Consider the following 125,050-nt stretch of genomic DNA (forward strand, 5'->3'; position numbering starts at 1 on the left):
TCTACAGTGGCTTCGATTAACTTTTAGAATTGACTTTAAGGTCCTCCTTCTTGTATACAAAGCCCAAAACGGAACCGCACCAAGTTACACTGCCAACTCTCTAATCAACTATGTGCCCCCAAGAACATTACGATCATCCACTACTGGTTTATTAAATGTTCCCAGAAACATCCAAAAGAAAAATCAGGGATGCAGCCTTTTGCAATTATGCACCAAAGCTATGGAACACTTTACCTGCAGACATTAGGGAGGCAAGCTCGCTCAATATCTTCAAAAGTAAGCTAAAAACATATCTCTCTTTTAATGGTGATATTTTATATCTCTTTACTTTGGCCTGTTAATGGTGATATTTTATATATTTTTATCTTAGCCTTTTAATGGCGCCACTTTAAACTAATTTAAATTATTTCATTAATTTTTGCTATACCTGGTTTAACATTGTATGAGTAAAGTTAACTGAGATAAATTTCAGAGTGTGTATTTTCTGAAAAGCCTGAGATCAAATAGACTGTGTTACCCCGGGAAAAAGAGGAAGTTTCTCTGATAAATGTGTATTGGAGAAAAACTGGCTTTAACCGAAGGGAGTAAACCAGTTGAAGGGCCACAGGGGCCCATTGTTGATCTCATGCTTTCAAAATATGGCTCTGACGGTTTAAAACATTTACAAGAATGGTGTGATGAATGTGATTTCCCGGCAGGAGGGTCGTTAAGTACGGCACAGATACGGAAACTAGGCATGATTTCCAATGTTATTTTAATTCTGCTATTTTTATACAATTTTAATTCTGCTATTTTATCTGCTATTTTATATTATCTTAATTCGGCTATTTTTATAATGGTACTTAATTGTTATGTTTATGCTGTGAAGCACTTTGGGCTGCAATTCTTGTATGAAAGGTGCTATACAAATAAAGCTTATTATTATTATTATTATTATTCTTTTCACTAACACCACTTCGACACAACACAGCACTTTCTACAGTGACTGTTGTGTCTCTGGTTTTAGCAGCTTTTCCCTCATCAACTTCTCACAGAACTTCATCTGAATGGCGGTGGCGCTGTTTTACCAAAACATGATACTGACAGAATTGTTTTGTTTGAATTGTTTCTTTGACTTAATCCAAGAGGTTAGTTGGTGTAGAAATGCAGGAAATGTTCTGGAGGATGACCCCCAGACACCCCCACCATTATGTATTTTTCCAAGTTTCCTCCCCCATTTTTAAACTTAACCAGGCGCCTCATGGTGAGGTACAGAGAGATCTTTCTTATTCTATATTTTGAGGATAAATATGTGTTATATCTGGATTGTATATGAAAAAACTAAAATGAGCAAAAGAGAAGGTGGTCATAAGGTCAGAGAGAGTAATAGCTCAGTGAAATGTCCAGCCCACAGGTCCAGCCCTGGTCTATGGTGTCGGTCAGTCTGAACATCGACTTCCTTTCAAAGCTTTCATCCAACCTGAGGCTACACATTTAATAGGGCTTTGACTTTATTGAGGCCATAAAATTAAAACATTTCATGGGAGCTTTTGCACTCATGATGCGTAGACTGTAGCGTTGCTACCGTAAACGCCTGCATCGACTCACTTCGAAACCCAACAAGCAGCGGCTTGAGGAACTTCCAGAATGGGCTCTGCACTCGTTAAATATAATGAAGAGAAGCAGAGAGTTCAGCTACAGCCAAATGAATGGAAATCTTGTTACTTGTTAATGACTTTTTATGGCATAACTGTTATACATTTTAATTAATTCATGAAACAATAATAAAAAAAGACCGAATACAGCAAATATGTGATTTTAGCACTGTGTTAGCGTATAGACCTACTAAATTAGTATGTCTTCTCTCGTATGATAATTATCCTTCACTCCATCTCACTCTAAATGTGTGGGACTGCCTCTCCTCCTCTTTCTCATTCTGGTCCACCCCTTAGTATTTGTCCTTTGATTAATTTTCATCCTTCTCTCCTCTCCCTCGGTGCCTTTTTACTGTCTGAAATCTGACAGCACAGATATATACTTGACCACCGAGTCATTACTTTGAAGTAAAAGGACATGGCTTTCTCTCTTCAGTTGTACACTCACTTTTCTTTTTCTGGATTTATGAGTCGTTACGGCCCTGTGTCTGAATGGGATAGCATCGCATTCGTCCAATCACTGGAAGAAATGGGTGCACTTAAAAAGCACTTACAATATTTCTTCTCTGACAGCTGAATAAAAAAGGTAGCGGTGAAGTGGCCTATCACCAAAAACAATCACCTCTTTTTCTCCAGCTATCTCCCGGCTCCATTTTTCCTCTTTCTTCTTTTTCTTCATCCACCTTTTATCATCATCCCCTACTTTGCACACTCTCACTCCTTTTTCTCTTCCCATTTCCGGTTTTTCTATTGACCTATTCCCCCACTTTCAAGACCCATGTAAAAGGACTTTATGTATCAAATCCTAAAAAAAGATTTCATAAGCATTGAATGGAAATCCTAATCAAACATGGATCACATGAGTTCACCCTTAGTGTGAGGACGGATCAATGCTAGCACCTAATGAATCTCTATCACAGGTTTCTGTGTATCTTAATTATTTGTTATTTTAACACTTTCACGCACACGCACACACACACACACACAGCCTTAAATTTAAGTCTCGATTCCACCCTGCAACGCAATACCTCTGCCTCTTCTCCCTCTCTTGCTTCCTCTTTGAGCTTCTTATCATTCAAACCCCTGCTGTCACACACAGATTTTTCTCACACTTCCTCCCTGCTTGCTTTTTAATCTTATCTTATGATGCTGTAATTTCCTCTGTAATTTGCATTTAGGTGAGCGCTGCATGACCTACATGGAACTTGCAACAAGACCAATCATTTCCATTCCTTTTCAACTGACCTGTTCACAACTGTCCTGCTGTCATGGACTAGTTCTGCTACATTGGCAGAAACTGTATTTCTCTGTGGGCATGAAATCCCTGTTGGACGATTTTATGTGACTGTTAAGCAAGTGGGACATTTAGTGCTTAACATCACTAACGTCCAACAGAATTTACTGTTAACAAAATTGAAAACCGTTTTTAGTTATTTAGAAAATGGAAACAGTACTTACACTTGCTGGGTTGTATGTGAAAGTGAAGATCCAAAATCTAATCAATTCATCATCGAGTCCAAGAGAACGTTTGAAGAAATTCCCCCTAAGGTGTTTTTTTGAGATATAACGTTCACAATAACAGGACGGATGGACTGACAACCCATTGAACATTTTACGTGCGGGAGGGCATTAAAAGGAACTGAAACGAGAGCTCAGCTGACGTTCACTAAACCGCTGAACCATACAGCAATTGTCCGATCGTAGCTTAGCAACCATAACTAGGCATATTGAAGTGGCGTGCAGTAAGAGCAATAAACTGCATTTATAGAGTCTTCTTTAGCCTTTATCACATACAACATTGATCTTCTTTGATGTAAAACTGCAATCATTAGCATGTCTGGCTAACTTGCTTCATACAACCTCCCTACCCCGTATAACCAAGTGTTACTTAAGGACAAGGAGCATATGATTAACCAACTAAATAAGTTTGTGGGGTTACAGGTTGTGTAAAATAAAAATCCCCATACACTGTCAAGTATCTTCCCTGTGTGTGGAAGTTGGTCCTGGTGCTATCAAAACGTTAAACTAACGTTAGCAGCTCTGTCCTACTCTTTATTAGATTTGGGGACGTTTACACTCCAGCAACCCCCAACCAAAGTGACCTGAGATCACTTTATGTTTACCAAATACATCGCTTAGCCATTCAGTTCACTTTCATCCTAAAACTGAAAAACGTATTATGTCAAAACTACGAACAGCTATGTAGCTAAGCAAGGAAAGAGGGTCATGTGTTAACTAATGAGATTTACTGCCGAGCAACTGTGTGCTTCGGCCAACTATTCAAGGTGTCCATATTCACGTCTTACTTCATCATTTTATCCTATTAAACATTTGTGTGCAGCAATTAGCGTATGAATTCTTCAGTTATATTATAAAACACTATAAATTCTCCTGTTTTGTGAAGTCACAGTATCATTGACCTTTGACCACCAAAATTGAATTAATCTAGTTCATCCTGGAGCCAAGTGGACGTGTGTGACAAATTTGAAAAGATTCCCTCCGCGTTCCTGAGATATCGAATTCACGAGAATGGGACGGACGACCAGACGGACAACCCGAAAACATAATGCCTCCGGCTGTGACTGTCGGCAGTGCGGAGGCATAAAAAGCAGTCTGATCTTAGCACTGACATTTTTCCAGGATTCTCATTTTAAAAGGCGTCAGCAGGAAACATTATAAAACTGCAGACAGCATATTCAACCAATTAATGTAGCTAACGCTGGCTATAGCTGTTCAAATCTAGCGACAGTTGTCATTTCAGTTGCCAAAATTGACAGTCGTCAGCTAGAATTGTGAAGCCTGCTTTTGTTTTGCTTAACTTACAAAAAATTACTGTGAATTTCGAGTGGTAAATCTGTCACCATTATCATAGTAAACTGAATATGTGCTCGACCAGAACGAAGAGCTTGACAGTCATAGCAACAGCAATTAAAGGAGTTAGGACAAGCTAACGGTCAGTTCTGGGAGATTTTGTACTCTGTGTGTAGAGCTGTATTTACTTACAGCAGCACTTATGTACTCAAGTTTTTAGGTACTCGGTCATCATGAGAGCAGCAAGAAAGAAAAACTGCCAAAGTTAACAGATGGCATGTCTGCATTTGTATGGTGCTCCTTCATTTATAGCTGCACAGAAAGCATGAACCAACCACTTGTCTCTCTTCCCTCTTGTCTCCCTGCCAGCCCTGCTAGTGTCTTTGGGCTCTTCCTTCACTTTCCTCCTTTCCTTTTCTTTCCATCTTCAGTTCTAAAGAGAGGCGAGAGGAATACAAAAGGGAAGACGAGGAGGAGAGTCCACCGTCCTGAGTGCCAGTGCCAGCTGCTACTGCTGCAGAGACTATCCATCCAAAATCCAGGCAGAGAGGGTTAACGGTGCTTTGGAATTCAGCCCTTGATGCAAACTCTGGATGCTATGTGATGCCCTAACAGTGATAACAGAAGTTACTCCAGTCTACGCTCTATAAACAATGTCACAGTTACAAGTGTGGCCACTTTACAAATCTGTCTTGTTCACAGATGGCAGAAAGTATTTTCATCTTTCCTTCATACATCCACGTTACTGCGTATATACTCATTATAATTGTATTTAGAATATCCGTAGACAGCCCTAGTATGCATGGACAATTCTGTCCACCCAACTGTTTTTGGGGTCGACAGTGACTGTAGTGCAATCAGTTGTAACATACCTCTGTGTAATATATGCAGGCAATACAATGTTTTGTTTAGCACTATATTAGGAGGCTTCAGTAATTCTTGTGACTTTGCAACAACAACAAGTTAAACTTGAGTCAGCAGCACAATGCACGTCCACCACTCATATATGCAAAGCTATGTGCATAAATGTGTCTATTAAGGAGAGAACACAGAAAATGTTGTCCAAACGCTGAAGACAAAGTATCCGACATTCTTCCATTTCAAACTGACCAAAGAGTAAGTGACGTGTAGGAACTTCCTATCATTAATCAGCTTTCCTATCAGCCAGCCACAACATAAAAGCTGAACTTGTAAACAAAAAACCTGCTGTATCAGTTAAATCTAAAGTAAATAGATGTGGGAAGAGAAAAGCAGCTTTAGATTAACAGCTGTAATTACAAAAACGAGCTCTGAGAGCCAGAAGCAGCGTCAGCAAATGAGAGAATATATTTCTACCTAAGTTCAGGGAGTATAGTCAACTATGTGTGGTGTAGTGCACAGGCTGAACAATGGAACGCTTTCAAAAGGCCAGTCACAATGGAGGAGGGTTTGGAAAACAACTTCTGCACTTCAGGCAAATTGCAGTTATATACACTGAGGCATTCCTGACATTATCCTGTAATAGCTAAATCAAACAGAAAACATCATTATGTCCTAACAGGCATATCGTTTCTATTAACAATTGTGTTGAGCTGAACAACCGTCAATAAATAAAAGGAACTCACATTAAGTGCACAATAACGGTTTAATATAAGCGCCATACGCCCTAATTGCTATAATAAAAACAGAATTGGCTATTACTGTAATAAAGTGCTGGTTTCATTTGCCTCAAATATTCTGTCAGGAGCTAAAGGGCTTTCAAATGGTCCAATCGGAAATTAGTGTTGCCATGCCAATCCATGTCATTCATAACTGAACTTTTAACTTTATTACATTAACTTAGTAACTGTATCTAGGTGTGTGTGTGTGTGTGTGTGTGTGTGTGTGTGTGTGTGTTTCTCTCTCTCAATAAAGATGATGATTTGTAAATATTCATTGTAGTGTCCATAGTTTCATTGGAACCTAAATAAATAATGTTATTGTGTGCAATGAGCCATCTACCTGTCAGTGTTTATGTATATATGTGTGTGCGTGTGTGTGCGTGTGTGTGTAGGTCTACGTCCATGACAAAATAAGATGGGGGAGTCGGCCTTGGCGGTTTTGTTGAATCTTCAGGGGGCCTCAGGACTCCATAGTTTGGGAAGCTCTGCCTTAGATCATTTGTCAACTCTCATAGTTTGATTGAAGCAATGTTGCAAGAATTCAAAAAAAGCAACTCAATAGATTACTATTGTTTTTTTTGGCTGCTGCATATGTACTAGTCCTTTATATATTTTACCAGCATTTGTCTGGTAAAATGTGGTCATTTTAAAGTTATCAACATATTAACTAGGGTGCACCGTCCGGTAGCTCACCTGGTAGCTAGCCAGGTAGCTAGCCTGGTAGCTAGCGTGGACGACCCATGTACAAAGGCTGAGTCCTTGGCCATTTGCTGTATGTCGTCCCCCTTCTCTCTCCCCCTTTCCTAATCTATACTTCACTATCATTAAAAGGCATAAAAATCCCGAAAAAAGAACTTTCTTCACGGTAAACTAATGAGTACATTTTTAATTCAAGTGGTGGTTCAGAGCGAGCAGAGTCTCTGGTTTTTAGGGGGAAGTCTATTAACTAGGCCTTGGCCCTACGCATTTCTTGAAAAGAGAGCAGGAGGGATTCCTTTGCTCTTCCTCACCTCTCTCCCTTGGGTGCCCTTTCTCGCTCGACAAAGTGATGCGAAGGTGAGAAGAGACAAAGAGATGAGAAGGTTTCTGGCAGGCAGATGAGATGAAGTGAACACTTGACAGACAGCAGCCATGAAAACTGCTCCTGTCTGTGTTGCCATATATCAGTGGTCTTCACTATTAGACGAGAGCTACATTGATAGGACAAAGTCAATAGGAGAGCCACTTTTACCGCATAGTATGAAATGCTACATCCAGTCATAAAAATCCCATCTGCTTATTAATATGTCACCTCACCCAGAACATACAATATGCAATGCAGCCAACCAATTAATTCAAAACAAGCAGGATTATTTTAATACTGGGATGATGTTGTCAAACTCTGCAAACAATATTTCTGCTGAAGCCAAAAAGCTGTCTTTCACAATTCTGTCTGAGAAGGTTTTTTTTCTCAAAAGATGTCTCAGTTAATCGTTCAGATGTATTAGTTGTCCTGTGTATGAGCCTTTGTTTTCCAGAAAGAGAAGAAGAAAGGTGCTCTATTGTTTTTTACTAATTTCACTTCCAGGTGCGTAAATTTCGTTGAATTTTGGATGCGTCGTTTGGAAATGCCGCTCCAAATGACTTCGCTTGAAACCAGAGCGAGTTTGTTTGCACATTAAGCACAAAGGCTTCGACTCGTGGAGGACAAATAAAAATTCCTCTGTCCACTTTTCTTGAATTTTCCATTGCTCGTCTTGTATGGCTCGTATCTTTCTTTTTTAACGGGAGCAGCTGTTGTCTGTCCACAAACCACATCTCCAGCATCTTCCTCTCGATTTGCGGTGGTTTGATGCTCCAAAGACAAATCTTCATTTTTCTCGTTTGTCATGCTTTGTTTCTGTCCACCTGGTGTGCAACTTTTTAATAAGAAATCGATCCATTTTATGTCTGTAGAAATACACGCTAACTAGCATGTAATGGTAAAACAAGTCGACCAGAGCCAAGCTAACGCAAGTATGAAGTGCCAGGTTAGTCGTAGTATCCTCAAATTTAGCGATATAAAACTATTTTTTAGCAATTGTCCATATTCATAAGCATGCTTATGATAACATATTTTTTAGTGACCTTAAGTTTGATTTATTTCTATACTAGCCCACCACGTATCTACCCGCCCAAGAGCACATTCACCATTGTAGTGCAGGATAGACCGCCACAACTGGCAACTCCGCCAGTCGGTGTTGGGACGAGCAAGTTTAAATATCTTGTTTCTAGTCTATATTTACATATTTTATCAATTATTATTATTATTATTTTTTATTAATTGTAGGCTAATAGAGCAGACACTGTGTTTTGATGGGTTGTATGTAACAGCCCTGCTTGTTTTTATGAAATATCTGTATTGACTCCATAATCATATCTATCACCCCTTTATTTAGCCCACTGCCACGCGAGCCACCAATTAAAGCTTGACGAGCCGCAGGAGGCTCGCGAGCCCCGCAATGAGTAGCACTGCCATATAACAAAGACAGTGGCTTAACAGAGCCAGTGGCTTATTCATTATGAGTCGAAATAACTGAACATTACTGTAGAGGTGACATGAGCATTTCTGGTGACAATAAGTTCATAAGTGATCAGTGAAATGGTATCAGTAATGATTAGGATTGGCTATCGTTTGCATTTAAAAAAGAATTCATTTCTGCTTATCGATTCTATTTATTAACGATTCTTGATTCCGATTCTTTGAGTTGCGGGTCAAAAAAGTGAATATTATATTTGCTAATAAATCTGAATTTTTAAGACTTTTTATTAAACTAATGATCTTAACTTGAACTACTATCTACTATCTATGCATTACATGCATATAAAACAGTTGGCAGCAAAACGTTTTGAATAAGTTAAAAATGATCACGTGATTCATGTCCCACCCTGCTATTGGTTGTCAGCATAGACCTTTGTGATACTAAAATTATGCTTGAACATGTGGAGATAGACCTTTGTTGATCTCACTGACTCAGCAAATATATACAAAATCTGCATAAATTAGTGATGCAGATAGACCCTGTTAACTTTAAAGCCGTTTGAGACATAGACCTCAAATTTGTCCAATTTGTCAGATAGACCTTGTTAACCCTCAGTTGACGACAGGCAGAAGAAAATGCAAAAGAACATTATTTGCGTCTTGGAGAAAACAATACAACTGAGTTGAGAAGGATGACCCGTGTTATAAGAGTAAAGCTCAGTGCGTAGCGAGTGTGTTGTTGAGAGAGAAAGAGAGCTCTAAGCTCTAAATCTGATCACAAGTGAAGTGGAAGCATTATGATGGCTGTCTGGAGGACAGGACAATTAAAGACGGTACCATAATCCAGAGAGAACAAAGCCCTCAGATTACTAGTAAAATGCTGGGATGGAAGGCCGTCTACCCTTATATCACTCATGTGGAACAAAGGGGAGGCTATAATAAGTGAGACATACAGGAACACATGGACCTGAGCCTGTAGACAGGTAGGACACACATATACTGAAAATACTTTCTACTGTGAGTTATATGGGACTGATGCATTGATGTGCAAATAAATTAAAAAAATTACACATTCATTCATAACCACACACAAGAAAGAAGATATGCAATGAAGTTGCATTCTCCTTTTGTCCTTTTTTACCTCTGGCACAGCCTTTCACATTGGACAGAGGGAGCAGTCCCTCAGTCACACTTAATCTCCCAAACTGATGCCAGAGAACCACAGTGACATATTGCAAGCACCTGCCTGATATTGCACCACATTAGATTATTTGCAGCAGGTTGGTACACAACTGGTAGTTGCTCTTGCTCAGGGGCTACTTGGGGAGGATCTGAGACTGTCACTACAAATGACTCATGGTGCTACCTGGAGACTGTCCTAATCATGCTGTCAAATGGCATTCTCCTCTTCTTACGATGACGCACCAGCAGATACAACTACACATAGATATGATCAGAGAGAGAGAGAGAGAGAGAAAAAACACGGCACTTCAGTGAATAAATGACATTATCAATGTCACTGCACTGAAAAGTCAACCATTTTCTTAATGAACTCCCATGACATCCTTAGGGAAAAACACTGAATATACACTCTGTGGACAATTTATTACACGTTTAAACATCTCCTGAGCCATGAATACTAGTCAGAGAGGTGTTGATTTAACCCTGGCTTTATTACTGAGGTTATAGTTTGCAGTGGTGTTGAACTGGAGTGGGGAAGAATGTTAGAAATACAATTCAATAACATACAGTCCAGTACGGAGTCCACCTCTCTCGCACTGGATTCAAATTACTTGCAGCATGTGGAGGTGAAAGCTATTGAGCACTTAAGATATGCGCTCAAAACCACGGCTAAAACCAATGCAGTCTAATACAACAGTCCTGCAATAAATCCTACCTTGATGGAGGTTTTAATGTTTATAGAGGATTTGACTATAATCATTTTTGAGGGTGTAGTTTTAGGTGCTGCCAAATTGTATTGTGTTATGCAATTAGCGGTTTCTATTGATTGGCCTCCCACTGCAGATTCAGACTGTGCTAAAGCAATAACTAATGCTATATAGTGTTTATCCCTGCATATATGCGACCACACTTGCTGGTAGACAATACTGGATTAAAGCAATGATCAAAGTGCTGGAGCCCCGCTACAATGTGCCTTCACGTGTACATTTCACTCACTGCCTGCCTTGTATAAACGAGCACCGTGTCAGTAGGTCAATAGGTCAGATTCTTATGATGGAGCATTACATTTACATCAATCATTATATCTATTATATATTCATTTTCATATTAATAATATACCGGTATTTGAGAGTAAGAATTATGGTTGTATGTTGTAAATTGTATGTTGCGCCCAAAGTTTAAATTATTACAGCTTTGACCTTGGTTCCCGCAGACAATATTTCTTATCATCTGAAGACAGCTTAAATGGAACATCAGTCTGACACCTCAATGCTGTGTGTAGACTAAAGTAGAATAAATAACCTAAGTAGGTTATTTATTCTGTGAAGGAGGCTTCTGAGTGTCTTGTGCAATTGAGCTAACTTGAGTTGTGAGGAATGATTGTGGCGAGCGGCAGGCAGAGAGAAAGAAAGTACCGGCTGCATCAATCGGATGACCTGTGTGTTTATCCAGTTTGAAATCCCCCAAGACCAGAAGTGACAGGAACTGTATCATTAAAAATCTCAGAGAGTAAAGATGCAGAGGAGAGGAGAGAGGGAAAGTAAAGAGGCGAGAAGAGAAAAAGGCTAACCCAGTTAGGTTTGTGTGGCTCTATTAAACCTCTGCTCCCTAGGTATTACATTAACCTAGTTGAAGCTTTTCCTACTGAGTTAATTAAACAACATTGGAAAGGGCTTCTGAGTCCCGCCACTGCAGATTTCTAATGATGTGATGAACATCAACAGCTCTGGACTCAGAATTGGGTGTGTGAGCAGGACGGTGATCTATAATTATATTATTTGGCTGTGTTCAAATGACGGAGTACCCTCTGCGGTGCAAAGCATGCGACTGCCCGGAAATCTAATCTGGTATTTGGGCATTGATTTCAGCAAGCGGGAAAATGCTGGATTGCTCATTGTGTTTTGCTGAGTGTTCCAATGTTATTAGGTATTGAGGGGCAGCAGAAGACTGACTGCATTTCAATAGTATTTACTGGTGCTTTTGGTCCACTTCCTTTCCTTGAAACCTTCATGAAATACATCAAAGAGTAACCATTTCAGTTGCCTCCAGTCGGCTTTTAAAAAACACAGAGAGAGAGATAGTACCAGAGTAGAAACTACTTCACTTCTACAGTTAAATTACACAACACTCCACAGAACCAACTGTTTGATAAACTACAATACTACTATAAACCGGGCCACGCCAGCTTGTAAAACAGCAAATTTTAACGGAGCGCCTGCTATCTGTAGATTCAACTTTGACCTGTGAATTTGCTCCATTGACCATTAAATAGCAAGACATCTTTAAACAGCACAGTACACAGAAAATAGAAAGAAGATAGGGCAACTATGGTGACTGACCAGACCTAGCATGCTCCTGGCTGCATGGTACAAAAAAAAGCTGGCCAGCATCTGGGGAGGTTTGTTAGAACCCTTAGAAGTTTGAAAGATTCTGGATCGTTCCAGGCCGAACCTTTATAAAAAGGTTCTAGCAGGAATCAAAAAAGGTGCTCCTAAGGAAACAAGCCGAAGAACCCTATATGGTTCTTATTAGCAAAAGTTTTTTCTAAGAGTGTAGTTGACCAACTTGCCCTGTGAGTATTGGCGAAGACGAGCAGATGGATCTTGCTGTGCCTTTTTATGGTGTTAGCGGGCCGTAATAAGAAGGACAGAAGGAGACAATCAAACGTTGCGACGTTCTCTGCTAATAATAAAGTTGACTTTCTTTTCTGACTAGATTTTTAAATCAACATAACCACAAAACCATTATTTTGAACACACAATCAACTGTTTTTTTCCGCACAACATCCGCTCCTCAGACCACGGTCTTCAAAATCTATATAAAACAAACAGGATGTAGCATATAAATTAGGGAGCTTTAGAGAGAGCCAGGGTGGACGTATTCCCCCCAGCTTTATGCAAAAGGTAAGCTTATCAGCTTCAGCTTAATATTAAACAGACATTTATGAGTGGGGTCGATCTTCTCATTTAACTCTCGCCTAGAAGGGAATAAGCGTGTTTATCTTTAAGGTAATAAAGGCAATACTGGAAATGTAGACACTGTTGTCGTGAAATATATTTTGAGTTTTATTTGCTAGATAATTCCCTTCAAGAGCTGTTGAAGAGGGCATTTGTATGACTCGATGAGTTTGTTTGAATTAAGAGTTTAGTCATTCAGTTGATTTGCCTCTTCAGAACAATTTCGACATTGATTTGATTTAAATGGTGTTTTCCTCTTTCCGCTCCATGAGCCCAAAGTGCTACAAGGTTTCCCTGACATCCATCAATGATTGTTTGTGCTTTTATCAGTGGTAACAGAAGCCATTGATTAGTAACTAGACAAACAGAGTGGAAATGAAAGGACTGACATTGACGGTGTTATCTCATCTGATGGTTTGTATAGTTATGTGATTTATATTGGAAAAATGATTAGAGATAAACAACAATAACAGATAACCGGCAATTGTGTGGCAGACAAATGAAGATTAACACGAATAAAAGTCACATTTAATTGATTTCCAGTAAATCATACAAGTAACAGTTCAGTGCACTGCAAAGTACGAGGCTTTCTTTGGTTTCATGCCGAGTGGTTTTTAGCTGTGATTCAAATACCTGTGTGGCTAAAGGAGTTAAATGTGTGTGAGAAAGTTAAGTAGTTTACAGTGATAGGATAGAGTGTGTACTTGTATGTGTGTAAGAGAGATAATTAAACACATTCACTGTAAGTAGTTTAAAATGATAGGATTATGTGTGTGTTTGCCCATGTGCGTGTTCGTGTGTGCATGTTTAAAAAAAAAAGAAAGAAAAAGGCTTTTTCCCCAATGCAACTGCATGTGGTTCCACAAGCTGGAGGGGTTTCACATAATACCCACACATTGTGAAATCAGCCTGGTGCCTTTTGGTATCACAAGTCTTTCTGATAGCCCATAAACTTAACTGGAAGCCTTTTACCTCAAAGCAGTGTTTAAACTGGATGCACATCACACAATTCCTTCAGCTCATTAAGCACTCAAATTGCTGTCACAGCCAAATTTGCACACAGCCAAATTTGCACACACACACACACACACACACACACACACACACACACACACACACACACACACACACACACACACACACACACACACACACACACACACACACACACACACACACACACACACACACACACACACACACACACACACACACACCGAGAAAGCTTTCATGTAGATGTTTAGAAGTCTACGATCTGTTTCAGAGTTTTAAACTCCTAACGTTGAATATAAATTGTTGTGCAAAGCATTTTATTGCAGCCAAAGTTTTTCATCTCGCATTTTTGCATTTGGACTGGTAACTGCTTTTTATTCTAGGATGCCTTGTTGGTGAGGGTACACACACACACCGAATCAGTATAAATTAACAGCAGCCTCCTACTGAACGCTGGTACATTTTAAGCAACTGGTCAGTCTGTATTTTCTAACAGCCTAAACATGCCCCACCATTCTATCTGCAACTAAGCCATCACATTAAAGTTAGCACAAAAAATATTTGAATTATATATATAACATACATATACATATACATATATATATATATATATATATATATATACACAGTATATCTCAAAAGTGAGTACACCCTTTAGATTTTTGCAAATATTCTGTTATATCCTTTCAGGGGATAACATTATCCTACTGAAACTTTGATATAACTTAAAGTAGTCAGTGTGCTGCTTGAATAACAGTATAGATTTATTGTCCTTTGAAAATTACTCAGTACACAGCTGTTAATGTCTAAACAGCTGGCAACAAAAGTGAGTACACCCCATAGTGAACATATCCTAATTGTGCCCAATGATGTTGTTTTCCCGCCCTGGTGTCATGTGACTCGTTAGTGTTACAAGGATTCAGGTGTAAATGATAAGCAGGGCTGTTAAATTTGGTGTTTTGGGCACAATTCTCTCTGAATGCTGGACAACATGGCACCTCATGGCAAGGAACTCTCTGAGCGGCTGAAAAAAAGGATTATTGCGCTTCACAAAGATGGCCTTGGCTATAAGAAGATTGCCAACACCATGAAAATGAGTTGCAGCACAGTGGCTAAGATCATACAGCGGTTTTCCAGGACAGGTTCCACTCGGAACAGGCCTCGCCAGGGTCGACCAAAGAAGTTGAGTCCACGTGCTCAGCGTCATATCCAGAGGTTGGTTTCCAAAAATAGACGTGCGAGTGCTTCCAGCATTGCTGCAGAGGTTGCAGAAGTGGGATGTCAGCCTGTCAGTGCCCAGACCATACGCCGCACACTGCATCAAATCGGTTTGTATGGCCGTCGCCCCAGACAGAAGCCCCTTCTGAAACCGATGCATAAGAAAGCCCGCAAACAGTTTGCTGAAGACAATGAATCCAAGAACATGAGTTACTGGAACCATGTCCTGTGGTCTGATGAGACCAAAATAAACCTGTTTGGGTCAGATGGTGTCCGGCGTGTGTGGCGGCACCCTGGTGAGGAGTACCAAGACAAATGTGTTTTGCCTACAGTCAAGCATGGTGGTGGCAGCATCATGGTCTGGGGCTGCATGAGTGCTGCCGGCACTGGGGAGCTGCATTTCATTGAGGGACACATGAATTCCAATATATACTGTGACATCCTGCAGCAGAGCATGATCCCCTCTCTTCGGAAACTGGGCCTTAGGGCAGTTTTCCAACATGATAATGACCCTAAACACACCTCCAAGATGACAACGGCCTTGCTGAAGAAGCTGAAGGTTAAGGTGATGGACTGGCCAAGTATGTCTCCAGACCTAAACCCAATTGAGCACATGTGGGGCATCCTCAAGAGGAAGGTGGAGGAGTGCAAGGTGTCCAACATCCGTGCGCTCCGTGATGTCGTCGTGGAGGAGTGGAAGAAGATTCCAGAAGCAACCTGTGCAGCTCTGGTGAATTCCATGCCCAGGAGGGTTAAAGCAGTGCTAGATAACAATGGTGGTCACACAAAATATTGACACTTTGGGCACAATTTAGACATGTTCACTATGGGGTGTACTCACTTTTGTTGCCAGCTGTTTAGACATTAACAGCTGTGTACTGAGTAATTTTCAAAGGACAATAAATCTATACTGTTATTCAAGCAGCACACTGACTACTTTAAGTTATATCAAAGTTTCAGTAGGATAATGTTATCCCCTGAAAGGATATAACAGAATATTTGCAAAAATCTAAAGGGTGTACTCACTTTTGAGATATACTGTATATATATATATATATATATATATATATATATATATATATATATATATATATATATATATATATATATATATATATATATATATATATATATATATATATATATATATATTAACATATACAGCACTCAACAGCAGCAGCTACGCTTTGAGTTGAAAACACTCCAGTAAGATGTTGTTTTTGTAGTGAACACATTAATCAGGTAGTTTACTGTGTACTGACTGCTGAGACGACTCATGACATTCAGCACAAGGGATTTACATTTGAAATCCGTTCTCAGTATTCTCAGAATGTAGCAGGAGTTTAATGAGTGTGTGTGTGTGTGTGTGTGTGTGTGTGTGTGTGTGTGTGTGTGTGTGTGTGTGTGTGTGTGTGCGTATGTGTGTGTGTGTTTGCATGTGTGTGTGTACACACGGTTTAAAAGGTAAGAATCCTATTAGCGACCTCTTGGCCCCATGCTTAGTCTGCCAGCTGACGTCTTATGTTCTGTGTTAGATACTAGGCCGGAGTTTTGCCCCTCTGAGTTCGTATTACAGATTTGCAGGGGTTATTTGATTTTCAATCCGTGAAAAAGTATTTGTGTTAGATTGTTTGCATATAGGCATGCTCACAATGGTAATGCAAAGCTACAATATTTTCTCGGGCTGCCTCCTCTTAAATTACTAATGGATTAAAGAAATCTTGGTCGACTCAGACCAAAACATGCTTTTTTCATGATGACAAAATCACACGAGTGTTAGTGTTAGATGGGCACGTCATTAGTTTTGCAGGTATTTGGTAATATACCAAAGGATCGGACAACTAATTTTGACCTGATGATGGTGCTCAATAAAAAAAGACGTGATTAACAAATCTCTTACATTTCATCCTCTGGGCACCAAGGTTTTCTGTACCAAATGTAATCCATATTACATATATTTCAGTCTGAACCAATAGTCTATACCAGGGGTCGGGAACCTTTTTGGCTGGGAGAGCCATAAAAGCCAAATATTTTTTTATGCATTTCCTTGAGAGCCATATATTTAATACATTTGAATGCAACAGCGGCATCAGTGTTTCATTGAACAGGTGCTCTTTTATTAAATAAACTAAACGTTTTAGGAAAGCAAAGGGAAACACACCACAGATCTCTGGGACGATGTGAGCTGGCCTGTTTGTGCGACTTTGCAGCTCAGAAATTTAAATTGAACTGCTCAGCAATCCGTTTGCAGTTTACTTTAATATGTTCCATATCTTTTTGTATTTTATCCAATATGTGTACCCTGTTCAATAAATGTGGACCGTGTTTGGCCCTCGACGTAGTCCCAGTTTTTAATGTTGGCCCTCTCTGTGATTGAGTTTGACACCCCCGGTGTACTGCTTGCTTTGTGCAGTTTCTCCTTTGCTCGGTTTTGCGAAGGGTGGGGCTCCGCCCCCTACACACACAGGTGTGAACACACCTTCACCTACAGCCAGAGACAGAGCGGAGGAAAGGAGAGGAGAGAACTAAAAACAAATCCACTGCTAAATGTTTTACTTTAAAATGACACAATATAATTATTTATTTCTTGTTAATCATGTTAAAAATGTCAGCTCAAAATTGTCTGCGAGCCATATCGCATCATCGAAAGAGCCATAGGTTCCCGACCCCTGGTCTATACCGACCGACAAACAGACTGAGAGGCACAACACTAGCATGGCTAAAAACCTCAGCTCATGTTGAGGCTGATATTCATACTTTCAATTTCAGTCGCTGATGAAGTCAGATACGCCTGAAAACTCAGAGAAAGCTAGTATGTGGACGTCACACATTCAAGCAGATAAACAGATATTCTGGTCCTAAAGTCTATTCAAAGTACTCTGATTGAATAGATGTTGTCTGAGATATCTGTATCATGTAGTAAGTATATTGCAAGTTTTGAAGAGCATTATTTTGACACAGTTGTGGTAAAAAGGATCCATAAGTTATAGCATGAAGTGGGTTTTTTGCCCCAAATTATTTCCTCAAATGGCCCTTTTCTTAGACCTCCAAGGTCACTCTTCGCGTTTTATGGTGCGACACATTTATAGACAGACCTCTTTAAATTGCATTGCCATGGACACATTAAAGACATTGCTGTGAATGCTCTACCCGGACGTTAGTTTATAACAGATTGTTCTAACCGCATTAAATGTAATCTGATCTGAAGATAAATCATGTGGTGTGATTCATCAGTCCCTTCATAGGGTTAACATTTTTCTCCATGCATTAAACTACAGAGCCTATTATATTCATATATCTTTCAATAGTAGTATTTTCTACATTACTATGCTCAAACAGTAACGTCCCACATACAGTATGTGTGGGCACAAACGCTTGTTGTGTTTGTGTTGTGCCATGTGTGTATGAAAAATGAAAAGAACTGTAGAAAAAAACATATAAATAAGTCTCCTTGGCACATCAGTTGTTTGCATCTATCTTTTGGAATCTGTGTGCAGATATTTTTGCTGATTTATACAATTCTTTAGGATGATGTATATCTTAACTGCAGAACAAAAGATAGCATCGTAAATTACTGTATGCTTGGGAGGCATTTGAGTTGACAGTGGACAGTGCTCCAAGGCCACCATGAGCACAATGTTCCCTCTGATAAAAGAGCAGATTTTAGGTTTCACTCCGAAATGAATATCTAGAAAGTAGATTTAAAGCAATGTGATGGGTCTGTAGTGTTATGTTAGCCTACCCTAATACACAGTGTCTATACAAGCATAACATTAGAATAGAAGGGGTTTAGGTGTTATATTGGCCATGATTACAAAGACGGGCCTGCTTTGTTGCTGCAGTCTCTTTGAAAGCCAGGAAACATCCAGAATGGAAATGTGAGCATTGTGCTCAATGCATTGGATATGGTGTGTGGCAACTCATGCATTCATCACCACAGGATCAAAAACATAGTAACTAACGCACCTTTAAAAACTGGCTCCTAAAAGTGAATTTTGTGGGAGAAGGTAGAAGGTGAGGCAGTTTTATTTAGCCTGGTGTACTTAGAGCCTGCGACCTGTGTTCAGGCAGTTCACAGAAACAGTGGAGGGGGCGAGGTGCGTCTTACGGGAGCCTGTCTGTACAACTATAACACACTGTTGAGATATCGAGGGCTGCTGCCTGTGATTTCCCTTCCCTGGGTGACAGTCTACTAACGTTTCTGTTTATTTTTAACAGTTAGATGATTAAAGCACAAGGGCAGGTTGAAGGTTATGACAGTCCTCACCACGGATTGCTAAGCTAGTGCCAGAACGCCCCTGCTTACATTTAAGCCTCAGAGGATGAAGCGTTGTCATCCTCATTTAAAAATACTGTACGTCTACATGGGATGCGAAGGAAGGGAAGATGAACGAGGGCGTTAGCTAATTTACTGACATTTCATTTAAAGGTGGCTTATTAAAAGCAGGCATGTAAAGGTAGGGACATGTTTAGCACACGTGTCAGTGTCATGCTGTGACATGTTTCTCTAGTCATGTCATCAGCACAGTTAGTGATACAGATGTTTTCCCTTAAGAAAATTGTCCTGAAAACCTATTTACTCAATCAGCTTCTTACTGTGCGCAATTAAGTCTGCATGGACACAAAATTAGAACAGTTTTCTGTATTCATTTTTTTTTCTGTACTGATTTAGTCATTAATATGAAATGTAGAGAAATGCTTAAGATTTGATTGATTGATTTGAACCAGGGACTTTAAGGGATTCCACTGTTCTCTTCTATTGCATGCAAATTGATTTTTATTTCCAGCTCCTTTGCCACTGATGTTTCGTGACACACCTCTATTCTAGTTTATTGTCACTGGTTATTCACATCGATTTATTTATGTTCACAAAGAAGGACCGCTGATAAAGTCCTGTGTCTCACCTGCATAAATAATGTATTAGTCCTTGTGGTCGTATTGTTATAAAGGCAAAGGAAACCTTATTATGAGGTGTCTGGTTACTCTGGGAGGCCTGACCTTCAGTATCTTAGATAGTAGAGTACATGTAGCAGTAGGGCTGAAACGATTAGTCGATTAACTGATGAGTCAACAATGACTTTGAAAATGGTTTAAATGGTTTTATTTCCTTTTTTTTTTTAAAGACAAATTGCCATTTGAGGACGTCAACTTGGGTTCTGGGAAATTGTGATTGTCATTTTCCACCATTTTCTCACTTTAACATACTAAACAATCAATTCATCATAAAACAAAATTGACAGATCTATCCGTAATGAAAATAGTTGCTAGTTAGTTAATCCTAACCCATATTAAACAATAAACAAAAGGGACTCAAACTGTAATTGTTGCCACTGTTTTCTGTTTTGTTTCAGTTCCCTGCACAACCAACCAGCATTGTTTGACCTACAGGAGCAGGCATGGGGGCGTGTGACACAACTTCTTTGTGAGCTACAGAGGCATCTACATGAAATTTGCAAAAGCTTGTTTCAGCATAACCTCTCCACCTGTAGTATAGACTGTTCCCGCCTACTCCAACAGATCAAATGGGAAGATGAAAGCTTATCAAACGGCCTTAACTGCATCTATTAAGAACTGCACCGACATTCAAATGTTAAGGAGTCTCTGATCCTGTCTAGTGTCCGTTTGCTGAGAGGAGAGAATCTCTTCTTACAATCTTCACCTCTTTTACCGAGCCCCTCCATCTACTCTATCCGTCATGGCACTCAGACTGCCGTTGTCTCTTAGCAACGCCGGCGGGCAAATCGATGGAGGGGAAAAAAGAGCGACAGAGAGATGAATGAGGAGGGTGATAGGACAAAAGGCGAGGAAGAAGTGGGGAGAAGGGCAAATGGGTGTCAAGTGTACAAAGAAAGGGAGAAGAGAGTGGGAGTGAGGTGGAGATGTAGGGGGGGAGGAGAGGTAAAAACCCTGCAAAGCACAGAGAGGGGAGGAAAGGTGACTGAAGGGATATAGGGGAAAGAAGAGAGGAAAGGTGAGAGGAGGGGAGGGAGAAAGAGGAGGAAACACAGTAGGAAAGAAAGTAGGGAGGGATACTCTAAATGTCAGGCTCTAACCAAGTCACTGCATTTAATCATTTGTCATTTGGGACCAAAATGTCAAAACGATAAAGTAGATTACATTTGGAGGGACCGTGCATGTTTTCTGTACTCGGACTACAGTACTAGGAAAATACTTTGCAAAGAGTTTGGTTATAAAATATACAGAGGTCGCACTTGCCCTGAGGAGCCAACTCCCAGAATAAGATCTGACTTTAAAGTCTCATTTCTTACTGTAACTTTGTATTAACCCCTGTAATCCTATATTAGAACCTGCAAGATTAAATGTGGGACTGCAGTAAGGCAGGTGTCCACAGTTTGTCTAAGTGTCCATACTCTGTCTTTCTCAAATGAAGCCCATGGGGTAGGACGGAAAAAGATGTTTGGCAGGTCGACGACTACAAAGCCTCTCCGTCCGGGCAGAGGGGGTGCAAAGAGCCGATGGCCTCCGACAACAGTAGCAGCCACTGGAGGAGGAGAATGATGCCTGCCTCTTTATCATTACACCACAGCGCACTGTTTAACCGAGCTGTGTTTGTTTGCCCCACAAAATCACCATGTGTGGAGACAATTCGGCTGCATAAAAAAAATGATGTTCTCAAAGGCTCACCTTGCTGTTTTGTTGTATTTCTGGGTGAAATCCCAAATCAGCGTTGGTTTCAACCACCGGTCCTTTTCAGCCTCGCTCGCTGCTGCTTCTTCTTCTTTCAGCCATCTAACGTTAGTGGCTCTCGTCGTTCATGGCATGCAGTCACGTTGTCTGGACATTAATGTGCGTGTTTTTCCCACTCTCTCTGGAAGCAAAGCAAGAACAACGGGATTTTAATGGACCTCGGATAACGAAATAAAAACAGACGCTAGCGGTTTCAACCTAGCTACGCAAAGGCAACGGGTACCAGATGTTGAAGAGGCTAAAGCCGGCTAACCCGCTCGCTGAACAGTAGGCTGTTCTCCGGGACGGCCCTCCTCAGCGACGAGGCGGGAGGAGCAGGAGGCGGCGTCGGTTGGTGTCTTCCTGGGAGGGACGGTCTTCGTAAACCCGGTGGCCACAGTGCTGTCACACTAACGAGCATAAATCTACAACTTCCTGTTATATATTTTCACAATTAAAATAGTGTGCGTTTTTAAACCATAGCATCTTGGCATTGAGGAAATAAAATAGGCAAAACCATATCGACCCGTGTCTTTTACCTTCATTTTTAGGAATCTTTTATCAAATGTTGCCGAATAAACAAACACCACTCATAAAAAATATACAACGTTTGACTAAATAAAATTAAAAAAGCCATAGCACTCAAATGTGTGTGTATATACAGCATAGGGATATATGCATAAACTATATACCCGCATACCTGAACACATGCATTCAGTAGGTTACACACACATGCACACACATACATACACAAATATTTCCATAGGTTTTCCAATATTATATACTACTTATTTTATTTATAATTTATATTATAATACTAATAATAGTATCTTTTTTGTTGCAGCAACATGTCAATTCTGAGCACTATTGTGTTATTGTACTATTTTACAAAAGTTCAGTATGTTTGGTCACATTATGATCTGTCCCATGTCTCATGCTGAATTAGTTTTTTTATGTAAACAGCAGATTTTTATTTAGATTTTATTTATTTTGCCTCACTGAATAATGGATTCATGAAAAGATGGTTCTCTTCCAGGTCCTTGACAAAAACCTGGTTCCCCACCCAAATGCTATAATAGATCATATCTGAAACTCTAGGGTTCAGTTTTATAAGGATATAAAAACTTGGATTTCACAGACAAAACTGAAGTTATCATACTTGGCCCCAAATGCCTCCGAAACACATTTTCTAATGACATAGTAACTCTGGGTGGCATTAACTTGGCCTCCAGCACCACCGTAAGGAATCTTGGCGTCATCTTTGATCAAGATTTGTCCTTTAACTCCCACATAAAACAAATCTCAAGGACTGCCTTCTTTCATCTACGTAACATTGCAAAAATAAGACACATCCTGTCTCAAAATGATGCAGAAAAACTAGTCCATGCATTTGTTACTTCAAGGCTGGATTACTGCAACTCATTGTTATCAGGTTGTCCCAAAAAGTTGCTTAAGATTCTTCAGTTGATCCAAAATGCAGCGGCACGTGTATTGACAAGAACAAGGAAACGGGATCATATTACTCCTGTATTAGCTGCTCTGCACTGGCTCCCGGTAAAATACAGAGTAGAATTTAAAATCCTTCTCCTGACTTACAAAGCAGATGGTCAGGCTCCAGCATATCTTAAAGATCTCATAATACCTTATAAACCAACTAGAGCATTGCGCTCCCAGACTGCAGGGTTACTTGTAGTTCCTAGAGTCTCTAAGAGTACAATGGGAGCCAGAGCCTTCAGCTATCAAGCCCCTCTCCAGTGGAACCAGCTTCCAGTTTGTGTTCGGGAGGCAGACACACTCTCCACATTTAAGAGCAGGCTAAAGACTTTCCTTTTTGATAAAGCTTATAGTTAGGGCTGCTCAGGCTTGCCTTGTACCAGCCGCTAGTTATGCTGCTATAGGCTTAGACTGCAGGGGGACACCTCTCTCCTCTCCTCTTTCTCTTCCTCTCTCCTCCTCCCCCTCTCCCCTCCTCTCCCTCTCTATCTGTATGCATTTATGTAAATGCATGTTACTAACTCAACATCCAGGGCATTATCCCCCGAGTTTCTGTGTCTTACATGTGCCAGGTTGCTACTATTAATGGTTATGTCTGGATCATGAATCGTGGCTGCGCCTGCCGCCCTAGTCCTGCCTGACGGCCACGTTTATATATTTTTTTTTTTCTTATTTTTTTTTTCGGTGACACCGGGAAGCCTTTTTGACATTATCCTGGATTCATCCTTTTTTTTTTTTTTTTTTCGATCACATTAGAATTTCTGTCACCTGAATATTGTATTTGTACTATGTTGTTTATCCTGTACACACAACATCTCTTGCACGTCTGTCCGTTCTGAGAGAGGGATCCCTCCTCAGTTGCTCTCCCTGAGGTTTCTTCCATTTTACCCCTTTAATTGTGGGGTTTCTTTTAGAGAGTTTTTCCTTGTGCTTTGCGAGGGTCTAAGGACAGAGGGGGTCGTATCCTGTACAGTCTGTAAAGCCCACTGAGAGAAATGTATAATTTGTGATATTGTATATATAAATATATTTGATTTGATTTGATTTGATTTACAGTTTGCTAAAATGAGTTGGTCACTATATATATATACAGTTTAGGATTGAAATTAAAATTATAACTTCAAAAATCACAAATATATTGATGGATATGCATAAATGTTCCTTCAGGTACTATCAGGTATTCAGGTACTTCAGGTATTATCGCTGAGCTTCAGTCTAAACATTTTGGATGGGGTTCAATAAAAAAAGAATGTGTATCTTAAATAGAATCAATCTAATCTCATCTCTTTACATTTATTGTCATGAATTGTATGCATACATGTTTAAGAAAAAGAGGAGGCAACATGCAATTCTAAAATGACACGGACCAAAATACACTAAATAGAGATATATGGAAGTGATCTGTTTAGATTTAGTTGACATGTAGCCACTAACCGTTTGTAATTTGTCACAATTTTGCCGCTTTTACTTTGAAAATTCACAAGTAGCCCCCTAATCAAGTGAACTCCCAAGCTTTATGGTAACAATTGAATGAATCCCTTAAAAAAAAATATTCAAAAGAGCAAAGTCTCTACAATTTGTGTTCTGACTCCACGGCTGTACAAACAGGCTGAAAACTCATCTTTAAATATTTATTATAAATTATTCACATTTAATGTTTTTCTATAATATCCACTTAATAAGTGCACTTATTATGGATTGCACAAACGTGGCTCCCTGATCCACTCCAATCATGAGGATATGAACCCTCTTGAACTCACTTAATTCCTATTGTATTTTCAGGACAGAGTTCATGGGGCCATGTTGTGGTAATGATGTCCCCCCCTTTCAGCATTCCTGATGCATGCAAAGCATTTTGGAGTTTGGAGTTTTTACACATACTGTAGGTTATTGCATCATCAGGTACTATTTGAAAAGTTAAAAACCTCTTCAAATGTGACACAAAGAAATTGTCACTCACAACTGAAAAAAATTATGGATGAGAAATGTCCACGCTTTACTCAACATATCATACTGAGAAGAAATACGTCAAATATGAACAAATTTCCTATTATCAAATCATTAATATTTGTTATATGGTACTAGAATTAGTTCCCAAATGAAATACCTTTGTCGTCAGTCACCACATGGCACTGCTGCAGAGGTTTTCAGTGTGATGACACTATCACTCACCAGGTTGCCAAAACAATTTTCTGGTTCACTCAGCACATGAAATGGACTACAGAACTGAGAATCCATCAGGGTTGATATTAAGTATTGTCAAAAAGACTGGTAGTTCTCTTAGAGAACATGCAATCCAAACATTAAGTAAGGCCAGCATAGCAGTAAAAAGTCAAAGAAGTGTTTCAATAGTCTATCTGCCGACTAATGGTGTGTGTGTGTGTGTGTGTGTGTGTGTGTGTGTGTGTGTGTGTGTGTGTGTGTGTGTGTGTGTGTGTGTGTGTGTGTGTGTGTGTGAGCACAGTCACTGTATCTTATTTCCAGGAGAATCTGCACTATCCGACAAAAACAAATGTTTTGTATCTTTTTGCCCCAAAATTTCCATGAAGCTATATTGATGTTTACACTGACTAAAATACTGTGTGATTTGTATTTGTGCTGAACCATTCAATGAAATGCAAATATTCAGTTGTGTGGTCAAGAGGATTCATTTTAAGAGTAAATAAGGATAATGTTAATTAATGTGAAATAATTCCAAACATCATAATCTCTATATTGCCAATGAATGAAGTGTATACAATAATAAATAAAACATATCCAAACAGTAAATATAGTAAGAAATTGCTTTTGTGTTTCTCTGTATCGAGAACGTTTCTTTATATGTCCATGATTTAGACGCGTAGATGTGGAACTCTTTGTCGCCATCTGCTGGAGATGTGGCGCTACTACAGCAGGTGTCGCATTTCTGTCAGGCACTGTGTGGGCCATCTCACATGACGGCGTTAGGTTGACGAAGGACCCACTAACGGCGGCTCATCGTTAAGTTTCATGAAGATTGTTTCTGCAAATGATACTTTATCCATCTGAAATCTGAATCATCTTATCTAACACGCCGGTAAATATTTTACTGTACAAATCTACAACTTGTTCTTAATCAAATTGAAGGTGTATGCGTGTGAATTGTTCACGGTGTTAAGTAATATAGCACGAAAAAAAGGGGATAGCGTCGGGCAAAAGTGGCGCTTTCTATGAATGGGCTCTCAGTCGTTTGAATACAAGTCAATAAGTGAGTTGTATAGGCTAACTGTGCACAGTTTATCCAACTTGAATTTTCAAGGTTAAATATAGGTAACATTGTGCTACCTTGGCTTTACGTCAAATGAGCTAAATTGTAAACAAACGTTAATATAGGTTATTCAGACCGGCTACGCGTAAAGTTCGTCTCCTTTCTGCTAAGCTAACGTTAGCACGTCGGTTATAGGCACGTAAACTAACACCAAGTTCCAGCAAGCGAGTTCACCCTCCACTAACTCTTAATGGATGTATTTCTCGGTATTGTATTCGTTTTTGGAAGCTAACCAATTTTGACCACCGTACTACTTCATTAACCGTGCAGCTCAGTTATGGCTAAATGTCCGTTTTATAGTCGACACACCGTTAAGCACGGACACATGTAAAACACTGAGTTTGGGAAATTAACTGTTATAGTATATCACCGGGATTACGCTGTTTACACATTTTTCGTTGTTTTCCATTATTTCTCTACAGTTTTGTGTTGGGCTAAGTGCTCTGTTTGCAGACCCTGAAGAACCTTGTGGGGAAGCCACAGAAAGGGAGCCATGTTTCTGTACAACATCACCCTGCAGCGTGCCACGGGCATCACTCATGCCATCCATGGAAACTTCTCAGGTGAGATCGCCGCCTGCCTTCTTTTCCTGTTTGGTTAACAGTATGTCTGGTCATTTATCCACCCATTTTGTGAAATGTATTAAGAGCTCAGTAGGAGACTGATGGACAAGGTGCTTTGCAGGGATGCTGCAACTCCAGTGTAAGTGACGAATGTCCATTAATAGTAGGGTTGGTGGAACAATACCTGGCTTCTACTTTCTACAATGCAAAACACATAGTCCTAAACTGGAAAAGGTTGCTTTGGTATCGCAATATGAATACATTAGCAACATATTGCCCAGCCCTATGCCCAGTGTTTGTTTTCAGTTGATCGCTGAATGCTGAACAGAGTTTGTTTGTTTCTTGGTAGGAACCAAGATGCAGGAGATTGTTGTTTCCAGGGGAAAGATATTGGAATTATTGCGGCCAGATGCCAACACAGGGAAGGTGCACACTCTGCTCACAGTGGAGGTGTTTGGCATCGTTAGATCCCTGATGGCCTTCAGACTCACTGGAGGAACCAAAGGTACGTAGCCAATGCACTGCAAACATGGGTTATATAGTTCTGAATGTATTTTTCATTAAATAGATTTATGTATGTACAGAGTTAGCTACTGGTTTCACATTCCTCTACTGAAGAGGAAAGATTTCCCTTTTCCCTGAGATCTGATGTTCAACCACAATTTTATGACCTCACAAAAGTTATTTCACATAGATGACGTGTAAGAGGGGGAAAGTAGAGTTTTCCCACTCCCATGTACTATCTTTTTTTGTTTATCAATATTCTTGTATTTGTAGACTACATTGTCGTCGGAAGTGACAGCGGTCGTATTGTCATTCTGGAATATCATCCATCAAAAAACATGTTTGAGAAAATCCACCAGGAAACGTTCGGGAAGAGCGGCTGCCGGCGCATCGTCCCCGGACAGTTCCTGGCCGTTGATCCGAAAGGCAGAGCTGTTATGATCGGTATGAAGTCATATCAAAGAGTTGAAATGTTGTGTGAATCCTACAGTTGACAGTATGGGCTTACAGTCGTCTCACACTGAAGATGTTAGTATACCTCCGCAGTAAGATGTGTCATCTTTTGTCCAACACCTTTTGAATACACACATTAGAAACGGCTATATGTAGTGCATCGAATTACGCAAAGGCATTTAGTCCTCAAAGTATTAATTACAGGTCTGTTGTATTGGGCTTTATGTTGCAAAGCAAATTCAATTGAAGGTTGGACTAATTGCAGGACTGTTGTACTACTGCATTAGTTTTACTTAAGTGTGCAGAATAAATTGGCAACTGAGTGTATATTCTTTCTGGAGAATGATGCTGCAATCTTCAAAATAGTGTATTACTAATATATTATGTATATTGTATTCTACATTTAAAATGTTTTAGTCTTAAAGGACAGCCATGTATATTAGAACAACATTCCCGTAAGTTAAATAAAATGACATGCCTTTGGTCTCCCCCTGTCTAGGAGCGATAGAGAAACAGAAGCTGGTTTATATTCTGAACAGAGATGCAGCTGCAAGGCTGACCATCTCCTCTCCGCTGGAAGCCCACAAAGCCAACACACTGGTCTACCACGTCGTAGGAGTCGATGTCGGCTTTGAAAATCCCATGTTTGCCTGTCTCGAGATGGACTATGAGGTAAGGTCGTGAAAATTCAAGGTTAAGCTTTTAAGTTATCGCCCATTGGCTTGTGTTGTAGATGTGATGAGTTTATCATGTCTCTTCTCTGACTATCACTGGAGAAAGATTGAACCTCTCTGATCTCTGCACATGCAATACAATTTCAAACACAATATGTACCACCACTCCCATATCGTCTTAGACTATACTGTGTATAACAATGTACTCATTTTGAAAGCCTCTGATCCGGTGTTATTTACTTCTTTACAGGAAGCTGACAATGACCCTACAGGAGAAGCTGCTGCCAACACGCAACAGACGCTCACCTTTTACGAGCTGGACCTCGGCTTGAATCACGTGGTCCGCAAGTACAGTGAGGCTTTGGAGGAGCATGGAAATTTCCTCATCACTGGTGAGCATTTGAGCACATGGGGCTGCACACTACACAACAGTATTTGCATCAGTTGTCAATTGCTTCGGTAGTCGTCAGGAATGAAAACTGGCATTCACACACACACACACACACACACACACACACACACACACATACACACATACACATACACATACACATACACATACACACACACACACACACACCTACCTATCACTCATGGTCTGAGCCAAATAGAGGTGAAAAAGCTGATTTGTTAAAAATACACGCAACAGTGGAAATTAAACGTAGAAATATATTTAGAATATGCACGTTTTTAGGATTGTTTGGCACACTGGCTTGTTTGACTACAAAGGATTATTACCCATCAAAGTGTTGTTGATATGATGAGTTTGACATGTCTCTTCTCTGACTAACAATGGAGAAAGATTTAACACCTCTGATCTCAGCACCAACACAAAAGCACACATTGAAGAGCAAGTTGAAGTAGAAATGGGAAACCTGGGATTGAACAACAAAGCTCCTACTGCTTTTGGACTCCAGCTGTTTTCACTGTAGCCATCATGATTTTAAAAAGAAACACTCTCCACTAAACACTCCGCTCTGTCTAGTTCCTGGTGGTTCAGACGGTCCAAGCGGAGTTCTGATCTGCTCTGAAAACTACATCACTTACAAGAATTTTGGAGACCAGCCTGACATTCGCTGTCCCATCCCGCGACGCAGGGTGAGTCCCAAATACAGAAATAACAAAGCTTAATTTGTGTTGCAGTCAACCTGACCACACACTTCTCATGCTGGTTTTCTGAGTATCTTTTACTACAACTTCCTCCGAGCATGGCAACAAAATGTGAAACTTCTCTTGTTCTCTTCTCTCTGTAAGGATTTAAATTTACATTTAATGAGTAGTAATGTTGTAATCCAGTCCTATAATTAGTGTTGGGTCATCTTTTGTCTCTATGCACATTTATTTGTTATTCTGCTCCCTTCCCCCTCATCTGTCCCATCCTGCAGAACGACCTGGATGACCCGGAGCGTGGCATGATATTTGTCTGCTCAGCAACCCACAAGACCAAGTCCATGTTCTTCTTCCTGGCCCAAACTGAGCAGGGAGACATCTTTAAGGTTACGCTGGAAACAGATGAAGAAATGGTGAGCAAGGATTAAGGCTGGCTGGAGATTTCCTGCCTCAGTAGTGTTTTTCTTTTTCCGCTTCTTTATGTGACATGACAATTGTTTAATGAATGTTACAGTTAAAGGGTGTAGCTAAATCCATTATGTGCCGCATCATTGTAATGTCACCACCGTATAATACGTTTTTAAAAGGTTTTCAAAATGTATGTTGTTTCCCAGGTCACAGAAATCAGGCTGAAATACTTTGACACGATCCCTGTGGCGACGGCCATGTGTGTCCTGAAGACTGGCTTCTTGTTTGTGTCTTCAGAATTTGGAAACCAGTAAGTAATTTGTCTGCATCAATTCTCCCTTGTCCACCTTCATGTTGAATTGTGTTACCTTTGACTGAATACAACTTTCAACCATTTAGTTTTTTTCTTTTTGGGCTTGAAACCCTTCAGGTGTAAAAATGTCTGCAAAGTTCAGCTCAGAAGGATTTCTCTTTTGCTTTTTTTTCTCATGTTGTCCAACCTTTTTGTTTCCTTTAGTTACCTTTACCAGATCGCCCACTTGGGTGATGACGACGAAGAGCCTGAGTTCTCCTCTGCAATGCCGCTAGAAGAGGGAGACACGTTCTTCTTCCAACCCCGCCCCCTCAAGAACCTTGTGCTCGTGGACGAACAGGAGAACTTATCACCCATCATGTCCTGTCAGGTCAGTGTGTGTTTGCGTGCACTTATGTCCAAACAACTGAGCCTGGGAGCTGTATTTAAAAGTCTTGTTTGATTGGTTTTGAACCTCATTGTTTACTCACTTTCTGTTTTTGACAGATTGCTGATTTGGCCAATGAAGATACACCACAGTTGTATGTTGCCTGTGGACGAGGACCCCGGTCTACTCTGAGGGTCCTTAGACATGGACTGGAGGTGCACACACACACACACACACACACACATCATAATAACATGCAACATTCATGCAGGCAAGGACATGCACACACACCCCTGGCTGAAAAGTGATGAGCTTGTTCATGTCTCTTCTCTGAATAAAAGCTGAAGAGTTTTTCGATCACTCTGATTTCAGCACAAACAGAATCTGGTGTTTTTATATCATGCAGCACTTTCACCGCTGTAAGCTTTAGTCCAACATGGCTTCATACATCGAGCAGTCACTGGTTGTTTGCTGGTTGCATGAAGCAGACCTCAGAACATTTTTGGATCAAGCCCTTACTGTAACCATGATGTGAGATTTGATAAACGTTAAAATCTCTTTGCCGCCTTTTTTCTTCTTCTTCCCTATCTGTCCATCAGGTATCAGAGATGGCTGTGTCTGAGCTACCCGGTAACCCCAACGCTGTGTGGACAGTTCGCAGACATGTGGAAGGTAATTTTCTTTTAGACACCTTTTTTCCAATCTCTCATCGACCAAATTTACAATTAATCTTACAATCAATTAAGCACGGATGCCAATAGAGACTGGAATTTGTGGGATGATTGACTTTCGGACAGTTCACCTTCAGGCTTTCAGAATAAATACATTTTGATGCTCAGATTTCTTTGTGCTGTGTCTACAATGGGCATTAATACGTTTATTTCGTTTATTTTAGGTGTGCGCATTGACCAGTTGAGCTCGGCCGGTTATTTTTTTAGCCTATTGGGGTATTTGTTCTCCTGTAATATGAAATTTAAATTTTATAAAGAATATAATGCAGAAAAGACGTCTTTGGCAATTAAAAAAATGACGTCATCACATAGTTCGACCAGCAGAGTGGGCTCTGACGATGCTGTGGCAAGCAGTGCAATACGACACAAAGCCGCTGTGTGCAATGTCAACCCTGTGTCGTTCAAAGGACAAGAACTTAATCACTGTAGTAAAATACAGCTGCAGTCAAGAAATGTGACGGACACCTCACTCTATGAACCATCACAGAAATTACAATTACCAACATAAGCCACCATGTTCTGAACAGAAACACAAACTATCTGCTCATCATTCACCAGCACAACTCCACCATTACTTTTCTAATCAGTACTTCTTTGTCTGCCTCTATTCCCTTTTTCATTAGATGAGTTTGATGCCTACATCATCGTATCTTTCGTGAACGCCACTCTGGTTCTGTCCATCGGGGAGACCGTAGAAGAAGTGACAGATTCTGGATTTCTGGGAACGACGCCCACTCTCTCCTGCTCACTGCTCGGTGAAGACGCCCTGGTGCAGGTGGGTGCAATGTCCCTTTAACATCACTATTCATACCTGTGAAGATACTGGACAAGTCATTAAGTTTTATACAAGCAGTCTTGACCATTTTATTGACATCACAAATGGGGGACAGGTTTGAATAAGTACCCTTAAGTTTGAGGAGGCAGAGATTAACGTGTAAGGCCTGTTACAGAGAATGTTACACATTTTAACCGTCATCACACAATATAAACAAAAACTGAATAAACCTTCATGCAAAGTGTTTAGAATGGCATCACAGCTGCGTCTGTAACAATGAGCTGAAGTATGCAGGATATGTTGTACAATGAACCCTTCCTCCTTTCTTTCCATCTGATTCCTCCTCTTTCCCTCCCTGCTCCTCCTCACAGGTGTACCCAGACGGTATCCGCCACATCCGAGCGGACAAGCGTGTGAATGAGTGGAAGACTCCTGGCAAAAAAACCATTGTCCGCTGCGCTGTGAACCAGCGGCAGGTTGTCATCGCACTCACTGGAGGAGAGCTCGTCTACTTTGAGATGGACCCGGTAAGAACGTAGATGTTTTTTTCAGTATTTCATATCTTCTGCTACTTCAACCTCATATTTAACAAGTCAACGATTATCAAACTCAAAATGATTGCCGGGTCTATCTACCACAGCCGACCTCAAACACAAAGTTCCTTTACATTTTGTAGCTCAACAATTTTTGCAAAATGACAAGTTCTTGCTAAACTACAACCTCGCACACGGCCCCTGACTCTTTGCAACAATGAACATGCTGAGCTTCACCTTATTTGTAATTACAGCAGAGAAAGTGACTCCTGTTAATGTGACTGAAACAAGTATTTAAGACTAAATCCATCTCTGGTTCCATTATAAATCTGTGTAGTAATACCGTTTCTCTTTGTATCCTTCCTCTCTAGTCCGGCCAGCTGAATGAGTACACCGAGCGGAAGGAGATGTCTGCAGACGTGGTTTGTATGAGCCTGGCCAACGTTCCACCCGGTGAGCAGCGCTCAAGGTTCCTGGCCGTGGGACTGGTGGACAACACTGTTCGAATCATCTCCCTGGACCCTTCGGTAAGAACGGCAACACTAGTTTGTAAGTTAAATAGATCCATCAGCACTTAAAGCATCACCCAGCACTCGGACACATTTAAAATAAAGTGTTCTGTGTGTTGGCCTCACCCAGTCATAAGTGTTGGGAACATTTTCAATTATTATCGATTTGAGTGGAATTGCCTCAGACATGATCAGCCAGTCTAGGTGAAAACAATCTTAAACCTGTCTGGATCATTTCAGATGAAATGTGGGAGAAGTTTAATTAGTGTTACAGGTTTTAATAAAAACATTTTCAATGTCTATACTACTTAATGTATTAAAGAAACAGAACCTTCTTCATGCGTCTACACTGCAGTGAGCCTGTTTTGTATGTTAAAATGGTCTTAACCCTCTGACTCTCCATCATGTTCAGGACTGCCTACAGCCGTTGAGTATGCAGGCCCTGCCAGCCCAGCCAGAGAGTCTGTGTATTGTTGAGATGGGAGGGGTCGAGAAACAGGATGAACTTGGAGAAAAAGGAACCATCGGCTTCCTCTACCTCAACATAGGGCTTCAGGTATTCTTACTCATCCACCAAACTGCTTCCACAACTCTTGTTTTTAAATCACACCTCTACACAAGCACACATAAGACACATTGCATCAGCAATTGTAAAGGTACATGTAACACAAGCACACTTGGTCACATCATTGTAGAAGCACACCTGTCTTGAAGGTCATCCAGGAAGAATTATTCTGAATCCCGTATAATTGTTCTAAGAATGTAACAACCTGTGATGTATAACCAGAACTTCAACCACACAATGAACCACAATCCAGAGCAGAAGTCTAGAGTCACTAAGATCTATTTACATTTTTCATCTCTTATATAGATCTTAGATCACGTCATCTACTAATCTGTGTTTCATCCCCTTTCTCAGAACGGTGTGCTGCTGAGGACTGTGCTGGACCCAGTGACGGGTGACCTGTCGGATACCAGAACACGCTACCTCGGGTCACGCCCTGTCAAACTCTTCAGAGTCAGGATGCAGGGGCAGGAAGCTGTATGTTATTCAATATAATCAATACACAGAATAAATATGCTAATATAACTCCTACTTTCAGTGTGCTATCATACAAGTATGAAATGAAAACTATTTGGCTGCGTATTAGACTTAAGAAAGGAATCCTAACAACATTTTAAGCTTTGTTGTTTTTGAAGGTCAAATATTGAACCGCAAATTGTCTGCTTCTCTTGTCCCTGAAAGGTGCTGGCAATGTCCAGTCGCTCCTGGCTCAGCTACTCGTACCAGTCTCGCTTCCATCTGACCCCTCTGTCTTATGAGACTCTGGAGTACGCCTCTGGCTTTGCCTCCGAGCAGTGCCCTGAAGGCATCGTGGCCATCTCCACCAACACACTGAGGTATGGATATACACGGCAACACTTTCTTTCAGGCATGTTTGAATAGGCAACTTTATTTTGTCATGTTAGTTAAACATTTCTGAAATGTTTGGGAGGGGCACAAAAAGTCTGGCCTATAGAATGAAATGCATCGCTGTTCAGGTTAGCTGCATGTCTGCTGTCTCTTAAGAAACGTGGATATTTGTAATTACAAGAACTGTAGTTGAGCAGCTTGGGCTGCTTGTGTTTTTCTCCTATATAATTCTGGTTGGTAATTATTGCTAATAGTGATTAGTAATAATTAATAGTAATTTCTAGTTGAAAAAACGTAAACACAAATCTTTCAGTTGTACACAATGTTTGCACAGCAGTAGTCTCATTTTAAAGGAGAGTTTGTATTTTGATCGTAGTAAAGCCATTTCAAGTGCAAACCTTCCACCCTTTGCTCTGTATCACATCAGAGTAAATAAAAACGATGTCAGGTATACAGTGAATGGCCTGATAACGTACCACACCTCTGCCTGTGTTGTGATTGTGGTCCGACGGTGGTCTGACAGAGATCCTAGGTTGCCCTGTGAATTAAATGTCTGGAGGGACAGACGGGACAATTCAGTGGGGAAGCGTAAATCCAAGTTAAGTTTATAAAAAAAAAAAAAAAAAAACTTGTAACTGTCTCTCCCTTCTCTTTCCGCTTCTCATTATCTCTCTTGCAGAATCTTGGCTTTGGAGAAATTGGGAGCCGTCTTCAACCAGGTGGCCTTTCCTCTGCAGTACACTCCCAGGAAATTTGTAATCCACCCAGAGACCAACAACCTCATTGTAATCGAGACTGACCACAATGCCTACACCGAGGCAACCAAAGCCCAGAGAAAGCAACAAATGGCTGAGGTATGAGATGCAATGTCAATAAATGATTAACAGAGGCAGACCACACAAAGGAACTCTACACGTGCAGATCAGCAGCAGCAGCAGGTGTGCTGGGACAGGGCTTCAGACTAACTTCTTTTCACCACCGTCCCGAAGTAAATGTAAACGGTCCAAAGATCAAAATGTTGTTTCTCTACAATGTTGTTATCCTCTTTAGTTTTTAGTAGGTGGCATAATAAAAACGGAAGATTAAAACATTGAGGAAATAAATAATAATAAAAGAATCCTATCCCTAGAGGGGAAAACACCAGACAGACTAAAAGATACAGGATTGATTTAGAAATAATCCAGATTATGGCTGAGTTAACTGTTGTTTGTTGTTATATTTAGTTTATGTAAAGCACTTTATAATGAAAAACGGTTGCATACACCTTTTTGTTATCAAAGAAAAGGCACCTGAGCAGTGTACTTCAGCACGGAACATCTCTTTGAATGTGTAACCCTTCAGCTGACCTGCTGTGTTCTGTGTTGCTGGTGCCTCTGTAGGAGATGGTGGAGGCTGCTGGTGAAGATGAACGAGAACTGGCCGCTGAGATGGCTGCTGCCTTCCTCAACGAGAATCTCCCAGAAGCCATTTTTGGTGCACCTAAAGCCGGAGCGGGACAGTGGGCCTCACTGGTGCGTCTCATCAACCCCATACAGGGTACAACACTGGACCAGGTGCAGCTGGAACAGAACGAAGCTGCATTCAGGTGAGCAGATTACACTTCATGGCTTTGTACAAATGGGAAAAGTACATCATTGTATTTAGATGAGGAATGAATAAAACACAGAAGTATAGCAAAAAGAATATTAAAAAATATATATAATATAATACAATATATTTGTATCAATGCAGTCTTTGGATCCTAATGCTGGAAAAAAAGGTTTTGCACAAATTTGTGTCATAGCTTTGAATTCTAAATGGTTCGTGGGTGTGGGGGGGTCAAGGTTGGGCAATGAAGTCGAGAGTCTGACCCTGGACGGCCTCTCCTTTTATTACGCCTTTCACATTGATCGTATGGCTCCAAAACTTCCGGCATCTCATAAATTCTCGCCAAAGTGTTTCCTAACTAGACCAGCCACATCAAGTATTGAGTCTCTTTGTTAGTGCTGGGTAATAAGAAGGTACCTTGCAGATGTATCATGGTAGCATGTAGTCTTGCTTTCCCTTTAGCAGCCTCAATCGTGGTACTGATGCTCGGAGGAAATGTTTCTGTAGTTTACTCTGCAGGTCATCTTTTATCGTTTGATCCAAATTCTCCATCTTGTTTAATTCTCAAACCTCCTGTCTTTCCCCTTTTTCCTGTGTTTGATTTCCCCCCCAGCGTTGCGGTGTGCCGTTTCCCCAACACAGGAGATGATTGGTATGTTCTGGTGGGCGTTGCCAGAGACATGATCCTCAACCCCAGATCAGTGAGCGGCGGCTTTATCTACACCTATCGGCTCATCAGTGGAGGGGAGAAACTGGAGTTTGTGCACAAAGTAGGTTTGACACTTAACTATATATATTATTATTTTTTACATGCAAAGCACTTTGAGTTTGGGGATAACTTTGTTAGTAAGTTTCAATCCAGTTCCTTAGTCATTCAAATGCAACAGAAAAGAGAACTAACATTTATTTACTGCAGATGGCCAAGTGCAAAACAATTGCAGCCGCTGTTATTGCTTTGCCATCAGTATGTTTACTACAAAAGTACTGAAAGTACAGAGTTTAAGAAATAATTTCTCTCTGATCTCCTGCGCACACATGATTTGAAGCTCACTCGCAACACGCGCTTGTTTGAAGGGTTATTAAAGGTTGACCGTGGTTGGCGAGGCGTCACGGCGCCTGTAAATAAGTTTCTCTTCGGTTGAAGTGTGAATATCACATGACCATTCGAGTTTGGGGCAGAGGGTGTTTATTGTAGAGAGAAAGTGCTCGTATTATTGGAATGCGAGTTTGCAGGTCACGGTTTGAGAAAAGATGGTATGATAAGGGTTGGTAGAGAGAGAAGTGCATCGGGGAGGATGACCTCCAGTAAAGTTAAACACAGATGTTATTGCCATGACGCCAGACTCTTCTCTCCGGGCAATTCCCCAGAAAGTCAAGCAGGGTGGAGGGCATCAGGGTGAATCAGCCTACAGGCAGTTGTTACCTGATGTGGGGAAATGAGTGATGCATTGCTCAGTGGTGTCCGGTTTTCACTTTAGAGGAATTTCCCAACCAGATCAGATATTTTAGATGATTTTTAACTGATGCATATTCATATTCAAGTTGACATACACATTTATGACTACAGACCATATCTGATCACAAACACTGACAGGTTCATATGTTTTTGTCTGTATGCTACAATCAACATTGGCAGTGTGGTGACTTGTTCTGGATATATTGTAGCATTAATCCTAACAAGACTATCTGTGGATCTATTTAGACTAACTTTTATTTAACAACTAGTTTATGGTTTGGAATGCATGCACTGATGATAATGCAGTGTGATTGTCCCATTAGGTAAGAAAACAAGAAATCTGTTGGTTGAGGTTTACTTCAATTGTTGTCATGCCATGCTCTTCAAAGTTGACTCCAAACTGTCTCCAAGCTATACTGTTGCACACCGAAAGAATGTCTCCTTCACAGTTGGATCTGAGCGAATGTGAGGAGGTTAACGCAGCAGCCCATAAAATGACCCATGTTTAGTGAGTTGTGAGGGATCGGTGACTAAAATGAAGTACTGTCCTTTTAACAGACATACCATCTTTTCTGGCTCAAAGTTTTATGACCAGATTTGTGTTCCAACAGGACAATTAACCTTTAAACATGCATCAGAGTAATGATAGAACATTTTTGAAAAAGCATCGTGTGCTGACTTGAATGGGCTGCTCATCTCATCCCTGTTGATCATATGGGGATCATATGGGGATCATTGGACATTGGACCCTTCTTCAAAAAGGAGGGCTTAAGAAATGTGAGCTGTTTCTGTTCATTCAAACCTGCGGCATCTCAACCTTCCAATGCCTAAAATAATCTGGTTTAGCTGTGGCTTGATTGTTCTGTGTTTGATTGGCAGACCCCGGTCGAGGACGTGCCTTTGGCCATTGCTCCATTCCAGGGTCGGGTCCTGGTGGGAGTGGGGAAACTGCTGAGAATCTACGACCTGGGCAAAAAGAAGCTGCTTCGCAAGTGTGAAAACAAGGTAAGACAATCCACAGGCGTATATTGTGTGAAATATACATGTTTTAGTACGTTTCCTTGAGATTATACGGTATTATGTTGAAGATAAATTTAAAGAAGAGCAAAAAATTTTAATATATTGGTAAATTAATAAATGGATTGCATTTATAGCACTTTCCTAGTCTTGGCGGCCACTTAGAGCGTTTTACAACACAAGCCAAAATTGACCCATTCACACACTCATTCATACGCTGGTGGCAGAGGCTACCACACAAGGTGCATTCACACACACACACACACACACTGATGGCTTGGGAGCAATTTGGGATTAATTTTCTTGCCCAAGGACACCTCCGACCCTCTGATTAGTGGACGGCCGCTCTACCTCCTGAGCTATAGGTCGATCGATTGATTGTACGTGCGTGTCAAACTCCGGCACAGACGGCAGAAAACAGAAGCAGCGTGCCTGCAAATGACGCCAACAAGCGGTATAGACTCTCAGTAATGTTTTTTTTATTACATGACTATTTTTGGTACAAACATTTATTTACCCGCCGTGTGCCAGATAGCCTAGGTAATGTTTCTAGTTTTTGAGTACAGGTAACTCTGTTGTATAGGACTAAAGCTATATTATCTTTACCCTTTTTAGAAACAAAATAACCCAAAATAAACTGAATAACCACGGGCAACCTCAATTCATTTGTCGATACATTTCCAGAGATCATCCTGGAACTCTCCTCCTGTGAAGACGGATGTTATTTTTATCTGGTTTAAATAAATTTAATTGTTTAATTTAATAGTGTGTGTGTGTGTGTGTGTGTGTGTGTGTGTGTGTGTGTGTGTGTGTGTGTGTGTGTGTGTGTATTTGAAAACTAAAACTGGTTTTGTTGGAAATGAATTCCTCAATATTTGTGAGGTCTTGAATGGATATTTTTCTGATTTCCAACCAGCTCTGTCATCGCAGTGTGTACAGACGAACAGATTTTCCTCCACAGTATACATGTGTTGTCTTTTGAGTTTATTTTTTTAATTTATTGCTCTCCTGTTCAGCACGTTCCCAACCTGGTGACTGGCATCCATACCATCGGGCAGCGTGTGATCGTGACCGACGTTCAGGAGAGCCTGTTCTGGGTTCGCTACCGACGCAACGAGAACCAGCTCATCATCTTCGCTGATGACACGTATCCCCGCTGGGTGACCACGGCCTGTCTGCTCGATTACGACACCATGGCCTCTGCTGACAAGTTTGGGAACATCACCATTGTAAGTTTGGGGAAGAGGAGTGCTGGGCGTGTGTGTATATCTGACTTGTATTGCGAGAACACACTGGAATACTCAGCACATGATGCATCAGATTAACTTTGTGACATTGGACGGTTATTGTTACACAAACAACTTCTGGAGCCCAGCAGGACTGACAAGCTAAAGAAATGCATGTCCTAATTTTCTAATACATTTTCTCAGGTGCGTCTTCCACCCAACACCAGCGATGATGTGGATGAAGACCCCACAGGGAACAAAGCTCTATGGGATAGAGGCCTCCTTAATGGAGCATCACAGAAGGTAAACACCAATATTCTCCAAACCATCCGCTCTGTAAGGCTTCTAAAGGTTTACCAACATGTCTGTTACATTTATCTGCAGTATTTTTCCTTTTTGTTTGTTGTCTTTTCTTTTTTTTTATTAAAAAGAAGAAGAAAGTCGTCCTTAGTATATACTGTAGGTGCCGGTGTACCCTGAATGACTTGTTTTCTATTACACTGGTCATGCAAGCAGATGTTGAGTTGAGGTCTTCAACTTGATAAAAGTCGACCTTAAAGGGACGGTACAGACTATTTATAGTGGGGTTGTATGAGATACTTATCCAAAGTCTGTATTACCTGCAGTATATGGAGGTCAGCAGGTTAGTGCCTGAAATAGAAGAATGACCATCACAATTAAACATTACGTAAGGGTAATATTTATGACTCGGCTTATTGAGTACAAAGGCGCACAATTCTGCACCTGGTCATGTTGGAAAAGCCAATAAAGCCTGAGACGAGGCTACCAGGGTTATATGCAATATTAGGGTCTGACCGGCAAATTCCTCAGTGTTTATGTGAAAGACGTGGCAACAGGAAGGTAGAGAGGGCAACAGTGAGTTTTAATGTTGAAACAGTCGCTTGAGGCTTTGAGTTGTGTTTCAGTAAGAAACGTTGTTTTCTGTTGCGCCACCGGCCGCGCAAGTTTTAATGATTCAGGACGGCTCCAGCGACGGCCAAAATGTCCGGCTTGTGCACTAATCTGCCTCCTCAACTGTTCTGACCTCCAACCGCCAACACACAGACACAACACACACACACAAACTGCATAACATCATCAACCACAGTGTGTGTGTGTGTGTGTGTGTGTGTGTGTGGACGGACGGACAGTGTCACTCATCCCATATTTAAATTCTGGTCAAGAACTGTTTAGGTAGCAGATATACTGGGAAAGTCCCTCAAATTTTAGACATTATGAGTTGGTCCCAGTTGTCTTTGTGTTTGTCAGCTATTTCTGCCTCCCTGCACATTGATTGAAAATTTCTTTGAGCTTAGAAATGTACTCTGTCTGCATTTAGATGTGGAAGTCTGGATATGTCATTATCCAAAGTTGTATGTGTGCATGTGGCTAGTTGAACTTAATTATCCATACATGGCTTGGCTAATTGCTGTCTTATATTAAATTAGCATGCATTCCTCTTTTATTTGATTAATGGTCAGGGAGACACGGCTGTCTGTGGAGCAAAATGAAAGGATTGACTGTCTTCACCCCAAATGTTACATTGTGTGTGGGGAGGGGGTGATTTTTTTCTTCTTCTTTTCGTTCTGTCATGATGTTTTGAACTCTGGGAAGTCCTTCCATGTCCCAAGGCTATATTGCTGACTTCCTATCCTCCTCCTTCACACTTAAGAAACAAAAACATTTTGAGTCCTGCTGCTCAGCCTTTGTATGCCAGATGTAACTTGTGCTGGAATCCCCTACAGTGGCAAAGATGTGCCTCATTTAATCTCACGGAAGTGGAGAGCGGCTTGAAGCACGGCCTCACACAGATGCTCTCAGAGCTTTGCTTTGAAAGCCAATGGGTTTGACTTGAATGTTGAGTGTTAGTGTGTCGAAGTTGCCCTGAGGGAAAGAAGTCAATGATGGCTCGTATATGTTTTTTTTTTTTTTTAATCCAGTCAGTCCATGGCCAGAGCTGCCAAAAAGACTGATTGTGTTTTATTTCAGTGCTCTGAGGTTTATATTGAATCTTGAGAAGGGCTCATTATTCCCCTCTCAGGAGACTTTCTTTTATCCAGACCTATTGTTTCAGCCGAGTTCTGTACACTTCTGTCTCAGCTGCTTCTCTCTTGTGTGCTCTCTTGGCCTCTTGGCGTCAGTGTCACGTATGTCCCGTATGCACTTTGCTCAGACTAACACTGAGGGTTTTATTGCTCCCGAATGCTGCCTTTGTATCCAGTGTACATCCTGATTATTACCTCTTAATTATGTGCAAAGCGGGTTTTTGATGCTTATTGGATTACATCGAACCATCCGGACCAATTTGCTTTAAGCAAAGAGACTGTGTGTCTGCTTGATTTCTCATGTCGTAACTGAACTCCTTGTAATTTTCCATTAGACTGGACGGATACAAAAAAGTTGCCAGCTGTAGGAACACAAGCGGCCAAGCTAATCATCAAAGCTGTATTTGTTTGTTTTAAATTATAAAGCAGATTTTTCCATGTCAAGGAGACAATAACTATGTTGCGTTCAGACTCTGTTGCATAAGTAGATTGTAAAACAAAGAGTCAGAAAATCTCATGAGGGTTAATGTTACCAGACAACAAAACAACATACATGGCTGTCTCTCTCTCCCCCATTGTCTCTCCAGGCTGAGGTGATCATGAACTACCACGTAGGAGAGACGGTGTTATCGCTCCAGAAGACCACTCTGATCCCTGGAGGTTCAGAGTCCATGGTCTACACCACTCTGTCTGGAGGCATCGGCATTCTGGTCCCATTCACCTCACATGAGGTAAAACACAAACATACATACACACCAGGTCATTAGAGCCTAATGCCAACCTTAAAATACACACAGTCTCTGTCTCATTGCATGACTCATTTGATTACACAAACATGAGTTGTCAACTCTTTTGCTTTTTTTATTGCCTTTTTTATTTTGGCCTTCCCATTTCTCTCCTTTTCCTCACGTCTCTTCTGTTCTTTGTCTTTTTGTCCAGGACCATGACTTCTTCCAGCATTTAGAGATGCATATGCGCTCTGAGTTCCCGCCACTGTGCGGCAGAGACCATCTCAGCTTTAGATCCTACTACTTCCCTGTGAAGGTTGGTATTGTTTTTATATCGCTCATGTCTTCAGCATGATATACTTTTATCAACCAATATATCCTGAGTGCTTCTTTTTTGTCTTCACTGTTTTTCTCTCCAGAATGTGATTGATGGAGATCTGTGCGAGCAGTTCAACAGTATGGACCCTCACAAGCAGAAAAGTGTGGCAGAAGAGCTGGATAGAACGCCACCCGAGGTCTCTAAGAAATTGGAGGACATTCGCACTCGCTACGCCTTCTAAACGTACACCATCATGCAGCAGGGGTGGACACACACACACACACACATCCTTCTCTGCCAGTATGTCAGGACACAGATTGATGGATTGTTATATGGTTGACTGGGCAGACACCTTTTTATTACACGGAAACCGAGCACAAGATGTCACATGGTTGTATTTCCCGTTCATTGCTCAGTTATGATGCAAGTCTCAGACATCTCCTTTTACAGATGTAAACACCCGCAATTACATCTAAAAGTGCGCAAACATTCAGTACTGACGTCATCTCCTCCACATACATACCTACTGACTCAACTACTGAGAAGTTTCTTTTAAGTTTCTCACACCTCCCTTGTACCGTTGTCAGCCACAAACCACGCGCATGCAGCGACCCCATTACAAGGAAACTTAGCGGGAAGTCTCGGTCAGGTCAGCGCTCTTACTTTGTTAGGTTGTGTTGCCACAATTATCTTTTATTCACAGTAACGACTGTGTGAAAATCATTCATCACACTCACAGCTGTCATAAGCGTCGTTCACACAAAACTGTGTGAACCGAAATCTCCCAATTGCGGGACGAGCAACTGTCATCTGCACCCTGAGAGTACACGCACACTGACCCTAAATCCTCTGTGAGCAAGTGAATACTTTTTTTTAAATGCCAAGCAGAAGGGTGTAGTTAGGGACAGAATGAGTAGAGATCGATGTCCCGCCGCCCGGACAGAAGACCCTTGAAAGCTGAGAATATTTTTCTTATGTCTTATTTAGCAAGAAGGTGTTTCTTTAGTTTGTGTGTCCTATCTTTGTTCTCAGCTAAATTAAACATGTTTTTGTATTGTAAGATTTTCTTTTGTTTTGTGTATTGCTCAGAGTTACGTTATGATTCATATACCATAGTCCAAGATGGTATTATTAAATCTTTCTTAGCCCCTTGCCCTACCTGTCCGTGTGATGCCATGTCGGGCCCAGGCTCATTAAAGCATATTGCTTACTTGCAACTGGGAACCAAACAAGCCAACGTCTAACCCACTGTAAGCCTCAGGCCGCGGCTCAAGAAATGTTGCCATACTGTGGCGTTAGACGACGGCTGAACTCAGACTAAATAAGTGGGTGGAAGAACAGTGAAGGTTTGCACTGGGTGTTGTTCTTCTCAGTCCTGTAAATTCCCAACCTCAGCCACAGGCGCAGACATAGCATTCCTCAGTAGTCACTGAATTTAGGGGTTTGTGGGATGGGGGCAGTGGTCTGTTTTTGTAAATAAATTTTTTTGTGTGCTTTTATAATACCATGTGTTTGTGTCATTTCCTGCCACTGTATGTGCACAACCATCACTCAGCCAAATGATTCATGAGTGCGTTTGTCTCAATCATTATCATCAGAGGTCCAATATTACGTTTTATGATTTGTTTTGGTATCAGCATAGGGATAGTAGTTAATCTTTGTATTAAAATTGAATTAAAATTTGATTTAGACCTTGTATTCATATCATTGTGCACTAACTGGCTGAACACTGACTCGGGTGTTAAATCTGTTGACGGCTCTGGAGTGCGTTTCCTTGTCAAGTTACACAGTGAGTCACCAAAGTGCAGCGATTGACAGGAACCTTCCCTTCAGGATTTAAGAAAGCTTTTCTTCTTTGCCATACATTGGCATCTTCTCACCTTGGTATTTTTAATTAAAGAAATGGTTATAAATATTGAATATATTTTGTTACCTTTTTATGTACATCTGCTTCATATTTAACACGTGAGGGTGGCATCTTCAGTCTAACTCGAGCGAATGAGCAATATTTCCCACATTTTGTGACTTGGAAAATAAAACTTTTTACACTTATTTGAAGGTGCAAGGCAAGAGCATTATGATCTGTCACACAGTAGAACATAAACACTGATCTAAGACTAAGTGTTCACATGTGTCTCAGTGCTTCGGCATATGTGATGGGTTTTGCCGCTGCGGGAGAATGGCAAAGAACTTGACTAGACTGAACTTTCCCACAGTTTTATCACCACATGGGCAGCTTTCAAATATATGTTCAGTGCCCTGAAGTGACTAATCCTCAGACATTACATTACAGTTAATTTAGCTGACGCTTTTGTCCAAAGCGACTTACAATAAGTGCAAACAATCATGTGGATACAACTCCGAACAGCAAGAATCTTGCAAGTACATTATCTTCAAACCGGTACAATCCTTTAAGTGCAGAACAATAGCTTCAAATAAGCCAAATAAAAGTGCAACATACAGAAACAATAGAATATGAATTCAACCATTAGCTACAAATAAACCAAACCAGACATGTTCTCGTAATTTGAGGAGAAAAAGTCCTCCGGGCAGAGGAAAGAAACATCTGGATCTAGGAGAATGCCCATGCAGGGAAATTACTGGCTCCACATGCTACTTTACCAATTACATTTAAAATGATGTGTGATGGTCCATGTCCATACATGTGACTCAACGAAAATGACGGTAAATGTAAGAGGTGTTCCTTGCTGACTAAGTCGACTGCTCTCTCTTAATAAAGTTGCTTCCATGATCAAAGTAAATGTGAGAAATAACAGATCATGAAAAGAAAAATCTTTCTAATAAGTAAAGAAAGTTGTTTATGGTCAGTTTTGTTGTTTAGATCCACAATCAACAGATGTTTAACTAGATGGTGGATCAGAACACAAATCAAACACAAAACTTGGGAGTGATGCACTTCAGTTTAATCTGTTATCTGTCTTCACCCGTTAACTCCCTCCTCGATCCTCCGTCTTCCGAGCAGCAGTAAGAGCTTTGGCACGGTCTTCAAGACGGTGCACCTGAACGATTTCCGGTTCAAGAGAGGATCAAGGAGAAAGGAAATATCAAATAAGAGACTTGGGATGCATTCAGTGGCGCTAAAGGGGAGTTGCAGTCATTCCCGGCTGCAATGACGGTACAGAGATGCCCAGAGCTCAGTTATGAAACACCTGGAAACACGTACCAATCAGAGCAGACTGCGCTGGTGAATACAGGTATATTCTGACAGTATGAGAAAAATAATGTGTTTTTTGAACATTGAAGCATGTGAACATGTTCAAGTAGAAACCCAAAAAACAATTACACACCTGGAAATTAGCATAATGTGTCTCCGTTAAAGCAACACTACACATTTCAAAGAAGGAAAAACACAGTGTTCATTTTAAAGATAAAAAGGTAGATACATAATTACTCATAAATAAAAAGACATGTAGAAATGTGAACTGAGAGTGGATGACACTTCCAACACTATTTCCCTCGTTGATCTGTACAATTTACAGCCACAGCCAACAATCCAGCAGCCAATGCTGAACAAAATACATTCAACTTTATTTTGGAGAAGCAAGATTTTAGTGTATGAATGCAGCTGTTGCCTTAACAAAGACACATTTTGTCATATTTCGTCTACACCCCCCACACACAAGAGCAAAAGTGAACTTCAGAGTTCAAGATGCGACACCTTGATCAGACATTTGGCTGTAACTGGTATCCTCTTCACATGCATCACATCCATCTGGGTGTTAAGCGGGTCATGGATAGTTTTGCTCTTTCATCACTCTGCATTCCACTGCTGCCTCTACATGGATCGTTTTTTACAGATGCTCAAAGCACTGAAGCTTGTCTGTCTTAAGTATCAGTGCTTCAGTACTTCTGCGTAACCTTTTCCCCATTTGGTGATAAAATGCTCCTTTATGGGTTAAGAAAATCCATTGTCAAATTCAATCTTGGAACAAGTCTGTAGACGACATATTCAACTGGAGACCAGCCGGTTATTTACATGAACCTGTGTGTCCACAGCCAGGGTTTGTCTGAGCGACTGTAGAAACATGGCGGTGCAGGACACAGGACAATTCTTAGTTTCAGGTAATTATACACTAATGAAAACAGTACAGAATATTATATTCCACTTCATGCTAATAGATCTCCGCAAATACTGCACACCGGCCCTTTAACCACATTTCTAATGATCTGTGGCTTTGTGAACCTGCCATGCTGTAATTTCACATTTCTATAAGCTTTAACAGAAACTGCAAACATTAGCGGTAAAGTGTCCCACGTATAAAGTTGAAAAGAAACCAACTGGTTTCAATATGCTCGAGTAATAAAGTATTGACACGTGATGGGAAAAATGCCAATTTACATGACTGATGTGATTACAATTCATCCAATCATTGATCCCGTTGATACGAGCTTAATGGATGTGTTTAAAAGGATTTGCTTTCCCACAACATGGTAACACCCCTGCTGTTACAAAGAGTTGTGCATGAGACAGAGACTCCAAGCTGTGTCTGGGCCTCTTGCCCAGGTTGTGACTTAAGGTCGTGACCCTTGACATAATATACCCTGACCCGAACTTTTACAATTTAGAGCGATACACTATACCCCCGCATTGGGAGGATGTTTCTCCTTTTGTGTTTCATTAAGAGCAGACATATAGTTGGACTAGATATGTGTTAAATCTTTTATTTATTTATTTTAAAGCAGGAGGAACTGATATACATGATGACTGCAGATAAGTCCTGCAGTCACATTACATGTGTAGCTTCCAAGACCACACATGAACACAACGAGGTGGAGCTACTGCCGGGCTCAAACTGCTCCGTGTCTGCAGCAGTGAATAGTTATGTGAATGAATAACATTTTGAATAACATGCTTACATTGAAGCACCTCTAAATCTGATACATGATGAGATTTCATTGCTATGAGACTAAGATGTCATTTTGTTGTCTCTGCTTTTTGAATTAAGGACTTTGTCTGAACCTCGTGTACTTTGTGGTATACTTATATACGCTATGGTGATAGGAAGGTGACATGCAGTCTGTAATAATTTATTTTTCTTCTATAGTTTTGGGATTTCTGGTGGAGTGGAAGCAAGTAACAGTGAGTGGCAGCATGAACACTTTGTCTACAGAGTGTAGCAAAGAGGTACACTTGGAAAATATTCTGCGGTTTGTCCATGTAGTTGTAGTTGTTTCGTTTTTATACATTTTATGATGCAAATAATGGGGAATATCATATTTTAAGCCAATAAGCTTCAATAAAGAATATGTACGAAAGACAGGTTATATTAAGTGTGGGAAAAATGCCAAATTACATGACTGATGTGATTACAATTCATCCAATCATTGATCCCGTTGATACGAGCTTAATGGATGTGTTTAAAAGGATTTGCTTTCCCACAACATGGTAACACCCCTGCTGTTACAAAGAGTTGTGCATGAGACAGAGACTCCAAGCTGTGTCTGGGCCTCTTGCCCAGGTTGTGACTTAAGGTCGTGACCCTTGACATAATATACCCTCACCCGAACTTTTACAATTTAGAGCGATACACTATACCCCCGCATTGGGAGGAATAATCACATGAATAAAATACATAAACAAGTTATTTGTAAACTAATGTAAGAAATAATTAAAACTCAGCACACATGTTACTTTGTAATTCCCAATTTTTAAATAAAATAGTTTTATTGAACTTCAAAATGCACCTTTTCAAAAGCCTGTTTCATATATATGTTTCCCAATGCCACTTTCCATTCATTTTCTTAATGATACTTTTTATAATATCATTTTCTTATTTCAGGATTAAACCTTTTATGTCAGAATGTCACTTTTATTTCATTATGTCTCTTTTCCTACCCCTCACCTTTAAGACAATCACACGCCTCAGGCCTCTGTTGCGAAAGTAATTCTGAATGGAATAAACAGCGAGCCAGCTAGTACGGTTGGAATTATTACACATCATCAAATGAAGGAGCCAGAAGCAGCAGCGAGCAGCTTCATTCAGAGCTACCTGAACAGCGGCATGTAATTGGCTGAAATGTGAGGGGGCAGGGAAAAATCCACTTAGATTATAAGTGTTTTTATAACGTCCTTTTATTATATTTTGCACAGTTTATTATTATATACATAACGTCTTAAAAAAGAAAATCTGTGTTTGCCCGCTGGGTCTTCCTCCAACAGCCACAAAGAAATTCAAGTCAGGTGAATCAGAGACTCTCAAAGTGATGGATGTGTCTTGCTCTCTGCCCTGTGCATGCTGGGAACTGCTCAAACTCCCGTGTAAAGAAAATGTAACAAAGAACCAAGACAGCATTGAAACAAAAATACATTCCATGCGTGCCTCGGCCATGCTCACCTTTTTAATAAACGCTAGAGTTGGGTAGAGTTTCTCCTTCTCAGTGAAGAGGTCACTCATGCTCATTGAAAACTTAACTGACCTCTAAAGTCCTTCAAGGATTTATTGAATTGTGATTATAATATCTGTAAGTTAGAGAATCAACCCGTAAGCATGCCACCAAAGCGAGACTTTTTTTTATTTAACACCTGGTCAGAGCACATCTTAATAAAACCATAAAGTTTATTGTTGTTGCTCACAGTATGATGAAGGACCACAGGCACATGAATTTTACCAGTTTCTTTTACATGACGCACCTCTCTCACCTAGCATGTGGAAGATGATCTTTTTCACATTGATGCCACACAGAATACTTCTCTGCCCGGGAGCCACTTTTGCAAAAAAGATTGGAAGCCTCCCCTGACACTTTTTATTTATTTATTTGACGTGGTTTATGCACACAGGCACCTTATTTACATAAAAGTTACATAAGTCGAGTATCACTGTGCTACAGGGTATTGTCAAGTTACTGTGGTTTTTCGTTCAATGTATGCCCAAACTTGAAAGGCTCAGAAGAATACAGAGGATGCCTTTCAAGTTTGGGCATACATTGAACGAAAAACCACAGTAACTTGACAGAACGAAAAACCACACTAACTTGACTGTTGAAAACCACGGAGCAGCCTGAGTGTGAGGATAAGAGGCTTCAGACGTTCAGAGAAAAGCTGTTGACGCAGAGAAGGAAAGCTGTGCATGTCCGTGAGGTCAAAATGGCGGAAGATGTCCTGGGGAAGATGGTTAAAGAGCTCAAGAAAGCGAGGACCACTGCAAAGGGCAGCTTCACCAAACAGGCCAACTTCCTCAACAGAGGGGCAAATTACAGGACTGGACTGCTGGCTGAGACTCAGGAGCCTGGAGAGGAGGAAGGTGCAGTTCTCAAAAAGCACGAAGAGGGCGACATTGCGAGGACTGCTGCTGAGTCAAGATTTAAGGAAGTAAAAGACATTGTCCAAGCTAACCTGTGGTCAAGGTATGGTGAAGATGAGTTGTCAAGTGTGATCCTTGAAGTGGAAGAAGCCTGTGATCAAGCAGGTAATGTAGCACTGGAAGGTACCAACCTGGAGGGGTATGAGGTGCACCTGACTCTCCTGGAGAAGCGGATGAAGGAGGCTGCCAGAAGTGTGTCAGCCTGGAAGCGTTGGATCCCTGTGGAAAGGAAGAAGGAGCTACATGACAGAGTCAAGAACCTGAGAGCAGCCAATAACAGGCTTGAGTTGAGGAGAGGTGAATTTGTCAGCCTGCAAAGATAGGGGGAGCCTTCTGGGTCAGCTGAAGTCAAGAAAATTCAACTCCTCGACAGTGTGGATGACAAGATTGCAAAAGATCTCAGGCTGTCAACCTACAACACTGCTGCCGAGATGTTCAGAGTCATCGAGAATATTTATGGAAATAAGTCAACCATCGTAATAGGAATCCTGGAAGAGCTAGAGAAAATGCCTCCTGTAAAGGGAAACCAGCCAAGAAAAGTCATTGACCTCATACAGTCTGTGGAGAAAGCCCTGACAGATCTTACAGGGCTGGGAAATTCCGGTGCAATCAAAAACCCACTTGTGATTAACTCCATTGAGAGCAAGTTACCTGACTTTATTAAGAGAGACTGGATAATCTTCATGGTTGATCCCAGAAATAATGTCACAGCCAACAATCACTTTGACATGCTCCTGAAATTCCTGAAAAATCAGGAAGAGATCCTGGAGAGGCTTGAACAGCTGAGTATTGTCTTGGCTGTCATGAGGACGATGGATATTGCAGAGACACTTACCTATGCAAAAATAAAGACTGTAAGAAGGGAAGCACCTCAGATCACCATTTCTTTTTCTGCCCAAGAGGAGAATTCAGAAGGGGCAACGAGAAAGCGAATGAAGAAGGCAACAGAGGGAAACTCAAGCTTACAGAGGAACAAGAGAAATTCATAGCCAAACTCTCCTCAGACATGGCAGGACAAATGCACGAGGGCTTTTACGAACATGTCTGCAGTAACACAACGTGCTGAGAAGGATCAGTTTGGACTGACTGAGGCAAATGGATTGAATGAGCTGCCAGTTCTCATGATGCTACTAGAAGTCACAGCCAACGCAGGGCAGAAAATTGGAACCCTGATAGACTTAGCATCAGACACCAACTACATCACCCACAGAGCTGCCGATAGATTGAAGTTGAGGAGTGAAAAGATCACTTTTATCATCTATGGAGTAGGAGGAATGGCAATGAAGGTAAACACCAGAAGATATTTACTCAGAGTGAGAGTCAAGACACCCAGAAGCATGGAAAGAGCTCACAAACTTGTTTGCTATGGACTGGACGAAATAGCCAAAGTGCACAGAGTCGTTAAACCTGAGCAATTAAGGAAGTTTTTCCCAGAGACCAAGCTAGAAGACTTAAAAAGACCAGAGAGCATTGAGTTACTTATCAGCCACCGAGAAGGTAGGCTTGCCCCACAAAGAGTGAAGATCGTTGGGAACCTCGTCTTGTGGGAGAGCCCGCTGGGTAAAACTGTAGGCGGAGCTCATCCAGATCTCTTTGAGGAAGTGGACATGGCAGCTCAGAAGACTGAGACACACTTTGCTTGTTCGGACTGCTGCAGTGAGGTATGAAGAGATCATCGAGGCACAAGAGGTTCAGGCTGAGACCAAGAGCGCACTGGCTGGCAGAGAGTATCTGGAATGGTGGAAATGGGAGAGTGTTGGAGCAGCCAGTGAACCAAAGTGTGGGGGATGTCGCTGTGGGAAATGTCAAACAGGAGGGAAGGAAATTACACTGATTGAGGAGAAAGAGCTGGAAATCATAAAACAGGGCCTCACCTATGTAAAAGCAGAAGCCCACTGTGATACTCCACACTGGGATACAAAATATCCCTGGGTTGAGGACCCAACCTCTCTTTCCAATAACAGGAGTGGAAGCAACTTTTCTGAGGACAGAAAAACAGCTCAAGAGGGAGCCCGAGTGGCAGGCCGCCTACACAGCTCAGGTACATGAAATGGTGGAAAGAGTAGCAGCCATAAAACTCACAGAGGAGATGATAAACAGCTGGAGAGGGCCAGTATGGTATGTGAGTCATTTGGTAGCACCAAATCCCCACTCTGTGACAACACCAGTACTCCTTGTCTGGAACAGCAGCCAAAAGTTCAAGGGACTGAGTATGAACGAGGTTCAGAAGAGGAGTATTTGCAGCTCTGGGTGACATCAAAAAGATGTATAATTCTGTGTGGCTGGAAGACCGGGAGATGCACCTCCACAGATTCCTGTGGAGAGACATTCAAGATGAAGAAATCGGAGAGTTTGCAATTACCAGAGTCAACATTGGCGATCGACCAGCGGAGTGCATAGCACAGCTGGCTATGCGGGAGACAGCAAGGTTACCAATGTTTACCCACTTAGAAGAGGAGCGTAGAATCCTAGAAGAGGATAACTATGTGGATGATATCGTGACATCCCACAATAACCTAAAAAGGCTGGACAACAGCATCAAGCAGGTTGAGGAAATCGTGAGGGCAGGTGGTTTTTTCCTCAAACCATGGTCAAGGCAAAGTGGGAGACAGGAGCATGTGCTGGAAAAGTCTTAGATTAATTAATACTACCAAATCAAATGAGGGAAGAAGACAATAATGCTCTTGGAGTCGGATACCTGGTGGAAGAGGAGTGGCCCAATAAGTTAGCCAGAGAGGTTGCATCAGGTGCCAAGGAGGGTATAGATAAACTCCGGAGGAAGGCTTTTTCGGCAGCACTGACCAGGGCTCAGGCAAAGAGAAAGTGGAGAACTGCACTACAAGACAACCCCGGAAATGAAGAACCTGTAACTCTTTCAAAAGTATCTGAGAATATGAGTGAGGCTTCAATCCGGAGAGCTCCTGCTGGCTCAGTAGTGAAGCGGTTTGTTGAAGAGGAGAAGTTCAGGCTGGTCAGAGTCATAGTCAGAGCTGCTATAAAGTTAGCCAGCAGTTTCAAATGTGCTTCTATGTCGCCCGCTCTGGCCCCCGGAATGCACGTGACTGTCGTCGCTGGTGTCTCAAAATGAACGTATCTCAAAATTGAGCTACCGATAACCAGAGTTGGCTTCTCAGCTGGTGTGTCACTGAGTGGGGAGAATCTGTTAGAAACAGCAAGCGGTTGGTGGTGAACCGTGGGCTTCTGATAACACTTCTTTCAGACAGTCACCCAGTCTTCCGGCTGCTCCAGCCCCGCCGGGGGACAGCTAACAGGAGATACCACTGGTCGGCCCGCACCGGCTATAGGGGGCTTGCTAACAGCTACACTTGCTAACCGCTGACTAACCATGGTGCAGAGCCGCTCATCTATCCCTCTAAAACTTGTCTCCAACCCTGCCTATAAACTACATTTAATACACGTACCTAAAGGAGACAGAGCAATAGCTAAACATGAAATACACCGAGCAGGAGAGAGCAGAAGAGGGAGATTCCATCGCTAGCTGCCGAGCTACAGCAGCTAATGTTAGCAGAGCCGAAAGGAGCGTAAAGAATTAAGGATTTAGCAAGAGTCGCTAAGAAAAGGAGGATAAGGAGAGAGTTGTAAGTGCTTAGGAAGTACAAGTATAGGTTTAGATAGAGGACAGGTAATTAGCCGATGTGATCAAGAATATAACAACTTTAACTGGGTCAAGCTGGAGCTGCCAAAGTATGCTACCAGCAACACAGAAACATTAACAATCAGAAATAACGTGCTTACCGTAAACACACCTACATGGGTCAGCCGGTTGTCACCATATACAATTCTATGTTTGTGGTAACATGTGTGTGGTGTGAGGTTGTGGATTTAGGTAAGTTGGGGTACCCTGTACATTTTTCATTTACATAGAGACTTCTTTGTTAGAAACACTAGTTTAGCAGGTTGTTGCCACCTCTGTATGTGTTTTACACCACTTGTTATTAGATCAGTTAGTGAGGGCTTTTGTTTGTGTTTTGTTTGCAAGGACAGTAGTAGCCAGGCCTTGTTTTGTTATATTTATTTATTTTGTTTGGCTCAACCATTTGGTCCCTTCCTCACCCTTACTTTTGAGAGTTCATTGGAACCCGTATATTTTTGCAATAAACAATTATACACGTTCACTCCTACTCTGACTCGCTCAATCATTGGTTGTTGTGTTATTGTCCCCCTCTTCCCCTAGCTACACCTTAGGGACGTAACACAAATGGGGGCTCGTCCGGGATTCTTTTCCTGAGCTTACAACAACCAATGTTGAACAGTAATTGTAGAAGTGAACTTAGTTGAAAGAAAATGGGTTTTGACTTGCAAAATTTCATTGAGAAACCTAGTGTTGATAAGTTATATTTATGTCGCAAAGATGACTTGTTGTGTATTGCAGCTCACTTTAGCATATCGGTGAAAAGTAATAGCGTTAAAAAGGAGCTAAAAGATGCAATTATTCAAAAACTGTAAACTGTAAATGCTCTTATTCTGTCCTTGTACTAATTGTTATGTTTTTGCTGTGAAGCACTTTGGGCTGCAATTCTTGTATGAAAGGTGCTATACAAATAAAGCTTATTATTATTATTATTATTATTATTATTATTATTATTATTATCAAGATAAAGCAGTTTGAGGTAGAGGCCTTGAGAATCTCTGCAGATCAGTCATTGTCGCAGACATTTAGAGTCCTCACCTTCTCTCCCTGTCCCTCACGCACACAGGTTTTATGTTAGCAAAAATGTACAGGGTACCCCAACTAAAAATATTGCTTTGGTTCCAACTTTTCGAGAGTCAGATGTTGACTCGTATTTCAGTGCATTTGAAAGAATTGCTACTGCACTCGTCTGGCCTAAGGACATGTGGCCTATCCTACTTCAGTGCAAGCTAGTGGGTAAAGCACAGGAAGTTGTTTTGTCTCTTTCCTTGGAAGAAAGCTTGCAGTATGAGATGCTCAAAGAGTCAATTTTGCGTGCTTATGAACTTGTGTCAGAGGCCTACAGGCAAAAGTTCAGGAACCATAAAAAGTCTGCTGGGCAGACCTTTGTTGAGTTTGCACGAGAAAAGGACGTTCTCTTTGATAAATAGTGTGCAGCTAGTGAAGTGAATACAATTTTGAATCTCTTCATTAGTTAATGCTCTTGGAAGATTTTAAGAATGCTTTACTTGAAAGGATGGTGATATTCTTAAATGAGCAGAAAGTCAATTTACTGGCTAAAGCAGCCGTCCTGGCTGAGTTTGTTCTCACTCATAAAAATGTTTTTGCTTCCTCTTCGTGCCCAGACAGAACTTCAGTATCACACCCCCGTTTTGAAAAATCTAAAGGACCACCGTCACCTCCATCTTGCATTTAAACCCTGAGTCATCATGTCACTCAAGTGCAGTTGTTCAAGGTGTTGGTATGACTCTGGTAGCTGCGCCGTTGCACAATGTTTATATTCAGTCACCTTTAGTAAAAGGGTTCTTTAAAGTTGGTGTCCTCCCTGACTTGCCCATCAAAGGAGTGGATTTCATTTTAAGTAATGACTTAGCTGGGTGCAAGGTTGTGCCAGTCCCGGAAGTACTAGACACTCCTGATTTGAGTTCTGATGCTGAAAAACCAACTCAAGTACTTCCAGAGATATTTCCTGCTTGTGTGGTCACAAAGGCCCAGTCAAAGAAGTATGGTCATAACTTGTCTGATTCTTTTCTGGCTACAGAGCAGTTTCCTGATGTCATGTCTGAGTCTGAAAGACAGCCAGAGGTGGTCCAATCTGCTGGTGCTGGATCATGGGTCTCCTGTTCGGAGCTTGTAAAACTGCCGGCCACTCGGGAAGAGTTCGTTGTAGCCCAGCAAGGTGATAAAACTCTTAAGAAATGTGTTTCCTCTGTTCTCAGCCAGGCCGAGGCCAAGTCGAAAAAGATGGCCTACATTCTTGCGGATGGCCTGTTAATGCGTCGCTGGATTTGCGATGGCAGTGAGGATATGAACTTGGATGCAACTTATCAAGTTGTTGTGCCTACAGCTTATCGTTCTCAAGTGCTGTCCTTGGCTCATGATCATCCCTGGTCAGGACAAATGGGGGTAACACAAACTTATGACAGTTTTAAAACCTTTCTTTTGGCCAGGCCTCAAGTCTGATGTTGTTCGTTATTGCCGAACTTGTCATGTGTGCCAAGTTGTTGGCAAGCCAAACCAAGTAATTCACGCTGCTCCCCTCAAACCCATTCCAGTAATGGGTGAGCCATTTGAAAGAGTGATTGTGGATTGTGTTGGACCTTTACCAAAAACTAAAGCTGGCAATCAGTTCCTTCTAACGGTCATGTGTGCTTCCACTAGGTTCCCGGAAGCGATTCCATTGCGTAAGATCACTGCTCCAGTCATCTCGAAGTCACTTGTGAAGTTTTTCTCCCTGTTTGGTCTACCTAAAGTGATTCAAACTGACCAAGGTACCAAATTCATGTCTAAAGTGTTTGCCCAGGTACTTGAGACCTTAGGCATTAAGCATGTAACTTCTAGTCCATATCATCTTGAAAGCCAGGGACACTAGAGAGATTTCATCAGACTATGAAATCTATGTTAAGAAAACATTGCCATGAATCTCAAAAAGACTGCGATGATGGTTTTTCCCTTGTGTTGTTTGCTGCCTGTGAAGCTGTTCAGGAATCCTTAGGTTTTAGTCTTGCTGAGCTAGTATTTGGACATGAGGTCAGAGGTCCGTTAAGAGTTCTTAAAGAGCAGTTGATTGTGCCAAAGAACAGTTAGCAGTATCCTAGAGTATGTTGCGAAGCTCAAAGATCGCCTACTTTGGGCCTGCTCATTGGGCCTGCTCATTGGCTAAAGATGCTCTGAAATCTTCCCAAGAGAAGATGAAGAAACACTACGACCAGAAGACAGAAGCTCGCTTGTTTCAGCCGGGTGAAAAAGTTTTGATTCTCTTGCCTGTACCTGGTTCTGCTTTGTCTACAACATTTTCTGGTCCTTATGTTGTAGGTAAGAGGCTCAGTGACACAAACTACGTCCTTTAGACACCTGACCGCAGGCATCGTACCAGAGTGTGTCATGTCAACATGTTGAAAAGGTATTGCCCCGAGAAGACCAAATGAGATCTTCCCCATCTCATCAGGTGGAGACTTCTGTCTATCCTATGGCTTCCATCTCCAAGGTGAGGAAGATGGGCTGGTTATGCATAATGCATTTCCGCAGGGGGCAAGGCTTAGTAATACAGAAGTATTGGCTGATATACCCCACCACTTATCTCATCTCCCTGACCACCAGTGTTCTGATATTCAGAACCTCATACTTGAGTTCCCAAGTCTGTTTAATGATATTCCTACCCAAACTTCTGTAATAGCTCATGACATCGTACTGACTAACCCTTCGCCAATCAAACAGCGTGCTTACAGGGTTAATCCAGTTAAAAGGGAGGTCATGAAAAGGGAGGTTGAATATCTTTGGCACAATGGATTTGCAGTGCCTAGTTCTAGTCCTTGGAGTTCTCCTTGTCTTCTAGACACAAAGTCTGATGGAAGTCCCAGATTTTGTACTGACTTTCGCAAGGTCAATGCTGTTATTGTCCCAGATGCATATCCATTACCACTCATTGATGATTGCATTGATGAGATTGGTCCTGCAAAATTTGTCAGTAAGCTGGACATGTTAAAGGGATACTGGCAAGTTCCTTTAACTCCCCGTGCGTCCAGCATTTCAGCTTTTGTGACACCTGACAACTTTCTTCAGTACACAGTAATGCCTTTTGGTATGTGCAATGCGCCTGCCACCTTTCAGAGGCTAGTAAACCTTGTACTGGGAGATATTTCAAACTGTAAAGCATATCTTGATGACATTATTGTTTATTCTGATCAGTGGTCTAGCCACCTGTCTACCTTGAGATAAGTTTTTACACGCTTGTCAGCTTGACCTTGCCAAATGTGAGTTTGGAAATGGTACTGTTCTCTATCTTGGTCAACTGGTTGGTCAAGGGCAGGTGTGTCCTGTTGATGCAAAAGTAAAGGCCATTGCTGTTTTTCTGGTGCCAACCACCAGGAGGGAACTTTTCTTCTGTGGCAGCACCACTTTCTACCTTGACCAGTCCTTCAAAGTCATTTGTCTGGTCCAGTGAGTGCCAAAAATCTTTTGAAAGTCTTAAAGATATACTATGTTGTAATCCTGTCCTCTCTGCCCCAGATTTCTTGCTACCTTTCAAGCTTGAGGTTGATGCCAGTGGAGTTGGGGCAGGGGCTGTCCTTCTGCAAGAAGACGCCCAAGGCATTGATCACCCAGTGAGTTACTTTTCCCACAAGTTTAACACTCATCAACTGAAGTATTCCACAATTGAAAAGGAAGCTTTGGCCCCGTTATTGGCATTACAGCATTTCAAAGTTTATCTCGGTTCAAGTGTTAATCATATCAAAGTTTTTTACTGACCATAATCCCCTCGTGTTTTTGTCCAGGATGTACAACAGAAACCAACGTCTCATGTGTTGGGCACTGATTGTACAGAACTTCAATCTCGAGATAAATCATAAGAAGGGGTCTCACAACATTCTCGCTGATCACGTGCTTGGTAGATGTTAATTGGCAGTTCCAAAGAGGTTTGGAATTATATGGGTAGGGGTGTTACGTGCCAGGTAGGTTATGTGTTGGTCTTGCTGTGTTTTTTCTCTCCTCCCCCTCTTCTCTCACCTGTCAGCTAATTAGGTGGTGATTACCTGATTGGCTGGCCTATCAGGAGGAAGGGCCCTCAATAAAGGAGGGCCAGGAAGAGCTGGCCTGCTCTCTCTTCAGCCTGAGTCGTGATCTACTGCTGACGTCCTTGACCAAGCAAATTATATACAATTCTATGTATGTGGTAACGTGTGTGGTGTGAGGTTGTGGATTTTAGGTAAGTTGGGGTACCCTGTACATTTTTCATCTACGTAGAGACTTCTTTGTTAGAAACATTAGTTTAGAAGGTTGTTGCCACCTCTGTATGTGTTTTCACTACTAGTTATTAGATCAGTTAATGGGGGCTTTTGTTTGTGTTTTGTTTGCAAGGACAGTAGTAGCCAGGCCTTGTTTTGTTATATTTATTTATTTATTTTGGCTTAACCATTTGGTCCCTTCCTCACCCTTACTTTTGAGTTTATTTTTGCAATAAACAATTATACACGTTCACAGGACCTTATGAAGTAAAGGACGAGGTGAGAAAGAGAGTAAGGCTCAAGATCTTGGTCGTTTTCTGCTGCATGGCATCAAGAGTGATACACACAGACGTTGTTGGTGACCAATCAGCGGAAGGGTTCCTACTGGCCTACCAAACATTCACAGCATTGAGGGGACATCCAAAGAAGCTGTGGTCAGACTCGGGGGAAATACTTTGTGGGAGCCAGACCTGCCCTTAAAGAGCTTTACCTGTTTCTGGACACATTGGATAAAGCAGAGCTGGAGAATGAGGCTACTAAACATGGGGCAGAATGGAGCTGGAAGATCCATCCAGCAGACTCACCACACATAAATGGAGCTGCTGAAGCAGCCGTCCGTGTAGTGAAAAGGAACCAAGAGACTCTCAAACAAAATCCCCGCCAGCATTCTTCATAGGGATGTCAGACGTCTGGTCATCCTGCTTCCAGCTGAAGAACAATCAGAGTATTGAAAGACTTGTGACCTCCTTGGGTTCAGTAACCAGGAGCTCAAGTGGGAGGTGTTAAGACAGAGTTTAAAATATTACATTAATTTGTTTATTCTGTTTATCATTAAAGACCAGACATAGTTTAAAAGTAACATCTACCTGATTTGTATGATTATTAAAGAAAGCCAGGACCAAAAGGTCAAAATATTAAGTTATTAGCTTTTTAGTATTATTTTGGACCGTGTCAGAATGGTAAAAGGTCACAAATTGCGATGTTTTGACTTGCGCTATTAATTATTATTTATGTACGCTTGCGGTTCATCCGTACAAAAGGTGGATGATTTTGGCCACATATTGCCTTTGTTCCATAGACTCATCGCGTGGGATCAATGTAGAGAAGGCTGCAGAGACGCCGTTGGTTTTCAACTGTCAAGTTACTGTGGTTTTCCATTCAATGTCTGCCCAAACTTGAAAGGCTCAGAAGAATACAGAGGACGCCTGGACAACTCAACTCATATTTTGAATTTATTTCTTAGTTCATGTGAGTTTCATCAGGTTGAAAACCTTCAAACAGAAAACAAAAGACATATGATATATAATAAACACTGTCTAACTGAACAGGCATAACATTTAGCATTTTATAATTATTGTTTTTATCCGTTATATTGTATCTTTAATAAATCAAAATTAATCATTAATGTCAGTAACCCTTATCAAACCACAAACCACAAATCCTTATAATAAATGGATAAACATTAGAAACATTAGAAACACCGCGTGTTTATACGCAGTGGACACAAACAAGGCGCAGCGTCGTCACATGAAATTATACAAATAAATGCTTAATAAGCAGATACAGTCACACATACAGCACCTGTGTGCTGGAAGACACTGAAAGCAGCTCAGTGCTTAAATGGCAATGGAAAGATTAGATTTTGTGTCATGCAGGTGGTGAAATTGAAAGCTCAAGGGTTTAAATCTAGACTTAGTTCTCTACCAAAAGTGACCTTTCTCATATGACAGAGAAAGTTATTGTGGCCTGAGTTCTCTGTCTGAGGCTGCGAGACTCTCTCCGTCTGTCTGAAGCCAGCAAGCACGACAGAGACCTCCAGTTGCCGCATGTTATTAGTCCCTGTTACGTGCTGTGTGTTGCGTGCTGTGGTGCGTGTGTCTCTCTCTCTCTCTGCTTGGCTCTCCCCAGGTGCAGCTCCCTCAGGTGCCGGCAATTCATAATCAGTGCCTGCACAAAAGGCTGGGAGAGGGGCAATACCAGGTTCGCTTGTCCTCCTGCTCAGTGTGTGAGCTTGGTGTCGGTCCTCTACGGTGGTGGAGTGGCTAAGGCGCTGTGGAGCAGAATTGTGCATATGTGGAGATACTTTTGTTTTACCTGTATCTTAATTAAATGCGTTTGCGTTCTTTTGTCAGTCGGGTGCCTCGTTCTCCCTTTTTTTGCCCGGGTTATTTTGTTTTCTTGTTGTTACTCCCCCCCCTCCACTAGACTAATGGGGAACACTGGCTCTACTCCAGCACACTGAAACAGTGACTTTAAGGCTGATTTTCAGCTTTAAGGGTGTTAAAGAAACAGTTAAACCAGGTTTGCTGTCCAGGCATTTTAAGAAATACAGAGTTCAACAAGTACCTCTGTGAATGCTTTAGGTTCTTAGTGACATTAACAGACCGGGTGGCCTCGATAGGCCACATAGTAAGTGACAGCATAATTGCTACCATTAGGACTGTCACAAAACAACTCCACAGTGGCAAAGCCGCAGGGGTTGATGAGATCCGTCCAGAAATGCTGAAGGCTTTGGGTGTTGAGGGGCTGTCTTGGTTGACACGCCTCGTCAACATTGCGTGGAAGTCTGGGACAGTGCCTAGGGGGTGGCAGACCGGGGTGGTGGTTCCCCTATTCAAAAAGGGGGACCAGAGAGTGTGTGCCAACTACAGGGGTATCACACCTCTCAGCGTCCCTGGTAAAGTCTACTCCAAGGTACTGGAAAGGAGGGTTAGGCCGATAGTCGAACCTCTGATTGAAGAGGAACGTTGCGGATTCCGTCCTGGTCGTGGAACAACGGACCAACTCTTCACTCTCGCAAGGATCCTGGAGGGGGCCTGGGAGTACGCCCATCCGGTCTACATGCGTTTTGTGGATCTGGAGAAAGAGTATGACCGGGTCCCCAGGGTGATACTGTGGGAGGTGCTGCTGGAGTATGGGGTGAGGGGGTCACTTCTGAGGGCCATCCAATCCCTGTACGCCTAAAGCAAGAGTTGTGTCCGGATACTCGGCAGTAAGTCGGACTCGTTCCCAGTGAATGTTGGCCTCCGCCAGGGCTGCGCTATATCACCAATCCTGTTTGTGATTTTCCTGGACAGGATATCGAGGCATAGTCATGGAGGAGAGGGGTTCCAGTTCGGTGGCCTGAGGATCTCATCGCTGCTCTTGGGATGAGGATCATCACCTCAAGATCTGAGGCCATGGCTCTCAGCAGGAAACTGGTGGAGTGCCTACTCCGGGTAGGGAATGAGCCCTTACCCCAAGTGAAGGAGTTCAAGTACCTCGGGGTCTTGTTCGTGAGTGAGGGGATGATGGAGCGAGAGATTGGCCGGAGAATCGGAGCAGCGGGGGCGGTACTGCAGTCACTTTACCGCACCGTTGTGACAAAATGGGAGCTGAGCCAGAAGGCAAAGCTCTCGATCTACCGGTCGATCTTCGTTCCTACCCTCACCTATGATCATGAAGGCTGAAATGGGTTTTCTCAGACGGGTGGCTGGCGTCTCCCTTAGAGATAGAGTGAGAAGTTCAGCCATCTGTGAGAGACTCGGAGTAGAGCCACTGCTCCTTTGTATTGAAAGGAGCCAGTGGTCCGGGTATCTAGCAAGGATGCCACCTGGGCTCTTCCCTAGGGAGGTGTTCCAGGTGCGTCCAGCTGGGAGGAGACCCCGGGAAAGACCCAGGACTCGGTGGAGAGATTATATCTCCTCACTGGCCTGAGAACGCCTCGGGATCCCCCGGTCGGAGCTGGCGGATGTGGCCCGGAGAAGGGAAGTTTGGGGTTCCTTATTTGAGCTGTTTCCCCCGCGACCCGACCCCGGATAAGCGGTAGATAATAATAAGCTTTATTTGTATAGCACCTTTCATACAACATTCATTCTCTGCTTCCTTCTCCCATAACATAAACTGTCTTTTATGTTCTTCCATTGTTTTCAATGCTTCAGATTTAATCTTTCTCTTTGACATTACTTTTTACTCTTGCTCTCTCAACCTTACTTTTAACTTTCTTACTTCCTCAACACTAAATGATCCTCCTTCAGGAAAACCAAGCTTAAAAATGTATGAAATCATTTAAATTAGTTTTAAAGTGGCTAAGATAAAAATATATAAAATATCACCATTAAAAGGCTAAAGTAAAGAGATATGTTTTTAGCTTACTTTTGAAGATATTGAGAGAGCTTGCCTCCCTAATGTCTGCAGGTAAAGTGTTCCATAGCTTTGGTGCATAATTGCAAAAGGCTGCATCCCCAATTTTCTTTTGGATGTTTCTGGGAACATTTAATAAACCAGTAGTGGATGATCATAATTTACTTGGGTCACATAATTTATTAGAGAGTTGGCAGTGTAACTTGGTGCGGTTCCGTTTTGGGCTTTGTATACAAGGAGGACCTTAAAATCAATTCTAAAAGTTACTGGAAGCCAGTGTAGAGCAGCTAAAACTGGACTGATGTGGTCTCTCCTCTTGGTTCTAGTCAGCAGCCTCGTTGCAGCGTTTTGGATGAGCGGAAGTCTCTCCGTTGTTTTTTTTGGAAGGCCGGTAAAGAGTGCATTACAGTAATTGATTTATAAATTGTTTGATTTTAGCTATATTTCTAAGGTGGAAAAATGATGAGTCTATGATAACACCAAGACTTGTAACTTCAGGTTTAATCAAAGGAGTAAGTTTCCCCATGTTATTCAGCATCATCTCTGTTTTTGTTACAGGACCTACTAGTAGGATTTCAGTTTTGTTCTCATTTAATTTTAAGAAATTATTGCTCATCCATTTATTTATTGCTGACAGACAGGTGGTGATGGAGTTAATAGCTGTAGTATCATTTGGTTCAGCAGAGATGTACAATTGCGTGTCATGCGCGTAGCTATGGAAGCACACATTGTGTTCTCTAATGATGTCCCCCAGCATGTATAGGGAGAACAGTAATGGACTGAGGCAGCTCCCTTGTGGAACTCCAAAGTGGGTATCATGCTTCTCTGACACATGATCTCTAAGCCTGACAAAATACTTTCTCCCTTTGATATATGTTCTGAACCAGTACAAAATACACAGTCAGAAAGACCAACCAGTTTTTTCAGACGAATAATTGGGATGTCATGGTCGATCGTGTCAAATGCTGCGCTCAGGTCTAGCAGGATAAGAATTGAGACCTTGTTTGAGTTTAGTTTGAGGTCACTAATTATTTTAGTCAGTTTCGGTGCTGTGGCATGCTCTGAAGCCTGATTGAAATTCCTCCAGGATGCTGTTTTCTTTAAGAAAGGAGTTTATTTGGACCGAGACTATTTTTTCTAGTATTTTGCTGATGAATGGAAGGTTAGATATTGGCCTATAGTTGGTCAGCGTATTACTGTCTAGGTTATGTTTCTTTAGCAAGGGTTTTATAACGGCTGTTTTGAAGACGTCTGGGATGATGCCCGTTAGAAGAGACGTGTTTATAATATGTAGGACGTGACTTGAAATGCTGTCGAATATCCGCTTAAAGAATGCTGTAGGTATTGGGTCAACACAAGAGGTGGAGGAGTTACATTCCATCACAGTCTTATGAAGCTCAGTTAATGTGATGCAGGTGAATGTTCCCACGGATTCTTTGTAGATATCATAGTTAACTGTGAGCTTAGTTTTCCTCCATCTTCGTTCAGCTGCTCTACAAGTCCTCTTAGTCTGAGTAACATTGCTGTTGTTTAACCATTGGGAGATTCTGTCAGTGGATTTCTTTTTTACCTTTAATGGAGCAACAATATTCAGGGTAGATGACAAGGTGTTGTTTCAACCATGAGACTTAAGGAGCAATCTGAGCATGGCTCGTATGATCTAGGTTAGCATCAAAAAACACACAGTGATGGTCAGATATTGGTAATTCGATTACTGAGACCTTATCGATGGGCAGCCTTGTCGTTATCACTAAGTCTAGCGTGTTACCATGCTGATGAGTGGGTTCACTGATATTTTGTTTTAGATCATAGCTGTCTAGTAACTTTTCAAGTTCAATAGTCTTGGGATCATTCTTCTTATTTACGTGAATATTTAGGTCTCCATGCAGGATTATTCTTTCACATCTAGTGATGCTGAGTGAAATCAGCTCTGAGAATTCCTCTAGAAATAGTGCTGAATATTTTGGTGGCCTGTACAATGTGATGATGAGCAAAGATAATTCTGCTTTAAGCTCAATAGCAAGATATTCAAATGATGTAAATTCACCCAGGTCAATGTCATTACATACAAGCGACGCTGATAAGATAGCGGCAATCCCTCCACCTTTCCTATTTTGCCTGACTGCCTGATAGTATTTATAGTTTGGAGGACACGTCTCAGTCAGTGTTGCTACACCAGTAATGTTGTTTAACCAGGTCTCAACTAGAAACATACAGTGCAAGTTCTTTTGAACTATCATATCATTAATCAAAAAAGATTTGGTAGCCAGTGATCTGACATTCAGAAGAGCCACTTTCAGCTGCAGGGAGTCTGTGACAGGAGTCAAAGTCGGTCCTGGCTGTGCACTGATATATCTAAGATAACCAGACGCAGTGTGTGCTGAACGCTGATTATTTAGTCTGGTAGTAGTCAAGACAGGAACGGCATGACCAGTTTGGGGGGGGTGATGTCCTTGAGTGTCCATGAGCAGGCTTTTGGCATAAGCCGAGGGGGAGGTGCGGGGGACGCCTGGGAGGGGGGGAGAAGAATGGGGGATGATGGTGGGGGATGATGGTTTTGAGCGAGGGGTTATTTGAGGTGTCAGTTTAAGACCACCTTTCACCAATTTGTTCATCCTGTTGCTAAAAGGGAGGAAGGGAGAGGAAGATGAGGAAGAGGGGGAGGGTGTCTCAGTGCTACTCCACAAAATTTCGACTTCATCTATGTCTGTGGGTGGAGTTGAGGGACTGGGGTCTTTGGTGTGCAGGCTTGGGGGGATGGTGTATCCTTGCATTTAGCCAAAGTCGGGTAGCTAATGGTGTGATCTATATTGGAAGCGAACAGTTTTTGTGGACAGACAGCATTTCTGGAAGTTGGATGATGGATGGATGGAGGGCTGTCACAATATCAGATTTTCACTACACAATTATTGTTGCCGAAAGAATTCATGATGTCGATATTATTGAGACAACTATAGAAAATGTGAAAAAATCTGTGAAATGAATCTTTAACTTTGTTTAATGGCAAAATAATTACCTTGAAAATACAAGTGTAGGGAGGTGGAGAGAGAATCTGAAACATAACTGTACAAAAGTGAACAAAAGAGCCATAAATTACACTAATGGATGGTGAAAAGGCAACCAGATGAACTAACAAACAAAAAATCCCCAAGGCCAACACGATATTATCATTTGTGTATTATTAACATATCAACATTTCATTTTTTAAATATCACGGTTATCGGTCAATACAGGTATAATGTGACACTTCGAGCTGCCTCATCTCTTCAAACTGAAAGGGAACATTTTATAGAAAACTCTCTTGTAATAATAATAATAATAATAATAATAATAATAATAATAATAATAATAATAATAATACATCAGTGTTTGATACAGTTTGGTATCTGGAGTGCCTACCAACCTACAAACTGTGAAATAAGATAACACAGAGCTGAAGAACTACAGCAAGCCAATCAGAGCCCACTGGGACTTTTTCAGAGGAGGGAGCTTAAAGAGACAGGCGACAAAACGGTGCGTTTCAGACAGCTGGTGAATACATGTATATTTAAACGCACAGTATGAGAAAAATAATGTGTTTTTTGAACATTAAAGCATGTAAACATGTTCCAGTAGAAACCTCAAATACAGTATGAACCTGTAAATTAGCATAATATGTCACTTTAAATCTTTCAAAGGTTTAACACTATAACTGAGCTGGATATGCACATCTGAGTCTTCCAGTTGAAGACATTATTTCTGCATAAAAAACACACAACATGAATGAACACACTGTGCCCAAAAGGACAAACATCTGAAGGGAAACACACAACTATCTCTCAAGGCCAAACATAGAAAACTACTCAAAGTACAAAAAAAGAATGAAAAGATTCCACTCTATCAGACATATTACATAATCTTCTCTCTTATTCAATTAGCTCAAGAGAAACCGGTGGCAAACAAATTAGGTGATACACGGTGTGTGTGGGTTCTTGAACGCCTCGGAATATGCTGACTGCATGGGGATCAGCTAATAACATTTCTTTTTTAACTTCATTCTAGAGGGAGCGAGTTACTCAAAATGACTGCAAAAGAATCAGATTTTTAAATAGTCCAATGCACTTCAGCAGTAACTACTTAGCAGGTAATTAGTGGTCTGAAACAGATTACCCTTTGAGAACAGAATGCTGCAGCAGGGAATTAAAGGTTGAGCACCAGTATTTGCTGATCTGCAGGGACTTTTGTCATAACCTTTTTTCCAAAACCAAAGTCTAAAAAATCAAAATTGTTTATGCATGTAATGTTTTTTTTCTTCCAGACATGAATTAGTTTGTCCCCTCCTGAGAAATGCAAGTGAAGACAGCCGGCCCTGCAGCTTTGTGCACGTGTTGTTCTGAGTAGTTACATGTGTTGTGAAGTAGAAACAACCGAGATCAAATGATATGATACACATGTAAGAACTCGCTGAGAATGGACCTTTAGTCCAAACCTAAGATATATATATATACACAAAATAATAGAATTAAAGAGATGGACAAATTATAATAATGTTTCACGTAATACGCCGGAACACGTGGTGACAATGAAGCCTGGGACTAAAGCTTCTCCGTTTGACTCAGACTTGAGTTCGCACTCCACTTTTATATGGTTGATATTCCTCCAGCCTCCGTACAGTCATCATTACGACACACAGGATTCAGGATTCTCTCCAGCTGTTGATCGGCTTTGGAACAGTGACTCTCCAGAGGAAGTATCCATTTCGCTACATTACACTTAACGCCCCCTCACAATCACAGCTTGACAGATCACTGCTACTTCATGCGTTGGGGTATCCTGCAGCTTTTCATCTGTCTGTATTCATCATCCTGTAATGCTGATTTATTTGGGACATATCTTCCTTTTTTTTTTTTCATACTTTCCCTTTAAAAGTTGACCTGATCTTATCACTGATGAAATGAAGGAAAACACATGACAAGTTTTCAGAAAATGTTTGTCAAATCACTCTTTCTTTGAATTTGGAAATCTGATTTTCACAATTCCAAACCCCTAACTTGCCTTGTCCGACTTTGGTTGACACTTTCCCTGTGGCATAGATTTTCCATTTGATCTTGTTTACAAGAGCACAGTCATGTGTATATTTTTCTTTTTAAATCATTTGACAACTGAAGTATTTATGTAATGTAATTACAGTTTTTCACAACTGTGTACACACGTTTTCTAAATCACATTCATTTTGTCAAAACACATACACAAATTGCTAGCAAAAGCAAACACTGCATTCAAAACTGTTCTCTTTCCAAAATGTTTTTAGCATCAAAATTCCACAAACGGCATCATATGAATAGATCTTTCTGGCAACCAACAACACACCAATGCGCGCAACACAAAATACGACGATGAACGTATCATAGTCGCTCATGCCTTTTTGCTCCACACAAGAATGTAATTCAGTAACAAAAACATTTAAATACTTTTCCAAATGTAGTATTTTGGAATGCTTGTGTTTTGTCTGTAACACTTCACATACCCAGAGGAGAAAACTAGCAGAAACATTTAGTAAGACAAAAGGTTAATAGAACTACAAACTGGAAAGGCTCTGAAACAGACAACCAGACATTATGAGAAAACCTAGAACAGTCAACATGGTGAGCACAATACACTGGATTACAGCACTGCATGTGTCTATAAAGTGCTGATAGTACATGGTACAGTATGTATGTAGTATAGTATGTATATTCATAGAGCTGTTCCCATAACACAACAATTTTGTTCAAATGGCCTGTAGACCTATTTGGTTGCACTGCCCACCTGGTGAATGTTACTGAATAATTCCTGGTAGTCTAATGCTATTGTTTTCCACCACCATGTCCACTATAGCAATCTCCTGTTCTGGTGTCTTCCAACATGGCCAGGTCGTCTAACAGTTCTGCAGAAGATCCAAAAACATCACATGATAGGTTACAGTAAGCTAAAATATCCATATATTTTTTAAATATGACATGACATTACTGTAACATTGGCCAACAATCACTGAGTAACATAGGCCTAATGATATGTCCGACTGCAGTATACTTAAGCAGTAACCTCCGGTTCTGAAAAGTGAAGCCAATGCAGAACTGCATTAAACCTTCATTCTTCCAAATGGCCACCAGCAACTCCACTGGTTGTAAAAAGAAGTGCAATTTTATAGAAGTCTGAGAAAATGACCCTACTTCTCTACTTTATTTATTACCTCAGTAAACATTTTCCTTGCGGGTTTATGGTATCAATAAAGCAGGCTAAATGAAGGCGTGGCTACCTTGTGATTGACAGGTGTTTTTAACAAGTAGTAGCAGACTGTTTATGTCCATTTTACAGCGTGTTCTCTCCCTCCTGAAACATGACTTTACAACTGGTGGCTTGATTGACTGGAGGGTGAGCCTCCTAAAACTGCTGAAGGTGCACTCAGAAATTAGTTGTTTATTTTAAGGCTGAACAATTCATCTGGATTTTATCAAAATCACAACTTTGACTAGCGCAATATCCAAATAGTAGGCGCAATATTTGTTAAAGGCAAAATGTGACAAAATACCATTTTTAATTAAGTATTGTGTTGCTGCAGAGATATCCCAGCCCACAAATCATATTCGACAGACGTAAGAATTTATTTTTGTTTTTGTTTTGGTTGCAATTAGATATTTCTTCTAAATCGTTCAGCGCTAATCAATTTCTGAATTGAAATTCTCTTTATTTAATTTATTAAATCAGCTTTTAAATAATAAAAAAAATACAAAGGTTATAAATAGCATTTGCATTCGCTGTATAGTACAATAAATTAAACAATTGTCTTGTTCTGTTGCCAAAACTGTTAAAATTATAAAGTTTGAATTGCCTTTTCAGTCTTGCTGATTTACTCTCCCAACACGTAACTGTAGTTAGTTACTTTCAGCTGATGTTCTAGGTGCAAATGAGCTTGTGGTGTATTTTACTTAAAGAACACATTAACACAAATGCAAAGCTAAATAACACTATTGCCACATGTTCTGTATTTCTGTCTGCATTCTAACAGCTCTCTCTCATGTGCACACCACTTTCACATTGACACACATTTTAGCTGAAAGCTGAAAGCTGAAAGCTGAAAGCTGAAAGCTGCGTCGTGCTCAGTTGTGACTCTGGGAGCGGTGAGCAGACCTGTCCCAGATGATCTGAGAGTTCTGGATGCTTCGTAAAGTAGCAACAGTTCAGAAAAGTATTTTGTTTTATATTATTATACCATTAAGTGCTTTACAAGCCAACAGTAGTATGTTTAATGTGGGACAAATCTCTGGGCTGGAGTGTGTCTTCACTGGGTTTTAAGTCTTGCTGTTGAGATATAATTCTTGTTATAGTTTCAAGATGACAGTAAGGCAAATACAAAAATGCATTTCACAGCAACATTTGAAAAACACAATAAAAAGTAAGTAAAGTAGAATAACATTCTGGAGTGCACTTTAAAGTGGCAATAGATACGTTTTTAGCTTTAACTTATGTTATCATAGAAAAATGACACAATCTGTGCTTAGATCGGTTACCTATAAGCCTCAGCTTTCACTATGCATTTCTGTCTGCTAGCGTGTACGATCACCCGGGAAAATAAAGGCTCGATTTACGTCAACCATCTCAGAAAAACAACAGGAAGAGGATAGCGCTTTTGTTTCCCCCTGGGGAAACACACTGGGTTGCCTGTTTCCACTTTAAATGAACTGATTTTCTTTGACATATTTTGTCCCTCTTTTTCTTGAAGAACTCTTTCAACATTTTTGGGAAATGTGCTTTGTTGCTTAAGGTTGGAGTCTGTGATTCTAATCCAAACACTTTTTCTGAAATTCAGTGAATATTTCCTCATGATCTGATAGCGGTCTGTTCTGTGTGTGAGCTTTGAATCTGTCATCTGTTGATAAAGACGGCTGCCTCCCCTTGTGTGTGTGTGTGTGTGTGTGTGTGTGTGAGAAAAATGTTGTTTTTGGAAGGCTAAACACCAACAAATAATATCCCATGTACCACTGAGGGCAGCGAGAAGAGTGTGATGGAGAGTATGCCATGTAGACAACAATGTCAACAACTTAAAGGACACCCATTGGTTTCTGAGAAGCTGTTGTGAAGCTCATGTTTGACACCCCTGCTCTAAAGGCAGGACATTTGACGTACAGGATAAAACAAAAGACAAGATATGTTAAGTGCAGCGGCTCATTGAGTGTGAAGGTGTCATCTATTAGGATTAATGTTGTTAGCCTTAAGCTTCAAGTAGCCTTTCCATGATCAATGCAAACAGAGAGCTGGACACAATAACAAATCAAGTGCAACCCCATAGTCCTCTACTGTTGGCCACTAAGCATTTCCACCAGAGCTGAATCACTACTGTTGGAGGAGGGGAGAGCATTTGTAAGGTTTTACTAACAATTTCCAGGATTTTAAACGTTTTTTTGTATTTAAATGTTATGTCTTTTTAAAAGTTTATATCAGTTATAAGCCATTGAACAGATTATAAAAAATATGTTTGGGTAGTCAGTCCACCTGACAAACTAAACTAAAGGGACATTGTACAACCCTTAAGATTCATGAATTAGGGAAATTGATATAGCTTACCTCATCTATAAAGCTATAAAGCACACGTAAATTATGTATTATTAACCGTTAATAATGCCATTAGGCACAATATATAACACCTTTATATAAACCCATTATAAAGTCTGACGTTTTTAGAAAGTTGCGCCATTTGAGTCTGCTGCTCTGGCAATGTGTCTTCCCATTTAAGCTCAATGACTTTAATTCTACATTCTAAATTGTTTTCATGATCCTGTTTTTCTTGAACATGTCCTTCTTGAAATATTGATAATGATACTAATAATAACACTTTATAAATCTGGCTAAAAACAATCTCAAAGATGACCATATAATGACTAAATGGAAGAAAACAACCGTGCAAAGCTGGCTGCGACCCTGCCGTTGCTCTCCTGCGGGCTTTCCCCTCTGAGCTCAGCAGCCAGTCTGGAGCGACACATGCGGTTGTGGTGGAGGTTTGGCTCTGAGCGTTTTGGTGTGATCTGGCCCTGGTCTATAATAATGTAATACCATCCTTCCATCATGTAAACTCAGAGTCAGCCTGATACACTCCAGTCCATCGCAGTTTCATGGGCCATTCAGTGATTAGTAATATAGACAGACAGACAGACAGACAGACAGACAGACTATGCCCTCAGGCAGTGGCGTAGCTAGGCCTATTTTAGGTGGGCTTCAGCCTAAAAGCCCACGTCTCATGCTCCTTTTTGTGTGGAAAGGGGTTAACGCTATACAGATATTTTAAAATATTGTTTCCACATCGCCCCAAAACTCCCTTTCATACCAATGTAATCTACCGGGCACTAAGACCAAATGTAAAAAACTGGGATTCCCGGCTCATGCTCCTTTTTGAAGAACAAAGTTTTCAAAATGAAAATATTTCAATTAATTGTCATTGGTTATGGTATTTTTCATACTTTGATTGATTGATATATTTTTCATATCAGTGTTGAGAGTTGTGCCCCCTCCCCTTACCAAGACCACAAAGTTCCATTAGATCTAGCATCTTCATTTTGCTCTCAAAGTGCACCAGATGCATACAATTCACTTTAAAATGTTTCAGAAATTCTGCCCGGGTGAGCATGCCCCCGGACCCCCCTAGAGGATGTGATGTCCACCCTACTCCTAAGACATGTCAACATGACAAAGGCCAGGTAACATGGACCTGGTTAACATGACTAATATATTGAAAAAAACCTAGCTACGCCCTTGCCCTCAGGCCATAGCCCGGGACGACCCCAGAAGGAGGCCTGAGGTCAGTCAGCGCGCTCATTTTAGCAGATGTTAATGAGTTTCCTGAGTGTAAAGAACAAAGGGGCACCGAGTGGACAAACATCAAACTACAAGGACAGAGAGCATTCTGTCAGTCTCTTCTCTCATTTTCTCTAAACACATGTGAAATTAATGGCTGAAAACAGAACTGTAGCAGCAGCTGTTAAGCTGAATGAAAACGTGTGCGCTGCAGAGCAAAGGACGAGCAACAGGAGTCCAGATAAATCTGTTATCTGTTAGGACTCTCTGGATTGACTCGACTGTCAAGCCAGATGCGATACAGTACAGACAGTTCCGGTTAAAACTCAACTTTCAAAGTATAATCCGAATGAACGGACTCGGTTTTATTTTTAGTGACGTTTGCTCCATGCCAATACATCTAATAGCAGATTTGAGATGTACGCTGTGTTACGTGAAACCAGCAGTGTGTGAAATCATATCTGTAAACGAAGTAGAAACAAGTAGAAACACAATAGTGTTTGATGATGAAGAGCATCCCACAGAACGTTCACTGCCAATGTTTTAAAATGAGTTACTGCTGCAGGACAGACGGGGTATGAAGGTTAGGGTTAAGATTGTGTAAATACACACACTGCAGGTTAAGGTTGGGGTCATTGTTAGAGAATGGTGACACATGGTACTCCTATGACACGGGTGTCTCAAACGCTCCCACTTCAGAGGAAACATCTAATTTCTCCCATCTAGTTTGGAACAATTATCCTGGAACCTGCCCTGAGTTAAATATTATGTGTTATAGATTTCATTGACGAAAAAGTAGTTTATTTTCGTTCAATATACTATTTATTTGTCATTCAAATATTTAAATAGGCAACTAAAGAAGTTTTTTTAAGACTTAGGTTAAGATTTGTTGCGCATGTAAATCCAACAGTCGATAGGTGTAATTTAGATAAGAGTGAAGATGAATGTGAAAGAAAGCAAGAGAGCAAGAGAGAGTGAGGGAGAGGAGGAGGACTGCAAGACATGCAGAGAGGCTCCGAGCAGCGTACGCTTTTATTTTGAAAGCAGTCTGTATTTGTGTGTGTGCCTGTGACTTGAAGTTGATTGGAAGGAGCTACAGGTCAGCACGTTGCGCACTTGATGGCACACGCAGACAGAACGAACCCCATCTGCGTGGATGGACGGATCAACTATATGACCTCCCTTACTCACTCTCTGGGCACATTAATGACTGGATGCCTATATTCTCGGCTATTCTTTTAACAAGGGCTCTTAACAACGTGCCACCTCTACACGGATATTGTCTTTACGCATCCCGGGAGCTGGGACAAAACTGACTCTCCAGGTGCGTGTGTAGCCATGCGTGTGTATGTGTGTGTGTGTGTGTGTGTGTGTGTGTGTGCACTCTTGGGTTTACATTTTTTATTTATCAAACGTTCCTGTTGCTCATACAGGTGTGCTCTTGTGAGGCAGTGGGTAGCCTTTAGTTGTCCAGCAGTAGGTACTTTCACTTTCGTTAGGTGCGTAAGTTATTTATTGCAAGCTGCGCTCTATGACTGGCAGAGGACAGTGATAATACTGATGAAGTTAACCGGGCAAATACTATGTTGCTCAGCCTACAGGGAACTATGAGACCAATCGCGACTTAATGAAGTTTGAAGCAGCTGTCATAGACCATGCACGATAAGGTGATACCTTATTGATCCCACAGGGGCTCCTCACAGCCAGAGTATAGATGAACACCCGCGAAAAACAATTTCAACACCAGAGCAAACGTAGGAGGCGGAGAGTTCAGGTTTCACAGTAAAATAAGTAGGCTAGTCAGGCTGCTGGTCGAATTTACTGAGCATGCAACGAGTGGAAATCAGATTTAAAAAATATAAACTTTGATCAGGTTTAATCTACTGAATACAAAATAACAGGCTACATTTCAACAATCTTCCCAAAATAGTAAATGTTCCTGATAGACAAGGTAAGAGAATTTCATGCAGCCACAGAGAGTTCATGCTGTTTCAACATGCTTATTTGATCCGATCCAGTGAAAAGACGCTCATAATTGCTGAAAGTGAACGTTTTTGAACGTTCACAGTTAGACCATATTTTACTGGGATTTGCAAAAGTGACATTTTCCATCCACTACATTGTGCTAATAAGAGCATATTGTCATTTTGGAGCCTTACTTAGAAACCACATCCATATTTCTCAGTTGAAAGCCAGTATTTTAAATCCCGGTGAGATATGGTCTAGAGGTGAACGTTCAACAACGTGTTCAAAGAGTCGGTGAAAAACTTTCACTTTTGAATCAGTGTTGAACCTCTTTTCACTATAACTGTGTTATACGCCTGTTAAATGTAACACTCACTTTAAAAGTAGTTATTTGATGAGAACCAGTCATTTACAAGTTCCATATTTACAGCAAAATAACAATTGAAACAAAACAGTGCAAACTAAATTTGCCTTCTATTCTTTAAATGTTTTTGTCAAAGCCATCCCCACCAGAACTTCCAGGAGCCTGTTTCAGATGGTCTGCCATATGGTGGACAAGTAGTCTATTCAAATGAAATATATTATCATCACTTAGGAAAGGGTGAATGTATAAAGGGTTTGATATATCTTTCAGCATTCCTGCACTTTCTGTACAACTAAGGATACACATAGGGTATCTTTATACACACAATACCATACTATGCATGTTGCTGTATGCCAAACCACAATGCTTTGCCCTGTCGTTTGCACATCACACTTTGTTGTATTCACTCTCTCCCCATCCAAACTGTATGTAGCCCCCCCCCCCCCCCCCCCACGCTTTCTGTAATTTATTCTCGATATTAAATGCAGCCTACGGCTCCCGGGAGTTGCCATAGAGAGAACAAATATATATATTGAGGCCATTATTGAATCATTTGTGTGCACAAGATATAAGTTGTTACCGTATTTCGTCAGCTTGTTTTCCTCGCTCCGCAAGTCCCTGTGTGGAGCGAGTCTACTGTCTGCTGAGTAGTCGAAGCTGTACAGCCTGTAGGCTACGTGCGCATTACAGCAGTAAACCCAAACATGTTTTAAATGAATGTATTGCACTGCTCCCATTATGATGTCCTAAGATTGTTGTTGGCAGCATACAGCCTATATAGTTCCATATTTGTGACAATTTACATGAAACACTAAATATGTTGAATTTATGTCTTTGTGTAGACACATTTTGCTGACCAGAAATACTTTCACACTAATCAATACCGTCTCTCTTTCAACCTACAACTCAACTAATTATCAAAAAGATGAAACTAATTTGTGTTTTGTAAAATGTTGATGTTGTAACTGCAATTTAGTCCAGTTTTCAACTAAACTTCAACGTTGAAATTGCAGTTGGTACTTACTGTGGAGCTTTGTTTTATTATTTTATTCCAGTTGAATGAGCATTCAACTTTTGGCCAGGGTATGCAACACATGCAGCAGATATTGCCTCTGGTGTCAGCGTCAGGTTTAGAATTAGGATGGGTTTAGACGTGTGATGTTGGTGACGGAGAAGGTCAAGGTTGGATTGTTGACTGTTGGGGGTTCTGAGAAGCACAGGGATAAATAAACACACAGTCGTTTGGGCAGGAGGGGTTAAGACATAGCACCTCTGCTCCTCCCAGAATTCTGAAGCATTCACAGACCCTGTCATTTTAAGTGCACACTGAAGGCAGCTTAGCGATGCAGCTTTGTATGTTATGACATTTGTGTCTGGTCAAGTGAGCATTCTAAATATGATATCAGAATATCATATTTTGTGTTGAATCCCCCGGGCACACTGCTCCGACACCACAACTATTTTTGATCCAAACTAGCTCCAATATGTAAAAATAGCCCCTTTGTATGATCAAAAAGTTGTGATGCAAAAACCCAAGTTTGTTCCCTCGAGTCTCATATTGACTTGCTCCGCTTGCTCCATTGCTCAGGCACCTCAGATCATGGGTGGCTTTGAATGGGCTACCAATAGGTCACCTCTCCTCCCAAAAAAAGAACTCACTCTGGTCATCTTCAGACAATCCTTAACTAACAACTTCCCTTCCATCCCTCCTGCTGTCCCCAAAATGCTTGACTTTTGTGATTCATTCAAATAATGTGCATTCTTTACCCTGTGGTTGCAGAGTGGAGGATTCTTTCTTTTTTTAATTGGGTACTAGGAAAGAAACTGCCCGACACACTACCTGTAAACCTGCATTTACACTCTTTCAACTATTGTTTTTTTTATTGTTATTGTCATTTTCTTGTACAACAAAATGATACTTAGAGAAAACTAGCTGTAGCTTCCTCCCCTGCGTTGTGAGGTGAGCTCACATGCTCTAATTACAACCTACACACTGTTTCCATTTTTTGTCGGCTGTGAAACCAACAGTTGGGTTCAGTTATTTGTTGATCTCTGCAGCTTGGCCGCCTGCCACAGCGACTCAAGCAGCCAGGAAGTCCTCGAGATAGTCAGCTGGTTACTCATTGATGTGTGACGTGTAGCTGTGGAGCGCTGCAATGAGTTTGACAAAAGCGAGATGAAGAGGGACAGAGGAGGAGGAAGGTATTTTCAATTAGCTAAGAAGATATTATTGACACATCAAGTTGTGTGAAGTGTTACATAAACCTTCTGTTCCAAAGTAGACACTTTTCATTTGAGTGAATGTGACGTTCGCCAGGTAATATAATTCTTAGCTGTTCCACCAAAAACATCAGAAGCATTCCTTTGCTTTGCTGGAGTTTGAGATTGGAAGATTTTACTGACACAGAAAGAACGCGGTGGGTGTGCTGCTCTGAGAGTCTGTGAATCATGTGGGGAAGGCCTCTGCGCTCCCTGAGATACTTCTAATATTCCGCTGAACGGGGCTAGACACATATTAGAAACACCTTTAAATGTAAAACACAACAAACCACAGGCTCCAAAAGATCACAGAGATGACTAAGCACCTCTCTCTGACAGTGTGAAATTGATAAACTTGCCTTTTTATCTTGATTGTCTTTCTGCTACTTGCTGTGAAGTTGCACTTGTGTTTTCTGTGGGTTTCTTGTATATCTACATGCATGCTTTACGGATTGTCCAGTTTGATTGGTCCTGTGACGTCTGTGCGGCACTGTGTTCCTTCTGGTCAAAGAATGAAGTAGATGTGCATGTATTTAAAGCTAATGCTTCCAAAGATGGGGACATGGGAGTTCTTAAAGCGTGCCTGCATTTGGTTATAAAAACCAAGGACTTGACCAGTGATTTTCAGTGTGTGCACTTGTTGCTTTAAGGAGTGTCCTCTGAAATCCAAAGTATACTGAGCACTTAAATTACATATCATTTAAGTGTGCTATCAAATACATATTCTCTTTAGATTCATGGCATGATGTGTAATTGCACAGCTAATTTCCATCTTTATATTCTAAAATCAACTGTATTTCTTTGAAGATGATATTTAATTATTGACCTTTATCATAAATTGAGCCTTTCTGGTGCCAGAAATGCTGCGATTGTGCTGCAAAGATGTACAGCTGATATCAGCTGAAGACACATAGCAGATAATTTATACTTCTATACTTCTCACTAAAAGGCGAGAGTGCTTCACTAGGAAGTAGCTTAAGAAAGGATCTCACACACATTGAAACATTTTTGTTTTTTTAGTTCCGACCAGGAGCTCTATAGCTCGCCCTGTCGGTCGGTCAACAAACATTTCCCAACCCTTTGAAAGCCACAGTTTCCACCCTGTGAGGCTGAAATTTAGCATGGAGGTTAAGTGTTTGGGAGGTTGTGTGTGTGTGTGGATGCATGAATGCATAGATGCATGCGTGTACATGGTCGCAGCTATTGCAAATTTGCGTTTGTTTCCCACCATACTGAGAGTTGTGAAAAATACGGAAACATAGGTCCAACAACAGAGCTGCGGATGTCCTGGAGCAAAACACACTGGTTATGTTGCTGTTAGCTAATCTCCATAATATGTTACATATTACTTAGATTTACTGTTCATAAAACCAAGAAATGGCATCAGCTCTATTGTTTAGGATTGCAGACACACACACAGGTTTTAAACATGAAACGTTTTAATTCAGACATTAACATTAACTAACATTGACGTAAGATCATTAAGCTAACGTTAGCTTAACTATTGGTCGAAGACGATGTGAAAAAGACTTCAAGGAATGTTTGTTAAGCGATCACCAGTCAGTTGGATTCTTTATTTAGGGAGCGTGAATGTCATTCAGTTTGTTGTTTTCAAATTTCACATCCACTTTTATAACTTTGTAGGTGTTGTTTGGCCCGTCTGACGCATTATGATGGTTTAGATAACCACTGATAACTCCCATTTAATCAGCTGATAACATTTAAAATGTGTGTTTATTACTTTTTAATTACTTACCTTTTCTTTCATAGAAAATATACTTTAATATGTTGCTATAGCCTATAAAGAAAATACAGCCGAGCTAGCTTTAGCTCAAAGCACCACTGTGTAGTACAATACGGTACAACTGCGTCTCCATCTATCTCCCGTTCACTGTGACTCTCATCCATATGTTTTGTCTTCTTCCGTGTTATTGTTCCTGTTTTCTTCTTCTGTGTGTTTACTGGCGGATAACGTTTTTCAGCTCATGCTAAACATTATACTGCCACCTGCTCTATTTTAGGCCACTGTACACTTTTTTAAATTAGGCAAATTGAAAGGTTAAAAAACAAAACAGGTATGCTGTAGACTCTTAGAGACTCTTAGAGTCTCCGATAACTGCATTTGTTTTTGTATAGAAATTCAGTATATATGGTACTGATTCTGTCCAGACCATCATTTCCTGGTAAGTGAAGAATGCCGTAAAATACCATCCATAAGTCTGTGAGTAAAACCGAAATTTCAGGAGTTTACAAGTGTTTCAAAATATCTGGAAGGTTTTTATTTAAAAACTTTTCAGGCTTGAACTCCTGCCAACTATTTTCTTCTGTCTGTTTGATCATTTGCTTATTTCTTTATCCGGATTCCCTGATTGCTGTTGTCTCTTGTTTTCAATCAACAACAGGGAGCAACAGAAGTACAGGAGCCATACAAACCAGGATCTGTCTCTGCTGGAGTGTTCCAGATGCTCAACAATGCAATGAAGACCTGAAACCTGACAACCCATGTGTGTCCCTCGAACACACACACTGAAGAGTTGCAGACAACAGTGTTGTGTGCGTGGCCGGCCCTGTGTGTGTTTACACACTGTGCTGAGATTAAAGCACTGTGGAGTCGAGGACTTATGCTCAAGAGTATGGTCCAACTGTCCACCTCAGTCTACCTGCTGGGAGGCCTTTTGGGTAAGACACACCTGTGTGTGTGTGTGTGTGTGTGTGTGTGTGTGTGTGTGTGTGTGTGTGTGTGTGTGTGTGTGTGTGTGTGTGTGTGTGTGTGTGTGTGTGTGTGCGTGCAGTGGCCGTTGCCTGCTGTAATTGAGACTGTTTTTTTGTCCCAGTGTAAAAAAAGGAACTGTATGTGTGGGTGTGTATGTCTTTTGCAGATTTGCAGATTTCCTTCTCTTCTTTTGAGGAGTTCTTCCTTGTCCTCTGCAAGGATCTAAGGACATGGGGTGTCGTATGCTCTACAGATTGTGCCCTGAGGCAAATTTGTAATTTGTGATATTGGGATATACAATAGAAATACAAATACAATTTGACTGATAGATAGCCAAAAGGTCAGTGTGTATCTGAAAGGAACACAATCCACAGGTTCAGTCAGTGTTATACAAATCCATTCTTCTTCCATCAACAGCAACAGGCTGTAAATAACTCAAACTTCTTTAAACTAGTCAACTCAGTATTGTATAACCCGATAGCTCTATAACATATCTCTTCAATAACTCATTCCACATACAGCTACCATAGCTTTACAGGAGTGTAGGAGTTGGTGAGGCACTGGTTAAATATGATATTGTGGAACAGAAATTGTCTTGTTTCCACAATAATTACAGTATGGGACAGGAGTTGTCTGTGTTCTGTTTGCAGTCTGGTCAGTGGCATAAAAAGACTATTGCTTAAATCGGTTTTGGCAGCAGTTGATATCATTGTTGCATGTAGTCAATAACTGTTAGTTGTTTTAAACACAGCTTTATTGCATAGCCTTTGGAAAATGTCCTTATATGCATTGAAAGCACATTTGTGCTACTGTATACTCAAGTTTAGGTTGACCTACAATCAAGAATAGCAGCTTGCTTTTAGGACAGGCTGCTCGGTTTGAGTGGCCGGTAGACATTGTTAACAAATCTTATTATGGTTACAGCTAACACATGTTTTTATTGTAGATTAATCTGCCGATTATTTTCTACATTAATCGATAAATCCTTAAATTTGTAAAATGCCAGACTTGTGCGTCCTGCATAGGCTACTGTATTATTGAAAATTCATTGTATTTTTGTATTTCACCTGTTCAGTTTATTACTTATTTATGTCTTTATATGTAAGACTTGTGGGCGTTTCTGGATAAGACTTGAGGCATCTTGATGTCCATCTTAAGATAAATAGCTAAAAACCAAAGTCAAAAGTGGGGCGGCTGTGCTCCCTTTGCTACAAATCATCCGACTAAATTCTTTACCACGGGAAGTTCAAAGGGTTTCACTCACAGGGGTCTATCATTGAAGTGTACATCGCCTCAACACATACCCCATGCTACAGACTGAACAAAAGGAGGCACTTAATCAAGATACACAAAGACAACAGACATAACATTATACTAAAGCTATTACGTATTACATTTTATTCTATACATGCACTGCAACTGTACAACTGCACCATGGGTGGGCCGTGCGGCGTCAACCATAAAAATAGTCTATTCTTCGCAGAATTTAATTTAGATTCAAGAATCTTCACTTGTGTCTCATGTGTGCTTTGGTCTAAATCAGGGGTGTCCAAACTGAAACATGTGGGGAAATGGGGATGGATATATCTCAAGCTTGTTAAACAAATAAGTTATTGGGCTTGTTAACACATCAACTAACATTAGTTAGAAAATGTTATCAACTTTAATTGACTGAATTTATTGAAACATTGAGCTTATTAACATGAATACTGTGTAATATATGTTTTAACTCGCCTATAATGTGAACAGCGTTGCACTCAGTGGGAGCAGTGATGCTTTGGACTGAAGGATGCTGCAAATGCAGGTGGTTGAGATACGAAGGACATCACAGAGATGCTGTCGCTCATTTTGGTTCTCAATCTGCTTTTGTTCAGAGTTCACAGAACATGTTTGCTCACATATTTGAGTGGGGAAGTGCGCAACATTGAAGTTGCGTAGTTGTGTCTCAAAGAGACGGAGCTTCACACAGAATGCTTTCATGTGTGCAGTCAGCTCTTGTTCAGTGTTGAGATGACCAGTAAGATCAACTAAAAATGCCAGGTCTGCTAAACATGGAGGCTCACTCAGCTCATGAAGAGGTCGCTCCTTCTCTTTCAAAAAGCATGTTCATTTCTGATCTCAGGGAACAAAACCGCTGCAGCACGGAGCCGTGACTCAACCAGCGCACATCAGAACGGTGGAGTGCGTCCCCGTATTCAGCATCGACATCAGACAGGAAAGCTTGAAATACTCTGTGGTAAAGTCCTCGTGCTCGAATTATGTTGTGCCCTTTAGACTCCTAAGACCAAGCAGCTCTTCCGTAATGCAAAAGTTAACGTCAACTCCCCTCAAAGAAAATGAACAGCTGTGCGGTGTCTGTTGCATCTGTGCTCTCATCCCATCGAGTAAACATCTAAAGCACAAGCTTTATCTGACACGTGATGTTTTAAGTTAGCTGACAAGTCCAAACTGTGTTTCGGTGTTAGAACAAAGAAGTACAAAACATTCAAGCGAAATCAAGTCAACATGTAGAAACAAAGACATAGACAAGACATCATCTCTTTTTGGGTGCAGGGGAGAGAATGTGAATGTGCATAATGCATAAATTAGATAAATAACATAAGCATTTCATTTATTTAATAAAAGAGACCTGTTCAATGTGAAAAGTGAGTTGTGAATATAAAAAAATATATATAAAAAACTCCAGAAAAAAACTAAAACACCTTGAATTTCAGGGGGGGCGCGGGGCTACCGAAATAACGGTAGGGGAAACACTGATATATACATATATAGTGAGGAGGTCTACAAGCCGGTAGTCATTTAGACAGCTGGGATGAGGTTTCTTCGGCACAGTGTAATGGACTGGGTAAGGAAGAGGTTAAAGATTAACATAAATACTGGGGCCTATTTTTGCTTTGATGTGCGCACACTTGTCTGCTCTTCTGAGACATCTACAGAATTACCATCTTTGCCACACTAAAACAATAGGTATTGCTTAATGGCGCTTGCAGTGTTGTACAATGAATCCAAACAGGTACTGTTAGTAAAACCAGCCAGTGGTACGTGAATAAATAAAACTTTGACTAATTATTTGCTAAAAACACAAGGACATAGATATATATGGGTGCATGAAGATGACGAAGATTAAGTCAGTTTGTACCCTGTACCTTTTCAAATACATGTCATATTTACATGTATTTATATATATAGTATATAGTTTAGGGGGTAAAATCCATAATACATTTTGTGTCAAATGTTTTCAGATGCAGGCTGTACTGAACATTTACATGTAATATATATTTCCAAGTTCCACATAATTGTATGACTAGGACTTACAGCATTAGAATTTAGACAAAGTATACGTCGATCTCTTTACCGATGATTGGTTTCAAATGTCAAGACAACACTCAATTTACTACAAACAGTCGCACATCTGTTATATATTGGCTTCAGATGTCCCTGTAGAAATCCCAGAACAAAGAACTGTACATAGAGGCTATTTTTCAATCCCAGTAAAACAGCCCATGCATCTTTTGTAAAACTGTTAAAGCATATATAGGCTAATTTAGCAGAAATAAAATATGGCATACTGCTAAATCTGACAGATTTATACCTCTGAAATGAGAAGAAACCAATATGAACTCTTCATGATACAAGTACACATGTCATCAACTGTGTGTCACGTGTCAGTGTAGCCGAGCACTCGTGTTACACAGGAATGCTTTGTGGTGGTAATGTACAGAATGTCAAGAAAATGTTTCTTTTCCTAAGCAATGCAAATATCTACTACTGGATACAATGTGTTTTTAATTGAGGTTTTTGTACTTTCTTTATTTTATAAAGCTCACTTGCAGTTGCCTCACAACAAGAAAGTCCTGGGTTCAGGCTGTGAATGTGTTTATCACTGAAATATACTGGGGACCTGACCAGTGTGCTTCCCTGCCTCTTTGTTAATGCATGCTGTGATAGGGTCAGCTGTGACGCAGCACTGAGGTTAAGTGATAGTGAAAAATGACAGATTAAAAAATGTCATTGTTATCAGAAAGTGTTGATGTGTCACCCATAGATTTGGATTCCTTTTTTCCCCAGATTTTTCCCCCCGGCTGTTCTGCTTTATTGAATGATGATAGGCTGGAATTGAACTCTGCTCTGGGCTGCCACAGTGAGGAAAATGTATCGCAGGTTAACACCGGTGTTACAGTGTTACTGTTACTGTGTGTTAGACCTCTGTGTTAGACCTCTGTGTGTTAGGCCTCTGTGTTAGGCCTCTGTGTGTTAGGCCTCTGTGTGTTAGGCCTCTGTGTGTTAAGCCTTTGTGTGTTAGGCCTCTGTGTGTGAGGCCTCTGTGTTAGGCCTCTCTGTGTTAGGCCTCTGTGTGTTAGGCCTCTGTGTTAGGCCTCTGTGTGTTAGGCCTCTGTGTGTTAGGCCTCTGTGTGTTAGGCCTCTGTGTGTTAGGCCTCTGTGTGTTAGGCCTCTGTGTTAGGCCTCTCTGTGTTAGGCCTCTGTGTGTTAGGCCTCTGTGTGTTAGGCCTCTGTGTGTTAGGCCTCTGTGTATTAGGCCTCTGTGTGTTAGGCCTCTGTGTGTTAGGCCTCTGTGTGTTAGGCCTCTGTGTTAGGCCTCTGTGTTAGGCCTCTCTGTGTTAGGCCTCTGTGTGTTAGGCCTCTGTGTTAGGCCTCTCTGTGTTAGGCCTCTGTGTGTTAGGCCTCTGTGTTAGGCCTCTGTGTGTTAGGCCTCTGTGTGTTAAGCCTCTGTGTGTTAGGCCTCTGTGTGTGAGGCCTCTGTTTTAGGCCTCTGTGTGTTAGGCCTCTGTGTGTTAGGCCTCTGTGTGTGAGGCCTCTGTGTTAGGCCTCTGGGTGTTAGGCCTCTGTGTTAGGCATCTGTATGTTAGGCCTATGTGTGTTAGGCCTGTGTGTGTTAGGCCTCTGTTTGTTAGGCCTCTGTGTGTTAGGCCTCTGTTTGTTAGGCCTCTGTGTGTTAGGCCTCTGTTTGTTAGGCCTCTGTGTGTTAGGCCTCCATGTTTTTTTAAACCACCTACAGTGACAACTCCTGTCAACCATTCTTCAAACTTGGCCATAGATGAGTAGCACTTTGTGTCTTTAGAGGAAAGCACTCACATGGGTGTTACTAACAAGGGATAACACTCCTTAAGGATCAAACAAGCTATTAACCATAGGGAGCACACTTTGCCTACTGAATGGCTTAGGTTTCGGAGAGGTGCAGATCTTGGTAGTACTGTACTAATAAACAGGATAATTTGCTGTACATCAGCTGTCTATAATTAAGGTTCATGTCAAACTGAAATAACTCAGCATCCACAGAATGGATTGACATGAAATGTTGTTCAGATATCCATGATGGCTGGAGGATGAATACTATTGCCTGGTGAGCCCCAGACAGATTATGACACAGCATAAGAAAAACCTGTTTGGCCAATAAATCTCCACTGATTGTGTGTTTGTGGTGCAATCCACTCCAACTGGTCCCACCAATATAAATAATCTTATGTCATACAGTACAAATGAATCCATTCAGACAAACATGTGCTGACATGCAGGTACATACAGAAACACATTTTATGAAACATTAAACATTTTGCAGCCAGCATGATGGCCTGTTCAAGCTAATATATGAAAATGGATCAGTTTAACACTAAATTCTGAGATAATGTCCCAATGAATTTTTATACAGCGCTATATCAAAGGGCAGTTAGTTTACTTTCAATATGGCAGTAATGTAATGTGACCAATGTTTTTAAACAACTGCGATATTATTAGTGTTCTGAATTCCTGCTAAAAGGATCAGCTGTGTATATTCAGCTGTGGCTTTTGCATGCTTCATCTAACACTAATTAATGTTTCGATCCATCTGTTTTTCTTCACACAAAGACTTCCAGATGGTGCAGCAGCACTCTCCCACCTGTGAGATACTTTCTTTGTTCATCAGTCAACACACACACACACACACACACACACACACACACACACACACACACACACACACACACACACACACACACACACACACACACACACACACACACGTAGTAGGCTACATTCAAAAGGACATGTGTTTCTTGTTATAGAAACTGCAATACTGTAGTCAGGAGTAGTGCATGAAGATGGTTACCATTTTTGGCTGAAATTAGCTTAAATGAGCCGTTGTTGCCAGAGGTTGCTTTTCTGCAGTAGCGTGGGCAGAAATCACATGGTGGGCACAGAGAAAATCAGGTGGGACTAGCCCGTTCGAGACGATTCGTACTTAATAGGTTCTGAAAGACATATGTTAACCAAAATAAGCCATTACATATATACTTGTCTGAATGGACCAATAAGCCACATATTATATATTATATTTACACACACACACACACATACACACACACACACACACACACACACACACACACACACACACAAATCCAAATCCAATTATACACCCAACCAAAACTATAGCCGATAAACAATAATATTGAAATAGTGAAATAGGATTAGATACTAACGTTACAGTCTGAAATTGGGAATTAGCTTACTTTTGATGATTACAGCAGGTGACGGGGCTTGGTGTTTCTGAACACTAAAATGATTTAATCATTGAAAGAAGTGCAGGGACAAAGAGTTCAGTCTGTATTTCATAGTTGATGCCCTGATGCCAGTTGTGAAAAGCATCTTTTCTCATAGCTTGTTATGGGTAGTGTGACTAGGGGCCACATAGTCTACCTGTTGTTATTACTTAGGACTTGTTGAGGAGAAACTGGCAGCAGAAAATAATAAATTCTGCTTGGTGTGGTGTTGACATGAAAAGTAACCGCACAGTTCATCTTTTCTCTCCATTCCATTCACAGGTCTTTGGGAATGCTATTGCATATATTAAAAGGTTATATAAAGTAATTAGGGGCTAACATTGCCTCAAGTGATGTCACCTAAGTCTGCATTGGTTGGAGCTGAAGACTAAATTTGAAAATGTAAAAAGAAAACTGGGGGTGTGGAATTAGAAAGAAGTGAGCCTACCAAACCGCTGTTGCCCGCTCCTTATCTCTGCTTGTGGCTTGACGCTTGAGAATACATTAGCTGCTACTATCATAACACACCTGAATTGGGACAAAGAGAGAATCCTCAGTGTTCTAGTCTTGATAACCAACTATATTTCGGTAGTTTTTCCATAGGTGAGAAATAATGATACTACCTCTACTGTAATTACCTCCTAATGTGAGAATGACAGAAATGTAATAAAGGTATCATGTTGTCATAAATAATGTTTAGGAAAAAGAAATGTGAGTAAACCAGACTGTAGTCTTTGTTTTGTGGCTTATCTAAATCACGTCTTATCTGGGAATCCTTGTTGGGAATTTTCAACCGTCGTTAAAGTGTAGAACTCTCTGACAGCATTCTCAACATGATGGAAACAGCCCATGGGGTTTGAAGGTGTAGAAACATTTTGTTTTGAAAGGGTTTGCTTGTCACTAGATTGGATTGACACAACGATTAGTCTTTAGAACTACCGACCATCTGGAGTCCATCTGGTCTTGATTATATTTTTTGTAGATACATTTATTTTTGCCAGTGTACATTTATCCAGTTTAGTGTGAGGACTAATACAACGTCCTCACATGCCTTCATCTGTTACAGAGGCACTACAGTAATTGCCAAGGAGAATCTTTGCCGATCAGACCCTCGTTCTTGGCTAGTAGAAACCCCTTTGGACCTATACAAGGGTTCTCTTTCGTCGAGCTTGATCCACACCTGAAGAGCTGGAGACTGGATGGAGATCTGGTTTGGGTCTCTAAAGGGGCTCCAAGGAATAGACCTGGGGCTAGATCCTAATGTAAGGTGAAGCTAAGACTATTGGTTAACAGCGGTCAGGGTGAAAGCAGATAAGTTGAAGTAAACATTGCTATCACCCAATGACAGCTCATTGATTTGACAGTGCAGGATGTGTAAGTAGTCGATTAAAGTAATGATGAATGTGACGTTTTGTATTTGTTAGGTTGACACGAAAATGATATGATCAATAAGTATGTCAGAGTGAGGTTTTCCAAGGGTCTGACCCTGTCATTCTACTGGTTGAGGTTAGAAATTAATGTTTTAAAACAATATTGCTCAGGGAACATTTTTAGGATAAATTCCTGGTAATTAAGCTTTAAGAAAAAAAAAAACTATTTATGACACAAGATGGTGGTTGTTTGGGTCATGGTTTCGGTTTCAGAACCGTTATACCTTTAGTACTTTGACTTTATTCTTTATACACACTTGATCCGGACATCCCTAGTGGGCATTGTGAAAAGTAAGAATAAAATGACGGTTAATGCAAGTAATCTCATGCTCTGTGGTTTCTGGTTTCTGTAGGCCTGTTTCTGCTATCGCCTGTTCTGATGGCCCCGACACCAGCCAGCATGTGCACACCCTTGAAGACGCTCAACGGCAGCCTCATCCACAGGCGACGGTACATGGTGAGAGAATGTTGGCATGTTCGAAAGCATGTCTTAGTTACTGTGGAAGCAAGCAATCTAATTTGACCCTGAAATAAACCCATTGTTCGGTGTATTCTAAGGGTCATTTTTGACTTCTATTGAAGTCACTGGTTTCCTTCCCAGAATGACTTTCAACTGACTCCAGCCAATAATGACAATAGTGATAACAGCAAGAGATTCACCACAAGAAGTGAAACTTTGTTTTCTGTACCAATAACATTTAACGGGGGCACTCCATCACTTCAGTGAAATTCCATAACGTCGGGGAACTTGCGAGAGACAAATTTTAAGATAATGGTTGCCAAGATATACTGACTTTTAGTTCTTGGGTACATGCTCCATAAACACTTGTTCATATAATTCCCATAATGCAACTCGATAGAGTCTTTCGTCTACCCTCTATACCTGGTAAATGGCCACGTCTTTAAAATTGTTCACATCCAGGTCTCTTTTAAAAATTGTAGTCCCCAAGCCCAAGTTGATATGACCCGAAGGACATCATGACGAAATAACTTGACAAAGCTTCACCAGAGCAGCAGAACACATTATAGAACCGTTTTCACAGGCTGAGCAGTACTTCCAGTAACGGACTTGGTTGTGTCAAATTGGTGGAGTGACCCTTTAAATTGTCATTCTAAGTTCATAATTCTCCTAAACAATAAAATTGGGGAACAAAATGGACCAGTGCTGTCCCTTTATCCATCATGCACAATACCTTAGATGCTGTTTGTTGCATTGACAAACTACTTGGTTATAGCCAGGAGATGTTGTTGTTTACTGACATACTATATGTTTGGTGTCATGTGAATCTATGTTGAACTTGTATGTGCATGACACAACAATAAACAACAATTACTACTAATACAAATCATAAATGTCAAAATCTTTAAAGACTTTACAGCTCTGATTTAGGGAATGCACATGCTTTTTCTTTGCATTACAGAAACACAACTTCCCCATCAACTACACCATCAGGATTCATCACGAGGAAGTCTTTAAACTGTCAAGCATCAACAGACTGGTAACATTCACAATGCTGTGTTTTGATTCATTGATCCCCTTTCATTTTTCTGCCTGAGGAAGATTCCTCAGATGATGCTTGCCATGTGCCTTAAAAGCAGACCCGTCTACACTCCAGTTTTTCTAAGGATTTTACCCTCCTCTCCCGCTGTGGTCCTAATTAAATACTTTCCCATAAATCTTTTCTAAAAAACAATAATAGTAACGGTTGGTGGACTATTTGTATGTGTTTGCTTCATGCTCCCGTAAAGTAGATGGCAGTATGTAAAACATTAGCTGTGCCATCTAGTGACAAGAAGTAAATAATACACTTTGAAGTGCTTTTGTGTTTTCATTTATATATTGCACTTGCAGGGATGTACACAGTTTTTCCCTTTCAACTAGGTATGTGATTCTGACCACCTAATTGTACTTACTTAAAGATCCACGGCACTCAAAAATGAATTTTTCTTTTGTTTATGTTTCCTAAAATATCTGACCTTGACTATACTAACCCCGGGCAAATTAGATTAGGTACGTCACAAATTAGCGCAGTAAAGCCTTACGCACTTCTCCTGGGAGATATTATTACAAGTCAGAGTAGCATCAAAAGGATTTTGAAGCTGTTATTTTAAGGTAACATTTTTTCATATGTTGTTATAACATTCTTTTTCATGTTGCAGGTTCACATAATCTGATAAACCTATTAATTACATTTCTCTCCTCTCCTTAACCCATCAGAGGTTACAGGTGGAAGGGTTGGATGAGCTGGTTCTCCAGAGGTTGTGGTTCCAGGTCAATCAAGGCGTGTTAAAAAAGGTAGGAATAATGTCTGCCTAAAAATGCAAAACAAAGTATTTTCTTTCCCTTGTGTCAACAGTTTGCATGATTAGTTAAAACTAGTTCCCCTTTATCTTCTCTTCAAACTGCCTGAACAGGCCTGCCCGTCACACTGTCAACAATGATTTTACCACCAGCAATATATATTGTGTGGGGTAATTAATGTGTGCAACACAAAGCATGTGTTGTCACTGGCAGAGCTTTCTTTTGTTTTGACTGCAGCGCTGATCGACAGTGATGAAAACCTGCATACTTGGCTTATTTTGGTGGGAAAAGGGCTTTAGTTAGTCGGGTGGAGCAGCTCTCTGCTGTTGATGTCTCCAAAGCCTCAGGGCAAGTGTATTTGCATGTAGCAAAGTGTGTACCACTTATGACAAAGGATAACACCCTTAAGCCACAATTGATGCACGCTTAACCTGATAATGAGTGGTGTTCAAGGTAAAGTGAGTAACTCAATTCTTCACAGTTTACTTTATCACGCCAGTACAGCTGTTGACAGCAAGGAAGCTGGTTTGTTTGTATCTTTTCCCTCTATTTTTGTTCATATACACACACACACACACACACACACACACACACACACACATTTTTCCCAGTTGTCATTATACCATCTGTTTCACCTTCCACCTTCACTCATTACATACCTCTGTGACCAATACAACGTATTATAATATCCATTATTTTTCTGACTATAATCCTAATTCTAATTCAACCACATCTTATTTGCGTCTTTTCATTTACTTACTTTTAGTACTTCGGGGGGCTTTATTGCACCAGCCTGTCATGGGGGTGACATTGGAAAGATAAATAAAAGATACATAGCAATAACACAATTCAAGTCACTCATAACAGCCAATATGAGAAGGGATTAACTGCAGTGGGCCAGCTCCCTCCTAGAGGTCTGGAAGTGGCTCAAGGCAATGACCGACATGAGCAAAAGTTAAGAAAACTAAATACAAGGAGACGAATGGAAGAAAGAAATGGGGTTGATAATCATTTTTTTAAACGGAAAGGGGGTGGGGCTTTGTTAGCTCCACGCCAGGCAACACCAAACCCCTGACTATTGTTTGATTAATTTACTTATTTACTTTTACTTAACTGTTATTTTTCTTTATTATTATTATCATTTCTTTATTATTTCTTTATTTATCAATACAATTATTATTACCATTTATTCACCTATTTCCCCCTCCTCCTTACACATAACATTGCTCTGGTCACAGTTATTTATATATGAATATATGGCCCACTTATGTTATGATTCAAATCATAACATCTTTTTAATTTGTCTTGTGTTAATGTCTGTATATTTTATTACACGTTTGTTTGTCCAGTTTGTCACTATGTCAAACCAACCAACAATCAACACAAGAGTTCACTGAATCAGATTCATAGCATGTTGGACAATCAAGTACAATGAATCACATTTTAGTTCTCAACTATATGTTTTGTATCTGAAAATGTGGAAAAGAACCTGAGCTTTTGTGAGGAGCCATCTCTTTGCATGAGCTTACATTTCTACTGGGCCTGATTTGATGTTAGATTTGATGTTAGGATCTTTCTCTTTGTACCTTAATGAGGGCCTGCTGCTTCCCTGCCTCCGGGGCAACAAGTCCTACGAGGCGGGTGAGGGTGGTACTGGAGCTAGTAGACCAGCAGGTCAGGCTTTATTTTTATTGGTAAAAGGGGAATGGCACAGATTCCACCTGTTACACAGTCCAAAAAAACACACGCCCCCCCCTCACAGGTGTCTCAAATCAGACGTTAATTGATCATTTGGTTTTTGTTTTCTTCGTTTTTTTCTGTTATGCATATTACATGGCAAGGATTTGCAGGCTGCACATAATTTTACTGTCCTATTTATAAAAAAAATTGACGATGTGCAAGGAGTCAAAGATGTGATCGTTGAATGTGTCGTTTGCTGCTTTTAAGTTTCGGAGCATCTTGTTGTCTTCAACTAAAGACAAATTGAAATTTCAGATCATCCGGGTTATGCCAGAGAGACATCCTTCACGTCAATACACCACTGAGTTGGAAAGACGCTTCAGGGATGTGGAGGGCGTGTTTGTACAGTCACATCCCGCTGAGGTAAGTCAGAGTTCACTTACGTGCACCACGCATACATTCTGTTCCTCTTCAAATTAAGCAATTTAGTAAGTAAGTGAATTTTCCTCAGACTGTAAGGGCCAGAGGATATTTAGCAGGATATGGTTGTCACATTGATTCTATTTATCAATATTTGGAATGAATGCCATTATTCTATTGATGGTCCAACGAGAGTTCAGTGAAAGCGAATTCAGTACACTCTTTGATCTTTCAGTGACGTGCATATGAGGAATGTTTGGCAATATTTTGGGATTGAATATTTGGGCGGTTAACTCAATTTAGTATTCCTTGAATTGACATTGTAGGAACCAAAGCCCTCTGTAATTGAGAAGACACAAAGACAATTTGAGATAAATTAATGTCTTTTGAATTGTTAGAGCCATTTCCAGACAATACTCTCTCTACCAAGAGAACAATGGAAGTAGATCTTGAGGAAGACATTGATATGGAGGAGCGGTCGCAGATTTGTTTAAACGTACACTCTGGATCGTTCCACTGGAGGCACAAACGCTTACACTTCATGATTCTGAATACAAGATACTCTTCTCCAGCAAAAGTGAATGTTATGCATTCAGAAATGTCCTTTTTGTGATGGTGCAAGATGTCATCTGCCATTACTGAAGGCCCTGTCACACAGTTCCGTATGGCAGAAACGTATGCTGGCACATATTGTTGTAGCAGGTTTTATTAGTATGTGTTTAGTAGGTTTTACTAGTACATGTTGTCTATCTAATGTATATGTATATGTATATATATATATATATATATATATATATATATATATATATATATATATATATATATATATATATATATATTGAAAGTATGTAATGTTAAAGATAATCAGTTTGGGTGAGAGAAAACAACATTTGTAGGCACAGAGGGGGGAAGGCCTGAATACCGGCACAGGATTAGTGAGAAGGGCAAAAGGAGGTCTCCCCAGTTAGCATATCGAGGATGAGATAAGGAGGGAGGGGGGCCTGTGGAAGAAAACAGAATTGACCTAAACTTTAGGTCAATTCTGAAAATGAGCATATACAATGTAAATTAACATATACAGAACCTATTGATAGCGACAAATACTGGTGTACGCTGTTGAACATGCTCAAAAACGTTTCACTGCCTCAGCGTTCAACAACGTAGACCAGCGTATTGCCGATATTCCGTATACACCGGCATACGTTTCCGCCAAACGGCGAAGGAATACACTAGGAATGCGTTTTGCATCTGCTGGGCATTCGTCGAATACGTTGGCCATTCGCTCTGATACATTTTGTTTAAGTACATTTACGCTATCAATAGGCTCTATAGACATTCATATAAGTTGTATATGCTCATTTTCATATACGCCAGCATACATTTCTGCCATACGGAACTGTGTGACAGGGCCTTGAGGTGCTGTATACAATTGTTTCTGTTAGGGGAAGACTAGCCCGGGGAGCGAGCTCATACTATGTATCGCTGATGGAGTGTCCCCACTGTTTGCAAATGTATTACTACTTATTGATTTATGTATTTGTTCATATTTTAATCCGTAGCTGCACCTGGGCATTGTCTTCTTTGACCTGTTTGTCCGAAGGTATCCCACACACATATAATAAGCATAAGCACAAATAATATGTACTATATTGAAACTGTATGGTGTCTATTGTACTGTATTAAAAAACAATTGTATTATATTATTTACAAAACGACTAATATTTAACGGGAGATGGTTGTCACATTGATCCTATTTGTCAATATTGAGAATGAATGCCATCATTCAATCATTGGATAATGAAATGCGGCTTCTATTGATGGTCCAACGAGAGTTCAGTGAAAGTGAATTTACTCTTTGATCTTGTTGACCCATCTGTGCTGATATTTGATAAAATAATCTATTATTCCAGTCCAGTTTCTTCAGTTTGAAGACCTTCTAAATTTACATGAATGCAAACCATTGTCCTGTATCGGTCATCTTTCATGTGCACTGTGGCCTCTGTTGAAGTAGAGTGAGTCTAAAGTCAGCAGACAGTCAGTCTCCACTGATCACAGACGGATCAGATGCCTTACTTACTGCTGAACGTTCACCAATTAAGGAACTCAGATCCTTTTAAGATATGACAAACAGTACAGTCACCTTCTATAAATAACGTCACAATCATGGATGCCTTTACTTATCGTGCTCACTGAGATTGTCGTGAGAGTGGCCTGTGTTTGGCGAATTTATAAGTAACAGCTGAACAGATACATCAGTGTGACTGTGCGACCAAAAAGGGCAAGCACGTGTATTTAAACTGGGGTCCTGCATGTGAGTGATTGTAAGGTGTGAGGACCCACTGAGGATGTATACAGTCTATGGTCCAATTTATAACCCTTATAAGCAACTCATAAACCTCGCCTACACTAGGGTATGTTTTAAATCTGTCTGTTCCGCACAACGTGATTGGTTAATGCCTTTATTTGCGTTGCAAAAGTTCAGAGAAACTGACCTTGTTCCAAAAATAACTTTTATGCCACGTAATATTCCCGATCTGCGTGAAAGTATTCATGATAAAAGCAATAATAAATATGTATTGACGTGCAAATTAATCACACGGAGAAAAAACGCTTCAAGTGAGGAATGGACGCTGGGCTAAAATGAGTCACAAGTTCTGCATGGATACTTTGAAATATAAGGGCTTAAAAGCATCTGGAGGCTTTCTCATAATTCATTTCTGATGAGTAGTGCCATTTATGGATGGATGACATTTAGCCTTTCATGCTATCTCTCACTGCATGCATATCTGTGTGTCCAGGTGTTCCAGCAGGAGCTTCCAGAGACTATCCAGGACACTTGGGATCATTTAACAGAAGAGCCTGGCAGAGTGCCAGAGTCCAGCTGGAGGTTTGCTTCCCCAAAGTCTCTCCTAGACAACTTCTGCCGCACCATGCACTGCCTCTTCAGCGAGTGCTTTTCCAGCACAGAAGCGCAGCAAGACTGTGAGTATAACGAAGGAAACCCTCCGCTATCAATCTCCGACTGTGTCAATGTGTAAATTAACAGGTTTTTAATATCAGTGCCTCATATAGGGCGTGTATCTGACTATAATTACATGTGTGTATTCCGTTAAATTAATGAGTTCCGTAGATTTATCCTTATGGCGTGTATGACAATATTTTAGTCTTATTTTTAGCTGCAACCTCGGCGGTGTGAAACAGACTTAAAAGTACATAAAAATAAATTCAAGAACATAATTCAAAGCGTTTTTTATTTTATATATATAAATATATATATATATATATATAAATATATATATATATATATATATAGATATATAATATATATATATATATATATATATATATATAAATATATATATAATATATATATATATATATATATAAATAAATATATATATATATATATAATATATATAAATATATATATATAAATATATATATATAAATATATATAATATATATATATATATAAATATATATATATATATAAATATATATATATATATAATATATATATATATATATATATATATATATATATATACAGTATATATATAATATATATATACAGTATATGTATATGTATATATATACATGTATATTCACTTTGTGCGCTTACAGTCACACAGACTGTAGTGTAGATCTATGCTGTGGGTGATTATCAATATATAAAAGTTCAGTTAATAATCTGCTATAATAATGCTAAACTTCGACATGCACAAGATGATATTCCATCAATATCAGGAGGTGACTTTAAAGTGTTCCTGGAAGAGAGGCCCCAACATGTGACTCCATTCATTAACTCATCCTACTAGGAATTTAATAAGTAAGTCCTAAAACCTTTTATTTGTATCTGTTTCATCATCTCCAAATATCAAATGGCGACCGACACTTTCAGTAGTAGATGAAGAAGCAGCAGCAAGCCAGTGGGACAATAGCGGAATGAGGTTTTTGTTGCTTGGATGGATTAATCTACATGTGGCCCTACACTTAACACACACTGCAGCGATATTTTTTGCTTCTTCAGTATTAACACAGTGACAATGTGCACTCTTTCTCAGCAGTTCTGTGTGTTATGCATGTGATCTGTGTAAGAAACAGTGAATACCAAAGGTGAAACATCTCAATGTTAGAAAATGCTTAAATCTACATATTAGCCTGCATTGAATTAAATGTTTTAATCAAAGTAAAGTTAAAGAAACAAAACACTTTCATAGAGGAAATTATCATATGGCATGCTCTACTGTCAGTAACATGTGTTCACCACTGTGGCGTTCACACATCACTGCTAGACGCCAGCGTTATGTCGTGACTCTGGATTTGTGTTCCTGTTTTATTTTGTAGAGTTCACCTCCCTTGTGTCAAGTCTTGTGTTTACTTGCCATCGTCAGCGTCTGCCCCGCCCCTGATTGTTTCCACCTGTTCCTACTCACCTCTTGTATAAATTGTCCTGTCTCCCCTTGTCTTGTGCCAGTTTGTCTAGTCATATCCTTGTGAGATCATGTGCAACTACCAGTGTTCCATGAAGTGTGCTTTTCAGAGAAATTTGTATATCCTCCTTGTGAGCGTTTTGAGTTGTTATTTTGTTGTCTTTTGGAAGTAAAGTTTTGGTTTATTCTACACTTTACCCTTGTGTCTGGAGTCGTGCAATTGAGCCTTCCTTCCCTGTGTCCGAGTCGTAACACATTACATGACGTACATAAACTGATTACCAAATAAAGTTAAGTTTCGTGTGTGACTATACAAGACAGAGCTTAATACATTGGATGACGTGACAGGATTAACACAGCAGGGCAAAACAAATAAACCAAAAAATTATGATGATGTGGGGTGTGTGTATTAAGGTTCAGGGCAGTGTTTTGAGTAGGGTTGAGTAGGGTTTTGTGAGTGTGTGTGCCAGTCTAGAGGACTCATGTGTTTCTTTCCCCCGTGTCACATACGGACGTAGTTTTAAACACGTGGTTGATGTTGTGACTTCAAACAAAACTACTAATTGTCATGTTAAGAGAACAAAATACTTGGTTAAGTTTAGGAAAAATATGGCTTCAGTTAAAATAAGGATGTTTGTTACGTAACTAATTTAAGTATTCAAAGTAAATAGGTCAACCGTGACTTTTGGTTTCAAGCCGGTTGAAAGTGGATTTGTTTGACGTTCCGGCTCTTACATCACTTGATTTTCAGGTTGCTTGCAAAAAATGCATTGTGTGCAAAATGACTGTTTCCCATTGTCATTTGGTGAGACCAGGCTGACATGACAGTGGAATCCATCTTCTCATCAAACTCTTCTAACCTGTGTACTTCCCAAAATGTCAAACTATTATAGGCCTACTATTCCTTTAAGAACTTTGCTGCATCATTCATAAATCAAGTTTCTCTTGTCTACTTTCAGACTGCGGTGCTTCCCATTGGAGGAAAGGCAGGAAGAAATATTTACGTCCTGAAAGCTGAGACTAGGCCAGCAGGGTGAAGTGTTGATACTGATAAGGGGTTGGTATCATTATCTCCCTTGAGCGATAGAGGGAGAAGTAAAAGGACAATCCACATGGAAACAAGAAAGTTCAGTCCTGATTTGTGAACATCAATAAGTCTTTCCTAAATCTACCAAACAGAGCAGAGATTGTTTTTGATGATGAAGAAGACTAAAACACTGGCTCCATCACCCAAGACTGTACCATAGCCAGACTTCTCTTTTATGAACACCTCTTTCAAACATCAATGAGCTAGAGCAAGAGCAATGTACATGAACTGAACTTCAAACCTACGGGCAAACTGATTACCTGTGTGATGCTTGAAGGGTGCCCATCAGCATTTCAAATATGAAGTAACATCATAGTCCGATTTGTTTTTACTTAAAAATTATGACACAAATCAATCGATTTAACTAGGATTTAACAGTCTTAAAGGAGACATATCCGGGACAACTCACTTTTTTGGTACTTTTGGGTATCTGGAGTACCAATAAACCCACGGTCAGAAATCAGGGGATTCAACAAGCCATTGAGATTTGGCTCCCCTTCCTATGTCACATACAGGCTCATTAGAATATATCTGAGTATCTCCACCAACGGCTTGAGAACTACCTTTGCCAGGCCCATTTTCTCACAAGCCAATCAGAGCAGAGTGGAGTTTCGGGAGGGGGGCTTAAAGAGACAGGCGCTAAACCGGAGCGTTTTAGACAGAGGGTGAATACAGGTATAGTCAGATGGATAGTAAGTATTTTCTAATCATTAAAGCATGTAAACATGTTAGTAGAAACACAAGATACCTAAATGTATGAATCTGAAAATTAGCATAATATGACACCTTTAAATAGATGAATAATCTGAAAATAATTGCATGGGAAACTATTTGGTTAAAATGTACAGTTTGGCATTTCGGCATTCCTGGCTGGTTTGGGGAATTTTCAGTTGCTCCTTTCATAATTTCAGCTCTGAATGTGCTAGAAATAAATGCTGTAAAAGTGTATCCTGAAACTCAACTCCATGCCATTCCATACTGTACTATTAGGAATAATAATTCTCAACATCCAAATATTTTACACTTTCAAATTCTAGTTTTACTCCAACAAATCCTGACTAAGATTTTACTTCAAAGCAAATTAGTATCTCCGGTAATTGATGTTCTGTCTAAGACGACCTCTCGGGTTGTGTCAGCTTTACTGTTAGGCTGTTACTCTATGTTGTCGCTGTTTAATGTAATGTATTATATTTGTCAGGTTTTAAAGGAATGAAGACATACAATATACACATGCATATCATAGAGATGGGGGCTGTGCCGAATAGTGAGACATTCATTACGTTGACATTCAAATCCTTAATCAACAGTTGAATAATGCGCAGGGTTTTCTTTTGCATGTCTATTTATTCTGTTTAAGGTATTTCTGCAGAGTTGCAGAGAAAGATTAGGCTACAGTAATATTATTAGTATTATACTATTGGATTCCACTGGTGGCTGTGTTGGGTTGTTTCCGACTCGTTTGATCCAAACATTTCCAATAACTTGGCGAGTGTAAATCTCAAAAGTCTAAATGCATTGAAAAAAGATGCAATCATTTCAAGAAATCACAACATTTTTTTTTTCTAATTAAATATTCTGTGTCAATCCATATATGTTGGTGTTGCGGTTTGCTCTTCAGCTTGCCGTGCACACAGGGAGCCACGCACCTGTATTAACGGGGCGGACTAGCAACAATCTAACAGTACCATATATTACATTTATATAACCACAATAACAAAATAATCTATTGTTTTCAAATAATTTTTAGGGAGATGACGTCAATAAAAGCTTAGAAAGTAAAGAAATGTCATTCGGTACAGCCCTAATAGATTATACTTTAGTTTAATAGGCACTATGGTTATAAGGCTCAACATGAAATGGAGAATTTAAAGCTTTGGGCGAGGACACTGTCGGCCTTCTGGGAGCCTTTGGATCCAGATGATCTACTCACAACATCAAGCAGTGGTGCCGACTTTTATCTTGATGTACCTGGTTCATTGCCTACAAATCCTGACTTGCTGGTTTAGTCAGTTTATAGTGCAACATTTCCTTATCCCTTCATTACCTTTGGGCTAACTATGTTTATTATAATAGCATATTTCATATGCAGTTGTTTCTAGAGTTGTTACCAAAACGCACTCAAATTAAATAGAACAATCGGTTATCTTTCAAGTTAGCAGTTAAGCGTACTCCTTTTCTGTTTGAAATTAAATAAATTACTTTTTAACTAATTGCAATACTTGATGGTTTGTGCATTAACCAAACATTAAAGAAGGTATAAACTAAATTATAAACAAACAAAACATTTGTCATTTGCATTCAATAAATGACACTTGCAATTTAGATGAGTAATGTGGTGTTTCACTTATTTGTCCCGTAGAACAGTTACTCCCAAGACTGCTCAACGCATCTATTTGTGCTTTCTGATGTTCAATGATGATGTTTTATACACAGCAATGGGTTGAGCCTGAGTCTGAAAGGAACTTTATTGAGGACAGCTTTAACGATATAATAAATGAATGATAATTATTGATGTATTTCCCCTAAATGCAGCAAGTGTATTTGTATTATACTTAATCATATATAACTGTATGGTCTTTTTGTAACCATAAGAGCATTTTAAGGTGTATTCAAAGATCCCTTATTGTGAATATAAAGTGATAACTGCAAACATATGGTTGTTTTCTCTGGTCTTTAGAAACTGATTTTTTTATACACAAGATAATGAATTTATTTATTTTTTTGAAATGTATAATGCTATGTGACAATACTTTAATGAAAGAAATAAAAATAAAATAGCTATTTTATCAACTAACCCTGTGTCCAGTGTCTAGTGAGCTGCCATTATTGTTCCAATGTGTCTACATGTTTTACATGATACAATGCAGGTCTTTCAATCTTGTGTTGGTTATATTATGTTTCCAAAAACATAGTGGGTTCACTAATATAACAATCTTTGTAAGCCTGTCGGTTCTTTATTGGTGTTTTCTTCTGAACCCGGTTAATGTGAAGGTTAGACAAAAACAAAAAAAACAAGTAAAAGTAGGATAATGCTATTGAACACAAATAGTTTTCTTTAATGCGTAATTAACTTTGTGTTTGACAGTTTGATAGGTAGATTGTGGTTAGTAGACTAGCCCAGCGAGTTTACACATACAGAAAACAACATCATACAACTAATGCTAATGCATACTTATTGCATGATGTAACCATTATCTCAACAGTGTCAGAAAAATATTTATCTTAGGCTTGATTGACCCCCCATTCCTTTACACAGCACTGTACACAAGAGTCTATAGTTGTTTAGCCACTTTTTGTTGTTGTTTTGTTTCTCTTTGTGTTCATTATTTGTCCCTTTATAGTTTGTTTTAGTCTTTTCTTTGTATGTGGTTGTTTTGCTCCTCTTCATAGTTGTTGTGAGTCTCATTGTGGTTTCTTTGTTGCTCTTTGCAGCTGTTTTATCTCTTTGAAGTCTTTTTGTGTTTCTTTGTGGTCATTTTGAGTCTCTTCCTGGTTGGTTTGTGTCTCTTTACAGTGGAATTAAATACTGTATACTTTAATATATAAGTATTTGAATATGTGTAATAAACAGATGTTTGTACTATATGCAAGTAGTGAGGAGAGGGCTGAGCACGCAGCCCTGAGGGGCTCCGTTGTTGAGGCTCAGGGTGGAGGATGTGATATTTCCCACCCGCACTGCCTGCTGGGGTCTGCCCGTCAGGAAGTTCAGGATCCAATCACAGAGGGCGCTGGTGAGCCCGAGGTCATTGAGTTAATGACGAGCTCAGAGGGTACAATGGTGTTGAATGTTGAACTGTAGTCAATGAACAGCATTCTCACATATGTGTTCCTCTGATCCAGGTGGGTGAGGGGAGCGATGATGTCCTTTGTGAACCTGTAAGCAAACTGCAGAGAGTTCAGTGAGTCAGGCAGGGAGGAGGTGATGTAGCTTTTGAATAACCGCTCACAGCACTTCTTAATGATGGAGGTGAGTGCAACTGGGCGGTAGTCGTTGAGGCAGATGTGTTTTGTCTTTTCAGAAAGAGTAATAAATGGGAACAGGGGGAAAGGAATCTCCCTGCAGAAACTAGTCAGACAGCTAGCTTTGGCGAAATGGTCGAAACATTAGGCCTGTGAACCCCAGCTAAGTGTTGAAACAATCAAACATGGGCAGATACATCTGTGAAGATCCCGCAAAGGGATGCAGCAACTGGACTGAAGGTTACTTCCTTGATGTCAAAGGAAAGACCACCTGCACCCGGTGTGTTACTATTTGATATTAGCTAAGTTAATTTGGCAAGTAGCTAACTTTCTAGCTAATGTTGTCATAATTAATCAATGCATTGGCTTGCAATGTCAATGTTACAATTAATCATGTTGTCAGAGGAGACATGACCAGCCTGTATTAGTTTGATGTATCAGTAGCATGACAGTGAAATATGGGTCTGTGGATTTTTTTCTCCATTATGTACAATAAATATTTCTTTTTTTGTGTGAAATTGAAAAAGAAAAGTTGTGGAGAGGATCATTTATATATAAATCCCAAAATACATTTATGAATACATCTCTGTAAATGTATTAATATTGAGACTGACTACATAACAAAAAAGCTGAAAACTGACTGCAACTACAGTCGCAGCGTTAATGTTATGCAATAACGTAGTTTGTCCCTGTGTACTTACCGTAGACAATTCAGAGAATACAGGAAGTCGTGAGTGGAAAAGCATCCTTAATATCCCACTCCAGGGGGAAAACGGTGCAAAAACGAGTGAGCGTTTTAGTTACAGTAACATTATCTTTAAACAAGTGCTTCGTTTATTTTCACACGTGTAACCAATAAACATTTTATTTTGAAAGTACTTTTCGGAAGCCTTATGTTAAGGTTAACGCATGTCTTGCACTTTTGACAGCAGGAGTGCGTATTTGTTTGCAAGTATTGTGTAATATAGACAGTGCGTAGACATCGGACAATGGCCTCCGATGGCGGAATTCAGATACCGAGCCATCTCCCGCTGCTGCTGACCCATGAAGGGGTGCTCCTCCCGGGCTCCACCGTCAGAATCAGCGTGGACTCTCCGCGGAACATGCAGCTGGTCAGCCAGCGGCTGTTGAAGGGGACTTCTCTGAAAAGCACAATCATAGGAGTGATTCCTAACACCAGAGACCCACAACAAGACACCGATGACCTCCCCACCTTGCATAAGTAATAAACGTTTAGCTATGTATCTGAATAGAGAGTAAACAGTTGAGTCATTTCCTGAGTTTGTTAAAGTGCTGTTGATGTTGTTTTGGAGGCGAGACATAGGCCTACCAGCTGACTGTACGGGATCCCCTTCAAACTTTAGGGGTCGCGAGATTTTATACAGGCAAATATGAAAGTATAAACACTAAAGTATTACATTTTCAGACTTCTCAAATCTGTGTAAACAACTTCTTCTGTATAAATGTGTGCTTGTGCTCTTGCCCAAAAGAGGGCAACTCGATGTTAGGTGTCTCCCATCAGCATGTAACAGAATGGTTTAAAATATGGTAGTTTATCTAACTACAAATACATTTATTTTATAAATTGTTTTTAATTTCATAGGTTAATGAAATAAAAAACTGCACACCGTTAGTGTAAGTTAACATAAAGCTCATGTCCTAAGTAGCCGTGTCCTAGTACTTGTACTCTGTGCAATGACAATAAAGTTAAATCTAATCTAATCTAATCTAATCCAAACCGTGTTTGTTTTACGGCTCTGGGTCGCCCCATCTCTGTGTGTCCCATTGTGTTATGCACAGTTTACATTTTTTGAAAGAAGTTGAATGTGTGATTTGTTCTAGAGAAGTCTACAGTTTAGCAGTGGCTCTGTAGTCAAGCACAGAGAGGTGGACTTCAACCTTTCACCTGCGGGCTACTAAGTAGCAATTGTTTGTCTATCTTTCAGCCACTGTTACTGGGGGGAAAAACTGCTATCTTGGGTAAGGCACTCAATTTGGTATCGTAGCATTGCACTGTGTTCTCCCACTGCTCATATATAGGGAGTTCAAATTGATGGATTAAAGGCTCCACAATGCATAGGGTGAATTTATGAATAGAAACAAAGAAGATAATCTGACAGCCCTGTCTTTGTGTTGTTATGGTAGACCACACTGTGGTGAAAGAGGGATTAAATGTTGGTTTTCCAATAAGCTTTCTACTTTAGACAGTACATATGTACATATGTCTATGATTTAGAGCCTCAGCACCTTCAGAAGGTTCCTCACATCAGCCATCATCCATGCATAACTGTAGTCATCTACTCTGGTGGTGGCTGCCAGTTCCACTTAACTTCACATTAAATCCAGGAATTTATGTTTCGCATTATGCAAATCCATAATCAGAAACATATTTTGCGGTGGAAGGGGGTTGTTGAGTCAGGCAACATTTCCGAAGCTGCTGGTTGGCGTATCGATGCATAACTACAAGTTGTACAATGTCCTGCTGTCGTGCACACCGACTGTAGCAACTCAAGCTGCTCAGTTGTTAAGAAACTATTGGAGCTGTGTTACACAAAAAGATTTCCTGAGTTTGGGTCAGTACTTGTGGAGTTCTCACCTCTAGCAAGTGTTTTGACCAATCGCGTGTCAGCGTAATACTGAGTCCCAGAGACTAAAGGACTGTTAATCTAGTTTGTCTTTTCTGGAAGTGTTTTCACTTTGCACCAAGTCAACGTGTGAATAAATCTGTGTCACTGCAAATAACGCTTTGAATCAGTTTTAATTACTTTCGTAAGTTTATTGGGTTCAGTGCACTATGTAGCACTGGCTTTTGACGTGAGACTCAATTAGAGACCACACACTACAGCCCACTCACTGATGAGTACAGAGTTGTTTGATCCAAATCAGCAGAGAGGTCCCGAGCAGATCAAGGTGTGAAGACTGAATCTGAACAAACTTGAAACAACCAGGGTACATTATCGTTTAGTACAAGATAATGCCACCACGAAGCTCAGAACAGGCCAAAGTGGCCGTGATCCATCCTCCAGTGAGGCGTCTGTCATCACCCACCTCCTCTGTCTCACTCTCACTTTCTCTCTGTCTGTCTCTCTGTAGAATTGGTACAGCGGGGATAGCAGTGCAGGTGGTGGGCAGCAACTGGCCAAAGCCCCATTACACCCTCCTCATCACCGGATTGTGCCGCTTTAGGGTGTCCAGTCTACTTAAGGAGCGACCCTTTGTCCTTGCAGAGGTAAACATGATTTTATATCAGACAAAAGTTTATTTAGGACCAACAATCCCATCATTGTGAGAATGTCTAACGGTTAAAGTTAAAGCTGCCCTGTGGGCGTACATGAGAGAAACAAAACTGGGACCCATTCATAGATAAATAGCACTACTAGGTCTGAACAGGGAACCTTTAATACTACTCATCCAGTGAAAGTGTATATATATATATATATATATATATATATATATATATATATATATAGATATATATATAAATATATATATATATATATATATATATATATATATATATATATATATTTATATGTATATATATATATATGTATATATGTATATATATATTTATATATATATGTATATATATATTTATATATATATATATATATGTATATATATATATATATATTTATATATATATATATATATATATATATATATATATATATATATATATATATATATATATATATATATATATATATATATATATATATATATATATATATATTCCGAATTAGGCCTTATTCAGAATGTAGCATTTTCCGACTGATATTGGATAGGCTGATATCAATCGGGTTTTAGGAGCATCGACATATATACAGTGCATTCGCCTCTTTGTGCATAGCTGTAAAGTGAAGAACACAGATTTGCAAAACTTCCAACTGCAGTTGGAAAATAAGGGAAATGGAAGTTATTTAAAGGTCGTGGCTGTAGGACGTAGGAGTATGTGAATGGCAATATTAGTGTAATATTCATATGTATTAACCATGTAAACAGCTTAGTAGAAATATTGTCTTTTTCGGAATGAGGCCAAATCCGGCATATTTTGTGCATGTAAATCTAGTCACTGTCAAAGTTGCATTCCTAATTTGGGGCGTCATTACTAATAGCGCCTTTTGTTATCGGCAATATCGGATCAAAAGCACCTGTCACTCAGTATTTCACAAATACAAATGTGGATGACTGCAATGTGTGCCTCTAATTGGAAAACATTTAAGGTGGAGCAGCTGGATAAACTGGAGCAGTACACGACCCCAGCAACAGAGGGGCTCACAGTGGAAGATGGAGAGCTGGGAGAGCTGTCCCACAAGTTCTACCAGGCGGCCGTACAGGTGTGTGCATTTCACAATTCACTGTCTGTTGTCCTAATCTTGTAGATAATGAAAACACGCTAAATCGTGTCTCCGTGCGTGTGTGTGTGTGTGTGTGTGTGTGTGTGTGTGTGTGTGTGTGTGTGTGTAGTTGTTAGGTATGTTGGACATGTCAGTTCCAGTGGTGGCTAAGTTCCGGCGTCTGTTGGACAGTCTGCCAAGAGAAACTCTACCTGATGTGGTAGCCTCCATGATCCGCACCTCAAACATGGAGAAACTGCAGGTGAAGTGTTTTTTGGTGCTTACAGCATCTTTCTAATTTTTCAGATGTAATATATTTGTATTTATTTACTTTGTAGAGAAATGAGTCGATCGCGGTGAAAATTGCAGTGCAGTGTTCCTGGTTCAGCGAGGGTGTATTGGTATAACTGTCCCAATCTTTTTTTGATGCTAGGAAAAAATCTCTAATACTACAACATTTAGTAGAGTGGGCTTAAGGGTTCAATGTGTAATTGCGAGCCATCTGCTCCAAAGAAACAGGGGTCAGTATTTCACATCTGAACTAGGTCCATACAATCTCTTATGTTTATGTTTTAGTAGTTTGGCATATTCATTGTATTCTAATTCTTTATATTGTGTATTGCATTTACTCCTGTGTAATGTCAGTCAGTCAGTCAGTCAGTCGGCAAGAATAATGGTGGTGATGGCCTAGTGGTACGGCTTCCAAATACAACACAAGAATGTTGTGAGTTCAATACCAGGGTGTCACCATTGTGCCCCTGAACAAGGCACTTAACCCTGAGTTGCTCCAGGGAGACTGTCCCTGTAGTTAATTCAATGTAAGTCGCTCTGGATAAGAGCGTCTGCTAAATGACAAAAAATTCAACCCAAACTGGTGAAAATCTGAGAGTCGGTCAAAAAACTCTGCTATTTTATAATCTTTACGTGGGACTAATCATCTGTGTTTACTGGGCACAGATGTTAACCGGGGCTGTAGTCCGTGTAATGTTACGTTAGTTTGTTAGTTAGACTAAATCCAAAGAAACTAGAAAACGACCCGCATACGAGCGCAGCTAGTCAGTTAGCTAACTTCAGTAGATATCTCTGCAACACATAAATTCTCTGCAACAGTTTAAATTCTGGCATATTTTACACATTAAACTTTTTAATGTAAACATTTTTTTTTAAAGTGAATGTATTCTGAACCCATGTTTTTGTTTCTCCATGTGCACTACAAAGGTCCTGGATGCGTTGACCTTGGAAGAGCGATTTAAGAAGGCTCTGCCCATGTTGACCAAACAGATAGAGGGACTAAAACTGCTGCAGAAAACCAGGAAGAAAAGTCCTGACAATGAGAAGAGGGTAACAAAACGTTTGCTTTTCTCCTTTTCCTTTCAACAATGCCAGTATTTATACAACCGCTCACCTCTCTGTGTTTCTGCTCAGGTGTTATCAGTTCGTAAAGGTGGAGTGTTCCCGGGCCGGCAGTTCAACCTGGATGAGGAAGATGAAGATGAGGATGGCGATGACACTGCGGCCTTGGAAAGGAAGGTCCACGGGGCAAAGATGCCTGAAGCTGCACATAAAGTTTGCCTCAAAGAGCTCAAGAGGTGACAAGTCCTGACATTGGTGTCCTAATTACTTCAGAAATGTTGCAATTTAAACAGTTGCAATTTAAAATGTGTCTTTATTTGCAGTAATTTGCTTGGCCAAACTGTACCTTTGACTGCACAGTTCTAAAAACAAATATATTTTCTGATGAAATAATGCCACATGCGGATACTTTTTCGGAACATGTTGGGAATTATTCATTTAAAAAAGGCTTTTATGAGAACAAAGCTTGTTTTTTGTTTACATAGAAGCCATTTGAAACCCTTTTGATCCTTTCAAATCATTACTCAGATGTGGTTTTGTCTTGAATATATAACCCTACTTCTCCGTTTAATACGTGATTTCGCTGATAAGTCTGGGTCCACAGTCTGCCCCGTGTTACATTTAATCTCATTCATATGTATATTTTCAGATTGAAAAAGATGCCTCAGTCCATGCCTGAGCATGCCCTGACCAGAAACTACTTGGATTTGATGGTAGAGCTGCCATGGAGCAAAAGCACCAAAGGTAAACAGCTGAAGTCCACAAGCTAAATATGTCGAATGCCTCAGATACTGCATGAGATCTCTAATACTACTTCAGTTAAAGTATTTTCACATGAATTCTGGACACTATCTGTAGAATCGGATCCGCACATTGTCTGGAGTTTCCCTTTCACACATGTAGCACGCAACGGCAGATTGTCCGTATCAGAAGTGTTCTCACTTACACGTCTGGGTAGAGCATGCAAGAGGTTACGTAGCCGCTTCAAAATTTGGTCATAAACAGCTGAGACTCTTGAAGTTCCTTGTCTGATTGCGCCGTCGGCCACAGATAATTGTCAATTGACTCTGTAGTTCAGCTCAGAGTGTTTTAGCACCTTTCAGCTCATGGTTTTGATTTTACGGCCCACAACTTTTACTCTTTTGGCTCAGTCTCACTGCTCATATGGTGTCACCAGCAGCAGCTGTTTTCAGCAAAAATTCTCTGACCTGTACTGTACAGCAAACAGGGAAAGTTAGCAACTAGCGAGGGAACAGAGTGAAGCATTTAACTTCTAAAGAGTCAGATATTTTACACAAAAGTTGGTGAAGCCGAGCAGAGCTGAAAGGAGAGTGACTATTAGATTTACATCCATCATCTGGTGCACTACAGAGGATTTTCAAATCTTTACTGATTTTGAAAACGTGGAACACAACAGACATCATTTGCAGATTTCACCGTGTTTATTTTAATTTGAGACGTAGGACTTTGCTTTATACTAAATTATTCCAGATAGACCTGAGATCTCACAGAAACTCACGTGATCAAAATTTAGCGGTGTTGCAGAAAACTTAAGATAATGCTATTCACGTCGCAGTCACCAAGATGTTCAAATGTAACAGAGTCGTAAATATCAAATTCAAAATTGGGGAGACTGATCCAGCCATTAACATTAAGATGTCTGTAAACCCCTCACACTACAGGATTATTTAGGCAGATAATCTGTACAGACCAGCCTTGACTCGGGGGCGTCCCCACGATTTTCAGGAGGGGCGAATCTGACCCAAAATTTGCCCAAATATCCTCTGGTGTGGCGCCATCATAATGTTGCTCCGGATTAGCAAAAAAAGGCAACTGTTTTCTAAAAGGTGATAATATGTCCGTGTTGTGTTTACAGAGTGTTCTGCTGCCCCTTACAGTGAAACACATCAGTTAATGCAGCTTTAACCTAAAAGTCTCACATCCTGTATCTTCCCCCGAACAGAAGGTACAGTGAACCATACAAAGAGATGTGTTTGTGCTGGCTAGTCAGAATATGAGGCTTACTGCCAATACATTTAAAACATTGACACTATAATATATTTGTGTTAGACTACTGATCGCAGACGGCCTCAATAACGAATAACCTCAGATCAGCGACTTCAGCACAGGGTTAATTTAGTTGCAGGGTCAGAGGTCATAGCCAAAGTATTTCCTATGGGAGGATTGATCTAAGGACAGAGGGTGTCGTATCCTGTACAGTCTGTAAAGCACACTGAGACAAATGTATAATTTGTGATATTGTGCTATATAAATAAATTTGATTTGATTGACTGTCCTGTAATCTTCTTCTATCTCACTTTCTCTAGTTAGTCACTCATTTCTGTAGCTCCTACATCACTGTCTCACCTTCACTAACTTAGATGTTTTCTCTTTCTTCTCATCGCACACACACACACACACACACACACACACACACACACACACACACACACACACACACACACACACACACACACACACACACACACACACACACACACACACACACTTTAGACTGCCTGGACATCCAAGCCGCTCGCACTCTATTGGACAACGATCACTATGCCATGAATAAGCTGAAGAGACGCGTGCTGGAGTATCTGGCTGTGAGACAGCTGAAGACTTCCCTGAAGGTGCGTCTCATAGATCGCTGTCACAACGCGTCACATCTTTTATTTGTGAATTTAATGCTGCTGTTTTGTCTTTAGGGACCTATCCTCTGCTTTGTGGGGCCGCCAGGAGTCGGTAAGACCAGTGTGGGACGCTCCATAGCCAGGACTCTAGGCAGAGAGTTTCACCGCATCGCTTTGGGAGGCATCTGTGACCAGTCTGACATCCGAGGACACAGGTACAGTGTCTTTAGAAAATCATCATACCCCTTTGAAATAGTCACTTTATTTGTCGTACAGCCTGAAATCAAAACCCATAAAAAAGGCTTTTCCTTCTTTATTTACAAATGTAGCCTTGCAACATCAAACTAATAAAAAAAGGCGACAGTTCTGAAAATGAATAAAAAATGAAAAACTAGAATAACAGGGTTGGAAAAGTCATCAGTCCCCTGATTTAATACTTCGTAGGGCCACTTTTTGCTGCAATTATAGCCATCAATCTATTTCTATCTACTAGCTTTGCACACCTAGATTGGGGAATATTTGCACATTATTTGTTGCAGAATTGTTCGAGTTCAGTCAAATTCCGTGGTGAGCGGCGATGGACTGCTCTCTTCAAGTCCATCCAAAGATGTTCTATTGGATTTAAGTCAGGGCTCTGACTTGGCCACTCAAGGACATTCACCTTCCTATCCTTAAACTACTGCGTTGTTCTTTTGGCGGTATGTTTAAGATCGTTGTTGTGTTGGAAGGTGAATGACCTGCCCATCTTCAGCTGTCTAGCAGAAGGATGCAGGTTTTCCTCAAGAATGTGGGTGAACTTGGCAGCATCTATTTTCCCTTCAATCCTGACCAAGTGCCCAGTCCCTGCTGAAGAGAAACATCCCCACAACATGATGTTGCCACCACCATGCTTCACAGTAGGTATGGTGCGTTTTGGGTTTCGGCCTCTTGGTAGCTTCTCCTGACTCCGTCATCCAGTTTAGACGGACGGCCTTATCTAGGCTTGGTGTTGGTGGTGCCATACACTTTCCACTTCTTAAAGATGCTCTGAACAGTACTCAGAGGGAGAGCTAAACCCTTTGAAATTCTTTTGTAGCCTTCACCTAACTTGTGCCTTCCTACAACTTTATCCTGGAGGCCTTTTGAAAGCACCTTTCCAACCATGGTGAAATGTAGTGGAATGCTCAAGAAACAGCTGGTTTGATTCTGAAGTAATCAAAATCACTTCAATGGATGTCCGGTGGGGGGCAGTTAGCCTGGTGTTTGATCTGGAAGTTGATTGATTGCACCTGAGCAAGTTTATAATGGTATACTCTAAGGCAGGGGGTCTTCAACGTTTTTCAGGCCAAGGACCCCCTACTGTATATATTGTATAGAAGAGGCTTGAAGAGGTCCGTGCAACGGGGGGGGGGTATTTTAGTTCATCCATCTCCTTTCCTCCACTCTGTCTCTGAGTGTAGGTGTGTGTCGCCGCCCTTCGCGAAGTACAGCGGAGGAGGGAATGTGAATGGCAAAGCAAAAAAAAAAAAATCTACAAACAATTTTGCGACCCCCCCTACAGTACCTCCACGGACCCCCTGTTGAAGACCTATGCTCTAAGGGGCTGATTACTTATCCAAACCAGGTATTTCAGTAATTCATTTTTAATAATTGTCCAGACAAATTGTTTGTTATTTTTTGCTTTGGTGGTGATGGCCTAGTGGTCTGGTGGTACGTTCAATACCAGGGCTGCCACCATTGTGGCCCTGAGCCCTGAGTAGCTCCAGGGGGACTGTCCCTGTAGTTAGTTCGCTGTAAGTCGCTCTGGATAAGAGCGTCTGCTAAATGACCTGTAAGGTGATATAATGTGTACATGCAGCTCAAAAAAGTTATATTTAATTTATTTTTATTTCCAGGGTGTAATGTGTGTAAGATTTTCACAGGGTATGATTACTTTCTATATGCACTGTATCACTCTACTGGAGAGTCTGTAACAGCAGAGGTCTTATGAGTACAGTGTAGATGGTGAGTTTTGTGGAGCAGAGGGGTGGAGTTTCTCTACACAGGTTGAGGTCAGTCTGGCACACATGCATATAAATATGTTCTGAGACATCTCGAAGACAAGAATTCCTGGACTGGTTAAAGGAGATTTATATTTTGAAAACTCGATTTACTGCAGGTTGGTCTTTGTTCTAGAGCAGCATGTGATTCTGCAAGCTGGTTGCAGGACAAGGATAACTGAAACATCGGTGTTCCCTACTAGCAATTTAAATATATTGTTTGGATGGTGGATCTTATATTTGCTCTGTTGATGTGTGTTGGAGTATTTGGGTTACATTTCAAACGTGATCATAACACTGACAAAAAAGGAGACAAATTAAGCTAATTTTATTCTAATTTCTTTCAAGTTTTTTCTTAGATGACTCCTGATCTAGTATTTTTTTTTTTTTTTCTCATCCAGATGAGAAACATGTGTCCGGCATACCAACAGCAGGAGTGCAAGGGAGAAAGATTTAAAAGATCTTCAAGGGTCAATTATTCAATTTGTTCAACTAAATAATCTGACAGGTAGACAGAAATCTGAATCTGAAATCTCGCAAATGCTTGAGACGTGTTTGCATTTGTCACAGAGATCTTTGTGTCTGCATTCCCTTATTATTGTTGAGTATTGTATTATTAACGCAACACATACTTCTGGAATAAGTCGATAACGGCGTGACCGTGCTATAAAAGACAAAAAAGAATGTAGACATGAGATTCAACTTCACACTTCTGTTGTCAGTAGTTCAAAGGTAGTAGTTCATTTCTCCCAGGCGCACATATGTAGGGAGCATGCCCGGCCGCATCATTAACGGTCTGAAGACGGTAGCAGTCAATAATCCTGTGTTCCTACTGGACGAGGTGGACAAACTGGGGAAGAGCCTGCAAGGAGACCCTGCAGCTGCACTGCTAGAGGTAAGCGTTGTTCCTCTCTCAGATGACTTGTGTGTTAGTATCAAATATCAGTATTTAATTCTTCAACTTAACCTGCTAATTAACCCTAACCTTTGCTAATGACCATTTGTTTTACTTTCTCCCCTTTTTACTTATTTATTATTTTTTTACCTCTGCCAAAGGGGAGGTCATTTCTCGGCTGGGTTAGTCTTTTTGTTTGTCTGTCAGCAGAATTAGAAAAAAAAACTACTAAAAACAGAGTTTCATGAAACTTGGAAGAGTGTAGCTCGGACCATGGAAGAACCCGTTACATTTTGGAGCGGACACACACATTATGTTTCACTCTCGTTGACATTGCGGCCATTTGTGCTGCATTCATGTGATGTCGGAAGAATCTGGGAAACAGATATCACTGTTTTGTTTAAATGCCTTGTGCAATGCATTAGATATAGAAATGGGTGACAGCTTCATGTGCATAAGGTTCTCCATCAAACTCATGATAGAAAGGCCAGACTGTCCAAGATCTACCCTAATGTAAACAAATGATGTGATCGCCGTCGCACAGAAAGATATTCAAACCATGTTTGTTGTCAAATGTTTGTGAGAAATGTTCTGTTTCTCAAATAGAAATATTGAATTCAATATAATTTAGCATAGCTTAAGTTCATTTCTGTTTAGTTTACCTCTTTTATGGGCCCAGAACTTAATTTCCTAATTGTGTTCATAATATGTTACGTTCAATAAAACGCTCTGAGCCATAAGATACATCTTCTTTGTAGCGTCCTTGTTGTTTCCACATTACGACCTGAACACACCGTATTGTAACTGGGTAGTCGCTTTAACGCTTTTCAAAAGATTCAACAAAACAAGTTTAACGTAAAAACAAACTAAATGAGAGGAATTAAATTAAGTTTGATTAAACACTAAAAACTCACAAACTGAAACGTTCTCTATCTGTTCCCTCAGGTCCTGGACCCCGAGCAGAACCACAGCTTCACAGACCATTACCTCAATGTGGCCTTTGACCTCTCCCAAGTGCTCTTTATTGCCACTGCAAACACCACAGCGACCATTCCCCCGGCGCTGCTGGACAGGATGGAGGTGCTGCAGGTACCAGGTGGGTTTAGGTGCTCTCGGGAATGATCTCGCCACTTTGCATTTGATCTCGGAGCCAAACTCTTGCTCTGGCGACGTAACTACCGTAATTTTCGGACTATAAGACGCACCTGACTATAAGCCGCAGAAGCTAAATTGACTGATGTGTACATATATAAGCCGCACTGGACTATAAGCCGCAGGTTTTTTAATATTTAATTACCATATGTAAGGGTTCGTGCACAGAGGGGATTCATTAATCCTCATCTTCGTCTTCTTCCTGCGTACTAAAACCACCAAAGTCCTCATCTTCAGTGTCGGAAACGAACAGGCTCAGGGTGGCTTCGTCAGCCACTCTCCTCTCTCTTTCGATGTCGCTCTCAAAACCAACGAACTCCTCTTCGTCACTGTCGGAATCGAACAGCCCCTGAAAGGCCTCAGCTGTGGCGGCGTCCTCCTCTTCATCACGCAGCATTCCAGCCTTTCGGAACCCGTTGGTGATCGTGGATGTTTTAACACTCCTCCACGCTGTCAGGATCCACTCGCAAACTTGAGCGAAAGTTGCTTTTCGCATGCGACCAGTTTTGGTGAATGATTTATCGCCACTAGTCATCCACGCCTCCCACTGAACAAACTGTCTCGCTCTCGTAATGTCCGTCTGTCTCTCGTACCACTCGCGGTTCCACTTTTACTTTTGCGCGCTCTTTTCAGGCATCCGGTGGACTGTAACCTGTAAAATCCATAGATTTAGGAATTCCCCGAGTGGCCGTTAGCTGTAAAAATCCATAGATTAGCCGCACCGTTATATAAGCCGCAGGGTCGAAAAATGGGGGAAAAGTTGCGACTTATAGTCCGGAAATTACGGTAATCCAAAGCAGAGTGCACCTGTACAATTGAACTTTCTTTGTAGTTAGGAAATAAATAAAGATGCTTCGTATCCAATCACAATTTGTTGCATAAAAACATGCATACCCAACAATTTATTGCTGATGAGGTCATTTATAGGTTACCGATGTACTACTATTACATATAACGACAATGAATGTTATTTAATTACTTACTTCAAAGGACCGGTCAGATGGAGCGTGTTTTAGCAGCCTGGGGCGGCTTTTTATGCCTTAGCGCCGGCCTCGTCCGGACAATATCTTTGTCGTTTTCTGCAATTGAAATACTTACTACTTTTAAACGGTTAATCGTGAGTCCGACTATGTTGTCGATAATAAGAGTGCAATGCTAAATCGGTGGAGTGTATTTTTTATGTAATTAGATAGTATGATTTACTATTTTGGAGAGGAATGATTTGTGTGTGTGTGTGTGTGTGTGTGTGTGTGTGTGTGTGTGTGTGTGTGTGTGTGTGTGTGTGTGTGTGTGTGTGTGTGTCAGGCTACACTCAGGAGGAGAAGGTGGAGATAGCTCACCGACACCTGATCCCAAACCAGCTGGAGCAGGCATGGATTAACACCTCAACAGCTGCATATACCACAGGATACCACACAGGATATCATCAGCAGGTAAACACAAACGCATGCTGGAAAAAAAACAACCCTGGGCAAAATGAGAAAAGGACACTTACTGAATAACATCAGTGTGTTATTTGTCATGTGGTTTAGCGAATGTTTGTTTTAAATGTTGACCAGTACTTCTCTGGCTGGGAGACTTTTTCATGAGAGAGAACATCTTTCAACCAGATGTATGAGTGCAGCCTCATTTGTCTGCAAGCATCTGCCTGAAACAGACACTGTGAAGATCTATTATCGTGTCTGACACCATGAAATCTGCTCCAGTGCAGATTCTTTGTGGATTGTAGAATGTTATAAAACAGCTAACTGTGATTGCTGCAAAAAATATTGTTTTCAGTTGGTCTGTTTTGGATGGATTGCTTAAGCTTTTGGTCAGAAAATAGTGAAAAATCACAATTGTTTTAGAGTCCAATGTGACATTTCTAGATAAATCCAGATGCATTCAAGTTATAGTGAATCCTGACAGAGGCTGGAAACAGTCAAATTATCTGTGAACTGACCAGTCTATTCATCAGTGTGCCTTTCAAGCTGTCGGGCATGTTTAAAAAATAAATCTGCAAACATGGAGTCTTCTCAGATGGTAAGCAGTATGCTGCCTGCAGACCTGCAGAGCCTCCGTACAACACTCGCCGCCCTCCAGTCTGGTTACTATAGTAACAGCCAACAGCACATAGATTGGTGCTCATCCTTCAAAGGATACTTCGGATGTTTACTGGCTAGATCTCATTAAAAAAAAATAAGAGAAGAAGAAACAGAAGCGTTTTGGTGTTAAGTGGAGTGAAGGATTTAGAAAAACCAGGCAGGTTAACAAAGTTTCCTCACATGCTGTATGAGATGTCAGATTTGCCAGGACTTCAGGTATTTGAGCATGTAAATGCAGTTCAGTTTGAATAGGTCATTTCTATTTGTCTTTTTTTCCATGTGTGGCACTACATTTGCAGGTCAAACCAAGATGACCGACAATAGCGGCTTGTTTAAAATAAGCTGTTTGTCTACGTTTTGTGTTCCTGATCTCTACCCACGTTTTTAGTTACACTCGTGAGGCGGGGGTGCGCTCCCTAGAGAGGAAGTTTGGGGCGATCTGCCGAGCCGTGGCTGTGAAGGTCGCTGAAGGTCACCGAGTCACTAAGACGGTGGCTTTGACCCCCGAGGGACCAACACAACAGGGGGGTAAGAGCCTGAGCTGGCTGTTTTCTGTCTGTGTCTCTGTGGGCTCGGTTCAGACCTGCACTCTCATTCACAATAAGACACCTACTGACACATGTACATACTTGCATACGTTAAAGTTAATTAATATGAATTAAATGATGCACTTTTGGTATTTTTCAACCTGGGCCCCGTACAAAGCTTCACATAAATGACTTAAAACAGAACAGTTTCACATAACATTGCAGCCCACTTGAAAAATACCTTAGTTTCCCAAAAAAATGTCAAAAAGGCTTCCCAGTGTCCAGCAGGACCAGGGCAGCAGGCGCAGCCACGATTCATGATCCAGACAATGTGGCAACCTGCCACATGAGACACAGAAACTCCGGGGATGATACCCCGGAGTAGTAACATACTCAGCCATGAGTGCACCTCGTTTACAAAATGCTTTTTACTGCAGAACAGTTTCATCCTCGCTTCCTCAACTTGGCATTGGCTGTGATAAACATTGCATACTAACATACTATTCTTTCTCATTTTTGACATAAAATTGAGTACGTAGTGCGTTCCAACTGCAAAATGTGTGGATTTTGTGTGTGCCAGAAATGCATGGGTATATTAGATTAGCAAGAATTTCTGAGTATGAGACGTGAGCTTACTGGACTCCACTGCTCCAAAATGCATTTCAGCTCTTCAGACTGAGACAGCCGCTTTAAATGTTAAAATATTTACGAATGATGTTGAGTGACGTTAAGGCACTGTTAATTATTATCTTCCATTTGTTTAAATCTTTTATTCCTGGTCATTAATACCAAATATTCTTTCTTTTTCAGAATGTTAACCCTTTTAGTGCCAGTTTGTTTACATAGTGCTACAAAAACCAACAGCATACGTTTTATTTTTTATTATTTTATGTACTATACAAAATGCTAGGGGGAATTTTTTTATTTTCCCAGTCTGGGATATGTCGATGATTAGCAACAACATTACATCAAACGCATAATACAGCAGCAATAACCCATTGGGCAAACATGGGAAATGGCTCAATCGGCTCAATCAAAGCCACGTCTCGAGATTGAAAGCCTGATATAATAGGATGCATGATATTGTGCTGTAATGGCCGGTGGGATCACAGATAGCAGTTTCAATGCGGACAATTTTGTCCTTAAGGGTCTGAGGGTATTTTGGCTGCACAATTGATCATAGACTTATTACAGGAGGGTTTAGGAAAGAGGGAGAAAGGGCGGGAACAGAGCTGAGGATAAACACAGTATATCAGCAAGTGGTTTTGTGCTGCTTTGTAGAAAGCCCTCTGTGTTGCCAGGTAACTGATGTCACGGACAAACAGTGGTTAGCGTGCGAGCCTGCGTTTGTGCGTGCAAAAGATGTGTGTTCTTGTGCATATATTTGACCTTTTCTCCAAGGAGATAGTATGTGAGTGTGTGTGTGTGTGTGTGTGTGTGTGTGTGTGTGTTTATAGTTCATAGTTCCACTGTTTGATCTATATCTACAGCATGTGTTTAATTTGCTGTGCATCTTTGTTCAATGTCAGTGTGTGTGCACATCAGTGTGTGTGTAGCTGCTGAATTTCTTAGTTGCAGCTGTTATGAATGAGAAACATTTTTCCTCTAATCATTTTCATATGTGCTCAGACAAGGCAGCGCCGCCAGAGATGCCCATAGTGATCGACCACGTCGCCCTGAGAGACATCCTTGGACATGCTCTGTTTGAAATGGAGGTGAGCAGGACCAAACCACACCTGTGACCTCCAAATACATACATTTATTTCTTCCTGTCTAAATTTCTGCACGACTCTCATGAATATAAAGGCAGCATGTGAAGATGTCTCACAGCTCCACAGCAGCTGCTGTACATAAAGTGAGAATAATGCAGCAGCTACTTGATGTCGTCATACAGCTTAATGTGTCCGTTTGTCCCCCGAGGCCTTTTCTCTTTTTCTCCACCCCTCTTTTCTTTGTTCACCTCCCTCTCCACTTCTCTCACCCTCCTTAACTGTGAGGTCATTTTGGCGTTGTGTTTCACATTTATTCCTGAATATTTGAAGAGGATAAACCCTCCTTGAAGTTTTTCTGTTTTATCTTCACATTGTTCCACCAACTACAGCTTTACAGATGGTGTGATGGTGTGATGGTGTGTGGTGTGTGTGTGTGTGTGTGTGTGTGTGTGTGGGTGTGGGTGTGTGTGTTGGAAGGTGTCTGAGAGGCTCACCCTGCCTGGTGTGGCTGTGGGCCTGGCCTGGACGCCCCTCGGTGGAGAGATCCTGTTTGTGGAAGCCAGTCGAATGGAGGGAGAAGGTCAGCTCACTCTGACCGGTCAGCTGGGAGACGTTATGAAAGAATCCGCCCATCTGGCTATCAGCTGGCTCAGAGCAAACGCTAAAACCTACCAGCTTACCAACAGTGAGTTCACACACATACACGCCTTTACAGAAATACAAATAACCCACAACACGGTGTGAAACAGGCTCATTAACATGCAGCTGACATTTGCGTGGGTTTGAACAGTGGTGGGGGGGCCAGACCCACTTGAAGGGACAGACATCCACCTCCACTTCCCCGCTGGAGCTGTCACCAAGGACGGCCCCTCTGCAGGTGTTACCATAGTGACCTGCCTAGCCTCGCTGTTCAGTGGCCGATTGGTCCGATCAGACGTTGCCATGACGGGAGAGATCACGCTAAGAGGGCTGGTGCTGCCGGTGAGTTCTCGCGTTTCAACACATATTTAAAATACGGTATAAATAAGTCTTTCCAGTTGGAACACACCGGATTGGTCTGTTTCCCTCAGGTGGGCGGGATCAAGGACAAGGTCCTGGCGGCTCACAGGGCGGGAGTGAAGCGCGTCATCCTCCCGAAACGCAACGAGAAGGACCTGGAGGAGCTCCCCGCTAACGTCCGAGCCAAACTCGACTTTGTTACAGCCGCAAACCTGGACGAGGTGCTGAACGCTGCCTTTGACGGAGGCTTTCCAGGGACAGACAGCACGCACACACAGCCTCAGCTGATCAGCAAACTGTAACACACTGATGAAAACACACTGATAAACACAGACACACAGACACACACACACACAGACTCCCAACAGAGAGCGTGTCATCAACTTTGACTTTGTAGCGTGTAAAGAGTCCGTGTGCACAGCGGTTGTCCTGACAAGTCATGTTGATCTATTCGCTGTTGAGTTTTTCATGTTGAAAGGATACGGAAGAATGTTTGGGGAAAAACAAGAGGGAAAAGATTTTTTATTTTATTTTGCATTTCGTGAACAAAGCCGAAGTTTCAGTATATGTGCTAACGCTAGTCGTTTGATTTATTCTGACTGACTTTTGTTCCCCAAATAATATTTAAATTTCATTCCAAACATTTCGACTTTATTAGTAACATTCAACTTTATTCCTGAAATGCAAAATAACATTTAAAAAATCCCCCCTGGCCCTAATACTCTTCCGTACAAAGATTATTATTTTATTAAGTGCTACAATTCAGTCGAGTCGAGCCCTGTAGGATAATTCAGTTTACAAGTGCACAACAACTTTGTTCTGGGAAGTTATAAAAGTAATGCTGTAAATCACAAACAGCTTTTCACAGTCTAGTCACGTCCCCACTGAGTGCTGTCATGTTGGAGCATTTGTATTATATTAACAGTACTGCTGTTGCCAAGTCGAATAACTGAGCTTATTAATGCATTAACACATTGCTTGGCACATGCAACTCCTGTGGATTGTTAGTTTGTGCTGAAAAGTAAAGGCAAAGCAGTCTGCTGCGATGGTTTGTGCATGTGGTGATAACGAATGACTGTGTTTAATCACACATTGTGATCCAGTGTCGGATTTCAGCTAATTGCTGGATGTTTTAGCAGTTCTTGTAAATACAGATTTTGAAATGTATGAGCTGTACAATTTTTAGAACTACTGACATGAAAAGACTGCGTTTAGTTTGGTCCTACAGGATGTATACTGAGGCCCTGCCCGAGTGTGGAAACAATTTGTCTGGAAAAACATTCTTATGACAGAATCCAAATTTTTCTGACTAAATGTAGAAGAAGGTGGTTGGAGCAGTAATAACTGTATACATCAATAAATAACATTGCTAGTTGACATGACGTGTAAAAACTGATCTGAAACTTTATACCTTTCCATTGACCTCCAATCAGTTAGTAAGAAAAAAGCAACTTTTTAATTAGCTCATTTAAATGTTTTACACTCTGATAACTTTATTAGCCTTAGCTTTAACTGAGCAGCTAGCTGAGAAGGCTGCTGCTCAGTTTGTTTAGCAACTAGATGAACTGAATGGTGGGGAAATTATTAAGCTCATATTTCTTTTGACTCATTTCAATAATTCAGCTAACGATATTATGTATTGATATATTCAGTTATAGTTTTGACTGGCCTCCCAGTACTGTGTTCATACCGAGTGTCAGCACAGAGGTCAGTGGGGTCTGTAACCACAGCTGTACTTCTAATGAGGGGCTGACTAAAGAAGGGGTTAAAATGAATGTGAAAAAATGATTTTTAAATACAACACTGACAAATCTGATTACAAACTAAACCAAGATGCACTTGTGTCCTTATTCAATAACTAACACTTGAGAATTGAATTAAAGATGTTTGAAATCTTTAAAAAAAAAGTGCTTTTTTTTTTTTTATCCCTATCCCTTCAAATATTATTGTCCTTCAATCACTGTATATTAAACACACACGGGGATAAATCGTGTCCCAGCTGAATTCCCCTTAAAGTAGAAAAAAAGGATTTTCAACTCCGTGCCTTAGATGTGATAAGAAATGTCTTCCCGCAGCGATGCAATGTGTTTTTACATATTTAGACAGCCATGGCAAGATTTATGGACATTTTGAGCATAAACTAGGGCAAACAGATTTTGCACACCACACATGCGTGCATTGTGGATATATACACAAAACATTAGCAGTGATTGTTTATCAATGTTAAGGATTAGTGTACATTTTTCTTTTCTTTTCAAATGATACAAAACAAATGTTCAGCATTCTGCTTAGATGTGTGTTTGTCTCATGATGTTGATATGTAGGAAAGAAAATACATTCAACTTGCAATAACTGATTCTGGCCACTAGGGGTCAGCAGTAACGCTGACATCACATTTTAAGTTATGCCAAACTTGTTAGCAACCAGTTTTTTACAAATCCATCAGATGAGGGAAAAACATTTCTGGACCTCTAATGAATGTCCAATATTTGAGTGATATCTGACACATTGTCTGTCTGACATTCTGTGCTGGCTCGCTTGTATACAGTGGGGTTTTTAAAGCTTTTTTCAAACACAAAAAATATATATGTATACAGGAAGTTATTACAGTAATGATATATATACACAATGTATATGCATCTATCAATCATTTTAGACATATTAAAAAATAAGTCAAGAATCAAGAAAACTCATACATGCAGTTAAACACAAACACCATCATTAACAAACTAAGAGCATACACTCGTGTGATATGGCTTATCACACGAGTGTATGGAGTTTAGAGACAAAAAATTATAAATAGAAAATAAGCACAAATGATGGGGGGAAAAAAGAAAGAAATTGTAGCGTTAATCATAGATGTGTATGACAAAGGAAAATATTGGTTGGAGCCAGCAGTCCATATGGCTTTTTTTAAACTGCTGTGAAGCCTTCACATATTTTCAGATGAGAATGGGACGTAGAGGAATGAGGGAGTCTAAGGAGATGAAAGCTACATGTGAAATTAGTATGAAATTAAACATTGTATGCAAATATGTCATGAAAAAGGGATTCTTTTTAAAGAAAGATTAACAAATCAACCAATCTGGAGATGGTTCACTTGATAAACACGGAGGAAAAATAAAAAAGCTTTACTTTGGACTGTATGTTTGCTGAGCCTGAACACGAGACTTTGAGTGATGAGTCTTTTTCAAAAATCAAATTTTTCACACAGCAGGTGGATGTCAGAACTGACAGTCAATCCAACATAGTATGTGAGTAAGTGCTGGTCCACTTCAAAGATTCCTTTGCACACCAGATTAGAGCGTGCAAAGGGATCAAAAAGCGGCTCACAGGGGGAAGAGATGTAAACTACAGTTGTGTTCAGGGTTGAGAAGACTCCAGCAGCGTCTCAGAAAACTAAAAAAATATTAAATGGTTTGAATTTATTATGAAAGTATAGAATGTTTTGCTGTTTATTAAGTTCAGTAAAGGTCGCAGTTTAATCATCAACGGTGAAGTAAAATGATTTCTTACACATACAATACTAACAGCAAAAACATTATGTTAATAGGTATGTAGGTATGTATTCCCTGTTGATATGTTTTGTCCCCAGAGAGTAAAATCTTTTTTTATGAATGCCTGACCATTCTTGCAACATTTTCTACAAAGAAAATATTACATTTTATGTTTATGCTCTCCTCAAGATGAAACAATTGTACCACCATCAGCCCAAAACCAGAACCAAAGATGCTCTTCAGATGGTGAAGCAGTCTCTAACCTGCTGGGTGCTCTGCTCTCTATGCTTTACCACAACATATATCATCAACATATATCACCTTCAATATATATCCTGGGCTTTAATTATTCACATTCCTCCTTGGTCACAACATTAAAAGAAAAAAGAAACACTTGAGCCGGAGAATTACAGTGTTTGTATGCATCTATGTACATGTATGTACACTGTGTATGTATCACAGTGAGTTCCCTGCAGACACACCCAGTCTCACCTAAGGACAGTATGAGGTCTCACTCTCTAAGCCCTGTGGATTCAACATCCTCCCCTCTGGTGAATAGACCTAAACCTATAACATAATTACCCCGAGGCCCCTGGGGTGTGTTTAGAGCACTGGCAGCATACCCGCTTCACACAACAGAGCACCGGGGAGATCTATTTATCAGGGTTGGGAGGGTTCCGTACACAAGCACATATATACATGACTGTATCCGCCTTAGTGCAAAAATTTACTATCGATACATTTCAATTCATACAGGGAATATTTAGCCTGGGACAACAAAGAAACAAAACTGTTGAAATGTGTTTTTTAAAAGATACGTATATATATATGTATATATATATATATATGTAATATATATATATATATAGATAATATACATATACCTATACATATACATATATATATATATACACATACACATATACATATATATACATATATATATATATACATATATATATAATATACATATATATGACATATACATATATACATACATATATATACATACATATATATATATATATATAGATAATATATATTATATAATATATATATATATATATAAATATATATATATATACATTATATATATATATACATATATATATATATATATTATATATATATATACATATATATATAATTATATATACAATACATATATATATATATCTATAATTATAATATATACATATAACATATATATATAATATATATAATATATATACATTATATATATAATACATATACATATATATATATATATATATATACATATACATATATATATATATATATATAACATATACATATATTATATACATATACATATATATATATATATATATAATATCCTATACATATATATATATATATACTATTATACATATACATAGATATATATATATATACATATATAGAT

General features: G+C 40.4%; 3 protein-coding genes and 1 long non-coding RNA gene across 6 annotated transcripts in view; 3 read left to right on the forward strand and 1 right to left on the reverse strand.

Moving 5' to 3' along the window:
* Positions 1-22,037, reverse strand: part of LOC115009373 (uncharacterized) — a 35,969-nt gene extending 13,932 nt beyond the window's left edge. Inside the window, exons 1-2 of the long non-coding RNA XR_003832372.1 lie at positions 21,867-22,037; positions 21,581-21,764 (exon numbers count right to left, since the gene is read on the reverse strand). This is a non-coding gene — a long non-coding RNA (uncharacterized LOC115009373). The remainder of the gene's footprint in view (positions 1-21,580; positions 21,765-21,866) is intronic.
* A 4,016-nt stretch (positions 22,038-26,053) lies between these two features.
* On the forward strand, positions 26,054-45,054 carry sf3b3 (splicing factor 3b, subunit 3). The gene is made up of 27 exons (XM_029434147.1): positions 26,054-26,171; positions 26,825-26,965; positions 27,315-27,470; positions 27,743-27,913; positions 28,422-28,594; positions 28,847-28,988; positions 29,582-29,694; positions 29,982-30,119; positions 30,321-30,424; positions 30,632-30,797; positions 30,914-31,009; positions 31,394-31,466; positions 32,149-32,300; positions 32,672-32,827; positions 33,205-33,360; positions 33,755-33,898; positions 34,262-34,384; positions 34,589-34,743; positions 35,436-35,610; positions 36,136-36,341; positions 36,957-37,113; positions 38,679-38,804; positions 39,833-40,045; positions 40,247-40,345; positions 42,675-42,818; positions 43,027-43,131; positions 43,235-45,054. Exons 2-27 carry the CDS (start codon positions 26,896-26,898, stop codon positions 43,373-43,375), a joined length of 3,654 nt encoding a protein of 1,217 aa, XP_029290007.1. The 5' UTR covers positions 26,054-26,171; positions 26,825-26,895; the 3' UTR covers positions 43,376-45,054.
* Positions 45,055-59,216: 14,162 nt separating this feature from the next.
* On the forward strand, positions 59,217-100,004 carry il34 (interleukin 34). Of its 3 annotated transcripts, XM_029432922.1 has the most exons (9): positions 59,217-59,314; positions 59,590-60,112; positions 80,253-80,529; positions 88,886-88,989; positions 89,954-90,031; positions 90,751-90,828; positions 92,830-92,937; positions 95,733-95,916; positions 98,327-100,004. In XM_029432922.1, exons 3-9 carry the CDS (start codon positions 80,472-80,474, stop codon positions 98,383-98,385), a joined length of 669 nt encoding a protein of 222 aa, XP_029288782.1. In that variant the 5' UTR covers positions 59,217-59,314; positions 59,590-60,112; positions 80,253-80,471; the 3' UTR covers positions 98,386-100,004. The 3 variants fall into 3 exon arrangements, with proteins under 3 accessions (XP_029288782.1, XP_029288781.1, XP_029288783.1); XM_029432921.1 differs by lacking the exons at positions 59,217-59,314; positions 59,590-60,112 and adding an exon at positions 74,361-74,586 and having other exon boundaries at positions 98,307-100,004; XM_029432923.1 differs by lacking the exons at positions 59,217-59,314; positions 59,590-60,112; positions 80,253-80,529 and adding an exon at positions 88,346-88,369 and having other exon boundaries at positions 98,307-100,004.
* A 3,143-nt stretch (positions 100,005-103,147) lies between these two features.
* Positions 103,148-121,509, forward strand: lonp2 (lon peptidase 2, peroxisomal). Its single transcript, XM_029434114.1, is given in 18 exon segments — positions 103,148-103,636; positions 105,508-105,643; positions 106,641-106,754; positions 106,885-107,016; positions 107,973-108,095; positions 108,180-108,343; positions 108,757-108,851; positions 110,622-110,740; positions 110,816-110,955; positions 113,512-113,653; positions 114,599-114,749; positions 116,111-116,175; positions 116,177-116,238; positions 117,278-117,417; positions 119,046-119,131; positions 119,606-119,813; positions 119,919-120,109; positions 120,199-121,509. Coding segments are annotated over 18 exon segments (2,532 nt in total). The 5' UTR covers positions 103,148-103,403; the 3' UTR covers positions 120,430-121,509.
* Positions 121,510-125,050: the final 3,541 nt, after the last annotated feature.

The sequence above is a fragment of the Cottoperca gobio genome, chromosome 6 (genome assembly GCF_900634415.1).
Source record: "Cottoperca gobio chromosome 6, fCotGob3.1, whole genome shotgun sequence".
Taxonomy (NCBI): Eukaryota; Metazoa; Chordata; class Actinopteri; order Perciformes; family Bovichtidae; genus Cottoperca; species Cottoperca gobio.

Coding starts and splice junctions, on each gene's coding strand:
- sf3b3 (XM_029434147.1), top strand. CDS start 26,896: ATGTTTCTGTACAACATCACCCTGCAGCGTGCCACGGGCATCACTCAT. Junction 28,595..28,846: donor GTCTCGAGATGGACTATGAG/GTAAGGTCGTGA, acceptor ACTTCTTTACAG/GAAGCTGACAATGACCCTAC. Junction 40,346..42,674: donor TTAATGGAGCATCACAGAAG/GTAAACACCAAT, acceptor TTGTCTCTCCAG/GCTGAGGTGATCATGAACTA.
- il34 (XM_029432921.1), top strand. CDS start 80,472: ATGCTCAAGAGTATGGTCCAACTGTCCACCTCAGTCTACCTGCTGGGA. Junction 90,032..90,750: donor TGTCAAGCATCAACAGACTG/GTAACATTCACA, acceptor TTAACCCATCAG/AGGTTACAGGTGGAAGGGTT. Junction 90,829..92,829: donor ATCAAGGCGTGTTAAAAAAG/GTAGGAATAATG, acceptor TTGAAATTTCAG/ATCATCCGGGTTATGCCAGA.